At 41.4% G+C, this 144,179-nt stretch overlaps 1 long non-coding RNA gene across 1 annotated transcript; it reads right to left on the reverse strand.

Moving 5' to 3' along the window:
- Window positions 1-2,986: 2,986 nt before the first annotated feature.
- LOC133767844 (uncharacterized) lies at window positions 2,987-69,420 on the reverse strand. The gene is made up of 3 exons (XR_009866913.1): window positions 69,369-69,420; window positions 54,740-54,789; window positions 2,987-3,082 (listed from the first exon to the last, which is right to left on the reverse strand). It is a non-coding gene; the product is annotated as an uncharacterized LOC133767844 (long non-coding RNA).
- Window positions 69,421-144,179: the final 74,759 nt, after the last annotated feature.

Genomic DNA, 144,179 nt, shown 5'->3' on the forward strand with positions numbered 1-144,179 from the left:
CCTCATCAGTTTGAGACCCAAAATGTGATGCATGGAGCAGACTTGAACCCAATATGAAGCCTCCAGCCAAGACTAGACAAGACTTAGCCTGATGCAGAATAGCCCCATATGACTGGCAGAGCCATGAGTGAGAAACAGAAATGCTGTTTAAGCCCAAAAAATTATGGATGCTTTGTTCTGCAGCTTTGTTGTGGTAAGGGCTGTTGAATATGACACTCTAAAGCAAATTATTTGCCATTTAGCACAATTGCATAATGAGCAGCTATTATGAACATTTATATATAATATACATATTATTATTTTGAGTCCTCTGTAAGCAAATTATCTCTGTTTTAGCCTAAAGTGTAACCTTGGTACTCTATGGCTATAAATTTGGAATTCTTATAATACATTAAAAAAGTTTGTTTCACACTAAAACAAACCAGTAGATTCTGTTTTTACTTTTTTTCAGATGAACAACCACATTTAGTAAAGTTTAAAGATACAAGACATATCCAAGGACTTTTCATATAGGTGGTGCTTTCATGAGATTACGGAGAGCCAAAGAAAGGACAGCAGTTCTCTTGAACACACTAACTAGAGTTGGAGGCTCAGTTCTGGCTCAGATAAAGCATCCCATGGCTCAATTCTTCACCTTGCCTTTAAGAGAACAAGAGAAACAATGAACAGTTATAGAATTACAGAATCATTTCCTCATTTAAATGCCCCCCTCTCTCGCAGCATCATCCACATGACTTCTGTCCAGGATGTGCAAGGAACATGGATTTAGAGAGGAATCTGAAGGAAGCAGGAGGTTGGTATTATGTTATGTGTGTGTACACATGAAAGGGACTTACAATTTCTTAATCGAGTTGTAAATGCACTGCTATTGTTCATGTCTTAACAGTCTACAAGTCCATTACTTGTGCTTCAGGGTGAAAATGAGATTACAGAGATGAGGACTCCCCAGGTTAAGAGTGCTCTGAGATGTGTTTTGATCCAGCCATATACTGAGAATTAAATACTCAGGTCTCTATTCAACGTAATCAGTTACTATACAGGCCGGCACTGTGGCTCAGCGGGTTAAAGCTGCGGCCTGAAGCACCGGCATCCCATATGGGCACTGGTTCAAGTCCTGGCTGCTCCACTTCCTATCCAGCTCCCTGCTATGGCCTGGGAAAGCAATAGAAGATGGCCCAAACTCTTGGGCCCCTGCACCCACATGGGAGACCTGGAAGAAGCTCCTGGTTCCTGGCTTTGGATCTGCACAGCTCTGGCCATTGCAGCCATCTGGGGAGTGAACCAGCAGATGGAAGACCTCTCTCTCTCTCTCTCTCTGCCTCTCCTCTCTCTGTGTAACTCTGACTTTCAAATAAATAAATACATCTTTAAAAAAATAATCAGTTACTATAAAACTTCCCTTGACATACTACTTATTTGAGTGAACATGTGGTCAAGACCAGAAAAATACTTGCACATAATGTCTGAGATGACATCCCACTGCCCCTCCCCTTCCCAACTTACCACAAAGACACTGTCATGGCAGACATGACTAATCAACTCTTGGCCCTCTTTTCTGCTAATCCTGGAAGTGGCCTCAGGTTCCTTCTTAAAGGAACATTACCAGCAGTCACTGCTAATTGATTGAGTCAGCACTGAGATGAAATTGAGTTACCTTCCTTCACCTAGTTATCGTGTGCATTTCCGGTATTATCATTCTATGTGCATTCTACCTTCTGTCAACTTCTAGTTTGTCAAACCACTTTAAAAATCAGTGCAATCATAAAATGAAAATACATATAAATTCTAGTACTCTGAAAACATTCGTTTTTTTCACCTGAGACAGTCTACAGACAGCAATCAACATATAAAGTGTTCAGGGAGAATCAAAACTTAAGAGAATAAAGAATATTAATATGGCACAGATCAGTGTTTCAGAAAAACAGTTTAAGAAACAAGTGTATTAACTGCAGCTTCACTTGCATGAAAAGGGTCTTAACTGCGGCAGAAATGACCTCCCCAAGTTAGTTACACAGTAGGGAAATCTGATCCAAAAACAAGTGGCTGCTCTTTGGGTAGAAGAACAAATTTTGTGCTGTAACTCTGTGAGATTATTCATAGTAGACACAGTATAGTTTCAGAGAAACCGGGAAAGCGGCGTTAAAGAGAAAATACATATTAGCATAAGTGACTCACTGGTGTTTTCACACTGAGTGAAATACACCAATCTGAATTTGTCAGCCCCAGCACTCCCTCTGCTTTCTGCCTCTGCTCCCCCCTGCCAGGCACCCCCTCCCATGTTCCCTTTTCTCCTATTCTGAATGCATCAGTGTCCTGGAAATTCTGGCAGCCCTCCTAGGCCAGCTGCTGCCTCTGACCTGGACATTCCCAGCCTCCTACAAGGTCACAGGACATGCTGTATTCTGGGATTCCTCCAATGGAAGATGGGAAGGGCTTGAAATTCCATGTCTCCACCATCCCCATGACCCTAGCAGTCAGCCCCTGACTGGTGGGTCCAGTCTATAAATGCAGGCTTTGACTTCCAGCCTGTGGTTGAGGCTAAATGGATATGAATTGAATGTAATCTCTAACTTATAAACTCAGTACTCCACTCAACAAAATACATCAGGGAATAAATATTAGCGTTCCTGTTTTCTAGAGAAGAAAAATAGGAGACTCTTCAACAGGAGTGTTTGAGTTTAGATATAGGGAGTTTAATGACTTATACTTGTAACCCAGAAACAGAAATTGCTTTGCAAGTTCTTACAGCTTCCAGGTCAGCCCTCCTTGACTGCATCATGGTTAGGGCACTATTAGTGGAGTGATAGTTACATACCTTTGTCAATAACATCTACCTACCTGGTTGTCTCAGCATCCTGATGGAAATGGTAGCACTCCAAGAAAAACCTTCATGTTTTATTCACCCATAAATTCACTGGGTACCCCCAGAATTGTGATAAAGACATATAGCAAGTGTGTGGTCACTCTTTTTTTTTTTTTTGACTCTGCCAATAATGGGGGCCCGATTACAATTTGGGTAGGCACCAGGCATGTCAACAGCAGGGAAGTCATGTTCCTTCTCATTTCCTTCCTCTCCTTTATTCTGTGGCAAAACAAACAAGAAAAATTTTTTTTTAAAAAATGGCTAAATAACTGACAAGCATGCCCAGATAGATAAGAAAGATAAAACTAAAGAAAATAAATATAAGTAAACAAAATGGGAGGGGATTTGAGTTGCCAGAAAGGAGGAATGTTGAACTTCTGGCACAGACTCAAACCTGGAAACCCAGTGAGGTTTGCCCATCACTAATGATCACATAATAATATGTTCCCAGGGGAGGGGCTGAGAGTGGCTATTAAAATACCACAGCTCTGGTGCTGGAGAGAAGAGGCACTCTCTGAAACGTGGACCCTGTCAGGTTTCCCAAGAAAGTCAAAAGAGAGAGAGAGAAAAAGACTGTTGTTGGGCTGAAAGGTAAAATGTTGGGAAAGCTAGCTGGGCAAGTGTTGTCTTCCCAGTGCAGGATCTGGAAACGCCTATGTTCACGTTGTATATTTGAAGCGTGGTGATGGGCCAGCTTGTTAAGTGTGCTGGCCGGCTCGCTGGGTGACTGGCAGGCAGCCGACAGCGAACGGAAACTAAGCCATTTGTGGGGGATGAGGTGGCCAAAGTAGCCAGCACCAGGCTTTTGTACGTCTTCAATCAAAACAGTTGTTTCAAAAGGTGTTGGAAGCCATGCCCTTCCTTCTAGGCAGATAGGACTTTCCAGTGGGGCACATGCACATCTTTGGGCATCAGCCCTGAGACTGAGGAAATGGTCACTTTTGATCCCATTCTAAGTGCTACACATGGTAGGGCTCAGTCAAAAAAAGTAATCAGTTTCATGGAGGTATAATTCAAAGCAATTAAAATGCCCACTTTACCTGTAGAGTTAGGAGTTTTAACAAATGGATACACTCATATCACCACTTCTGAAATCAAGACAGGGCATTCCCACCACTCTAGAATGTTCCCTCATGCCCTTTTCTGGTCGATACTCTCCTCCAACCCCAGGACACTACTGGTCTGTTTTCAGTCACTCTGCACTGGTTCTGCCTGTTTGGGAAAAAAACTAGAATCATACAGTATGTGCTCTTTTGTATTTGACCTCTTGTGCTTAGAATGATGCAATTTTAGTTTCATTGATGCTACAAGTATCCGGATATGGCTTACATTTTATTATGAGATTCCAGTAAATGGATCTGCCACCATGTATTTATCCATTTACTTGCTCTTGGTTATTCGCATTTTTTAAGAGAAGGAAGATACAGTCTTACAAAAGGTAGAAAACATAGAGAAGAGAGAAGTTAAGAAGGCTGTAGAAATATGGGCAAAGACTTTAAAGAAGTCCTTCAACAGACAATATCCAAGTATCCATATCAGAATTTCTGGGTTCAAGTCTCAGCTCTACTACAGGTTACAGCTTCCTGCTAATTTACAACTTGGGAGATAGCAGGTGATGGCTCAAGTAGTTGAGTCCCTGCCCCTCATGTAGGAAACTTGGATTGAGTTCCTGGCTCCTGGCTTTGGTCTGGCCCAGTCATCTTTGTTGAGGCCATTTGGAGAGTGAACAGGCAGATGGAATCTCTCTGTGTCTCTTTCTCTCTCTCTTCCCCCACCTTCTTCTCTCAAATAAAATAAATAAATAAAAATCAGGGCAAAAAACTAAATCAATTTACCACCATATCCTCCATAGAATGGATGAAATGGAAAACTCCAACAATACTTAGTGTTGGCAAGAATGTAAACAAAACTATCATGCTGTGCTTAGGGTAAAATAAAGTGATTTTGAAAACTGTTTGGCAGTATGTATTAATGTAACACATAAGCCTGTGACCTAACAATTCCAGTTCTAGGTTTATGTGCATATGTGCATCAAGGGATATATGCTAGAATATTCATAGTGGTGTTATTCAAAACAAATAATTACCTAAGTACCCATTAATAGTAGAATGGACAAATAAATTATAGTAATATGTATCGTATATTACTATACAACTGTGACACTGAATGTTATATAACTGCACATGACACTATGGATGTGGCATAAATATTAGGTTGTGCAAAAGAAATCAGATATAAAAGAGTATAATGGATCGTCCATTTACACACATTCCTGAATACAAAAATAGTATTACAAGTCAGGATAGTGGTTACCCTTGGTGGGATAGTGACAGCAAGGGAGTACAGTGGGAACTTTTATGGGTCTTATAATATCCTGTTTATTGATATAGTTACTCAGTCGTGTTCAGTTTGTGAAATTTCATCAACATCTGCATTTAATAATATATATACTTCTGTATGTTATTATTCAATAAAGTGTCAAAAATACAACAGCTTCTTTTATATTTTTCAATCCTTATCCTCTCTCTCTCTCTCCCTCTATGTGTGTATGTGTGTGTGTGTGTGTGTCTTCCACAGCACAGGAACTAAGAAATTATTTATCAGGAATGCTGCTACCCTTGGCTTATAAAATAGAATCTTGGGGCAGGAGAAGGTGTCTAGTGCCCAATTCATTTCCCAGAAACCCCAAATGGTTGTGATGATAGATTGAGGTGTGATAGGTAAGGCTTCAGGAATTACCCTTGATAAATTAATAATAATGCATCATAAAAATTGGTATGACTCTGAAAAAGTCCAAGAAGGTTCTTGTCCTCATTTTGTTGTCATGAAAAAGAAGACACAGCAAATTGGATCCATTGTCTCATGATCTCCATGAATACCTTGCACTGGATGATCTTCAGTGTTTTTGTTTGTTTAATTTACTTAAAGGGTCTGAAGAACTGATGACGAGTCTGCCCATGGGGTTGTAAGCCAAATGGGGCAATCTGAAGGGTGATATAAAGTACTCCTCAAAATATGCCCCCTCAATGTTATTTGAAATAGTACTGTTGAAGTTAAATTTACTTGGGTTAAGGGTTGTCATCTGTAAAGAAAAGGCTTATTGGAGCTGGTATGTGGTACAGTGAATTAAGCTGCTGCCTACAATGCTGGCATCCCATATGGGTGCCTGTTCATGTCACAACTTCTCCACTTCTAATCCAGCTCCCTGCTAATGTGCCTGGGAAAGCAGCAACAGATGACCCAAGTGCTTGAGCCCCTGCCACCCCTGTGGGAGCCCTAAAGGAAGCTCTTGTATCCTGGTTTTGGCCTGGCCCAGGCTTGGCTGTTGTAGCCATTTGAGGGATGAACCAGTAGATGTAATCTTTAACTCTCTATCTCTCCCTCTCTCTGTAACTCTGCTTTTGAAATAAATAATTCATTTTTTTAAAAAGTTAATAAAGAAATGGCTTATTTTTAAAATGAATTTCTAATCATAGCCACCAACTCCAATGACACCAAATTTTGCCTGATCTCTAGGTAAGAGAATGGTTGTTAGCAACCCTGGTTGTTCCTTGAGACACTCAACTCTTCCTACCTCTGCCTGTCCAGGTAGAAACAAAGCAGAGACAAAGCCTCTTCCTGTCCTTTCCCCCCTTAGTATACGCAAAAAATTTTGGAATCTTTCAAAAAAAATTGTAAAATTAAAGGTGACACTTGAAGAACACCCAAAATATCCATCCATACTTCTTATCTACCAAAAAGATGTCAAAGTTTCTTTCTTCGTTTTTGCTACTACTCTAGGAAGCAGCTATAGGTGAATGAAAGAATCCTTAAGTTGGGTCAAAAGACTTGAGTTTGACGCCTCGGTCTACTGTTTAGTGTTATGTGAGATTGGATAAGAACATCAGTTCTTACCAAGCTCTGGGTACTTGTTGTCAATTATGAATGATGTGAGACTTAGCTGAGAAAACCAGTGTGCAGGTGTCTTCTGGACACCTATACCATGGTCTCTTGACCAACAGTATCATCATTACCTAGAGTTAGTTAGAAATGCAGTTCCAAAGGCCTTCCCCCAGACCTACTAAATTGGAAACTCAGGAGAGGAATCCAACCATCTGTGCTTTACCTGATGTCACCCAAGTTAGGGAGCCTTCACATGACCCTGATACAAATCTGCATCTAATTAGAAAATTGCTCTTGTCTCCTTTTATCTCAGACCACAACTAAGATGCTTTGTCTTCTCAGAAAGTGTGGAGAGAAAGCTTCTGCTTTCTCTCTTAGTTTCTCCCTAACTCATCCACCACAGTATAAGAAATAACTTAGTTTATGGTGAGATGGGGCAAAGTCCATTCTCCATGCACACTGGGCTCTACTTGGACTCCTTGTCCTTGGCTTTGTAACTGACAGTTCCTTGTTCACAGTTGCTCATTCTACTTCCTTATGACAAGCATATTTGGTGCTCAAGGGTAGTTGATCTCTTAGAAGCAAGTCTAGACAGCTTTAGGCTCTTCCCTGGTATATGAGCCATGAAGTGACCCTTAAGGCATCTGACCAGGTGGTGTCTACCCCATAAACCTATTTCTTCCTGCAGGCAAGGTCTAGATGAGGAAGCAGAGGAGTGAGCAGCTACCTCTCAAGCCATGTCTTTCACAGACAAAGAATACTGGAAATCTTCCATCAATCAAAACAGAATACTGGACTTGAAGTCTTATGATTTGGGTCTGTTCTTAATGAACTTAAACCAAGAAATCAAGAGTAGAGTGGTTAACTGGAACCTAGAACCCAAACTTCATCTATCACAGTAGATCATCCCTGGAAACTAACTTTGGTATTGGCTCTGATGCTAGACACCATCATCACTGAAAATCAGCACCAGGGCTCTACACATTTTATTGATCCAGTATTAGATGTTCTCACTTTGTTTCATGTTCTACTCTTTTGGAAAAAACTTCTCCATTATCTTGTATTATGAATAAATGTACATACTTAATATCCACTGAATAGTCCTCAAATCTACTCAATCGTATTTCTAGTTCCTGATCTCAAATCTGCCTACAATTTTTAAAAATGCCATTTTTTTTCCTGATCCCTTATCAATTAGAATTTTCTGTCATCACAAAATGCAATCTAAAGCTGTTTAGTAAACTACCCCCAAAGCATAATGGCTGAAAACAATAATATTCTTGCTTATAAATTTGCAGTTGTGGCAGGACTTGGTGAGAAGAGCCACCTCTCCAAGTGCCTTCTGCTGAGTGGTTCTGAATGGGGCTGAAAGATTTACTTTCAAGATGGTTCACTCAAGTGGCTGGCAAGATGAGTATACGTCTCAGCTGGGAGCTCACCTGGGGATATGGTCATGGGACTTTGTTCTTCTTATGGGCCTTTCTGTGAACTTCTTGGATTTCATCTCTGCCTTGAGGATACATTCCAAGGGTTATCATCCCAAGATACAGGATGGAGTGCATGGCATTGTAAAGACCTATCTTTGGAAATCTCATAGCATCACTTCGACCATACTCCATACTTACCAAAGGCTGCCAAGATAAAATAAGGTACATTGATTCCACCTCTTCATGGAGGTGTGGCAAAGTTCGAAAAAAGCCGAAAGAATGGGAGATACTGTGGGGGTCACCTTTTGAAAATATAATTTTCCACTAAACTCTCTCAAAACAATTTTATGGTAATTTCATTAAAAGGCAAACATTTTCAGAAAGGTGATAGAATATACCAATATCAACCACTAATATCCTCTTGAGGATGTGTTCACTGGGCACCCATCTCAGAGGAAAAGATATCTGCTGTTGAAAAATAATGAAGATAGCTTGTAGTTGGAGTACTTACCATTTGTCAAGCACTATGCTATAAAATTTCCATGTTATCTTATTCTATGCTTATAGCAAACCTTTGAAGTTGTTTTATTATTCTAACTTGACAGTTGGAAAATCTGAGTTTAGAGCAGTTGTCTAAGACTACACAGTTTGGCAGGGGTAGTGCTAGGATTTTAACCCAATCAGTCTGATTTCCACACTTCAGTCTGACTTCAGGCCCTCTCTCTATTTAACAAGTAGAACTTTATCTGAAAAAAAAATATTTTGAAAGAAATTTTCAAAAATCTTGAAAAAACAGTACAAAGAGATCTGGTATGCTCTTCACTCACCTTCCCTGGATAACAGCTCTTTATAGGACCATAACACAAAGATCAAAACAGAGACATTAGCATTGGCATTGTTAAAAAGAAAACTTCAGACAAATTTGGTAGAACTTGATTGAGTAAAGAACAGGAACCAAGCAGCCCTCAGAACCAGAAGAGGTTCAAGAGACCGCACTCCTCAATATGGCCAGAAAGCATTTACTCATGGAGAACAAATGTGAATTAAAGAAACAGCTGAATTGGTTATAGCTCCACATTGGCCTTGTTTGAAGATGGTCTGTCTGATAAGCTGGCTGCCATGACTAATAGAAGCTCAACAGATTCAGTGACTTGAAACATGTGGATTTGGAGTACTGAGTAGAACTCATTGAGACAAAGCACCAATGGGTACCAAGGAAACAGTAGAAATGGGATTTTGAGAAGCAGATCTACTTTGCTGACATTGGCTGAGACACAGCCATTTGTTACAAAATTGTACTGTTTTTTTCAAAAAATATATTTATCTGTTTATTTGAAAGTCAGAGTTGCAGAGAGAGAAAGAGAAAGAGGAACACACATACATACACACACACACAGATTTTCCATCCTCTAGTTCACTTCCCAAATGGCAGCAACGGCCAGGGTTGGGCAGTGCCAAAGCCAGGGACCAAGAGATTCTTTCTGGTTTCCCATGTGGGTGCAGAGCCCCAAACACTTGGGCCTTCTTCTGATACTTTCCCAGGTGCATTAGCAGGGAACTGGATCAGAAGTGGAGCAGCTGGGATTCAAACTGGTGCCTATATGGGATGCCCGCATTGCAGAATACAGCTTTACCCACTGCGCCACAACACTGGCCCCAAAGCTATTCTCTTCAGTTAGGCTTTCAATTAATTTATATACTAAATTAGGTTGCAGTATATTATACAAGGACTCTTCTTTCTACTCACTTCCTTGGACCCCACATGATGGATGTTGTCACCCACAAGTTGACTCTGTCACTAAACAACTTTCCTGCAAGGCCATGGAGATCAAGGGCCTGAGAAATCTTCACAATATAGGTATACAATCAGTCTGTTTTAATAAAGTGATAAATTTAGTGTTTGTATATGTAGTTTAGCCACATAATTGCCTACTCCTGTGTCAAACCCACATGTTCCTTTTCTCCCATATCTTTCTTTAAAAATGCCAGCTGGTAACTGATCAAAGTTAACATTTATTAGATTTAGTTTCAAAATTGAGCCCTCCTCCTCTGAGGAGAGCCCAAGATCACTGTTTATCAAAAATTCCTAACTTTAATCCACCTGTGAGGGGAAAGAAACTCTCTGGATAGAATCTGGGGGATTTAAAGAGCAGATCATTAATTTAAGCCACTTGATGGGGGCCGGCATGGTTGTGTCACCAGTAAAGCCACTGCCTGTGACACCAGCATCCCATATAGGTGCCAGTTTGAGTCCGGGCTGCTCCACATCCAATCCAGCTCCCTGCTAATGCACCTGGGAAATCAGTGGAAGATGGCCCAAGTGTTTGGGCCTTTGCACCCACGTGGGAAACTGGAAAGAAGCTTCTGATTCCTGGCTTTGTGTAGGTCTGTCTCTGGCAGTTTTGGCCATTTGGGGAGTGAACCAGTGGATGGAAGATTCTCTCTCTCTCCCCCTACTCCCCCCTGGTTCCCTCTCTCTCTGTAGCTCTGCCTTCCAAATAAGTAAATAAATCTTTTTTAAAAAAGCCACTTGCTGAACCCTAGCTACTGAAACTTCTGTCCTCAGTGTAGTTTTCCTTGCATTATTTTACTGAGAGTCAGCCTGGCTGAGAGTTTGTGGCCCAGACACCCAGTTCTGCTTGCCTTACCCTCATTTAGTACCATGAATGGGACTTTGTCAGCTTTATTTCCATAATGTCTGCTTATCAGCAAAAAGACTGTGAGCACAGGGCTGCAAGGAGCTAAGCAGTTTCTATCCTGCTAATTAGAAGCTGAAGCTAGGCCAGCGCCGTGGCTCAATAGGCTAATCCTCCGCCTGTGGCACCAGCAGCCCGGGTTCTGGTCGGGGCGCCGGATTCTGTCCCGGTTGCTCCTCTTCCAGTCCAGCTCTCTGCTGTAGCCCGGGAGTGCAGTGGAGGATGGCCCAAGTCCTTGGGCCCTGCACCCGCATGAGAGACCAGGAGAAGCACCTGGCTCCTGGCTTCGGATCAGCGCAGTGAGCTGGCCGCAGTGGCCATTGGAGGGTGAACCAACAGCAAAGGAAGACCTTTGTCTCTCTCTCACTGTCCACTCTGCCTGTCAAAAATAAAAAAGAAGAAGAAGCTGAAGCTAGTATTTACAGAGTGGCAAAATGGAGTAAGAAGAAAGCAGAGAATTTGAGACCCAGGTACTCCTATTTCTCAGTCCCTGCTCTGCCACTTCGTAGCTGGGTGACTTTGACTAAATTATAAAAAGGCACAGCATTTATTTCTTGAAAATGTTGAGAAGCATCCCTGGTTTGTAAGGTATGATAACAATACAGTATAGAAAGTTCCTGACATATAATAGATGTCCTAAACCAGTCACTTACATTTTCATTATTATTGATTACATATTTGATTGGTTCTAAATTCTTCTATCTAATCTTGGCCTCTTTCCAGGCACAATCCTGCCTTTGGGGATGGCCTTATGACAGATTTGAATGAGGTGGGTTTGGGCTGTTTAATTGGCTTGCTGAGTAGAACTGAGTGATTGAAGGGAATTGGCGGACTGAGGTGGTAGCAAGAATACAGTAGTCATGAGATTTTCTTCTCGGGGGCAGAACTCTTGGCATCAGGGAAAAGAAGGTAACTTTCTTATGACTCAGCAGTGATTAGGCTCCAGATCTCAAAATATTTGCAAACTTCTGCATTCTCTACGGATACACAGGTCTTTGTGTGTTCCTTGAGGAAGTATTAATGCAGAATGGAGGCAGTTTGAAAATGGCTTCTTGCCGAGGTGATTAAAATTTTATGACAACAGTTGGGTTGGAATGAATTTTCCTTCTGGTCTCATAATTTCAAAGTGGAAGGAAATTCCTCGTTCAAAACAAAGTAAAGCCACTGATGAGAACATCTTCAGCACGCTGGAGTTTGGCTTGAGGATCACTCCTCTGAAGGAGGAGGGACACAAGTTGTGCCAGCTTTTTGTGTCTTTTATACAAATGTTTGTGAAACTTTCTTGTGGCATTCACATGCTTTTGTTGCAATGTAAGTATACAACACTAGGAAGGAGGAGACTTGGGCTCCAAGTCCCCTGCTGCACTTTGCTTGTTATATGATATTGGAAAGGCAGCAAGTCCTGTTTAGGATTAGGTTGTCTCATCCGGAAATTTGTGAAATTCTTATGTACCCAAATGCTCTGAATATAGCATGTGTAACCTCCAGGTGACTGCAGCCAATTGATGTGCATAGTGGGTGCTTAATAACCATTTGATCAGTTAGGGAATCCAGACTCAGCCCATGTATGTTGTGACTGTCTTGGGCATGTCTCCAGGCCTTCTCTGTAAAATAAAAGTGTTCTGCATTCATGGCTACTTGCTTTATTCCACTCCTAGTTGCTTCTGTATCCATCGTGTTATGTCTTTGCCCTTGTGTGCACCTACATGAGGGTTCTACCACAGCTGCCATATATACATTCTGAAGCACTAATCACCTGTCTCAAAGACATGTCCCAATTGAAAGCCTAATGTCCTTTGCTTTGTGACCTCAGTTCAGTATATGTCAAGAGCTTCCCTGTAAAATGCAAATTATGGAGTGCTATAAAGTTTCCATTCCAGCTGCATTTCAAACCACAGTGAGCAAAATATTTTTATCCAATCAAATGGAAATATTTTCTCTCTCGCTATAAAGCTGCTCAACTCCTAAACATCTCAAGGGAGTTTCCAGAAATATTTATCTCCAACAGAAACTCAAAACCCTAATAACAATAAGATTACAATGGAACCAATCAAACCATGGACAATCCTTGAAAGATGGTTTCACAAACAGCATGCTTTTTGATTGACATTAAATTATTTGCAGAAGGTTACTATACTAACACTCATTTTCCTGTATGTTCATAGAAGGTAGGATTCATACTGATAGAGATTTTCAGCTTTGAGGTAAAAGTGCTCCTCCAATCCATGCTTGTAACAGTCATCAGAAGACAATCCAAACACTGCTTCATCACTTTTCAAAATTTATTTAGAGGCACTGGTTGCCTTCAGCTGTTGTAACAAGGTATACCACAAGCTGAATTGGTTTTCAAGTATCAGAAATGTATTTTTTCACCATTCTGTAGCTAGAAGGCCACAATCAAGCTGTTGGCAGAACCATGCTCCCTCTGAGGCCTGGGGGATAATTTTTTTTTCTTTTTCCTAGCTTCTCATGGTTTGTCAGTGCTTGGCATTTCTTGGTTTATAACTAAAGACTTTCAGTCTTTGCCTCCTCTGTTGTCTCATGGCATTCTCCCTTGTTTGTCCCTTTTCCTTTTTTCATAGGACATCAGTCATTTGGATTAAGGACCACCACCACTCCAAAATGATCCCATCTTAACTAGATCTGCAATGATGCTTTTTCCAAATAAGGTCACTTTCTTCCTTTCTTTTTAAAAATTTTTCATTTATTTATTTGAAAGTCAGAGAGAGACAGAGAGATGGGGAGAGTGAGAAAAAGAGAGAGAGAGAGATCTTCCATCCACTGGTTCACTCTCCAAATGGCTGCAACAACCAGGGTGGGGCTGGGATGAAACTAAGAGCCAGGAGCTTCTTCTGGGTGTCCCACATGGGCACAGGGGCTCAAGTACTTGGGCCCTCCTCCACTATTTTCCAGAGCATATTATACAGGGAGCTGGATTGGAAATGAAGCAGCTGGGACTTGAACCAGCACCCATGTGGGATGCTGGCTCTGCAGGCCACAGCTTTAACCCAGAATGTTACAGGTGACACAATTAAAGCCATAAAATTCAGGTACATGAAAACACATGTTTAATAGGGATAGATAAAAATAAGCATTTGGTACACAGGAGAAGCTGAAGAAGTAAAAAGGTAAGTGGTAGTCAAAAGCTCACTGACATATTGCTAACATATTTCACACAATGACCACAAAACTATGTAATTTATATTTTGAAGCAAGAGTGATAATGTTTTAGCCCAACTCTTTGCCCACTGCATGCACTTTCCTACATATATTTGTTGTATGGTTGTTTAGATTCTGGTTGAAAACTCCAATGCCATTGAGAGTTGACTGTTTCCCAAAAGCAACCACTGTGTTGCTGGATCTTCTAGCTTGTAGGGGACTCTTTTCTTGAGTAAAATTCTGGATCACCTAACCGGTGTCAGGAATCTTGTTCTCTAACTTAGGGCCTGGAGAGGTATCCCCACTTCTGTGACAATCCCCCTGATTTTTGATGAGTATTAGTATTGGTGTATTTTGTGCTAATAGTTTCCTATTTTTTGATCCAAAGAACTCAATTGCTGTAGCACGTGGTGTCCAAACCCATTCTAGACAATGTCCCATGAAAGTCATTCTGAAACTAGATTAGTCAAGTATAACTTTATCATAAATCTGTGCAGAGATGGGATCAGCACAGGTAATGAATTTCTTTATCAAACATTTCCATTTTTCTCTTCACAGTCACATACACTTCTTATTTTCATTGATATCCATGTCACTGAACAATGAACCTCTCTTTCCTTAGAGTCTGGTCTCCTTTTGCTCAATGAAAATGTATTACTCCAGTTCTCCTCCTTGCCTCCCTGTCTTTGAGCCATTTCCTTTGTCACTTCTTTGGATTCTTTTTCCCCTCCAGAAACTGTGAATATATGTTCTGATCTAGGTACACAATTCCACCTACTCCCGCTATGCTTAAAGGACATTATCATGATCCCTACTCATGTGAATTTTCATTTTTCATAGGCTCAATTACCTGTGCTCAACCACAGTCTGGAAATATGAAACAGAAAATTCCAGATATAAATAATCTGCAAGTTTTAAATTGCATGTCATTCTGAGTAGTGTAGTGAAACTTTGTGCCACCCTATTCTGTTCTGCCCAGGATATGAATCATCCCTTTGTTCAGCATATCCAAATTGTATATGCTACCCACCCATCAGTCGCTTAGTAGCCATCTTGTTTACCAGGTTGACTAGTGCAGTAGCATAGTGCATGTGTTCAAGTAACCCTTACTTTACTTATTAATGGCTCCAAAGCACAAAAGTGTTGTAATGCTGACAATTTGAAGGTGAAAATGCTTCCTTTAAAGTTTTTTGACTTAAGGAATGGAAAATAATATATCTTAAGCTTACTGAGATATACTGTAAGAATAAATATTCTACCCATGAAATTGTGAAGATGGAAAAAAATTCATGCTAGTTTTCAGTCACCCCTGCAACTGTAAAAATTGTAGTCAGTGTGTGATGATATAAGAAAGAATATGGTCTGCTATATAGAGGTTGGTACTATCCTCAGTTTCAAGCATCCATTGGGGGTATTGAAACATATCCCCTGCAAATATAGGGGCAAACTCCATTAGTTTATAATATTGTGTTCCCGCCTGTCCCCTTGGCATGCTCTCCAACTCTGTTGGTAACAGGCTTGGCCACATGACTTTCTTTCGTTAGTAGAACATGAGTGGAGATTATATGTGTCACTTCTGAGCTGAGGGCTTAAATGTAGTTTTGTAGTTGTCACTTATTCTGCCATTTAACATGAGAACAGTTTGTATCAGATGCACATGTACCTGGGAATAGAGCAGCAGAGCCACAGAGCTGTACCTGATCCCAGGAGAAATGCTGTGTGAGTATCAGTAAGCTTTTGCTATTCAAGCTACTAAAATTTGGGGGCTGTTTGTTACGCAGTATAATCTAGTGAAATATGAAATACACAATCAGTCTCAAGTCTACCATAACCTTTTTTCTAGTATCACATAGCCCATATTTCTCACTACATGTTTTGTTGGCCTCTCTAGCTAAGTTTGTTTAAAAATTAACTTATTAGGACTTTGCATTTTTGTTCTCTCAAAAAAGGTCTTACTTCTGACTTCCAAATTTCTATAAATATGACCTCGATTTTGAAGGTGGCTCGGACTTCAAACTTTGTAACCAGCTTCCAATCTCCCTCTTTCTTAGTATTTCCATGTTTAGTCAATTGTCAAGTCTGTTGAGTTTGGTTTTCTTTATTTCAATAAATGTTTATGAAAACCTACTGTACATCTAGCATGCTTTTTATCTCTGTGGGGTTTAAGGGTTAATAAGACACAGCTCCTGCCTTCAAGAAGTTTTCCATCTGATTTGGGAGCAGGATCATGAAGATGATTTCAGCACTATCCAATTCCTGAGTGATAAAATTATCTTATGTGGAGAGGAGGGGCATATGGCCTAGCCTGGGTGTTTATAGAAGACTTTGTTGGCTGGGGGAGCTGACATTTCAGGAATGAGTAGGAAAGACCAAATAAAGGGAATTGGAAACATGGCAAGCAGACTATTCTGATGAGAACCAGAAAACACGATTGAATGTAGAGGGTTAGTCAACTACAATGGAGTTCAATATTGTCTAAGCATACACTGTGAAGCCAGGGTGGAAAGAGATAAGATGGGAGAATGAAAAAGGGTACAGATGATAGAAATGTTTATATTTTCTGTCACACAGCTTAGAGTTTGGTCTTCAGAGTTTCGGAAGACAAGCTTGATCAAATCTGGCAGTAGTAAGAAAAGTGGATTACTTTTTATATTAATTAAAACAGAACACATTATATAGTATCTATAACATGCCAGATTCTAAGTGCTATACAAATATTAGTTTAATTAACTCTTCTGACAGCCTTAGAGCATATGAGCTACTATAATTTAGTATTTTACATATGACGAAGTGGAGGCAGGAAGAAATGTAGAAATTTGCCAGTGGCCATTCATGACAAGTGTAAGAACCTGGATTTGAATCCAGGAAGTTTGGCATCAAAATTCAAGTGTTGAACCACTACTCTATTTGGCTATGACTAGACGTGGAGAAACCATATTTTGCAGTTATAAAGTGGCTGCAAAATATTAGATTACCTAGGTAGAGCTAGTGTGGTCATGAGAGGTCAAATGTAGGAAATCTTTTGGTGATTAGGCAAGAACTTGAGGTTGTTGGGATGAAGGAGGATCCACAGAGAAAACAGTCAGGCTTGATTTGGAATTTTTTTTTTGTTTGTTTGACTGGCATTAGAGGCAGCGCATGTCTCAAGGGAGATGTGGTACATAAGGGGATGAGCAGATTTGGGAGGCAAGTAAGAGATTAGGCTTGGGATATGTTTGGTAGAGCAAGCTAGAAGACAGTAACCTGAGAACTGACTTATAGGCAAGAAGACAGAGATGGTGAGTTGCCATCATTACCAAGTTAGCTCAGGTACTTTTATCTCATACCTGAAGTGCCTGCAAGTGGCCTCCTAACAGGCTTCTCTAATCACTATCCCTGAGCAGTCCAACCAATTCTGCTCTGCCAGTTAGAGTTAACCTTCTGACTGCCCACATTAACCATGTTGTTCTCTACTTCCCCCTTTCGAAGGGCTCCCTCTGCTCATCCTTCACCTCTTCAATCTGGCTTTGTGTTCTCGGAAAATTAAGCTCTGACATTTCTGGTCTTGCTCCTGTTCCAGTGACCTAGGTACAGCCCACATTCTGGCTTCGTGTCCCCATTCATTCCCTGCCTTTCTGTGATTTTACATCTTCCCTCATGTTCCTTCCTTCTCCCTGTGTCTAACAGAACCCTGACTTTCTTTCAAGACTCATACAAAACATCCTTTCTTCCACAAATCTTCACTAATTATTCCAGCTAGCAGTGGTCTTTCCTGTCTCTCAATCGCCACCATTGTATGCAGGCAATACCACATCATGCACAGGTTCATACTCAATGACTGTTCACCTGAGGGATTCATTTCCCTGTTTAAGACTAAAGCACTTTGTCCACATTTTATATTCTACTTATAAATATGTATTAAATGCACATTTATCTAAAACAAGGTAAAAAAAAATGTCCATTTTTAACTTAAAAAGAGCTTACCTTGGGTCATTTCAGACATGTAGCCATCATTTTCCTACTCAGTTTTGTGTAGATATGTCAGTGAACTATGCATATTCCCCTAAACCAGATATAATAAGGGATGGGGGAGAGTAAGGAGTCTTGAGTATATTCTCCAAAGGTTCCACAACATTTTCAAAAGCAGTATGTTAGCATGGCTGTTGTTTAGCCTATGAGTTCAAAAGAAGCAACATGAGCAAGTGAATTATTGAGAACTGACGTGAATTTCTACCCATGTTTTAGAGCTAGAATGCTTCTGGCCCTAGCAGCTCCAAGTTTCCTCCTTTCTGCAAAACATGGACCTCATCTTGGCAAGACCAGTCCCTGCAGGCTAAGATGCACTTTGATTGAAGTATTGCAGACTTTGTTGTTTTGCCTGATCATTTTAACTGTCAAATGTCCATAAGGAACCTTCCAGAACTAGATCACAAGTGTTATGGGAACAGAGTTTTGCCTCTGGGCTGTGGGGTCCTGAAGGACCTCAAGGATGAGGACGTCGAGGCACTGCCTTGCAGATGCTTAGTGTGTGAATCAGTCAACGTAAGAATCCCAGGCATGTTTCCCGGGGTTCTGAACTTTCTGTGAAAGAAAATGGTTTTCCAAGTGAAATAATTACCCCATTAGTCATGTATTTTAAAGAAATTGTTATGAGTAGTGTGAATATACTACACATTTTTTAATAAAGTTAATGTATTTATTATTTTTATCCTGAGATATTCTAAGTGTGTTTGTGTGAGAGAGACAGAGAGAGAGAGACTTTCAGGTTTTTTTTTGTTTGTTTGTTTGTTTGTTTGGACAGGCAGAGTGGACAGTGAGAGAAACAGAGAGAAAGGCTTTCCTTTTCCGTTGGTTCACCCCTCAATGGCCACTGCGGCCGGAGCGCTGCAGCCGGTGCACCGCGCTGATCTGAAGCCAGGAGCCAGGTGCTTCTCCTGGTCTCTCATGCGGGTGCAGGGCTCAAGGATTTGGGCCATCCTCTACTGTACTCCCAGGCCACAGCAGAGAGCTGGACTGGAAGAGGAGCAACTGGGACAGAATCCGGCACCCCGACCGGGACTAGACTCCAGTGTGCCGGTGCCGCAGGCGGAGGATTAGCCTATTGAGCCATGCCGCCAGCCAGTTCAGTTGTTTTCTATACAATCATGCCTGTCTTATCTATAGCACTGCTGAACAAACTTCCTTTTTCACATCTGTATTTAAATGAGAGACTAACAAAAATCGAGTATCATTATCCTAAGCCTCAGCTCACACTTAATGAAAGAGCTGGTATGAATTATTTATAGAATGTCATACTTCAGGTTTTAAATTCAATATATTGTGATACATGTACTACATAATTTAAGAGGCAGACAAGTTACAATATGGCACCTGCCCGTGCTTCTCAATTCAGTCATTTCTGCTGAGTTAAAATCTCCATCACATCAATATTTTATCAAAGACCTTCCATTTCTTTCCTTTAAAATGAGCCAGCATCCAAAACCCTGCAAGGGCAAGTGATCCGTTTAACTTAGGATAAATCTCACATGCTGCATGATTTAACAGTCCAATTCTGAGCTTCCTAAGTCACCGAAATATGTTGGGAGCAGAGGACGGAGAGTCTCCTCAAGATTTGCTCTCTATCTTGCTGTCTCTGGGTCAATGCTCCCAGTGTGTTACATTTTGTGCTTCACCTCCAGTCTGCTCCCCTCCTCTGGGCCAGAATCCATTCTGCCTGTCTTGCCTGCTGCTTTGCTCTTGCTCTTTCCTCTGTTTCTTTTCCCATTAGTAATTATTTATTAGACTCTGAGGTGCAGCCCAGGATTTTTTCATGGTATTTCTCCTACTTCCTCCAGCCCATTTGGTCAGTACTAAACATTCAGAGGAGAGTAGGCTTTGACATGCCCCGTTATGTGGATCTGGAGCCATATACTGGAAAAGCTATACAATTACTGGTTCCCTGGCTCCTTTCCTCTTAGTGTTTTGGCCAGGAAGGACTGGCTGAAGAGGAAGTGTGGTTCGATGCATAGAACACACAGTGGCGAAGTCTGGGTCCTGGCTCTGTCTCCTGGCTCCCCTAACATCACTCTATGTCTGAAAGCAATGTGCCCTTTAAGCAATTTCTTTTTATTATTGTCCTTCCCCCCCATCCCCCATCAAGGCAAAAAACCTGTTAGCTGCCAACACCCTTCACCTGGCATAAATGAATGTAAGACAGGAAATGGTCCATGGAGTCTGCATGGAAGGCATTAAAACTGGTTTTAAATTTGCTTCAACACCTTGAGTAGAAGACCATTTTATCCTTCCTTGGAGAAGTTTAATTTCTCTTGTGGGCATGGATACAGAGAACTAGGATCATTGGAGACAATTTGTATTCACTTTTCTCTTTCACATCTGTAGTCATCCTATTTCAGAGTAGTTTTCCTAGAATTTCAGTTGACACACCTCACCTTAGGACCTTGTGAAAATGCTGACTTCGACTCAACAGGTCTGTGCTGGAGGCCCAGATCCTGCATCTATAACAGGTTCCCAGGCAATGCCGATGCTGCCAGTTTTCAGACCCAACCCACTGTGGCTAGGTGTAGAGGATTCTTCAGATCCCCAGCTGTTATCCCCCACCACTATGTCTAGATGGCCCTGTCTGGCAGTACTCCTTCTCAACACTCTTGATATAAACTCTCCAATCCACTGTCCCATTGTTTCCAGTTCTTGATGCCATCTCACCCTGATGGGTCACAGTTTCATGGCTCCAGAACTACTTGTTCATCCTACGTAAAAAAGCTCATTTCTCTTTGAAGTTCAAGCATATGCAATCACCTCACTGCCCTTATCATTGTCATCAGTGATTGGATCAACCAGTCATTTGGTGGGAACAGAACCACAGCTGATAATCTACCTCTTCTGATTGTGTTTTCCAATGTCCATGTAGTTAGCATATTTAATACCTGCCCTCATAATTTCTTTACCTATTTTTTTAAAGTGAACTTTATCTTCATTCCACTGCATCTATCACTTCAACAGCCACACCCTAGACTTGGCCACTAGCCATAACTGCTATATTTCAGAGAACTTAAGCCCTGATAGCCTACCTCATGACCTCCTATCCTTTCAAGACTCTTCTACTCTCCCTATGGTGATCACTGATCTTTCAATGCCTCCATCCTTGATATTTATACATCTCTTGACTTCTTGCCTTTTCATATGTGGCCTGGGTCTTCTATATGAACATGTCAACTCTTTTTTCACAAGCATATTCTTTTTCTTTGTGTTTCTATTTCTTTCTTACTGCATCTGGAGTGATAATATCATCTGCTTTTATTTTTTATCATATCTGGGAAACTGAACATGGCTAGAGAAAAATTACTCAGTTGTGCCAACTTGTGCCACCACAAATGCATTGTCTTAATCTCTACTGTGCCTTTGAACTATTCAACAATTCATTTATTCATGGTTGCTCAATTCCATGAACCACTCTTCTGGACTTTCACCCCCTCCTCAAATCTTCAGCTCAGTCAATCCATGCCCACACCCCTCACCTCAGTGAATAATCTTGCTTCTACTATAGTAAATGTAGAGAAGCCCTTCCAGGTGAACTTCTATCTTTCACTATCTCAAAGCTTATCTTCATCCACACCCATCTTTACTTGCTTCTTTCTCTACATTCTCATATGATGAGGTGTCCTTCCTTTGTAGGGCCACACCAAATCACCTGCGCCCTCATTGCTTCTCATCTCATCCCATTTCTTCCAGGCTCACATCAATTATTCTCATCAGCTTCCTCATAGTCAACCTCTGCCTCTTTCTAACCTCTTCTATCTATAGCTGCACAATGTTATAGGCAATGCTCCCAAATGATTCTCCAGCCTCATTTCCTACAATCTCCATGCCTCACACATTCTCCTAGTTTCCTATTTTCCTTACACACCATGCTGTTTCATGGCTTGGTAGTTTTGCTGATGGTGTCTCAAACTGAAATAGTCTTTCTGCACTTTACAGTCTGAAAAATTTCTACTCATCTTACTCAAATTGAGTGCTTCCTCCAAGAAGGCTTTCTGTACTCCCACAATCCCAGTTAGTCACCTTGCTTCCCAATTACCACCTATGCCCTAAAGCTGCCCCAGAAACCTTATTTTAATTCCCACATTTTGCTATATTATTTATTTTGCTGTCTCGATTAGACCAACTGCTCCTTGAGGGCAAAGACTCACATTCCTTGTTTCTGTATCCTAAATGACTGAAACAGTCCCTGAAAAGATGTGGTTCAGAAATAAATATTAGTTGAATGAGTGAATTAATGAATAGGAATTGCTCATAAAACAAACATTGTACCTTGGTTCCAAATGCCTTCATTTCACAGACCTCTTTTGGAGCAAAGATGCATTTTATCACAGGACCAGCTTCTAAAATTCATTTAAATAATATAATGCTTGACATGACACCAACTGTTTATTGAATTTGTCTTAGGCACTGTGATAAATGATTCACACACACTGTGCCATTGAGTCCTTGTGACAGCACTCTGAAGGCAACATTATTATTGTAATTTTAGAGGTGAGGAGCTGAGGATCAGAGAGGTTAAGTACACACCTAATGTCACATAACCAGGAGGTTGCAGAGCTAGTTTTTGAACCTTAGCCAGGCTGGCTTAAAGACACATGCCTTGAGCACCAGTTGGACTTCCCTTCCTGCCCTTGGCTGTTCTTGGCTAGTCTCCTGCCTCTCTTCTTGCCTTGTCATAGGCAGTGCCGACTTCTTCTGCCTCTGCAACCTGAGCACCCCCCTCCCTCTGCCCATCTCAGTGTGCCATTGAAACTGTGACATTCTGCTCTGTAGACATCCACTCCATCTTAACGCAATGGCTCTTTCAAAAAAGTCCTAGAGTTGAGAGAATTCAATTCTTAATAATCATTAAGTAGTGGAGTGCTACTTGGTTCCATTTGCCTTAGATAATTAGAACACTGCAGAAATGAGGTGTGATGTGGGTTGCATTCACTTCAATGCAATCTGAGGTAGTTGGAAAGGCTGAATTCTGGTTGGCCACTTCCTTTCAAACTTTGTCAACAAGGATGTATTCAACACCTTTGTATAGGACAAATTTTGCATATTAACCCATAAGAAAGAATGAATGAAAAGCCAAGACCAAGGCTAATTAGAACGCCAAAGGGATGTAGGCCTGGCCTCTTGGAAAGCCCTCTGAGATGAATAGAAAAGGGGAATGAGAGCTTTCTTTACCTGGTGGCAGAGTGGCAAAGGGACCGCTTACTTTGTATGTCTTCAGAAGCTGTCTTATACATAGAGTACTTCTAGAATCTGGACTAGGAAAAAATTGAGTGGTCTTAATGGATTCCTTGAAGATTTTCATTTTTCTCACTGTCAAATTGAATATTCGCCTAATGCATGTTATTATTATAAAATGTTTCATGAAGTCTATTTTTCAGACATGACATGATTTTAATAATCGTCAAGGTATTTCTCAGGACTAACACCATTTCCAAATTCTGTCCAGTTTTCTCAGTTCTATAATGTTAAGCAATTGTTGTGACTATTGCAATGTTAATGATACAATGCTCCAGGTGATACCTCTTAAATCTGAATTCTTTTTTTACTTCTCATTCAACCCTTATTTGAAATCTACAGCACTTTCCCAATTGAATTTAAAAAATATGAATAGTCAAAGCATGAATTTACACATGTGTCTTAAAAGTAATAAAACCTGAGCTGAGAAGAAGTTTAGGTCATTTTGAAATGACTGAACATATATTGGGTGTCTAAATTATACTCTTATGTATATCTTTTGTATAAACTTTTATAAATCTTATATTTATACCCTAGAGTTGGTAGTATTTTTTCAAAATCTCTAATATAAGAGAGCATAGTAGTATAATGTTTTATGTGTCCTCCCACAGGGCTATTTTATCATTGAGAAACATCCTTTGGTTTGTTAAATGCCAAGTTCTTCAATGATGCAACTGAGACTATTTCACATTGTAATTCACTTTTAAGTCTTTTGACCTTAACCTCCTTGTTTCCTGAAGTAAAAGCACATAAAGTCACAATTCCTAAATTGGCTCATCTTAGACAGTTGGTGCCTTCTTAAGAATATATACAAAACAATGAGGTGGGTGTTTGATACAGTAGTTAAGATTCTGCCCCATATCGGAGTGTCTGATCCAAGTTCTGGTTCCTCAGCTTCCAATCCAACTTCCCACTAATGTACTCTCTGGGAGGCAGCTAGTGATGGCTACTTGGATCCATGCCACCCACACAGGAGACCTGCATTGAGTTCCAAGGTCCTGGTTTCAGCCTGGTCCAGCCCAGGATGTTGCAGACATTTGGGAAACAAAGCAGCCGGTGGGAGATTCTCTCTCTTTTTCTCTGCCTTTCAAATACATTGATTAAAAAAAAAAAGAATACATACAAAACAAACTTCCCAGACCAAGGGAAGTAGAGAGTTCCTAACCCCCTGTAGGGGAAGATGACTTGAGGTGATCTGGCTATATCTGGATTTATAGGATTCTTTGGAGGAGTTGGTGGTAAAGAATAGATAGCCAAGGGAAAAGCACCTCTTTAGATCACAAGATCCATGTAAGTTTGTCTCCCTAAAAACACTCTGATAACAGCTAGTGTTTAAATTAAATTAGAATGCCTTACTCTTTACCCCTAGTGCTAGCCCTAGTTCTTCATGTAAACAGGGCCTATCTGCTGGTGTTCTTTTTCCATCTGAGGTCAAAACATTCCAACTGTGACATCACCACTGGTTATTGAGGAAAGGATGCATTTATCATCAATAATGGCCATCAGTCTGGAATGAAATGATGGAACAAATGAAAGCTCAGGAACAAAACTGTGTTTCCTTCATAAATTCTCCTTACATGTGGACGGCAATAAAGATGACCTACGGGGAGGCAGATTTCAGTTCAAGTTCTTTGGGAGAGGTTAGAAAAGTAGCAAATTAACCTGTCTGATACCTTATCTGTCAGTTTTGAGTAATCAACTAAGTTAACATTCTTGCCTTCCACAAATCATTAAATCATATACCATGGACCTGGAAATCTCCTAGTTCCTCCAACATAAGTACGGCTGGAATGTGAGGAAATGTCAGATTAGGAGGACTTTTCCCAACAAAAGAGAATTATCCATTCCCTTGGAACTTTAACTCTTTTTAATCTGAGTAAAATCCTTCCCAGTTAGATTAGGAAGGTAAGTTGTTCCTTCTCCATGGCACTGTTTGATAAGTTAAATTGATACTTAATGGAATTACAGTAAGTTCTGAAATGAGCAAAGATGCACACAGTGCCAAAACCTGTAGAACCCCGTAATGGCACATGCACAAACATACAAGTCAGGTCTTGAAAGTGTGTTAAGTTTGGGTCCATTCTTTATGGTTTCTGTTAAATAGTAATAGGAAGGATTGACTTGTAGACAATCTCTTTTCTCTCCCTTTCCTCTCTTACCAAGATATTACTTTTCTTAGGATTTGAATAATGATATAAATGTTACTTTTGCTTCAATTTCTGCATACCTCCAAGAACTGCAGCACAAAGCATGGAGATAGCAAAACCTACTAGAAATAGCACAAACAGCAGCAACAGCAACCACCACACTGTGCCCAGGAAAACATATCAGAAAAATTTATTTGTCCCCTGACAATTAGTTCAGCCTGAGCTTGTATAAAATAAACTCAGTAAATCATTTTTGAATATTTAAGTGTTTCCCTATCCACTAAGTTGCTGAGGATAAATCTTCTGCCTATGAATGGTGTTGGTATCAGAATTACCTACAAAGCCATGAGAATCTGTACCCTCTTATGGTAGGAGGCAGAGCTGTAGAATATGCAGTCAGACTTGAATTCTTGTCCCAGAAGCCAGCAGAGCTGGAACAGCTCTCCCAGGAGATTTCTATTTCTCTGCCACACTTTAGCTAGATGAGATTCAGTAAAAATTGACACCAAGGGTGACTTTGGAAGGGAGACAAATAATTAAAGCACAACCAAGGATGGTGAAAGTAGAAACTAAGCCTTATTTATCCCTTTAAGATGACTGCTGAATGTCTGGCACACAACCTCCAGTAGAGCCTGGTTGGTATGGGTCGGCTACTCCTTGATTTTTCGCTGGGAACTGAGCATGGGAGCTGATTGTATGAGTAGCACCCGTTGGTTGTGGTAACCCCACAGTCCATTCCAGCATCCAGTCTAGAGAGCTACCTTCAATAGTCCTCGCAAAGACAGAGAGCCTAGGCTGTCTCATCCCCAGCAGAGGGAGAGACAGCAGATCGTCCTCTTTAAGCATGGTGCTGTTTGTGTTTACAAAGGGCTTGCTTCCTTTCTACTTTTAATTTTGCTGTCCCCCAATAGCTGTACTTTGGGAACTGTTGGGTTTTAGACTAGGAAGATATAAAGCTGTCCCATTTTTGTCTGTATCTCCCATTTTCAAAATTCACATAGTACAAGTAAGAGATTACCATCTTGAATTCTGCCTGAGTTCCCCCACGATACCCAGTCCCAGTTTCAGTTATCCATGGCTCTGCATTCCAAATCGCCACAGAACATAGTGGCTTAAAACAACAACCATGCATTTGCTCACGATCCTGTTGGTCAGGAGTTCAGGCAGGGTGGAGTGGGATGCTTGTCTCTGCTTTGTATGGGCTTGGTTGGACTCATTTATGTAGCTACACTGAGATGTCAGCTGGGCAGGGCTGGGCTGGGCTGGACTTGTATGAGGACCCAAAATGACCCAGCACTGGCTACTGGCTGTTTGCTGGAACAACTTAGTTTTCCACCTCGTGATATCTTGAGAGACTTCCCTATGGTCTCTCATTGTCCAGAGGCTCATTTGCCTGCAACAATGGAAAAAAACATGAGCAGATAGGTACTATTTACCAAAAAAACAACAACAACAACAAAAAAACCAAACTGGGCTTTTTCATGTAGCAAGAGTTAAAGATTCCAGAACATCCCCTCAGCAGTGTTCAACTGGCAAGAGCAAGGCTCAAGATCAGCAGAGATTCAAGAGGCAGAGAAACCAACTCTTGCTAAGTGGAGAAGCAGCATGCATGGCAGAAGTGAAGAGCCAAGGGTTGTTATTTCTTCAGGCAACCTACCACAGGCCCTGCTGCTCTCTGTAGTCAGGCTGCTAGGCAAGGTGGCCTCCAAGTATTTGTCCTTCCCAATCTCAGTTTCTTTCTTCAGGGGGTCAGGTCTCTGACATGCCTTAGCTAACTTTGGGCCACTCAAGACATGGCCTGGAGCATGCCCCTGGATAACTGCTGTCCATGTGATGGAAGAAGAGCTTGAAGCTTATACCTGCCAAAGACATCAAATCCATTTCCCAAAGGAATTGTGTTGGAGAGTGATCCCTACCCCCTCTCCCTATCTCCAGCCTAAATCTTCCATCTGGGTCACCCTGCATAGACATGGACCATTGGGTTTTCTTCAAACTGTTTCAATTTAGAATGTAAGTGCCCTTTTAACCTGCTACGAATGTCCCTGCCCTGTTCCAGGATCTAGTGTTAGCCTGTACTACCTGTCCTTTCCCTAAAGTCTATTTCTTGGTTGAAACGCTTGTGTTGCATGTAGCATGGGGTGGAGCACGGGAAATGGAAGCTGATTTGAATATGTGGGTTCAGCCCCGCCTTGACACTGACCCTTTGTCCCTGCCCATCCTCCCTCCCCACCACCAACCGTAAGTCAAATTCCAAGAGATGATCTTTGTTCTCTACTGAGAAGGGCTGTGAGTGACACACCCCTGAGGATGCTTTTTTATACATACAAGTGGTACAAGGTCACATACTTTGCATGCACCTTCAGACTTTGGTTTAGCATATATGATTGGATAAAGATTACAGGACAATAAAATCAGGATGGCACTAAAGAAAACACAATTAATTATTATCTGAAAATAACATGCCTAATCCATATGTAAAGACAATTATATCTTGCATATCAATTTCACTCACATTTTTATTCAACTGCACATAATTCCTCTACACTAGTTCGCTTGGTACAGTGCTTCTTAATGAGCACAGACCATGTTCAGAATATAACAAAAGAGAAATAAACTATTTCTCCAGAAAAATACACAAGGAATTACATGTTATATTGATTTCAGGGCATTCTTTTAATCCTCTGAGTTCCATCCATGAACTTCTTACAAAGAATTTAGATTAAATGAGAAGTGCATGGCCTTTTGGAAAATCTCAAGGAAGATGAAGATCAATTTAGAATAATTTTAATGGGAATTCTGTGGTCAGGACATATGTGTCCTCCTTGAGCATTCCATTCTAATTAACGCCTCACGTGGCTCTTATTACGTAGGTGACCTTCTGCCCTTCGGTCATCTCCACCTTTCTTTCGAAAGATCTGATGGAAGTATCCTATAATAACCATGCTAGCTTTCAGGACAGTGCCTCTTCCTTGGGGGAAAAAAATTGCCCTCCTAATCTACAGCTCACATGCATCACAGTTGTGAGTTTTGTAAGGGAGGATACTATCCTGGAGGGTTTTGGTGACAATCCAATTTTCACATGAGCATAATAAGCTGAAATTACCAGTTGCTATACATCCTCTCTATTGTCCAAAGAGATCCACAGTCTTCTAGGGAAACAGAAACAAATGTGTTAGGTGTAGTAGGGGCATTTAGGAGTCCAGATACTGAGTCCATTTTGATGACAAGGTGAGCAGACAACCTGCTCTTAATAACTCCCCACTTTTAAGGAGGTCTGAGTGGAGTTATGAAATGTAACTTGACAGTCAAACCTGAAAGCAGTTAAGATTTCCCAAGACACAGCCTAGCACACTTATTTTATATATAAGTCAAGTACAAGGTTCAGTTTAATAGAAGGAAGCCTTGATATTAGACATTTTATTAATTGTCTTATTTCTAAATTATCACAGGCCTGATTCTGACTATGAAGAGGAAAATAAAATAATACAATAACACCTTGGGCAGGTAGAGTGTCTTTTATCAGTGATTTCAAAATACCTCATAAGCATTAATTACTTCTCCAAACATGCTGGGAGGGAGATGTTATGACCATCGTGCTGATGAGGAAGCAGACTCCGGGTCAGGGATCGGTGACTTATGATAACCACCCAATCTTGACCAGGTCTAGATTAGAAAGGAGGAGAAATGGTCAACTCCAAGACAGAGTGCTCACACCACTTGCCCAGCGTGGTCCATTAGTTGCCAGTCAACTTGCCATGGCCTTATCCGATGTCACCATTTTTTATTTCTTCCTTTTCTGATGAGTCTCAGAATCAGGTAATATAAGCTCCTCTTTGAAATAAACATTGCCCAAGCTGTACTTTCGAAGCTGGGCTTCCTGCATGCTAAATAAAAGGAAACCATGGGAGAAGCAAGTATCCCACATTTCTCAGATCTTCTGGAGGAGTCATCTAAAAGACAGTCTGGGTTGTAAATCTCCAACCATATCAGACCTGCCCTGGCTCTCAATTTTTAATGAGTTATTCTTCCTGTGGGCACTAACGATAAGATCCTCTCTGGCCCCATGATGTTCTAATACATTGAGTAAAATGTAGGTAGTCTTAGCCTTTCCTGTCACACATTTCACATCACAGGTTGAGAGCAGCACTACGTTGAGAAAGTGACTTCTAATCGCAGGGAATGCGCCCCATGGTTTTCCTTCTATTCTCTTTCATCCTCATTAATCCTCTCATTTTCTAACCCCCCAGGAAAATGCACTCAAGTCTCAGTCCAAAATTAACATCAGACCCAGAACAAAGCCACAATGCTAATGCTCATAAGGACCATCTTATCAAGTAAAATTTTCCAAACTCCCCAACCTGTCAGAGCCCCTCAATGGACAACATGCCCGTCTTTGCTATCTATCTGCCAAAGCTTTGATAAAACAACAAAATATACATCATCCCAGATAGCCTTGCTTCCTCCCCCTCTCCTTTCTTTGCCTTCTCCAAAATGGGCACCAAGCAAGAGATGAGGTGTTAAACAATGATAGCCACTGTGGAATGAACTGTAGAGTGCAAAATAAAATCATGATAACTTAGTTCCATGTCACGTCACTAGAGAGAAAGGTTACTCACAACTTGGAAAAAAAAATAACTTTTTTTTTTTCCATTGACCCACTCAAAACAAGCCATGACTTCATCAGGGCTGAATATCTGGTGAGTTCCCCAGAATATCATGCTCTGGAATTTAGGAATTAGAGGAAGGGGCCAGAGGAAATTTTAAAATAGACCTGGAGGGTGGTCAGGCCTGGTTCACAGATCTGCTGCACTGTGGAACCCACAGCCCTCTGGGAACTTAGCGCTGATGTGTTTTACTTGTCTATTTTGAGCCTGTGACTCACATTACAAATATTGACTTCTATTTCTCTATTAGCATCAGATTTTTTTCTTGAATCCTCCAAATTGACTTTGACTATAACTTTGGTTAATATTAAACCTCTTGGGTCAACACATTTTTATAGCTGTGAGCTGCTGCAACCACATAGAGTGGGGATTGGCAGAGAAGCAGTACAACCAGGAGCAGGACACGGAGAAGGCTCTTCCAGGCCCCCTCCCTGCCCTGGTCCACCAGCTACCCCACCTACTCCAGATTCATCTTCCCAAAACATCAATGGGATCATGGCTTCCTGGTTTTAAAGTCTGCCATGGCATCCCAGTGCCAAGGGAGGAAGGTTTGAATTCTACACCAAGCACTCCAGGATATAGCAGACCCTAAGGACTTCACCAAGCAACCCAAGCACATAGGGACTCTCTTAGGATGCAGAAGTAAATGTGCAGATAAGTAAATTCTCCACCAGCTCCTACTGCCTCCTCCATCACTGGTTCTGGCATACTCATCTTTGTACCCTCCATATACCTAGCACCAGAGTCAGGCACAACAGCAGATAATGAATAAACATTTGCTGAGCTGAATTCTGCCTCAACGGTTATCTATTTCCTTTAGGCACATGATTCAGAGTCACATGAAATAGGTAAAGTAGCTACACACACAGCAAGGAGGTTGGAGCAAGATGTCTCGGGGAAGATCAAATAGCTTTCTCTAATCACACAGCTTTAAAATAAAAACAATGCATGTATGAGTATGGGTTTTCACTTTATCTGGAAGAGTAAAACAGGTTACTGCAGATTTTCAGTACTCCAAGACAGAGGGAACAAAAAAAATATAAACTCACAGGGAACACAGCATCCTAAGAGTCCTCATATGACATCGTTTCTTCAAGAATATACTCTTAACAAGTATATGAGATGTATTTTCCCCCAACTTGCCCATTTTCTGTTGGGTGATTGTAAGAAGAACACAATGGAAAAGCAGGAAGAGGAATGCAGGAAGGACAGGAGAAGGATTTAAAAGGGAAAGGAATCTAAAAATCAGATATCTCACAACACAGAAAAGCAACGCTTCATGTAAAATGAATTTGACCTCTTTCCTTCACAGAACTGGAAGTAACCAGATAAAACCCAAACACTTTGTTTGCAAAAGAGGAAGCGGAGGGCCAGAGAGGCTAAATTATTTTACTTCCTTAGGGGACGAGGACTTTAACTGAAGATAGGCATTTTGGTCATTAGAGTTGGACATCCTAATCAGGTTAGTTAAAAAAATAATCAGGCACGTGAACTACGAACAGAGTCCTTCCAACTGCAAATGCTTATCCTGCTCCTACTCAATACCAGGTGATGCTTTAGGACCAGATGGTAAAGGAGGGAATTTTTTATTTAGTCAAAATAAACCAAGGATATGTCCATTTTGTGCTGAAGGACAGAAAATAAAATGCTGCTGAATGATTCTAAAAGTTGACTCAGAGAGTTCACATCATGCTCAGCAACATTGGGGACATCTCTGATTTCCCAAAGGAATGATAAATGCCTTTAACTATTATTGTCCATGTAAAACCACTGATTTGCATTTGCACAAATGTGGCCATGAAGCATCTGTGGTCTGTGATTCATTCCTGCAGAAATTATAATCAATTATTGATATATTGACCTCTTTGGTTATGCAGGACAGGAACCAAGTGCAGGTGCATGTGGCCTTTATACCCACCGATTCATCTCTCATTCACTCTCTAGTGTTTCTGCAATAAAAAGAATTGATCTGTATGCAATATGGGCCTTCCATCAGCTGATTTTATCAGTCTTGCTTTTCTCAAACACTGGTGTCCACTTGGTTTCAGAACAGTAAAGGAAGTGGGAGGATACTTGGCCACCAGGCTTTCCAGAAGGCCTATCTATGTGTGATTTGTGAGTTTTCTCATGGTTTGTAGTAATGTCCAAGCAAGGGACATATGTTTCCATTTGATCATATCCCTGTGGATGCTGGAAGTCCATATTTTCCCGTTGCTAAAACTTGATGGAAACAAAACTAGATAAAAAAAAATCCTTCAAAAGGAAAGCAGCAACACTTCTCATATGACTCATTTTCAGTGTCAATAGAAAGATTTGTTTCCTTTGAAAGAGCAAGTAAAAAGGAAAAACAACTAAAAATCCTGAAACAAAATAAAAATATTACCACACATTTTATTATTATAAGAGTCAAAGAAAAAAGTCTACAAATTTTTTTTTTCACTCATTTGTCCACTCTATTTCCTTCTTTCTCTCAGAGCAAACAAACAGATCATCTTCACCTTTCCATGTAGGTAGTAGTGCCTTTGCAATAGTGGGAAAAATAGAATATTTGGGCCAACGTGTGGCTCGGTGGGATAAGATGCCACTTGCAATGCTGGCATCCCATATTGGAGTATTGGTTTGAGTTCTAGCTGCTCTGCTTCTGATCCAGCTTCCTGTTAATGAAACTTGGAAGCAACAGAAGATGATCCAAGTGCTTGGACTCCTGCCATCCACATAGGAGACCAGGATGGAGTTCTGTATCCTGGTTTTTGAATGGCCCAGACCTGGTTGTTGGAGTTATTCAGAGAATGAAGCAGAATATGGAAGAGGTCTCTCTCTCTCTCTCTCTCTTCCCTCCGACAGCACCCCTCATTAATCCACCTTTCAAATAAGTAAATAAATAAAACTTTTTAAAAAGGAAAACACAACACTTACTTAACTTTGTGAGGAATCTAGTCTGAGGTAGGAACAGGCTCATCTCTCAGGAGTACACAGTTCTTTCTAGAAGGTTCTCTCTTTGCTCCAGACATTAAATATTACACTACCAATTCAGTCTCTTGTGTGTCAACACGGCCCACAAACCAGTGCCCAGTGCAATTCTGGTCAGTTTCAAATGACAACACCAATACCTAACATTTAGAGCTTACTAGACAGGTGTCAGGCACTATGTAAGCACTTTAGATGCATGTTCATGGACTCCTCACAAGATTCCACTGGGCGTGAACCATTGGTTGCATTCATCTTGCATACAAGAAATTAATGTTTCCTGTGTGTTGATTTCAAAGTAAAGTGGGTGCCAGCTCAAATTTAGAGGCAAAAATACAGAGCTTGAACCCTTAGAAAAGAAGGTCCTCTGCCCAGTGCTTTGGGTTCAAGCCTACTTTGCTTTACAGAGCTCAAGAGAGACATGAATGGAATGAGTTCAAAGGGTGGCGACAACCAGCTCAGAAGTCTACTGAAAAAGTCAGAGAAAACATAACATGGGATATGGGGTGGGGGGAGGAATCTCACCAGGCCTCATGCCTCACAATCAAATCTGCAGTACAGGGCACAGGCCTGGCATTTAAACATCCAGATAATATGTGATGGATGGGGGAAAGACTGCTTCTCTCCTGCATGCTAAGGTGATTTCAGGAACATTCAACACCTCTGCTCTTCAAGCAGACAACCTTCAGAGCAAGAGAGAGCCCCTCCACCCCCCCACCCTCCACCCCGCCAGGCTTGACCACTCTCTACTCACACCTGCAGTTGAAAAGCCTTGACAGCTTCTCACTTACAAGTACTAATAAGGTGCGATTCACCGATGATTTGTGTAGGATTAAATGCTCAGCTTCTCTTTGCTGATTCCTCTCAGCTCACAAGACCTACAGGCCAAAAATACACCCTCTCTGCTGCCGACTGGTCCGTGGAGCCCCGTCATAACCACTGCCCTCTGAGTGCCCTTCCCGTTTTTGATCCCTTTGGCTATCAGACGTTGCTTTCCTGTTGAGCCTTCCAACTCACCAGTTAGCAGCGGTCAAGTGTCCAGCGCAAAGCTGTGTCCCTGGTGCCTCTGGCATGCCCTACTTCTGCCTTTACGCTTCCTTCTCAAGTGTGGACAGGACTCCCTGTTTCGTTGTGCCCCTCCCTGTACCTGGCTGTTTTCTGAAAGAAAATTCAGCCTCTGGCTGCTCCCACTGTGGCTACCCAAAGGACCAAAATGGCCCTTACATCAAGCCTTTCTCTGCTTTTCATAACACGCCTGCCTTGTCCACAGGGAGCCATCAGGGGTAACTGGCCAGACAAGAGCATCTGTGCGAATGCTATACCTGACTTTGTGGAAACCTTGCCTTCAGCCAGTGGGAAAGCCTATGTTTCCAACAGTTCTTCAAGTCCTAACAGAATAGTGGGAATTTGGACAGGATGAGAAGTCAGGGGTGAGGTCCTTTGGAATGTGTCCAAATTACACCAGCAGGTAGGGTTTGGCACCATAAGCTCTAACTCCATTGCTTGCAGCCTTGAGCCTTGCTGCTGGCTTTCTGCACTCTGAGGTATGTCCTTTCTGTGGCCCCTAGTGAGGACTTGATAAACCATTGACCTCAATTATTAAGTGTGGAGCAGCAACATATTAAACCTGACTCTTAGTTCCCTGTTGAGCTATCATGTGTCTCTCAGTAACTTGGCAGGCACCTTTTTCTCACCCCATGTCCTTCCTATTACCCTGCCGCACGTCCTGAACCCTCCCAAGCAACCTCAGAAACTCAACTCCGGCTTCTCGGGAATGAAATGGTTGGACACCTGTGCTGGTGGGTTTTGCAGGTCAGCACTTACTTAATACGTTCCTTCCTCCCAGGGTGGTCGGAGGGTCACCCAGGGTCAAGAAGGTTACCCCTCCTGTCTCTGTTCACTGATGATTCCCAGGAAACAGACTTGTGCTTCCCAGAAAGGAAGTAGAATCACTCCCAAGCACAGGATTGCTTTTGGGTTTTGCTTTGTTTTATATTTTTAATTTTTATTTATTTATTTTCATTTTATTTGAAAGGGAGAGAGAGAGAGCAAGCAAGAGAGAGAAAAATCTCCCATCCACTGGTTTACTTCCTAAATACACACAACTGCCAGGGCTGGGATACGCAGAAGCTGGGAGCCCAGAACCCAGCCCTGGTCTCCCAAGGCAGGAACCCAATGACTTGAGCCCTCACCTGCTGCCTCGAGGGTGCACATTATCAGGAAGCTGGAAGCCACTGGGGCTGGGACTCCAAGCCAGGTACTCCCATATGGGACCAGAGTGCTCCAAGTGACATCTTAACTGCTGCACCAAGTGCTCACCCCTTCGCTTTGTTTCAGAAAGTGGAGTTTCAGTGGAGTCTGGACAGCAACTGAGCGGATGTCCCCCTCCTAGCCAGCACAGTCTGCAGTTACTAGAAGACCTCATTGCAGCCAAAAGAATCTCCAGGAGAAATTCTATTGATTATTAAAATAATCACAAGGGCAGATTACACATACATTTATTTAGTAAACACCCTGTGACATATGTGTCTTCTATATAATTTAATCCTCATGACAACCCAATGAAATAGGTACTGTTATTATTTCCATTCTTAAAGTGATGAAGTGTAGGTAGACAAAGAAAGAGAACTGTGCTGGTCAATGCTCACAACTGGTCCCCCATGCCAAAACTAAATAAATAAATTCCAAATATGTAATATTTGCCAATATCTGCAGGATTAAATCTTGACTACATCATAGAAGATCTTAAACTGACAATATGATATCAGGGAACACAGGATTGGGAAATTCCTGGGCAGTTACTTTTCTCAAGTCAGTTCTAGCACATGGACTGGACAGAGAGGTTAAGTTATCATCTCCACATCACAGAGCATTTAGCAGGTAGAGCTGACTTTTGAACACAAAGAAGACTGGCTTCCAAATCCACTAACAAGGCATGGCCAGGGCCAACCAGAAGACACCACCCCCCACCCCCCCACCCCACCCCCCGCCGATTAGCGGGTTACTTGCAATGTTTATCTTAATTAATCAGGTAATTTCACAGATAATCACAATGGTACTTGTTGGCACAGATGAAATAACACCCTCGACTATCTTTCCCTTCCCTGCATCTGAGTAAGCACCCACATGTTGTAGGCATCCAGACCGGCATTAAAGTGATGTGGGAGACACCTTGGTAAAGCCACTGAAAACTGAAGGAGCAGTGCTCTGGAGATGAGGTAGGTGGCAGTGAGATCAGGGGAGAGGCATCTGTCGAAGGTGACAATCAGCAGAGTGGGATGGGGAACAAGGCCCTCAGAGCAGACTTTTCCATTTGTCTTTTCCCGGAGGCTGGTTCTGGTGCTCAGAACTCTAAGTGGAGCATGGCTGGGGCCACTCCACCTGTCAAGAACTTGTTTCCCTTCTTTGCTGCATTAGGCCGCCAGTGAGTCACTCTGGTTTGGCTTTCAAGTAACAGGTGGAGATGGGAGAGGCAGGGCACCCTGTGCAGATCAATGGTGGCAGTTGCCTGAGGAACGAAGCCAGGGTGTGTGACGTCCCTCGGTTTTGCGTTCAGATCAAGGGATTAGGCCATAATGTCACTGCCTTGAACATGAAAACTGCCAGGCTCTGCCACGCAGTATCAATCTGGCTATACTAGGGTGGAAAAGGGTGATTGGGGAGCCTCTGCTACACTTCAACATGAAATCCAGTGAAGGCAGAAGCTGTGGCTGGGCCACAAACTCTTAGTTGGTCACTGGTTAAAACAAACTTCATCTGAGACAGAGAGCATGTTTGCATACATGACCTCAGGTGACTCACCTCAGCAGGCAATTTTTATATCCATTTCTCAAAGGAAGGAAGGCCCTAGTCCACTCGGGTAGTTTAACTGAGTATTCAGCAGGGTAGGCATTGCACAAGGAGGTATAGGCAGGTGAAGGGAATGGGCAGTGATCCAGCATCTTGGGCTGGCAGGAAATATTTTGCACCCTTAGGCTTAAAGAAGAGGGGAGAGAGTACAGTGACTATAGGAGCAAGAGCAGAAAAAACTGCAAACAGTGGAGGGAGGCCACTGATGGGAGCCACAGTCCCTCCTATTGAGCATGACCACTGTCAAAGCCAGAACCTGACCTGAAGCGAGGTGGGGAATAAATGCCCCAACCTGTTGCTGAACATCAGCTGGAAGTTAGGAAGCGGGGGAAGTAGTTCCCAGAAGTCTGCTTCCTGCGCACAGGGCAAGGCACAGAAGGGCCCGGGACATATCGTAGGGGGTCCATGGAGAATAAGCAGCACCTCTAGTAGCTTTTCCAAGCTCATTGAGGGAACTGTGTTGGTCTGGGAGTGATGGGAAACACAAGCAGCCTGGGCGGAAGGCAGACCCAAGAGACAGAGACCAAAGTCTGCCTGACCTTGAATAAATCACTTTGCTACCCTTGGTCTCAGATGGGACCCTGGACTTAACCACAAGACACTGCCACTCAAATACATACCATTGTGAGCCTTCCCTAAATGATTCTGTTCACACTGTGCCTTGCTGAGATTGGAATGGACTTCTCTCTTCGCTTCTCTGCTCTCTTTGAAAAGAAAATGCTCAGGGCATGGAAGGAAACATCACTCGCGGAACAACAAAACTGTACCGCAGTGTAACAGCTCCTACGTCGCCCTCTGGCAGCCCAGGAAACAGGATCTATGAGACGTGAAGAATCCCTGACTACTCAGCCTAGCAGCAGGAGCTATTCAGCGTGGCTGGTGGAGGAGGGGGTGTTTTTTCCCTCAGGCGGGTGGCACAGCCCTGGCCTTGATGCCTACTACTGGGCAGGGAGTTTCAAAGGGGCTGGCAGGGCTGGCAACTGATGCAAGAAAGATCTGGATGCAAAAACATACACAGACACACAGACACACACATTCACACGCACACACATACTCAATGTAGTGACTGCCTAGGAAATGCGTGCAACATTTCTGGACACAGTTTCAGAGGGAGCAGTGTGTGCCACACTGTGACTCACTAACACTGTGAAACTAACAGGGGCAGCGTGTGCCCATGCTCTCAAAGTTCTTGTCTTCAATCAGCCACCAGGCCACCTAGTTCATATTGAACAAGTTCTGGGAGGTGCGAATTGCTGGTAAAACTTGTCCATGCGGAAGACGTTCCGTCTATTCAATTCTAAAATGGAATTGTTCATTACTGAGAATTCATGTCAATGATTTTACCAGGTGAGCCTGTGTTTGGAATGTGGTTGGACACCCAGCCTTCCATAATTCATCTTTTGCCATTGACTCTCCTTCTAAAGGCAGGACAATTGATATTTTTATAGTCATTTCACTGTAAGAACAACAGTTGAAAGATAGATGTCCAAAGAATCAAAAGATGTTTGTATGCAGGTAATCTGTTCTGAGTGTTCTGGCAGGCAGGCCCACTATAACCCGTTGCCCACCCTGAGGTCACCTGCAGGTTGCTCAGACCTCCTATGTCTCTGCCTGAAGCTGGTGTCTGGTCACAGGGCTGTACGTGACCCATGGAGCAATCCTTAACTCATAGGTATGGGAGTTGGTAGGAGAGAAATGTCCCAGGTTCTTTGATTCCCATTAGGACTGTTCTGAGGAGTGTCCCAGTCTCTCAGAGGTCACCTCCATTGTTCCAGGTTAACCATTCATCAACTTACGTGCCCTTACTTCCTTCCATTTCTCAATTCACTTCCCCACTGTTCTTCCTGCAGCTGACTGCAGACAAATTGCTTACGTCCAATCCTCACCTAAGGCCAGGTTTTGGGGGAAACTAGACTAATACAAATTAGGAAAAGACACTCCTCTGTGTAGGGTTGCAGCCTATCAGGCAGAGCACAGTTTGGGTTCCAGTGCTCTCTGTCCTTACCACACCTTGTGCAGGGCACAACCTACACCGCTGTACATTGGCACTCTTACCAAAGGTCTCACTTATGTTATATGAAATTTAAATAAGGTAATGCACGCAAAAAATCAATGATACATGGAAGATGTGCTATCCTCTACTCTTGAAATCTTCACACACTTTGCTTTATCCTTGTCCTTTAGATATTGTAGGAGATATTCCCCTATTATTTTGTTTTAAAAAATCACATACACACTTAAACATTTGTTGAGAAGGTGAATCTCATGTTAAGCTTTCTCACCACATTAATAACTATAACTACAAATTACATATTACACATAAGGAAAGAAACAATGCCAGGCTCAAGTCTCAGCCCTCCCTTTCAATCATGTAAGCTCCGTAGGGTGAGAAATGACTGATTTCAGGTCATCTGAGAGGTGGTTCCGACGTGCACTGGAAATGCTAAAGCACAAGCTTCTGACTGAAAACGTTGCCTTGAGCCCAAAGCTGTTCCTTCAGGAGTTCCCTGAGAGCCCAGACCGCCCAGTAATGATGCTGGAAAGATCATTCGAGGACACGAAGAATTTGCCCTCACTGGGCTACCGGCTGGCTGCCTTTACCTGAACTGATCGTTGCTGCAGTGAAACAAATGGTTTGACTAACATTTCTCTCTGAATCAACCACTTATTTGGGCATCTTGCAAACACAGGATTGCTGTGAAATAAGATCAGGTAACGTCAGCTCGGCACAGGATCTTGGAGTAAAGCAAGTTTTGAAAGGAATGGCATGAAAGTTGTTACTGTTTAGAAAAAAAGAAGAATCATTAAGCAGCTATTATTTGAGCTTGGAAAGGGAATGAATCACTCATGCTGGGAGAGGGAACCACCGACTAGAAATGTGTGGCTGAGAAAGAGCAGAGAAAGATCTGCGTTCCCGCTAATAGGATGATGGGGCGATTGTCCTCTTCACCCACTGCTTCCAAACTGCGTGGCTGGAAGGCAAACCTGCTTGGGTTCCGTCCCCTATCGGGACTGCCTGACACAGATTCTAAAACCCAGAAGGAGCTGCTGCTGGAGGTGATCATGAGCTGGGTCTGTGTTCCGTGTAGAGGGAGAACCTGTAAGTGCTCACCACCTGTGTTTCAGTGCAATCTCCCAGGGGAGGATTTGCTGAACCCCAGCTGCCCTGTGAGGCCGGACGGCCGCGGCGTGTTCTGAAGACGGGTGATTGATGGGAGTGAGCTTGCAGACTCAGGAGTAAATGAGTCAGCAGCTGGGAGCAAGAGCAATGAAACAGGGGTATTCTCTTGAATTCTTGCTTATTTTGGGACAGTTTGATGCTCTACTCAGAGGGAGCAAATAAAGTGTTGGTGGAGGGAGACAAGCTTATGTAACTCATTTCTAAAACAAGTGGATGACGTCACTGAAGGAATCAACACCTTAATTAAAGAAGTTAAACAGAATTGATGTCAACACAGCTGGCCTTCTTTCAATGTAGGCTGATACTATCCTTAGCTCTACCACTAATTAGCTGTGTGGATCTGGGCAAGCCTTCTGGGCCTCAGTTTCCTCAAACATGAAATGAGAGGATTGTCCAAGGCACTGTCCCAGGTACTCTCCAGAGCTAACATCCCTCAGTACTACTGAATGCTAATAATGATACACATTTCAATAGTTGTTGCAAGGATGATAGTGGCTTATGTTTACTCAATTCCATGAATCGGGCATCATGCTGAGGGCTTTGAAGATACTACATCAAAACACATGATTTCAAGGTTTCCTCCTAACCACCTCATGAAGTTGAGGTCATTATTATCCTGAGTCTGCATATGGAGCTTAAGCCCCCCTTGGACAAAGTCATGTGCAGACAGGAAGTCACTGATCTGCAAGAATGAAATGATATGTCCAAGAGGGTTTAACTGAGAATAACACAGTACTCTTTGTGGAGGTGCAGGCATAGTTAATGCAACCCAAAGGAGTAGCCAGGCACCATCAGGGAGCTGAAGGAGAATGTCCATGGAGCCTGGCGAGTGCAGGGGCAGAGAGCACAGGACACGCAGAAAGAGGTGTGGCTCCAGGGAAGTACAGACACTACCAGAACCATAGCGAAGCTTAGGAGGAAATGAGACAGATACGCACCCCAGCCTCTCTGATTCTTCCTGCCCTTCTACACTCTACGAGGCCCCTCAACAACAACAAAAACACAACACAGGCCAGAGCACACAGGAGCCTGGGAGTGCAATTCTTAGGGGCCAGCCTTCTGTGCAAGAACAGGGTGAAAAAGAAGAGAGGAGATTCCTAGGAAACAGTGGGAAAATGGGCAGCAGAATAGAGCAAGGATCCTGAGCACAACTCGGGGTCCATGCACCTTCTCACCAGGTTCAGCTGGGTGACAGGTGCATTAGAAGTGGTCTTGTGAATTCTACTCTGTGACAGGACCATTGGATCTTGGAAATCTCTGAAATTGGGGCTCATGCCGAGGGAGCCCTGGCTGTCAGTGATAATAGCTCCATCATAAGTCATATCACAGCAACCAGACTGGGTTGGAGGATCTCGCTCTTGGACAAGTATCAGTGGTTGTCAGTGTGATGAAATTGGAGTTCTTGGATGTGAGGACACTACTTAAAAGTCTTTTCAGAGATCACATAATAATGTTTCACCTGGAATGCAAGCTCCTGGGAAGAAGCAGGCTCAGTTATCCACCAACACAGGAAGATGTTCCCTCCCTGGCCTCCTACTCTTTGCATGGGGCCCCATGTGTCCCGCCCACCCCTCATTCATATCTCTTTGCCACCCATCCACCACTGTCACTGCATTTCTGTGCAATCATTTTTGTGCACGTGACTCCCTCTGCGTACAATGACTTGACATTTCCTTTCTTTCCTCAGTGAAACTGGATTCTTCTCCAGGAAATGGATCAAAGTTCACCTCTGCTCAGCGAAGCCTTCCTTGTTTCCCTGTTCACTCTCTTATCTACATTTTTTTGCACTGACTTCTATTGCAGCACTTAGAAGCTATAAAGATTTCTGTTTGCTTCTGCACTGGACTGTGAACGGTGAGGAAGTATGTTAGTTATAAACAAATAAACAAAGAACAACAGCAGCTAACATTTGCTCAACACTCACTAAACAATAAGCCCGTGCTTTAATTCAGTCAAGCCTCACCATAGGCCTATGAAGTAGGAGTGATTTTTTTTATTCCCATCCCGCAGATTAAGAAACTGAGACCTAGAAAGAGTAACTTGCCTAAAAGTTCATCTAGCTACACAGGAACTTATAGATGTTTGGGAAGTCATGGAATTAGCTTTCTTAAATAAAGAAAAGTGTGAAGAAAGTGCAGAAAAGTGGAAAATAGGTGTCAATCCCAGCTACAACAGAATGGGACCAAACATATCAACAAATGCTTGGTGATCAGCACTGATATCAGGAACAAAGTGTGATAATGTAGAATAAGCCTTGAATCCTTCTCTTGAAGAGTTTGAATTATGATCCGTTCCCTATGAAAGCACAGAAAAGGAAAAGAGTTGGACTCCACCAGGAATATTTGTTTCTTTGAGTCACACATACATTATCTGCCTTAAAAAATATGGTAAAAATGCTACCATTGTTAATTCTGAAATGGTACCATATGGGTGTTTGCTATTGGTCTCTGTGTTTGCATTAAATGTTTTTCAAATTGAACATATATACAAGCTATTTCTGTGACATTTTCCATATAGTAGATAATAAATAAATATTTAAAAATGAGGAAGGATGGTATTAACACTCACAAAAATATATTAATGCAAGCAAATGAAAGTTTGAACTACAAAAGGGACATGAATTTCAAAGAGAGTTATGGAATATAAAACACGGATATCTAAAGTGCCTTGCATTAAGTTTTGAAGATACCAAAAATTAATGTTCCTGACTCCTGGAAAATATTCCCTGACTAAATGATAATGTCATTAAAAAGCTGAGAGTTTCCATTGGCTGAATCATTAGACATGACATGATAGCAGTATGTCTTGTTTCATGGCAAAAAGGAATAATGATGACACTACCAACAGATCACACATATGGCAGGTTGCCAATAGGTTTCACTAGGTAGGCCTGAAATCCTTAGATGGTCAGACTCCATGCAGTCCGACTTCACTCTTAGTTCATAAGTGTGTGTGTGTGCGTGTGGGTGCATACGTCCACACACACGCCTTAGTAAACGAATGTAGGGTGAAAACCAAAGTAGAAATTCAAGATATCAAAAACAAGCAGAGAGATCTGGCTCCAACCAACGATGAGATTACAACATTCTTACCAGACGCACATGAGAACAGAAGGCCAAGTGGAGGGGCCTGTGTCACCACCTTGTGCCCACATACAGTGGAAAGGCTCCTACTCTCCCCAGAATGTTCTGGCTCTATGATGCCAAAATTTTGGTTTGCAAAAGGAATAAAAAGGAGATTTGTCTCTGGTTGAAATCTAGGAAAATTACATAAGGATTGACGTGTCATTTAGAATGTTTGTATACAATCTACCATTTGTTGTAGTCAGCATATTGATAGGACAGAGTGAAATTAAGCCTGATGGAAAACTGAGCAGAGGGAAAGAGGACTGAACAGGGAGGTAATACTACAATAGCTCCTAACAATTTCTGCTTCAGGAGTCTCCTTATTCTGTCTCTTCATGGGCTCTCCTTACCCACTCCTTAACCCATACTTCTGGAAACCAAGGATCGCTGTGTATTTATTTCCTACATTCAGTGATTTTGATCTCCCACCAATTCCCCTCCATTCCCACTAGAAATTGCCACCGACATTCCTGATATGGCCCCCAGACTTAACATTTACATATCCTTCAAACAAAATTTTTCACCAAATTTTCTTCTCCCAAATCCTTAGGAGGCCCCCGAAACCAGTGCTCCTCAATTTGTCTCTTATCTACCTTTCAGTCTTCACCTTCCAAGATCCCTGGTCGCTGCATCCATAGCAGCCTATGAAGTCCCTGTATGATCTTGTGGTAAGATGCAGCATTCTCGGGTATTCACAAAATCAACAATCTTGTCATGGAATTTGAGATTTCACATTTCAAAACAAAGCATTCAATTAAGTTGCTAAAGGTCATATCAGAAATGCACCTTACAGGGCCAGCGCTGTGGCTCAGAGGTTTAACACCCTGGCCTGAAGCACCAGCATCCCATATGTGCACTGGTTCAAGTCCCAGCTGCTCCACTTCCACTCCAGCTCTCTTCTATGGCTTGGGATATCAGTAGAAGATGACCCAACTCCTTGGATCCCTGCACTCGCGTGGGAGACCTGGAGGAAGCTCCCGGCTCCTGGCTTCTGATCAGTGCAGTTCCTGCCATTGCGGCCAGTTGGGGAGTGAAACATTGGATGGAAGACCTCTCTCTCTCTCTCTCTGCTTCTCCTCTCTCTGTAGAACTATTTCAAGTAAAATAAATAAATATTTTAAAAAAAGAAGTACACCTCACATTTACTTTGTGCTTTATCACTGATATCACAATGTGTTTGGGAGGGGCTTCAGACCACAGTCCCTTCACTCTTAGGTCCCAAAAGATCTTAATGTGGTCCTCTCATAAACAAATCAGGGTATTTCCCACCCTCCACCCTTTCTCCTCCCTCTCACCATGCTTGAGACATCCTCCCAGCTCCATAAGCAGGTACTCTGGATCTACCAGGTCTATGTTCACCTTGTCCTGAAGACTCAGCTTCAACACCCCCGCTACTCTGAAGCCTCCCCCATTCCCTGGTCTTCCCATAGATGTCTCTGTCCTGGCCAACACTTGTGATCACTAGATGTGCCACACACTGTTCAAGTGCTTTGCGCAGATTGCTCCTCTAGTCCTCAAACACATTTTTAGGTACTTCTAACAGCATCTCCTCTTGAGAGACTAAAGTCTCGAGACTGAGAGATGTTAAGTACTTTGTCTAATGCCACATAGCTAACAAATGATAGAGCCAAAGATAAGCAGGGACTGTCCATCTCTGACTGACTTCTCCCTCGACTCTCTGTTCCTCAGAAGTGGCCCTCACCTCGCCTTGTTGTGACCACTGGTTTGGTTGTATCCGTGGCTCTGTTTGCCCCACTAGACTGCAAGCCTCTTGGATGAAGGACCGATTAATGATTCATTGTCAGGGTCATCATTCTGGGGCATTATTAGAGACCTGGAAGCAAGAGGGAAAAGGGAAAAGAGTTTCTCCAGTAACCCTGGAATTGTTGTCAGAACTTTGGATGACGTTTGCCAGGGCCCTTCATATTTTCCATGGTAGCCTAACCCAGTTTCCCACTTTTCCTCATTAGTGTTCAATTCCGTGGCAAGGAAACAGTCTGACCCCATGGCTGAGAAGGCTCTGTGCGTTATGGTACATAAAAAAAGAAGCCTGACAAATAGCAAGTGTTTTGAAAACCCTTTACTATATCCCCATTTCCCCTACCTACCTCCGCCCAAAAAAAGCTGCAGTTATGAAACGCATGCTAAATATTGAGCCATTAAACTTAGGAATATTGAGAGAACTGTTTTCTTAAAAGCTTATTTTTTTCAGCTCTCCTTGTTTTGCCCTGAGTGTTTTTAGCAGTTCAAACAGGTTGGGTTGCCCACAAGGAGCAGGGCACAGGTTTTTCCACCCCGTAGGTTGAGGTATTCATTCCCACTTTAAACCTCTCTAAATTTATGTGCCCGTATTTTCCAAGTCGATGTATTTGTAGGTATGTTCGGGATAGAACTGGACATTCACAGTATTGACTGAGACTGGGAGATGACAGCTGGACAAATTCGAGGTTTTGAGCTCCATCCTCAGCCTGACCTTTGGCAGCGATGGAAATGTTTGCACTTTGTGAAGCTTGTTATTCTCCGTGTGAGTGTGTTGAGAGTGTGTGCGCGTGTGTGTGTGTTAGAGAGATTTGGATTTTAAGAATACTAATTGTAGTAACTGCTGCAGTTGGTCAGGCTTACGTTTTTTTTTTTTTTTTTTTTTGGGGGGGGGCAGTCTCCCGTTGGCCACAGAGTTGACTCTGAGAGATACTGTGACATAGTGCTCTCAGAGCTCTGTCAGGATCTCATGACACTTCACCTCTCTTTCTAATGCTCCCCTCCACGTCACCTCTACCTTGGTGATCTACCATGCATCCATCATTTTTTTCTTCCTAAATTATTTTTGAGGGGCAGGTTTACTGAAAGTTAATTTATTTACCCTTTACTTATTTATTTATTTGAAAAAGAGGGTGACAAAGAGCAGGACAATATGTTCCCCATTTTGACAAATACATATAGTCATGTAACCACACCACTCTCTAAAATTCCTTGTTGTGTTACCCTTTTGTAGCCAACCTCTCCTTTAATCCTTGAGCCTTGATAACCATAAAAATGACCGAATGTTTCCAAAGGTAATCTGCCATTTCTTAATTCATGTAACAATTTCAAAATGCTTCCACAGAGGCCTGATCTGCATATTAATGCCAATAGGCATTTATAGAAACAATGTGCCAATGACATGAGCCCAAGATGTGTCAGGTAGTCGGTGCTGCGGCTCACTAGGCTAATCCTCCATCTGCGGAGCCAGCACTCCAGGTTCTAGTCCCGGCTGGGGTACCGGTTCTGTCCTGGTTGCTCTTCTTCCAGTCCAGCTCTCTGCTGTGGCCCGGGGAAGGCAGTAGAGGATGGCCCAAGTACTTGGGCCCTGCACCCACATGGGAGACCAGGAGGAAGCACCTGGCTCCTGGCTTCAGATCGGCACAGTGCGCCAGCCGTAGCGGCTGTTGGGGGTGAACCAATGGAAGGAAGACCTTTCTCTCTATCTCTCTCTCACTGTTTAACTCTGCCGGTAAAAAAAAAAAAAAAAAAAAAAAGAAGGGTCAGATAACTTATGACCCTGCTTCAGTGAACACAGGAAAAGTGGATGAACCAACTATAGATGGTTCCCAACTTACAATTTTTCAACTTTAGCACACCTATTTGAGCATTCTTTATTTACTTTCAATACAGTCTTCAATAATTTATATGAGATATTCAATGTTTAATTATACAGTAGGCTTTGTGTTACATGATTTTGCCCAACTGCAGGCTAATATAAGTGTTCTGAGAAGGTTAGGTTAGGCTAAGCCATGATATTCTGTAGGTTAGGAATATTGAATGCATTTTCAACTTAGCATTAGTTTATTGGGGCCTAATTCTATTGTAAGTCAAGGAGCATTGGTATTCCCATTTCCCATGGGATTTAGTCTGTCCTCTGTCATGGGATTATGGTCTGAAAGAGTTAACCTATCTTGATGACTCTGTCTATTGGTTGTGAATAAGTCATTCTGGTTCATGGGAGAACTAGGCCTATTATTAAAACCCATTTCCTCATCTCCAGAAGCAGAACTAGGCCTGAGAGTTGAGGAATAACTTGGAATTTAGATTTTCTAATACCTAATTCCTACCATGATGATGACTCCCTGGATGATGCTAGTACCTCCACTTGATTCTCTAAGACTCAGCTTCTGAGTCTGGGACAGAATTTCCCTGCTGATTCAATTCATTGCTTTAGACTGAAGATTGCAGACGGGAACAGTGTCAAACAGGGACACCGAAGCATGCAGTCTCACAGCATCACGGACCTGGGCATTCTTCTTCCCAAGCACGACAAAGGCCATTATTATACCATTCCCTGGAAGGAGACTCTCATAAAGAGAGGTCACAGGACAGTCCCCATGGGACTCAGTGAGTCAGAGGAGATTAAAGAGTTCCAAGGACTCCCGACACTATTTCCAAAGGTGTCCACTGACTCATTGAATCCTTTCCTTCTAGAATAATTCTCCAAGTTGAAAATACTGGTGGTCATATAACTTGGCCTTTCTGAAAGATGTTAGTTCATGGGTGAACTCATCTCCAAATTGGCCGTCTTAATTTTCGGTGTCCCTTTCCCCACAATTAGAATTCTTTGAGAAATTGATCCAGCATGGTGTTTGAGGATCTCCAATGAGGAAATGCTGCGGTATATGTATAGCATATTCTATCTACACTTATTCTCCTGAATTTTCTTACCATTGCTGTGCATGCCAGCTGACCCCAAGGCCAACACCTCATCCTTGTTATGGAAATGCCCTTGGGCTCAGAATCCGCATTGCCCTCCATGCTGCCAATGGCTTTGTTAGCAAATCTGTGTCCCATCAGGGTAGCTCGCTCAATGAGTGTTAGGCTCTTTTGGCTGCGGTAACACTGACGTTTCTTGCTTCATGTTCCAGAGTTTCCCCATAGGCTTAATGTTCAGTCATCTCTGTGAAAAAGTGCCTTAATAATGGACCCTTTATTGCTTTTCCCTTCCCATGTCAATATGTCCCTTCAATTACTCATGTCCATGTACTCTTCAATTAAACTATGTGCCTTCAAATCCATGCATTGGATCTTGTTCTGGGAGAATTCAAACTGAAACAGCCATCAGCCATCAACATTTTTTTTAAAGTTTCCAGCTAACTTATTTTTTTAAGTTTTTATTTCAGAATAGTTTTCACATTTACAAAACAAAAATTGTGTGTTACTATTGCTTGTATTTTTTTTTTCTGAGGGCATCCATAATCTTTCTCAGATCCTAAAAAATTTTATAAGTCACATCAAATACTAAGAACCTTGCTAACACATTCTTCTACATGTCTGAAAATTCCTTCTCTCTTCCTCCTTGCAAAGTCTCTCAGTATCACCCCTTTCCTATTCAAACCCATCTTCAAAAAAGAATATTAAACTGATGCATATTAACATTTAACTGATATTACTATTAATAATTTATAATAAACACAGGCACATAATTCCCAGAGACATTTTGATTTGAAGCAATATGGAAGCATAAGGTAGAAGAAATAGAAGAGATAGACTTTGTACCAACAAGAAATTCAAATAATTCTGGATACCTTCAGGGGAAATTTTAGTCAAAGCAGTAAGGGAAAAGAGTCAGGTTAATTGTTGAGCATTCTTCTAATAAAACATCGCTTCATATGTTTCATCAGACAGATGAGGCTCTGACGACTGAATTTATATATGAACACATAATCTTACATGCACACCAAAGACAATTATAAATCTTGTAAGCATATAGGACAGACACAATTGCTTTTAACTATCTATAAAAGGAAAGGTGTGTACCTTTCTGAAAATGATTAGCAGCTAGGAGATGTCATTCAAATAGTTTTACTTGCTGATTTATGACCTGTGATTTTCTGAGTAGTACTTTGTCCTCGAGTTATTTGTAATGTGCTGACCACACACACAAACATACAAAGATTTCTCAAAAACAAATTCACAATATTCCTCCATATCTAGTGTCAACAATCAAGGAATATCAAACACAGCAGCTGACACTCTGACGCTGACTTTCTGCTTTCAAGGAGTTGCCAACAGGTACAAAGAGATACTCTTGAACTCACAACAGAGCCCTGTGTCAGTTTACCTGATCTGAAATTCAACACCAGCATAACTCCTAACATTATCACTTACATGCTTTAGGAAAAGGGCAAAAATCATTTTCCTCAGCAGAATACTGCCTTCTGTTTGACAAAGCTAGCATGTGATCTTCACATGTCTCTATTAGCCAAGAAATACAGATCAAATCCCACTTCTACAGAACGAAGACATACACCCTTGCAACTTAGGAAAGAAATAGCAGGAAAGTGGTCCCTGTAATGGGGGTATCATCAGAGGGAACCACTGCCTTCTGAATAGAATCCAGTTCCTGAAAATTAGCAGGAGGTATGCACTCCCATCTTTCCCTTAATTTCTAAATGAAAAATGTCTGCATTTAACCATGCCCACTTCCTTCAAGTACAATTGATGACCATGTGTCACCCAGCAAGCTAAATAAAACTGTTTCACGTGGAATGATCTAGAAGTGTTCATTCATTCCCTGGCAGCCATGGGAATGCTTAGAAAGACCTATCTATTCTCATGGGTACCACCTTGCACTTTAGGAACGTTGAGAATTAAGTTGGATATGACTCCACTGGATTGTTTCAGATATAAAATAAGACTCATTGGGGATGATGTTATGACACAGTGAGTTAACCTGCAACCTGCAATAGAAGCATCCCATATGGGAGCTCCAATTCGTGTCTTGGCTTTAAGGTTTCCAATACAGCTCCCTGCTAACATTTCTAGGAAGGCAGAGGAAGATGGCCTAAGTGCTTGGGCTCCTGCCATTCACATGGGAGACCCTGCTGAAGTTCCTGGCACCTGGCTTTGGCCTGGCCCAGCCCGGCCATTGAAACCATTTGGGGAGTGAACAGGAAAAAGAAGATCTCTTTCTCTCTCTCTTCCCCTCTCTCTCTCTTTCCACCTCCCCATCTCTCTCTCTTTTTCCATGTCATTGCCTTTTAAAAATAAATAAATCTTTATAATTAAATAAAAGCTCATTAAAGCTTCCCAACCAACTGCTAACTCAGACATAGTTCTCGTGGTTCTGAACAAAGAGGTGAAGTAAATTGTGGGACTCTGGGCATGGGATTTCATAAAGATGCAGAATTTTTATTTACTAGTTCATTAAAAAAAAATCTCTCTCTCTCCCCCCGCCTTTTCCTTTTACCTTCTAGCTCTACTTTTGTACTGAAATACAAAATTGACACAGAAAAGGATCACAGCTTGGTTTTTATCAGCTGAACAGTTGTATGATCAGATCCGGGGTAAGGACAAAATATTACCAGCACCTAACAAGCCACTACGTGTCCATTTCCTATCACTACTTCCTATACCAAGGGTAACTATTCTTGTGACTTCTCACTCCATAGATTCATTTTTGTAAATTTTTAAACCATATAAATGGAATCATAAAGAGTACTCTTTGCTGTCTAGCTTTTTGTTATTGTTCAATGTTAAGTTTGTAAAAGTCATCCATGTCATTGAATTTTGTTCTAGTTTGTTCATTCTCATTGATGTATATTGCCATATATATGTATATATACATATATGTGTGTATATATATATATATATACATGTATCACCACAATTTTTAAAGAATTGTTTTATCTATTTGAAAGGCAGAGTGACAGAGAGAGAGAGAGAGAGAGAGAGAGAGAGAGAGAGAGAGAGAGAGACAGGTCTTCCACTTCCTGGTTAACTCCCCAAATGGCTACAATGGCCAGGGCTGGTCCAGGCCGAAGACAGGAACTAGAAACTCTATCAGGTCATCCTTGTGGGTGGCAGGGGCCCAAGTAGGTGAGCCATCGTCTGCTGCTTTTCCAGGTTCATTAGCTGGGAACTAGATCAGAAGTGGGTTAGCAAGGTCTTGAGCTGGCACACCTTTGTGGGATGTCTGCATCACAAGCAGTGGCTAAACCCACTGCAACACAACACTGGCCCCACACATTTCTTTATACATTCTGCAGTTTGTGGGTATTTGAGTGATTTCTAGTATTTGACTATTTTCAGTAATGCTGCTATAAATTTTCTTGAACAAGTTCTTGATGACCATAAACATTCATTTCTTTAGTGAGTAAGCTCAGGAGTAGAATTGTTGGGCCCTATGGCATTTTCAGCTTCAGTAGATAAAGCCCAATGGTCTTACAAAGAACTTGTACACATAGTGGTTTACATTTTTATTTTTCAACCATTCTGGTGTGTGTGCTCTTTTATTTATAGCAAGTTCTTGGTCTGTTCGTTTTTGAGACTATATCATGTTCCAAAGCATGTCCTAGACACAACCAGATCCTGATCTTAGAAATTTGTCAACAATAGAGACAGAGAAATAAAATATCACATACAATTCGTGATGGCAAGAGATAATGAAGGTAAATGAGAAATGCAGTGGATGTGTCAAGAAGGATTTGGCCAACTCTGTCAAAGAGGTGTAAAGGATATATGCATGAGCTTGAGAGATGGATGGATCCAGAAAGGAGAAGTAAGCAAAAAGATAAAAAAAAAAATCAAGATTTGTTTAGAAATAGGAAAAAGCTGTGAATAGCTGGCATGTTGTGCTCATGCTGAGGAACAGGGTGGGTTTGGAAGGGGTATACTGAAGAATGAGACCAAGGCCATAGGCAGTAGGTCTTGACTGTACAACAGGGATGTGAAGACTTTATCTTTAGGCCTTCGTGAGGTCAGAGAACTGTTTTAGAAGAAGAACCTACTCCAGTTTTTAAGGTGTGATATTTATAACCACACAAGTCTACAAGGGCAGAAGTTATAGGTCACAGTTGTGTCAAACTTGCTATAAAGTTGTAGTTTAGCTCTGTGTTTATCAGTGAAGGCTCTACCAGTCACAACTGACTTTGACTTCAAATCCTGCTACTAGCACCTACTGATGAGGTCAAGCAGATAAACTTTAATTGTGTGAACTCCATGGTGATTGGCACAATACCCCCTTCATCCTGGAGCAATTGTGAGGAGAATCATTCAAGCAAAGGGTTCAGCCGCAGCCTGGCAAAATATGAAAGCCCTAAGTGGTAAATTACTAGATGAAACATGGAGATAAAAAAGCACCAGGCTGAGGACTTATGCCTAGCCCATGGAACGACATGGACACTTTTCTTATTATTAATTTTTAAAGGTTTATTTATTTATTTGAAAGGCAGAGTTAAATGGGGGGCAGAGGAGGAGACAGATACACACGCAGAGAGAGAGAGAGAGAGACTCCATCCACTGGTTCATTCCCCAAATGTCCACAATGACCAGGGCTAGAACCAAGAACTCCATCCAGGTATCCCACATGGATAGCAGGCATCCAAGTACTTGGGCCATATTTCACTGCTTTCCCAGGTGCAATAGCAGGGAGCTGGATCTGAAGTGGAGCAGCCAGGACTTGAACTGGCGTTCATATGGGATGTTGAGTTGCGGGTGGCAGCTTAAGTCACTGTACCACAATGCCAGTACCCATCATGAGTATTTCATGCACAAACATGGAAAGATAATAAAATTTGTATGTCTGAAAACTCTATAGTTCTCAGTCTGCATTCATGTATTCAAGAAATCAGTATCATGGGCATTCTGTGTACAACACAGAAAGGTAATAAAAAATGACTTGTTTGAAAACATTCTAATTTCATATTTCAGCATTAAGTAAATAGGCATTCTTTCAAGGGGGTAGAATCTGTGTGGGACACTGTAGATGCTAAAGAAATACAACTGTCTCTGCTTCTAGAATGTGAGCGGAGAGTGAATAGTGCACTTGGCTTCTACCCACAGAAGTGTAAAGGAAGCACTCAGTCCTGTCTGAGACAACTGGATATGACACTTAAATGGAGATTGCAGGGGCAATCTGAACAAAAGGCACATATGTGTAGGTATAGCAGAGATGAGGGGATAAAATGGCATACAAGGAGCAAAGAATTTATTAAAAATAGAGATAAGAAGATGCTCTTTGAGGTCACTCATTCTGACTGTAGGGTGCTACTAATATAATGGTGATAATTCATCCACACTTCATTCAACACATCTTCATTGAATATTACTTTGTGCCAGGAAGTATTTCAAGTACTGGGATATGGCATCTATAGCAGATGTTTCTGTCTCCTGGGGGTTTATATTCTGCTTGTCAAGAGGGACACACAATAAAGAAGAAAATGATAGGTAAGTGACGGATGCTGGAGAAGAGGCAGAAGAAGGTGATGTGATGCTGTGGGCAGTTTATAGAGGAGGGACAGCGATGAGAAAGTGTCTCCAAAGAAGTGTCATTGGAGCTGCAGTTCTGAAATATCAGGAAAGTAACAACAAAAAGGGCCTGTAAGCTCAAGGCCTTGAAGAGAATTTGAACTGGAGGCACTGTGGATGATAAGAGTTTGGAGATTTAAGCAATGCCAGATCAACCGATCTTGGAGGTCAATGTCAGCTGCTAATTTTACTCCCATTGAGTGGGATGAGTGGGAAGGGTAAGCAGAGAAAAGGCCTGTCAGAAAGCACCCGGTGCGCAAATGGGCCTGGAGCAGGCAAGAGGAGAAAGATGACCGCCCAGCAGTTTGAAGAATCTTTGAAAGTGAAGTCCGATATCTGTTTCACATAAAAGTGTGCAGACATAAGCAGCATCTACATAGCTTCCGATTCACTTAGCCACAAGTGAGAGATGCTCATTTTGAAAGTTACCAGACCATTCTAAGAGCCTCCTCAGTTTGCCAATCCCTGAATGAAGATGATCTCAATAAAAATGCCTACTGCTACTTCCTGTCTGCCTCCAAGGTGGGAGCTGAGTGCATCTATTGTTTTAATCAATCCAAAATAAAATGATGTAAAACACTGACCAAAAGTAAACAAAGGGGCAAAGCAAAAGGAGTCAGGCGCTGCTAGTGTCTTTGATTCCCTTTTGTTGTTTGGCCAGCAAGGGGATTTTGGACAAAATTCTGCCTTCAGACTCCAGGAAATGAAGACTTTTTCAGGTATGGAGACTTCCTTTCCCTGGAGCTCTGTGTGGTCCAGGGTGCCCAGTACTGCCTTTTTATCCTGCTAGAAGAGTGTGAGAACACATGACTCCCCCCCCCTCATCCTCCCTGATTTCTTGGTAGAAAAGAGACATTCACATCAACTCTGCATATTACAGGCCCCCAAACCAGTTTGAGACTCACAACTCGGGAACAAGGCATTGCTTGGAAAAGAGAGGTATTTAATTCTGGCTGCCTCTACCATTTGCACCACAACCGGTTCAAATGATTAATGTTAGCAAAATCCCCAGCTGGCCAGGAATGTGAATTTCAGAGGGAATGCCAGTAGATGGGAATAATTACAGAAAAAAAAAAGCAGATTAACTGTATTTTCTTGAATATCTGATTACAAGTCTTTGGCCAACAGGGGTAAATAATTCCTAATGTGAACATCTCTTAGAAGTGGAGGTATATCAGTCATCTTCACATGACTACAGCTAAAATACCCAAGGGGAGTAATTTGGGAGGGAAAAAGGTTTGTTTTTGCTCACCATCTGGAGGTTCACAGCTCATGATGGGGCGGTCCCACTGGTTCAGGCGTCTGGTTGGGTAGAGGATAATGGAAGAATGATCACCTGGTGAGCCAGGAAACAGACACAGGGAGCACACTCTGGTTATCGAATCAGCCCTCTTTGTGACAACCACCTTCCTAGGACATGGCCCTCAGTGACCTAAAGACCTCCCACTAGGCCCGCCTCCCAGACACCACAATTAGATCAAATCTCCACCCTTCATCCATCAACCATTAACTGTTAACATAAGACTTCAGGGTTTGAGTTGTCTGCGGTGAGTTTGGGAGCTGAGTCCTGGTCAAACCAGAGTAGGTGGTGTCACTTGAGATAAAACGAGGATCAGCCAGAATCTGGATCTTCAAATCCACAGATGTCCTCCTGAGAACATTTAAAAACGGGCTTATTTGTTCCTCACCCATGAACATGCCACCTGGCAGCATCCAACTGTCCGCCCTTCCTGTCTCAGTATAGTTCTGGAAACACACTTCCTTATTCCCTGAACTTACAAATGAAGTGAAGTATTACACTAAATAAAATACAAGAAATACTAAAAAAGAAAAAGCAAGCAAGAAATTCTGAAGTAAAAGATAATGAGAATTACAGGGTATCTTCACTGCTCATCTCCTCATTGATGTGGCTTAATAGTAGCTTTCTTTTTTTTTTCTTTTAATGCAGTTCTTTTTTTTTCAACTTTTATTTAATAAATATAAATTTCCAAAGTACAATTTTTGGATTATAGCAGCTTTCCCCCCATAACCTGCCTCCCACCCACAACCATCCCATCTCCCACCCCATTCTTCATCAAGATTCATTTTCAATTATCTTTATGTACAGACGATCAACTTAGTATGTACTAAGTAAAGACTTCAACAGTTTGCACCCACACAGACACACAAAGTATAAGCTTTTGTATATTCCTAAGCTCCCAAGCTATGGAAACGTCCCTTTAAACTTTCTGAAGCACATCCCCTTTCAAAATGAGTGCTGATCCAGCCGAGGAAGTGTATTTTGATTGTGAAGTTTTAATTAGAAAGATGATCGCTTTTCCCCTGGTCTACTAATATCTCAGATGAGGGCTTCTAGCCACATTAATCACAGAGGTTTTGTCTCATTTTGTAGTTGTTGGTGTTGTTTTCCTTTTTTTTTTTTCTTTCTCTCTTTTTTTTTTTTTTTTTTTGTTTTTTGTTTTTGTTTGTTTCTGGTCTCAAGCATTTTATTACCTTTTTGTTCCAAGGAAATGATGCATTTAGAGCTATGAAATATTTATCAACATAATAGAATTTGACATTCTTTTTTATTTTTATTTTTTGACAGGCAGAGTTAGACAGTGAGAGAGAGACAGAGAAGAAGGTCTTCCTTTTCTGTTGGTTCACCCCCCAAATGGCCGCTACGGCCTGTGCACTGTGCCGATCCAAAGCCAGGAGCCAGGTGCTTCCTCCTGGACTCTCATGTGGGTGCAGAGCCCAAGCACTTGGGCCATCCTCCACTGCACTCCCGGGTCACAGCAGAGAGCTGGACTGGAAGAGGGACAACTGGGACAGAATCCAGCTCCCCAACGGGACCAGAACCTGGGGTGCCGGCGCCGCAGGCGGAGGATTAGCCAAGTGAGCCGTGGCGCCGGCCGCATTTGACATTCTTATCTTAATGATTAAAGTTGGTCAATTCCTAGAGGAATAAATTCCATACTCATTACTCAAAAGCAATCTTCCTTTGTTGATTGAGAAATTTCAGTCATGCTGGTAGCAATTGCAAATTTGATTTTGTACTAAGAACATAATTATCTAAATCATTTATGACTAACATCAAGGTGGAGTTGAATGTCAAAGCAATACCTCTACATTCTCTGCCTTCTATTTTTTAAATCTGTGCCTTCCTCTGTTTTTTTTTTAATTAATTAATTTATTTATTTGAAAGGCAGAGTTACAGAGAGGCAGAGGCAGAGAGAGAGAGAGAGAGAGAGAGAGAGAAAGGCCTTCCAACCGCTGGTCACTCCCCAGTTAGCCACAAGGGCTGAAGCTGTGCCGATCCGAAGCCAGGAGCCAAGAGCTTTTTCCAGGTCCCCCACGTGGGTGTGGGGCCAAAAGACTTGGGCCATCTTCTACTGTTTTCTTCAGGTCCTAGCAGAGAGCTGGATTGGAAGTGTAGCAGCTGGGACTCGAATCAGTGCCCATATGGGATGCCAGCACTGCAGGCAGCGGTTTATCTGCTATGCCACAGTGCCAGCCCCATCAAGTCTGTATTTTTTTTTTTTTTGACAGGCAGAGTGAACAGTGAGAGAGAGAGAGAGAGAGACAGATATAAAGGTCTTCCTTTTCCGTTGGTTCACCCCCTCAATGGCTGCTGCGGCTGGCGTGCTGCGGCCTGCGCACCGCGCTGATCCGAAGCCAGGAGCCAGGTGCTTCTCCTGGTCTCCCATGTGGGTGCAGGGCCCAAGCACTTGGGCCATCCTCCACTGCACTCCCGGGCCACAGCAGAGAGCTGGACTGGAAGAGGAGCAACCAGGACAGAATCCGGCACCCCGACCCGGACTAGAACCTGGGGTGCCGGTGCCACAGGTGGAGGATTAGCCTATTGAGCCGTGGCACCGGCCACCAAGTCTGTATTTTTATTACAATATCTGTTTAGCTTTTTTATTCCTATATTCAGAACTAATAGATCATCAGGCTAAATGTAATTAATATTAAATTATTGAAATATTAGAAAGATGCTTCATATAGAATCTATAAGAGTACTTGAAAATGTTTATAGAAAATGGAATTAATTGTCAATTTGTTTTGCTGCAAAAAAGTTTAAATCCAGGGGCTGCTGCTATGGTGTAATATATTAAGCCTCTGCCTGCAGCACCAACATGTAGGTACCAGTTCATGTCCCAGATGCTCCATTTCCAATCCAGCTCTCTGCTAATGGCCTGGGAAAGCAGTGGAAGATGGCATAGGTCCTTGGACCCCTGGAGCCACGTGGGAGACCTGGAGAAAGTTCCAGGCTTCTAGTTTCAAATTGGTGCAGCTCTGGCTGTTGCAGCCACCCAGGGAGCGAACCACTAGATGGAAGACCTTTCTCTCCCCCACCCCTGTAGATGGAAGACATCTCTCTCTCTCTCTCTCTCTCTCTCTCTCTCTCTCTCTCTCTCTCACTCTGTAACTCAGCCTTTCAAATAAAATAATCTTAAAAAAAAAGGAAAGAAAGAAAAAGGAATTTTAGGAAACCCTAAAAAAAAAGATGTAAGATCACTGATAGATATAACAAGATAATAAGAATAATAGAATGTGATCTACGTAGGGACTGAATTTTCCTACAAACATGGCTGTAGATTTCCAACTAGAAAAAACGTAAAGTAGTCTTCAATAAATTCCAGGTGCTTCTGACTGAGATCAGATCAACTACTTAAGGTAAACCTAGAGTTCCTGTAGATGGTTGAGAATGATGCTCTGGTCTCCAACCTTCTGAATTAGAAAGTAAGCAAGTGACCCCCAACCTAGTTTCTTTCCTCCATGCCTCCTGCTTCAGTTTTTAGCTGCATATGAGAAGAACTTTTCAAAATGAAATACTATTCCCCATTCCTTACAGGTCTTCTCTCTTCAGAACTGGTTGACTTCTTGCTTTCTTGCTTAGGACATCCTTGCCCATCTTGTTGGCACACTTCCCTCACATGCATCTCATCACTTTAAGGAGAATCTGAGCTCTGAGAGCAGGGAGCATCTTTGCAACTACTAGTCTTGCACGACCATGATACAGTGTTCCATGGACAGCTATCATCAAAAGCTGCTGAACACAGAAGAGGAACAAAATGAAAAGAAAATATTGTGGTGTACTCTCTTCATCTACGGGCACGGATGGTGGCTATGCAACTGTCTTTAATCTGGAATGCTGTGTGCACTTAAAGGCATGTGAATATAATAAAGGTTTATTTCAAATGTCAAAATACAAGGTGAAAATAATTGACTTATTTTCAAAGCCAACTTCTAGAGGATTTAATTTTTGTTTAGCTTTGTTCCTAAGTTTTGAAGGAACATGTTTCAATATCTTTTGAGCACTTAACTGTGTGTCAGGCACTATTCTAAGTGCTTCGTGCGTGCAAACTCATTTATTGGCCAACTCTAAGGCTTAACCTTCTGCTGCAACACTGCCCAGAGGTTACAGACCCCTTCTCTAACCTCTTACAGCTTCCTCTCAGGTGCTTTCAAACTATTTTCTACATTTTCCTTTTCCTATCTACACGATTGACTCAAAGGACTTTGCCAGTATAGAAGTATTTTCAAGTGAACTCTGAACAGAAAAGCTGACAGCCCTCCTGGTACCTAGGGAGGCACATTTGCAATAATACCTGGAACCCCTTGTACGAATGGCAGACAAGAGGATATCACATTGAAATGAATGATGCTGTTTCTGTTCTACTGAAATTTAGAAAAAAATTAAACAGAAAGCATATCATAATGAAAATTTGCTGTTGCACAAATTGACCCATATGATATATTCACTGAATACCACAGCACAATATCCTAGACCCAGTTTAAGGGTGTATACATAATACCTCAACTTCTTAAGCGAAATAAATATCTCCTCATAGAGTATTGAATTATAAATATTTACTGACTAGTAGGTAGGCTCCTATGAACATATAGATTACCATCTTGGAAAAACATTTAATTTTTTCTTTACATTAGTGATGCCATACAGCAATTACCTGTAGCAAGAAATTGAATATTATAATTAAAGTTGGCTGATCTATACTACATGTGGTTGGGCAGTTCTTCTGATATCCAGTCAGTTATGGGACTGTCCCTGCTCCAAGTGACTCTAATCCTCCTCCTAGGACTTGTGGGCTGGCCTAGGCATATTTTTCTCCTGAAAATGGTAGAGGTGGAAAGAGTGAGAAATCCAGTCATGCAAGCACTTTTAAAGACCTCACTTATGTCACAATTGCTATCAATTTCATTGGCTATGTCAGATCTTAAGGGTGGGGAATTTCAGGTTTCTCACATGGAAGGAGACCACTTACACACTGTGAAGACCATGGACACAGAAGGGTAGAGAACTGTGATCAACAATGCAATTTATTGTACATATGTGTCTATATATGCAAGTACCATTCCTTTTCCTTCCACAGACAACATCTATACACTAAAGCACTTGGACACTCTTCTTTCCCAGTAAAGAGTATGCAAGTTTTTAGGAAATAATATTGATGATAGCCATGGTGCATTAGAAATTTTACCAAATAGCAGACACTATGCCAAGGGTTTCTAGTCATCCCCTTATTTAACTTTTACAACTTATAAATATTAACAGTTTTCACCAATGTGGGCCATATTAATCACATTTTAAAGTTCAGAAATGAGCTTAACCAAGTAACCCATCCAGTGAGTGGAGAAGCCTGGATTCAAACTCAGTTCTCTCTGAGTCCCAACTGTGTGCTGTTATTTCTATATATGTTACCTCTTATTTTTCTGTAAGTTTTATACCACTGGCCTTACCAACATCATTCATCATTCCTCCCATTGCTGCCCATTAATCTCAAAACAGGTTCCATATTATAATGTGTCCTCTTTCTAAACTGCCATATTCTCTTCTTCTACCCTGTGGACACTCAAATTCTCCCTAGACTAAAAGTCTTCCTTCAAATATCACCCCCTAACATCCCAGTGGCAAAAAGCTTTCCTATGTCCCCTAGCTATGATCTGTACCTAGCCATAGACCTGTCATAATCTCACTTGGGTTTACCGAAATCTGCCATTGGGTGGGCTTTTTGAGAAAAGGAGACAACCCTTTTCCTTGGTCATTTTTTCATAAATGAATTAATAGACACTAATTTCCTTCTTCCAGATTTGAGTTGAACACCAAATAATTCATGAAGAAGATACTTGTACTTAGAAGGCAATTTCAGCTTGCACCCAAGATCCTTTGGGAATGGACAATTACTCTAAAGTTCTTTTGAAGAAGAAATTTCTTGCAAATAAAGGATAGTTTACAATTAAAAGGATGAGAAAAGGGGAAACAGAGCCAAAAAGGCTGAGTAAAAGGTGAAATATAGTCTTCCAAAGGAAAAGGAAGTGAAGAGAGAAGTACAAGTTGAAATGGACTGAATGTTTATGCGCCCTGCAGATTCATATGCTGAAATCCAAACTCCCAATGGGATGATACCAGGAGGAGGGGCATTTGGGAGGAAGTTAAATCAGGAGGGTAGAGTCCTCGTTTCTGGGATTAGTGCCCTTTTAACTAGTATCCAAGAGAGACCCCCTCACTCTTTTTCCCTCGTGTGAAGATGCAATGAGAAGAAAATAATCCATAACCTAGACAGGATCCTCAATAGAACCTGACCTTACCAGAACCTTCATCTAAGACGTCCAGCTCCAGAATGATGAGAAATAAATGTCTACTGCTTACAATGCCAGTCTACGTTATTTTTTATAGTAGTCTGAACTAAGACATACTTCTAGGCAGGAGGAGGAGAAGGAGGATGAGGAGGAGAGAGGGGAGCAATGGGAGGAGAGATGGAAGAAGGGGAGGAGGAGGAAAAGCAAGCAAACAAGCAATAGGAAATAGGAAAGAGATAAGAGACAGAGCAATGTGGACTAGGATGTTGAAAATAAGTCATTTGGAGCTGACCCAGAGGTCAAAACCAATCTTACTTTTTCAATGTCTGAATAGGTTCTAATTAATGCTAAAAATCATGCAGCTGTGATTATGATATTGATTACAATGAAGATTGTCCCAGCTCTGAGATAATACATTTACTTAAATGTAAACGGCTTTAAAGAATATCACTTAACAATCATTCAACTATTAAATAATGCAGGGCATTCCATCTTCTTTAAGGTTCCTTGACAGTATCAGAGAGGATCCATGGTTTTTGAAAAATCATCAAACGCTCTCATACCAAAGCTACTCTGCAATGAAATCAGACACAGGATGTGTCCAAGCAGCCTGTAAGAGGCCTAGTAGAAGATTTAAAGTGTCTTGAGCATGGAGTGTCTTCTCTAGACTCTGGTTGAAATTCTACACTCTCCCAGAGCAATAATCTCCTTCCTTCCTTGGCTGTTTTAATCTTCATATACTTGCGGGCAGGAACATTTCCCTTGGAATCTTCCAGGATTTTCATAGTCTTCCTGAATGTGTCCTAACGTGATTGGTAGGAGTTAAGATACCCAGAAGGCCAAAAGGATTTGATTTATTTAATTTGTGTACCCGGGCCCAAAGGCATTCCTCTGAATCCTGAAATTGTAGCCATTCACCTACTCCCTACTGTGACAAGGTGCCAAATATGGAGATGGTATTCCAGATGAAGCCTCACCAGGATCCCAAGGAACAAAAATGTTCCTTTTGTAGTGATGAAATGGAGATTTTTCCTTTTGCTACTGAAAGTAAAACCAAGCTCTTTTCCACCCAAATATCATGTTGCAAACTCCCATGAAATTTGCCCTGTGCCATATCCCTCTAGATCTTTTCCTGGCCTCACTAATTTCCAGGTTCTGAACTCCCGTGGAATATCTGTGTTTCTCATTAATTCCTACAGATGTGTTTCCCATTTCTCTAAGTGGAATCTTGGCATCCTGAGCTTGGTCTAGATTTCTAACCTACAGACCTTATGCACATTTCTGTGGTCCTGGAGGATATTCTCTTTTGCCTCCAAGTCATTTCATCACTCGCAGGTACTGAATGTGACCACGTGAGGCAGGATGAGGTGGAGCTCAAGTAGTGTGTATCATTCCTTACCCATTGGCTTAGCTTCGTACTGCCCATCACACTTTGATTCATTTGTAGATGAACCATCCTTTCCCCTGAAAATTACATCAATGGCAAGCCCTTGAAGCCCTCATACCAATGAGGTTATTGAACACATTGAACTCAGCTATTTCATTCAGGTACCATAGGGTACCACATTTTGCCAACCAGAGTTGAAACACAGACATTACATTCTTTTCACAACTTCAGCCTATAACAGAATTTTTCCATCCCCTCATAAACCCATGAAATGTCTCTCTCTATGGGTCTACTATAATCTGCCTTAGGACACATTGGAAAGGTGGAATTTCCTAAATAGTTCCCTGAACTGTTGAATGATTGCATGCAAAAAGGGTTCCATGGACAAACAAGATGGCAAAAATTTCAAACTATGTCTCCCTCTCAGAGAACATACAAGTATGTACTAAGGTTGCTAAGAAGGTCGGATATATAAACAGCTACTTTGCTTTATTCAAATCAGTGCTTGTAATTGTACCTGTAGGAGCTACCATTGTGGTGTAAGGGGTAAAGCCTCAGCCTGAAACACCAACATCCAATTTGGGCACTTGTTCATGTCCCAGCTGCTCCACTTCCATTTCAGCTCTCTGTTAATGGCCTGAGGAAACCAATGGAGGATGGCCCAGGTACTTGGGCCCCTGCTACCATGTGCAAGTCCAGATGAAGCACCTGGCTCCTGGCTTCAGCCTGGCCCAGCCCCAGCTGTTGGCAGCCATCTGGGAAGTATACCAGCAGATAAAAGATCTCTCTATCTCTCTCTCTCTGCCTCTCTCTTTCTCTCTGTAACTCTTTCAAATAATGAATAAATCTTTAGAAAAAAGAATTATAGTTTTTTAGTTGAGGCTGAATTTTGTCCTCAGGCAATCAGCAGGACTGGTCCTTTGTCCATTTAAAAAAAGAAAAGAAAATTAAACATATTTATAATGACAAATTTTAATCCAAACATACAGATCAAAGATTATTAATAACTGAGTATCTGGGCTTGCCTTTTCTGCCTACCCACCAGTGAGGATTTTGAGTGTCCATATGCTTCTTCAGTACTCCATCCCCTGCAGTTGTGTGATATGCTCTTCTGGGTCTCTGTTATTATGGAAAGCGGAAGAATACAAGCTTCTTCTCAGAAGTTCTAAGGATAGAGCTTTATGGAATACTATATTTTCCAAAGATGGCTGCACTAGCATATTCCATTCCATGTGCTCTCCTCACGCTGTGCCTTTCAGGGAGATTGGACTTGACGTTCCCTGCCCTTGACCCTGACAGCCTCTGTTACTGGTGTGAACAACTGACATTGGCTGAACTCCTATTACGAGTCTTCTGATAGCAGGCCACAAAACGTAACACAGCATTCTATTTGATTTTGTGTTCTCTCTCTCTCTCTCTCTCTCTACCTCTCCCCCTCTCTCCCTCCCTCCCCCTCTCCCTCTCCCCCTCTCTCTCTTTCTCTCTTTCTCTCTTTCTCTCTCTCTCTCTCCTTCCCCCTTCTCTCTCCACCCCCACGCTGTGAGGAAGATCAGTCTACATGGAAAGACTCCATGTAGGTTTTCCAACCAACAGCATTAGGTAAGGTGCCAGCTAAGAGCAGTACCAGCTGCCCGACAGGAACAGAAAAGGCTTAAAGTCCAGGGTTTCTCCCTTGAGCTTCCCTCATGAAGGGAAGTAGTGGAGTGGAGATGAACTATTTCCATGAAGGCTTGCCTTAATGACAGTCGGGAACAGAGTCAGTGTTGCCATTGTTTTCAGCCACTGAGGTTTCAGGTAATTTGCTATGCAGCCATGGTGACTGAGAATAGGCTTGGACGCAGGAGACGGGTCAAAACGATTTAACTTAGTTTTAGGAATGCACTTTGATGGGAGAAATTATCAGTCAGTAACAAATGACCTTGAATAGGAGAACAATTCTTGTCAAGTGCTTGAAGCGCCCACAAATATTCCTGAGCAGGCTGGTTTTCCTTTTGCTTATCAAGAAAAGTCATTTAAACAGTTATCACATCTCCTCTTGGCACACTGTTTGCTCAGGAGCTTCACCAATTCCACAGGGAAGAAAAGTGGGCTGGATCATCACTATATCACAAGACTGACTCCCTGTTTTCTTCAGAAGTAACTGAACTCTTATCTCCAGAGAGAAGCCCTTTTTTTCGCTCTCCTGTCTGGGATAGCATTTATCATTCCATGAATGATTTCCCTGACTTGATAATCATTTATTGGTTTTCTCTCCCCACTAAAATGAAATTTTCTTACTTGCTTTATTCTCCATTAAATTTCCCATACAGTGCTGAGCTAGAGTAGGTTAACTGTTGAATGCATGGATAATAAGGAAGGGTACTGGACGACTCCCTTCCTGGCAGGTGACTATTGGCTTCTGGAGCCTCCATGTAGCAGTCTAAGAATAGAAGCAAAGCCTCTGACTCGGTACCTTGTCCACAGTGTGAGGAGCGTGGAGGTGATCTCTAAAAGCAACCCCTGCAGCAATCCACTCCACTATTGAAACTGCGGAGGAGCTCAGATGGCCTGAGGTTCAACTTTGACAATTCCTTCTACTATGAAAGCTGATGTTTCACCGCAGAAATTGCATTCAATCATTTTAAGATCTAGGTTATAGTTTCATCTGATGAAAACGTTTGTTTTGGGAACACTTGGTCCTGGCAGGCACACCTCTGTTCTGTCTCTAGTCTCTCTGTTCCAGACATTACCCAGACAGACTGGGCTAAGTAGGACTAGATCCTGCCTGTAGAACTTTGCATCTCGTTTCCCAAGAAAAGCCTTAGAGGCGCAACAATAGTACAAGTTCTTGTCCAAACCAGGACACTTTGGAGAAGAAAATTGGGTCCTGTTACTAATTACATGCAAAAAAGTGGGCCTAAATCAGGGTTGTCCCAAGCAAACCAGTATGTTTGACCACTCTTTATTTTTAGTCAAGGAATCAAAGAGATATATCTCTTAATTTGTCAGAATCAGTAAGATGAAGAGTCACTGATATTTTGGTGTCTGACGTACATTCTACGAGCACAGGATTTGATAATGTCATCATCTTGTCTGTTTACTTGTTTAGTATTTCATTATGCTTTTTTTTTTTAATTCCACAAACAAAAGTCAGAGATTGCACAGGAAACACAATTTTTCAACAAAGGGTTTAATCAGAGAGAAATTAATGATGGTGTCATGCACAGAAAAGTGAGTAGTTTTTTTTTTTTGCGTGTGTATGTCTATATTTAATTAATGAAATTCATTTTAGAGTGGTTTTAGGTCTATAAAAACTTAGCTGAAAGTAGGGCGTTCCCGTATCTTCTATACCTCCTTAATTTGCAACTTTGTCTATAATTAACATCTTGCATTGACACAGTACATTTGTTATCACTGATGATCCAATATCACCACATTATTATTAACTAAGGTCCACAGTTTACAGTAGAATGCACTCTGTGTTGCACCTTCTGTGGATTTCAACAGATACAGAATGACTTGTATCCACCCTTATGGAATCATACGAGTTCACTGCCAGAAAACTCTTTTGGGATCCATGTAATCATCCCTCCCACCCTCTCCCTATCTCTGGCAACCACTGACTTTGTCCTTGTCTCTGTACTTCTGCCTTTCAATTATGTCACCTAGGTGGAATTATAGGGTACGTAGACTTTTTGGACTGTCTCTTTTTACTTAATGATAGGCATTTAGAAGTCCCCAATGTCTTTGCATGGCTTGATAGCTCATTTGTCTTTAATGCTGAATAGAATTCCATTGCATTGATGGCCACAGTTTGCTTACCCATTTACCAATTCAAGAACCTCTTGGTTGCTTCCAATTTGGGGGAATTAGAAATAAATCTACTATAAACATCTAGGTGTGGCTATAAGATTTCAGCTCCTTTTCATGCAAACCAGGGAGCATAATTGCTCAATCACATGGTAAAACTAAATATAACTTTGTTAGATTAACTGCCCAACTGTCTTCCAAAGTGGCTGCACCATTTTGCTTTACCACCAGCAATGAATGAGGATTCCTATAGCTTTGTGATATGTGGGTAGTTTTATTACAACCAATAAAAGACACTGAAGAACTCTGAGACTAGCAACAGCTGGTAGACTTTACCTCTCCTAGACCTGAAGAGCAAAGGAAGGAAAGAAGGGTTGACAGATCCTAGTGAGAACTGGAACCATGAAAGAGGTGCCACCCAGTGGGAGTTTTAATCATAGATGCTCGTAGCCAGGAAAGCAAGGTCAAGCGCAGGTGGGAGGTAGAGGAATACATATCCTGATGTTTCCTTGCCAGTGCCTCCCACTGGCTGAGTCAGGTAGAAGCTAAAGAGAAATAGAATCCATATAATTTGCTTAATAAGTGTCACCCCCCAGGGACACAGGGCAGGGCAGAAAAGGGCAGTGAACAGATCTGTAAGGTGAGGTTCTGAGGAAAGGACTGGTGCACGTCAGCATTATGTAATTGTGATAAAGATAGTATCATAAGGAATAATGTGTACGATTTTAAGAGCAATGTTAGCTTTAGATGAGTTTTTAAATGGTGCATCATTGTTTTTCAGTAAAGTGTGTGATAATGTCTTGAAACAGGATCTGGACCTGCAGATACCAGGGGACAGCAGAACGCTGTATGCCGGGACTGCCTGTCCTGTCCCTCGCCCTGGTCAACATTTCCCTCAACATTCCAGGCAGATGAGTGTCCATTTACTTCAGAACTTTGGGGACGAAGGAGCCTATTGCTTATCTATCAGTTATAGTGCTTAATTAAACTACCTTTGCGTGATTACTTCCAGGTGAAAGTCCACCAAAATGCAGCATGTATTCTCTGAATCTAGACAACAGTTTTATGGTCAACTGTCTATTTCTGGCCAGCTTCTCTGAATTGAAACTTCTTTTAGTTCAATCAACCAAAGAATTTTTTTATTTACAAAAGAGAACAGATTTCATGTGTTTTATATATACAATTTTAAACTCATAATAATATTTCCCACCCTCCCCTTTCCTCTTTCTTTTCTTCCCTTTTAGTTTTTGTGTTAACATACTGTCATTTGCTTATAGTTACAGGCTTAACCCTTTGTTAAATAAACAATTCAACAAGTAGGAAGTAGAAAGACCACTGTTCCATAGGAGTATAGACAAGTATAAACAATAATCAAATATAAACAATATAAATAGAATTGTAATATAATATATAACAGTATAAACAATAATCAAGATGTCAATTTCACGTATATACAACTGTTTTGTACTCTTTATATTAGCTACAAGTCAAAGGAAACATGATATTTGTCTTTTGATGTCTGGCTTATTTCACTAAGCATAAGGGTCTCCAATTGCATCCATTTTGTTGTAAAAGAAATGATTTCATTCTTTTTTATGACTGGATAGTATTCCATCATGTATATATACCACATTTGATTTATCTGGTCATCAGTAGATGGACATCTTATGAATGAGAAAAACAAAAACAACATTCATGGTCTTTGCTTTTTGATGTTTGAAATACTGGGTCATTCAGGGCACAGGGTTGGGTAGAGAACAACTCTTGCTCTAGTTCAGGGCTTTTCAACTTCAAAACTATTGGCATTTTGGGCCAAGTGAATCTTTCTTGTTTGTTAGTGGAAGATGTTCTGTGTATTGGTGGGAGTTTAGCAGCATCTCTGGCCTCTACCCACTGCCCGTGGCCATCCTCTTCCCTGGTTGAGACCATCAAAAATGTGTCCAGACATTACTAAATGTGCTTCAGAGATAAAAGCTCCACCCCCACACCCGCACCATTGAGAACTACTTCCCTAAGAAAGCCACCAGCTTCTGCCTGCGCTGCTGCCATAACAAAGTAACAGTAATTTCCATTTCCTGACACAGAGGTAAAGCTGTTCTTTACAAACCAGATGCCAATTTAATGTTAGAAAAGGCTATCATCTAGAAAATTCTATAGGGAGATGTCTTCTGCTCTAATCCATCTTCCTTCCTTCCTCCTCCTTTTACTCATGCTGACACAATTCTTGGTTTGATCCTAGTGCTTCTTGATAGATTCTAGCATCCCTTGGGGCCAGATAGGAATATTGTGAAATTTTGAATGAGAGTTGGGATAGAAGACTTGAGTGCTCTGGGCTCCCTTTGGTGTACCCATTAGCAAAACAAAAACAAAAAACGAGTGGGGAGGTCAGTGCCTTGGCTTACTTGCCTAATCCTCTGCCTACAATGCCTGCTCCCTGGGTTCTAGTCCTGGTTGGAGCGCCAGATTCTGTCCTGGTTGCTCCTCTTCCAGTCCAACTCTCTGCTGTGGCCCGGGAAGGCAGTAGAGGATGGCCCAAGTGCTTGGGCCCTGCATCCACATGGGAGACCAGGAGGAAGCAGCTGGTTCCTGGCTTCGGATCGGTGCAGCGCACCAGCCATAGCGGCCATTTGGGGGGGTGAACCAATGGAAAGGAAGGCCTTTCTCTCTGTCTCTCTCTCTCTCACTGTCTAACTCTGCCTGTCCAAAAAACAAAAAACAAAACAAAACAAAACAAAACGAATAGGGAAAACTAATGATTTGTTCCTTCATCAAATCACAAGTTATCAAATATATTAATCTCCACAATCTACCCCATTTATTCATTGGTCCTTGTTTACTGGGAACACAGCAGTTTTTCTTTTCAGCCTTTATTTTCCTTCATGTGTTTTAGAAGAAACAAATCTTCAAATACCGCAACCTCCTTTTATATTGAAGACAGTTTCATCTATTTATTTTTTTAAATCCTGCCTCATTCCAAAAAAGGTTTCGAGGAGAAAGAAGAAATTGAATGGCATGGGTCAGTGAGAAAGAAACTGCAGAGGACATTCCCCAATTCAACACTATTTTCTGAAACAATGTCAAGCCCTTACAAGGATGGGAAAATAACAAAGTCACATACCGTGAAAGTCAAGGATTCTCGCTTAGGGAATAAGTGTCCTCGAGCTACTGTCCTCCCAGTACATTTGTGAGCTTAGCAGTTTGGAATGTCAACAAGAATGGTGATTGGGGGCAAAGGCCTGCAAGAGGCTTCACGGTCCACTCACTGATCAATGTGCGGGGACAAGATGACGTTGCAGGCTATTTGAAAGGACTGTGCAACCTAACTGCTTTGAAAGGCCGTGCAAGAGACGTCTCCTCCCTGGATGTGAGGAAACTTCAACCAAGAATCCTAGGCAAGCTCACCTTCTGAACACGTACACTATAGTGATGGGGTTGACAATTTGTTCAATAAATGGTGAGGTCCTGTCTTGTTTGTCTTGCAACATCCCTCCAAATGTTCAGTCCAGCCAGGAGGTAGAATTGGTAACTTATTATTTACAAAACTCTGCAAGACCAAATTGGGATTTGAATCTTTCTGAATTGACTCATTGAAGAAAAAGAGAGAGAGAGAGAGGGAGAGGAAGGTGTACAGAAAGAAAGGAGGGATGGAGGAGGGAGGGAGGAAGGAAAGAAGGAAATAAAATAAAAGGAAGCACAAAGGAACTGTATGCAACGTGTAGTTGGGGTTCCATAGTCTGATGTGGTGTTTCAAAAGAGGAAGCAGAACTCTGGAATTGAACTTTTGGGAGTAAGTCAGTTCTCGGGGAATTTCTAGTCTGAGTATAAATGGTAGTGAATATCCTTGCCATAAGTTGCTCAGGATACCCTCAGTTATTACAGTGCTTCAGAAAGTGAGTCATGGGCACCCACATGCAGAGTCAGAAGTATCTTGGGTTGGAGAACAGAGGTCTCAAGCACCTTGGCAGGAAATGTTAGAAATAGAGGCCAGAGCCTGGGAGATGAAAAATATGGAGTATAACTGACGAGTCTACAGCAGTGATAAGAAATATGCTGGGTGAATGAAATGCACTTTAAGCCCTATATGTAATTTCAAGTTTTCTAGTAACCACATTTTAAGAAGTAAAAATAGAGAAAAGAAATTATAATAATATATTTTATGAATCCCCATGTATCTAAACCATGACCATTTCAACATGCAATCAATATAAAACAATCCATGAGATCATTTATATTCATTTTTCATGATGTATCTTGGAAACCTGATGTATGTTTTATCACACATGTCACTTATGATACATATATGAATATTAACTATCTGATTGGATACTGCAAGTGTTGAAAAAATACATACATTTTAATCTCTCAATAATTTAGGGAATCAAGACACACTACAGCATATCAGTGGAGATACTCCATCAACATTAGTTGAGAGCAAGGCACAAGTTACATATGGCAATATTAGAAGAGCTGAATCCAGTCTCTGACCAGATGGATGTATGACTTTGGTTAAGTCACTGGATTCCTATTTCCTTATCTGTCAGTTAAGGCAACTGTGCTAGTTGATCTCCAAAGTGCATTTAAATTAAAATTTCCAAGGTCTATGAATCATAAAAAGCAATTGTGACTTTAAAGCTCATTCGCAACGTTTTTGACACTGCCCTATAAGTTGCTGAACCTAATTTTCTACTCGTTTGATGTGGGTTGGACTTAGTGACATGCCCACACGACAGAAACTGCAGCCTGCCAACTCCCTTGAGAGTAAGTTTGGAAGCAGATTACCCTTCAGTTGCACCTTAAACTGACATATTGATCATAACCTCATGAGAGTCCCAGGGCCAGAACTACTCAGCTAAGCTACTCCTGAATTTGACCTAAAAACAAAAAACAAATAATAAGGTAGTAAATGGTTTTTGTTGTAAACTTCTAAATTGTGGAGGAATTTATTGATAGCAACAGCTAGCTAATACAACAATCCTGGAATGTGAAGGACAAGCTAAATAAATTACAAAACAGGTTGACTGCATCCTTCTCATGATATGTGGGCACTTCTAGGAAGAAATAGTGACAACCAGGAAGTAACATTGATGCAGTATTTTTGTGTGCTGGGCACAACTCCAACCATGTCACATGTCTTAACTCATTTAGTCTTTACAATGACTTATGAGGTGAATAGTAGTATTACCTCCATCTCAAAGACACGAAAACACAATCATGGAGAGGTTAACTCATTTTCCCAGGATTATATATGCTGTAAAAGGCAAAACTATGATTTGAACATTGGTAGTCTTTACCTCTATGTTACAATGGCTTTGACAGAAAATTAAGTGTGCTTGCCCACCACAGAAGGGATGTATAGACCCCTGGTAAAAATCCCTTTGATGATGACTTCCAGTGTGTTTATCCCAGGGCCTCACTATCTGGTCTAGACTCTGATTCTGCCAAGCAACCACAGGTAGGACTCTAAATAATAATCTATAATAGCAGCCTAATTTCTAAGTGGATAATTTTGTATGGCCCATGAATGATGTTATAAATATCCAAATGTCCCTTGGCAGAAAAAAGGTTCCCCAACCCTGCATTGGCTCAATTTTCTAAAAAATAAGATCCTTAAATATTGTAAGTGGTCATGCAACATCTAAGGGGAGCTCATGTCATCTGAATTTGCAGCACCTTTCAAGGATTAGTTTCTTGCATAGTAACATTAGGAAGGTGAGATGTTTTAAGAGCAAGACATCCTCCTACAAGGGATAGTGAGCAGAGCTGCTCTTTTAAGTGGAAATAAAAAAGTGGTGTTAAACCACAGCAGATGACCCTGAAGTTCAAGGTTACTGAGGATTTCCTGTTAGAGAAAGTACTGAAACCTGAGCCTGTGGAGTTTCCTTCCCTGAAATTTCTCCTGTAAGGTTTCAAGACTATAACACTAAACTAGAGGAGGGGAAAATTCTATGAGTAGAGAAGCAAAAGCCTGACTTTGGGGTCAAAGCTGCCTTGAAACCCGTCAATACTGCCATGTGCCTATACATTCAGATGACTACCCTGCCAATAATCCAAATTATTCCACTGTGAAATGAAGATTTATAACATATCTGTGTTTTATAGATGCTACAGTAATTGGTACCACAGAGACCTAAGTCAATCTGGTCATTCACAATTAGTAGTTTCTTTTTTTTTTTAATTGATATTGGTTGTTTTCAATAATTAAAGATAAGTGACACCTCTTCTCTCCAATTTCCCATCAGATAATGTGTGACAATGAGAACAACTGGAAAAGAAAAAAATTTCCCCAAGTACAAACATTTATTCACAAGAAGGTGCATAGTGCTGGGAATTCTTGCCTTAAGTCTGTGCTGCTAATATGCTTCTACAGAGGCTTGCCAGAAAGTTTACTTTGAAATAGACGAAAAATTATTCCAGTGGAAAAGTTTAGCCCAAGTCAGGCAACAAAATCCTCTATAAATATCTAGAATAAGAACTATTTCATATTCCTAAACTGAAGATGCTGTTTTTGACGTATGCAGACTCTTGGGGACAACCCATGCCATTCATGCAAGGGGTGATCCTGATGTGATACCCCTCACAATATGCATAGCTTGGAAGATATGAGTTCCACCAATACAAAAAAACATTATTTCCTTTAAACAAGATGTATTTATTAAAACAGCAGAGTGACAGAGAGAGAAAGAGATAGAGATTGTCCATCTACTGATTCATACCCCAAAAGGTTACAGTGGCCTGGGCTTGCCCAGGCTGAAGCCAGAAGTTTGGAATACCATTGCAGTGTCCCACATTAAATGTCAGAGACCCAAGTAATTGAACCATCTTCTGCTGCCTTCCCAGACACATTAGCTCCATTAGGAGCTGGATCTGAAGCAGAACAGCCAGGACTCAAACTGGCACTCCGATATGGAATGCCAGCAATGCAAAAGGCAGTTTAACCTTTTGTGCCACAACACTGGCCCCACAAAACCACTTCTGATACCTGTTATGTTAATTAGCCAGGGTTTTAATGCACACTAAAAATAAAGTGAGCTCCAGGGGTTATGGGAGGGCTTCCGAAGTACAGTATTATCTGCTGATTTCCTTTGTATAAATACTCCCATCATACTGATCTCAAGCGATTCATGCCATCCCTGAATACAGTTAGAAAGAGATGGGTACCACAGGAACTGTTGCAAGTTGCCTCCACATCACCACTGAGAGGTCTTAAAATTTGAGTTTTCGAATGTTGACTACCTAGTTCCTCAGAAATCCCCAATATTTACAGATATATGCTACTTATTTCATGTTGCATAAAAACTTACTCTTGACCTAGTAGCATAAAACAACACACATCTGTTATCTCAGTTTCTGTGGCTCAGGAATCTTGGCATCAGTGTACTGGGTCCTCTGCTTAGGGTTTCATTGAAGGCAGTGATCAGACTTGACCTTATGTGGAGTCTTGTTGGGAGGTTTGATTGAGAAAGGATCTGCTTCCAAGATCAAGTTTGAGGGTGTGAGCTTCAGTTCCTAGTGCAAATTAGCTGGAGAATGCCCACAGTTCCTTGTCTTGTGTGCCTCTCTTGCCTCATTATAATAGCTATCATTTCAGATAAATCAGAGAAAGAACAGAGGGAGAATGAGCTAGTCAGAGACAGAAAGTGAAAGCAAAGTGGAAATTAGTGTTTTAAAATCCAATCTCTAAAGTGACATCCTATCACTTTCGCTGTATTCTATTTGTTGGAAACAAGTCACTAGATTCAGCCCACATCCAAAGGGAGAGGATTACCAAAGCTGTGACTGCCTGGAGGTGGAGATTACTCCAAGCTCTCTCAGCTCACTCCTTGAGCAAAGGAGCCCTCTTCGTGTCATACTAAAGCCCTCTTTATCCCAAGACCGACCACAGAGCGTAGTCAGGCATTACAGACCTAAACCTGAGACTCTGGTTCTTCGTGTGTGGTCCCCCATTCACAGCTTGGCAATACCTGGGAACTTGTTAGAAATCCAGTTCCTGGGTCCTAGACCTTCTGAATCAGTAACTCTAGGGACACAGCAGTTTGCGTTTTGTCAAGATCTCCAAGGGATTCTGAGTGTTCCTCAGGTTTGAGAATCCCTGCACTAGAATATGACAGAGCTGAAAGGTATCTCAGGGATAATATACACACAAATCCCTCACTACGGTTATGAGGAAACTGAGGTGCCAAAAAGTGACATGACTGGTTGATTTCACCCAGCGAATGAGCAACTGCCTTCTGAAAATACAAGCATTTGGAGTCCTGAGATTTCAAGCAGGCCAGGGGCTGGGCTCCCTATGTCAACCCTGGGCTCCTGCCTAAACTCATTCCTTGGCTGCAAGTGTATCAAACACCTTCAGCCAGTCATGCACAGCACGTCCTGCCAGGTTTGTGGGTGTGGTCCATGTACTTAGAGGTGTGCACTGGAAGAGTTAAACAATTACCAAGCCTTGCCAGCCTTCCTGCTTTTTAATGCTGCATACCTGCCCCATTACCTGCAAGGTGAGCTCAGACAGAGGCTGTGATCGTATACTTCCCTGGACACGGGCCAGTGCTGAGGGGGGTGGGATTGGGCTGCCGGAGCTGCCACCTTATTTACACAATTAATGTTTGGACAATAAACCTGAACTTCCCCAACATACCGCACCCTAGAACACAAGATCGTGGTGAAGGGCACAGAACTCTTGGTTCAGGTACAACATTCTGAATCACCATACAGAATCACGAGACCTCCCACACACACATTATATGAGTTTGTGAACAGTTGAAATGAAAACAAAAATGCAAAGTGTTTATTAGAGTAAAAGATCCCTTGCTAAGTTAGAAGGATGTGAGTTTTGACCCTATCCTTTCATATTCTTGGGGGCAGGAGAGAGATGAGAGGGATGTTCTCCAGAACTTTTTTTTTAAAGAACACCATTTCCATGAATGAGACTGGAGAGCAATACCATAACTGCAAGGCACATGTCCGCATCTCGATTATTGGATACCCTGTAAGAATTTTAAATACTCACAGCAATTCTGAAACATATTTAGACAGACTTGATCATGAGGGATGAATGGAGGTGGGCAATGGGTTATTGAGAGCCTAGAGCATCATGTCTTTCACAAGCAAATGAAGAATTTTGGTGACATTTTTGGATGACCTCTGAATTCCCGTGTACCAATTGCATTGTGAAGGTCTGTTTTAAATAGTACTTCTCAACAGGGGGCAATAGGGCTCATTTGCTTGTTTGTTTAAAGATTTATTTGAACGTCAGGGTTATTGAGAGAGAGCGAGAGAGAGAGAGAATCTTCCATCCTCTGGTTCATTTCCCAGATGAACATAATGGCCAGAGCTGGGCCAAGCCAAAACCAGTAGCCAGGAGCTTCATCCTGGTCTTCCACATTTGGGCAGGGGCCCAAACACTTGGGTCATCTGCTGCTGCTTTTCCAAGACCATTAAGAAGGAGCTGGATCACAAGTGGAACAGCCAGGACACAAACCATTGCCCATATGAGATGCCAGAATTATAGGCAGTGGCTTTACCCACTATACCACAAGGCCAGTCTCCAGGCTCATGCTTTATAATCTTGCTTCTTAAAAATGCAAATGTCAGGTCCAGTGTTGTCGCTCAAGGATTAAGCTGCCACTTTCAACACTGGTATCCCACATCAGAGTGCCTATTCAAGTCTCAGCAGCTCTACTTCTGCTCCAGCTCCCCACTACTGTACCTGAGAACAATGCAAATGAGGGCCCAAGTGCTTAGGTCCCTGCCACTCACATGGGAGACCTAGATGGAGGTCCAAGCTCTTAGCTTCAACCTGGCTCAGCCCTGGCCATTGCACTAATATGGGAGTGAACCAGCAGATCTGTGTGTGTGTGTCTGTGTACATGTGTCACTCTCACTTCCAAATAAATAAATCCTTAAAGAATGCAAATACCTCTGCTCTAGATAGAGAGTAAACCTATTATGGTTGAGAATAGAGGAGCTATAGTCCATTCTGATAAATGATTCCACCTAGTCTCAGTACCTTCCCACTCCCATCCAACTCCTCTTAACTCCTATAAGAGTACCAAAAATGTGAATATGTAATTCATAAAAATTCCCCCAATTCCATGGAAGAAGTGGAGCCAAGTCTTAATCATCTCTGAATTCTTAAACCATAAAGCAGAGAGCAAAACTGACTGCCTCCCTCACTATATCTAATAAACATTATATACACAGTATTGAAAGCCACTTTTAAAATAAAGTATTGAATGAGTTATGGCAGTAAAATATATTTTTCAGAGATGGCTACACCAATATGTCTTGACCTGTTTGCTCTTCTAGGTTGTAAAGTTGGCGTTCCTTTAGCAAGAGACAGAGCCTCATTGTCTTCCAATTGAATCTAGATGGGATTGTGACTGTTTTGAGCAAGATGCAAAGGATGCAGTGACACTGTATGACTTCTGTTTTTAAGATTTACTTATTTATTTGAAAGGCAGAATTACATAGAGGCAGAGGCAGAGAGAAAGATCTTGCATCCATCCACTGATTCACTCCCCAAATGGCCTAAACAGTAGCAGCTGGGCCGATCCACAGCCAAGAGGCAGGAGTTTCTTCTAGTTCTCCCCTGTGGGTGTAGGACCCCAAGAACTTGGGCCATCTTCCACTGCTTTCCTAGGCCATAGCAGAGAGCTGGATCAGAAGTGGAACAGCTGGGACTTGAAACAGCACCCATATGGGATGCCAGCACTACAGGCAGCGGCTTTATCCACTGTGCCACAGTGTCGGCCCTGATACTGTATGACTTCTAAGACTGGATCACAGAAGGCCACATAGCTTCCTCCTTGTGAACACTCATGCTTGACGCTCTGAGCTACCGTGGAAGAAGTCCCACCATCTGAGGCCACCATGAGGGGAGGAAACCAGGCCCCATGAGAATCCATATTTAGTGGCCCTGATTGGTACTCTGGTCATTGAGTCTTCCCAGTCTAAGTTTCATACAGGTCAGTAAATGATTAGATGGTCCACTGCCTCCCCCCTCACTCCTCCAGCCACCAAGTGCTATCAGCTGAGGCTTCAAATGTGACAGAGCAGAAACAAGACAGCCCCACCATGGCCTGTGAATCCCAACATAAAGAATCCATGAAAATAGTGAAATGTTTGTTTTCAAGTGGACATGTTTTGTTATGCACAAATAGTAAACAGAACTGTTTCTAACATTGGTCCATAAAGAGACTCCCTGTGAAATGTCAGATTTTCTTGACAAATTACAGAACATGGTAGGTAGAGGCCATGTTCCCACACAGTGAGGACCTAGGGAGCTAGGGAGCTTGTGAACTGAGATTTGATGCCATGATTTTTTATACACAGCCTGTTTTCCTTAAACAGCCAAACTTACTTCCTTCAAAGTATGTAAATAGAATACAGAGGGTCTTAATCTTTTCTATCAGCACCTTCTTGCCTGACCCCTGTATGTAACTGAGTTTGCAACCTCTGCCCTAGATTACAGTAAGCACATAATAAATATTTGTTGAATTTCGAAATCAATCCATTCTTTTCTTGCTGATTTTGTGTTTATCTCTAGATTCTGCTGATAAAGACTCTTTTTCCCATAGGTTTACTGGCACTTAAGACACAGCTGTTTTCTCCCTCCCTTCCTTCCTTTTCTCCTTCCTCTCTCCCTCTTTCCCTCTCCTTCTCTCCCCTCTCTTCCTTCCCAATTTGCTTGCTTTCTTCTTTCACTCCTGCTACCTCTCTACCTTCCCTCTATTCTTTGCTCTTATTTTCCTTCCTCTCTCCCTCCCTCCCTCCCTCCCTTCCTTCTTTTTCTTATTTTTCTGTCTTAGTTCATTTTCTGATGTTGTATATAAAATAGCTAAGGGCGTCTAATTTATAATGAACCAAAATTTATTTGACTCAGGATTCTGGAGGCTAAGAAGTCCAAGATCAAAGGGTCACCTATGGAGAGAGCCATTGTGCTGGTCATAACATAGCAGAAGACATCACGTGGTTGGGAGAGCAGTTGGGGGCGGGGGGGCGGCGCGGACCAAACTACCCCCTGCTTTCTAACTGACCCAATCCTGTGGTGCAGCTTTCATCACTCACAGGGATGGTGCCCTCATGACCGAACCAGCTCTTATAGTTCCCACCTGTCAATTAAATTTCAACATGAGCTTTGCTCACAATGTAGCTTGCTTGCTCCTTCCTTCCTCCCTTCACAACTTCCTCCAACCCACACTGTCACACTTACTCCCTGTTTGTGTATCATACAACTGCACCCAGCTGCCCTTTCATCTGCTACTTAGAATAAAGCATTGTAAGATAATAGTTTCCAAGCTAGAAAGACTTGTTTCTTAGCAGAAGTTCCACAAGTTTCAAGGAGCACCTTGCGCAGAAGTATTTAGGGAGTTTTCTAAAATATAGAAATCAGGGCCCCTCCCCAGACCCATCAACACAAATCAAGGGCATGGACACAGAAATCCGGACATCAACAAGTGCTTCAGATGATTGTGGTACACACTGAAATATTTGAAATTAGTCCAGCCTTCTTCAAATAGAGAGGTATAGAAGGTGGGTTCTGTCATCAGTCTGCAATCGCAAAGATGCAAGGCCATGGGTCCAGGAGTAGTACATGAAGATCAGAGGGGCACCACAATGAAAATTAGGTGATAAGACAGTGCTAAGTTGGAGGCTAGAAACTCCCATAGGATGGGGACTACAACATCAGATGAGCAGGGCAGGCTTAAGCAGACTTCATCGTCTTGAAGTCCAGACCAGGGAAAGTTCCACCTTATTTGCAGTAGTTTCCAACTGAAATGTTTTGCCCCCTTTAACTATGGATGTAGGCAATAAACCTCAATAGTGTAATCAGGACATATGACTTAGCACCTAAAAGAAATCACAAATAATATTCCATCACATAGATATCATGGGGTATCATTTTCACTCATCAATACTCCAAAATGATGAGAGACTGAGCCCCCTGCTATATCTTGTTATTTAACAGACAAGTAGGCTACTACTAATTTGAAAAAACGTGATATATAATTCATTTCACTTATGATCCCATGCACTGTATATCTGAGTTTAAACCATTCTTCATGAAAGAGTCCACAGGCTTCATCAGACTCTCAAATGTCCTTGTGATAGAAGCCCTGACTTCAAGGGACAGACAAGCTATGGCACAGGCCAGTCTGGTCCTTATGAGTTCACTGGGACAATCTCAGGCGCTACCTCTGCTTGCATTTCTCCACAGGACAGGAGGAAGCTGAGGCAAGTGACAGAGGTGGGGAGGGCCTCAGGTGCACTTGGCATGCAGGTTTTTCCCTCCCAGGTGTCTACATAGCCTGCAGCTCATATCCTGAGTTTACATGTCAGCCAGGCAGAATCCACATTCTTAGACCTGGATTGGAACATGCAAGGCTGAGGGACCGTCTTCTCCCACAGATGTGGCTAGTGGTTTAGCCTCATGCCTAGTATCACCACGTCCATGGCCTGAAGTAACTTAGCAGTCATCTTTTGTAGACAATAGTGGATATGCTGCAACAAGACAGCCACACTTTCTGACAAGCAAAGCAATGTGTTCTTAGTAGAAGGCCTGAGATGGCCGGCACCACAGCTCACTAGGCTAATCCTCTGCCTGCAGCGCCAGTACCCTGGGTTCTAGTCCCAGATGGGGTGCCGGGTTCTAGTCCTGGTTGCTTCTCTTCCAGTCCAGCTCTCTGCTGTGCCCCGGGAAGGCAGTGGAGAATGGCCCAAGTGCTTGGGCCCTGCACCCACATGGGAGACCAGGAGGAAGCACCTGGCTCCTGGTTTCGGATCAGCGCAGCACACCGGCCGTAGCGGCCGTTTGGGGAGTGCAACAACGGAAGGAAGACCTTTCTCTCTCTCTCTCTCTCTCACTGTCTAACTCTGCCTGTCCAAAAAAAAAAAAAAAAAAAATAGAAGGCCTGAGAAGGAAGACTAAACTCATATTAAAAAAAGCAACCCTAGGGTGGGTATTCAGCAAAGCAGCTAAGATGCCCATGTGCCAACTGGAGTACTTGAGTTTGATTCCCAGATTTGGTTCCTGACTCCAGGTTCCTACAATGCAGACCCTGGAGGGCAGTGGTGAAGCCTCAAGTAATTGGGTTCATACACATGGGAGACCTGGATTAGATTTCCAGTTCCCAGTTTCAGCCCTGGCCCACCCCCTACCTTTGTGGGCATTTGAGGAATGAACTAGCAAACGAGAACTCCCCACATCCCTATCTCTCTGCCTCTCTCTCTATGTAACTCAAATACATAAATAAATAAAAGGCAACTTGCTGTAATCGCTGATGGACCAGGTACTGCATAAGCCATTTATTCATCTTCACAAAAAATTTTCCAAGGTCATGGCATTTTTTTCAATGTCTGTGTTAATATCTCTATTTTCTAAATGAAGGAAAACAGCATCTGTGAGATCAATCACTGTATAATAGTAATATCTATTACTACTAATACCATTAGCTACCAATAACTAATACCAGATTATAATATTAAAATGAAGGTTTTACATTAACACTGATACCATTTATATTAATTATAGTTAGCCATTAATTATCACTAATATCCATAATAGCTAATAAGATAATGATACCACTTCTTGCCATGTACCACATCATGGACTGTACCCTGGACTTTTATTTTTTCATATAATATTTACACAAACATCTAGGGTAGGTGCTATCATTATTGCTCTTTCTTAGATGAAGAAATCAGGGGTTAGGAACTGGCCTGGGGTTCCTGGCAAGGAATTAATTTTTTCTTTAGGGCCTAGTATTTGAACCTAGGCTTCTCTGTCCTAACATCAGAGCTTTGGGTCCTCACTCTACCACTGATGTTAACACCCCTTTAACCCTACACATTCTCAGCTTCTGGTATTATGGAACCAGTCTGGAACCTTCCAGGAAAAGGGAGGGGCAGGTTGCTTCAATGCCTCTGAGGTGCGGAGGCTTTGAGGTTTTCTCTTCAGGCCAGAATCTTGCAGACCTCTCTCCACTGTCCCCTGTGTCGTCTGCAACTTGAGTCAGCAGCTGAGCCAAAGCCACAAAGCCTGTCCCAGGAGGTGTGGTGTGACTAGGAATAAACACAGGCAGGGAACATTTGAACCAAAATGCACAGAAACTTGACAACCAGGACGTGCCAGGACATGCCAGCTGAGAGCTCAGAAAGGTTACAGATTTGATCCTGAACATTCAAGCTGCTTGGTTAAAACCATGACCGTAATAACAGAACCTGATGACAGTACTGGGGTTCTCTGAGATGGCAGGGTCCTGCACTATGCAAGCTCTTCTGTAGACAAAGTGTGGGGAGACCAGAGGTGAAATGGACATTTCCTTGCCCTTGAAAGGAAAAGGTGCAGCAGCGTAGGGTTAAGGGGAGGAATTTCCGTGGCTCATTCCGTGACGCCAAGACCAAGGTTAGAAACGAACTGAACCACCTTGTAAAAAGCATTATATATAAAGTCATCTGTTTACCTCGGCCGCTGCTGTCATAAGCCCCATGTTCCTATCAAGGGCTGAAAGCAAACACTTTAAGCAGCTAAAATAACAACATCATTTCTGATTCTCTCCTAAGACCTGATTCACTTACAAAATGAGCTTATGAACTTAAAATTACGGGAGGGGAAGATGGAGGGAAAAGACAAGAACTCTTTTATTTAGCATCTTATTCACAATGAAAGTTGGCACCAAAGCCAACCACATACATTAACATAGCTTGGGCAAGTTTAAAGCTTATGAATACATTTCTGTGGAAAAATGTGAATATGGAAAATCCCCTCTCTTATTTTGCTTTTTCCAAAAAAGCAATGAGTTCTGGGAGCAATGTGTATCCATAACCTCACTTGGAAATGCCAAGAGGGACTGAGCTGGGGGAGCCCAGGTTTGAAGGGAGACAAGGGTCTGCTGCCTTGGGAACAAGAGCAGAGGGAGGAAGGAGGCCTGCCTACTCATTCCCAAGTAGATTTCATCACAAATTGAAGGTTCTCTATGTCTCTCTGGTGATAGTGATATCTATTGGAGAAAATTCTTACAATTAGAAGAAAAAAGGGAGGGAGATCTGCTTCCAACCTTCCTCAAAACTCACCAATTATAGAGTTCAGGTAAAGAAGGGCACACAGCAATAGCCAAGAGTCTGCTTGCTGTGCTGAGCTTGTCATTGAGTTTAGCTCATAGGTTCTTCCTTGAGAAACCTTTAAGGATATAGAAATGCAAAGTAATTAATCCCTCTAAAAATGCCTTGAAGATAGATGCTTCTGTTCTTTCTTCTTGCTTTATTTTGCAGGGATTTGTGGGTGTGTTGCTTGACAGTCTCCATACAGAATAAGTGATCTGACAACAATTCACAGGGGAGGGAAGACACTGTCGATAAACAGGCTAAAGAAATTGCCAGAGCTGGCTGTGTGGCATAGAGGGTAAAGCTACCACCTGCAATGCCAGCACCCCATGTGCACAACGATTTATGTCCCAGCTGCTCAACTTCCAAACTAGCTCCTTGCTAATGGCCTGGGAAAAAGCAGCAGAAGATGGATGAGGGGCTTAAACCCTTGCCACCCATATGGGAGACCCAGATGAAGGACCTGACTCCTGGCTCCTGGCTCTGAGCTTCAGCTTAACTCAGCCCAGGCTGTTGCAGCCACCCTGGGGAATACACCAACAACACAACAGAAGATCTCTCTCTCTCTCTCTCTTTCTTTCTCTCTCTCTTTCTCCCTCTGTCTCTCTTTCTCTCCCCCTCCATCTCTGTAACTCTGACTTCAAGCAAACAAGTAAATCTTTTCAAAAAATGAGAAATTGCCTATAGTTGCAGATCTACCTTCCATCAATATATTAAAAAAAATGTTTACTAAGGGCACAAAGGGCACTAGCTGATGTACATGCAAAGCTCTGTAGAAGACGGAGGAAACACTCCAAATTCCTGAAAATCATCCTTAATGCTCAGCCGGAAGAGCGATAGCCCTGTTGGTCCTGGTAGAGAATACCGCACCTACAAGGGCCATGAAGTAGGAAGCAGAAAACTTAGGCACCAAGTGGAACTCTAAGTAGATCAACAAGCTACCACCTTGCTAGAAAATAGAAATTAAGAAAATTATCAGAAACCAACTAGTAACACATCTCTAGAAGACAGTGGGCAAGTAGTTGTTGATTATTTACCCTTGGGACTAGGGCCTGGTGACACAAACATGCTCTCTCTAGATTCACACTCACAATGTTCCTCAAGCTCAGCAAGGAAGGCACACATAGAACGATGCGCTCACATTGTGGAAAGAGCTGTGGGCTCTGTGAGCGCTGATGCTACAGCATATGGTAGCTACACAAGCTCAGGGAGGAAGAAGCACGTTCACAGATCCTGTGGTAGGAAATTGAGGAAATGTCTGATGGCCAGAGTGCCTGAAGGGGCTGCAATCTGAGGCCTTAGAGAATTAAGGTAAAGCCATTGACCATTTCCAGGGAAGAGACAATATTAGGTTTATTTTTGAAACTGGGCTTTTACCTTCTGGGAATAGGATGGCTCATGGTGACAAATGGGGAATGCAGGGTGACCACTGGGACAAGTCACAAAAGAAAGATGATGGTGGCAAATGTACTAGGCCCCTCCGGTAGAGATGGACAGAATGAGAAGCATCTAAGAACTACACAAAGGAAAATACACTGCAAGAGAGGAGGAAATCAGAGCCTCTCTTTGGGAGGCAAATGAATGGGTAGGAAGAAAATGCTTCTGCACATAGTGGTTGAGGAAGCTATAGTGAATATTGCAGGGCTCATGGTGGGATCTGGAGCAGGTGGCAGGTTCCAAGTGCTGGCAACTCATGCCAGCCATTGAGGTGGTTTGTAGGTGGGCTGCTTCTGAGGCCATCTGTCCACCTAACTTGGCTAGAGGGAGAGATGATTTTAATCAAACCAGCTCCCAGAAAGCCAGCTACATCTGTGCTCATTCTCATCTCTCCAATGGCCAAGATTTCTTGATATTCCTTCTGCACTGTAAATTGTATGCCTGAAATACATAAACAGGAGAAGGAGATTGCAAGTCTTTGATACCTGGAATTATAGTTTCCATACATTTTTATAATAAAAATAAATAGTTACAGAAACTCTATGATGTCCAAATATTAAAATGATATAATGGTTTCCAACTAACTTTTCGAAAACATGAAATATGAGTTCTGATATCCTAAGAAAATAGTGCTACTCTGTTTGGCCTAAACCACATATGCCCTGCCCTTCTAGGAATTACAAGTTTCCCCTTGCATATGGGAATTTGATATGTCACTTGTATCACTCTCTGTGCAGGTCACCTGTCACTACATTGAGGGCAATAAGTCAACAACTACTTTTAACTTTCTGCTAATGAGTTTCATGCATTACTAATCAGAGACTCCTAAATTTTAGAGAATTGGGCCTGACTATCACATAAAGTGAATCTGTCACAATTTTACTCACTTTGTGTAAATTTGGTAAGTGATATTTTTGCCAAGTGAAGCAAGTGTTATTTTATCAATCTGCTATTCAAAGGATCACTGTGATCACCACCTCCAATAGAAAAATGAATGAAGATCTTTAAAATTATGTAATGATAATAAATTTATGTATTTCAAAAACACTTCCAAATCTTCCAGGTTTATTTTTTATTACAGAAAGCAGATAGGTATGTAGAGAACAGAAGGTGTTTCTTGTTATTTTTCAAACCAGTTCATCTTTTCTAATGAGTCATATCCCTGTGTCTAAGCCAAGTTCTTCCATGTCCCCACTGGCCTCAGCTTTGGGAACCTTGGGAATGACTCATGGGTCACGATCCTGAAGACAGAGCCCTATATTTCTCCAAATACAATCTAAGCCCCCCCCATCTGTGATGCAATGATACATTTCCATATAAATTAGTGGCAGATTTTATGACTAATGTATTAACACCCAATGGAGTTGCTTACGTTTTTAGGCTGGGTTATATAAATGTGTGTCAGGCAGTGGTTTTGGTATGTTTTAAGATGATGCAGCAAAATGGACAACACACGAACAATGAATATGCATGGCATTGTCCAAGTCATATCCATTCTGGTAGGAAAGAGACCAAGTCCTGTGCATTGACATTGACTCTCAACCTCATGCCATCATCCCTAGAACTTCAAAAGCTTCTCTTATCTCTCAAGACAGGAACTAGAAATTATAATATTTGAAATTCATGACTTGCACACACAGTGTCATTCAGGATTTGACACTTGAAAGACTGAGTAAAATCTCTATGTATACTTTCTTCCTGTTGTTTCAAGTCAGCTTTGACATTATTTTCAAAGATTTATTTATTTATTTGAAATTCAGAGTTACACAGAGAGAGAAGGAGAGGCAGAGAGAGAGAGAGAGGTCTTTCATCTGCTGGTTCACTTCCCAATTGGCCACAATGGCCAGAGCTGTGCCAATCTGAAGCCAGGAGCCAAGGGCTTCCTCCAGGTCTCCCACGCGGGTACAGGAGCCCAAGGACTTGGGCCTTCTTGTTCTGCTTTCCCAGGCCATAGCAGAGAGCTGGATCTGAAGTGGAGCAGCCAGGACTAGAACCAGCACCCATATAGGATGCCAGCACTGCACGTGGCAGCTTTACCCACTACACCACAGTGCCAGCCCCTGACATAATTTTTACACATTCTAAAGTTTGCAAAAATCATTTTAGAAAGTATATTTATGTTCATTTTATTTGAAATGCAACGAGAAAGTGAGAGAGCAAGAGTGAGAGCGAGAGAAAGAGAGATGTTCCGTCCATTGGTTCACTCCCCAAATATCTGTAACAGCCAGAATTGGGCCAGGTTGAAGCCTGGATCCTGAATCTAGATGGCAGGGACCCAGGTACCTGAACCATCATCTGATATCTCCTGAGGTTCTCATTAGCAGGAAGGTAGATTGTAAGCAGAGTATCTGTGACCTGAATGAGGCACTCTAATATGGGATGAAGTTTTCCTAAGTGGCAACCTACATGCTATGCCAAATGCCTTCCTTTTTAAGAATCACTTTTTGCCATCTTCAAGAAATCATCTAATATCATTCAATATTTTGTAGACAAAAAAGTTGTTTATAAGAAAAACAGAAACAAAATCCTATAAAAAATCATGGGGCAGGCATTTGCCCTAGCCATTAAGATACTGGTATAGATGCCTTTGTCCCATGACAGAGCATGTGGGTTTGATATTCCATTTTGGTTCCTAATTCCAGCTTCCTACTGTTTCAGACCCTGGGAGGCAGAAGTGCTGGCTCAAGTAATTGAGTCCCTGTCACCCTTGTGAAAGACCTGCCTTGAGTTCCTGGTTTCCCGGGCCTGGCCTCAGGGAGCGGCTACTGTGTGCATTTGAGGAATGAGCCAGCCAATAAGAGCACCCATCATCTTTATCTCTGTGTCTCAAACACAAATTATAAAAGTTATCAAGCTTTTTTTCCACCTGATGTATCTGTTATTAAATGGATATGGATTTGAGCCAATCCAGGATGGCAAGTGTGTGTACACTTAAACAAATTAGTTGTTCTCCCTAACACTGATTGTAAAGAATGCTGTTTCTGAGGGGAATATCAGCAGATTGATTAATGAAGTCTGCCACAGCTCAGTATTGGAGAGTAGTGGATTTAGTGTTAAATATTTACCATCCATATCCTACCCCCAAATCAGAATACTAAAAACATTTTTACTATGAATAAAATGGAACACAACCCTAAGATGAAACATTTTCTAATATATTCTGTCATAAGTATTCTGTCTCTCCTCCATCAAAAAAAAAAAAAAGCCCTTTTTTCAAACATCAGAGGAGCTTACCAGTGAAGAATATCTCTATGCCAGATGCCCTCCCCATGACCTCAACATTAAACAGATGCTGATGACTTCCAAATATTTATTCTTTAGAGTCAGACTCTTCCATAAGCTTTGGGTTAATTTTTAATTACTTACTAGACATCTTCATCTCAAAGGCATCAAATTAAGAACAGAGAAGAATGAAATATTTCCTACCTACTTTTCTAGGTATTTTCTATTCCACTAACAGCATCATGATGAGCAAAGACTAGAACCTTAAAACTATTTTTTTTTCCCTTTCAGCCATTTTATACAACCAGCTAACAAGTTCAGATAAGTTGATGTCTGACCTGTATCTGGATCTCAAATCTAACAACTTTCATTACAATATTATATTTCTTTGGTTACATAAAAATTTACCAAAAACTGTGATGGCTTAAAAGCACACAGTTTATTATCTACTCGTTTCCTTGGGCAAGAAGTCTGGGCATGGGTCAGCTGAGTCCTTTGATCACAGCAGTTCTTATCTCAAGGCTCTGGGAAAGATTCTGCTTCCATGATCTTTCAGGCTTCTGACAGAATCCAGGTCCTTGCCGCTGGAGAACAGAGATCCTCTTTCCTGGCTGGTGGTCAGCAGGCGGCTGCTCTTAGCCCTAGAAGCCCACATTCCTTGCCACATGGCACCTCCATCTTCAAAGCTCCCAAAGAAGAAATCTCCCGCACATCAAATCCTTCTCATGCTTTGAATCTCTGTCACCAGGAAGATCACTGCTCTTTGTAGGACTCATCTGATAATGCAGACTCACTCAAGATAATCACCCTCCCTTGAAATTAGCGGATTTGGGACCTTAATTATTTCTGCAAAAATCCTTTCTTAGCAGCATGCAGATTAGAACCTTGAAATCAAACCTAGGATGGCCAAATGTGTGTGAACTGCAATCAATTAGTTATTGTCTAGATCACTGGGTTGAAAAGGATATTGGTTCTGTGTATTAAAAAAATCAGATTGATTAGCGATGTCTCCCATTGGCTCAGAATTAGGAAGAGTTAGCTTTAATGCCATCTATTTGCTGTCCACACCTACTCTGTAAGCCAGAATATTCAGAATTATTTTACTGTAAGCAAGATATGTTTACACTAGGAGATCTGCATTTGGGAGGATATCTTAGAATTCTGTCTTACTCATTTTCCATGATTTCTCCCAGCAGTTGAAGCCTAAGTCATTCTGTAAAGACATTATAATGACTTTCTGATTCTTTCTTGAACTGGCTTCTCCCAGATGCACAAGTTGAGATATAATATTAAAATTTGGAAGGTTGATTTGCAAGGTAAATTCAGTACTAAAGGAGAAATAAAGAAGTGAAACAGGAAAGGAAGGAAAACTTCCAGGACCTGTCAGAAAATATTTTGTCTCTATGAAGAAGTGGGGCTCACTCCTGCTGAGGAGAATGAGAAAGCTGGGCTATTTATCTTCTAACTCTCACCATTATTGCCTGAGAGCTGGTCTTCCCTGCTATCTATATGCTCTCTGAATTCTCTGTTCTTGTCTAACTGAATAAAACACAGATTTGATCCTGACACCCCTCTTTCAAAACATATCTATTGAGTCTCTGTAATGTTGGCTATGTTACATTTACATATAAATTAAGATGTATGAGGATAACATATACATATATACACATATACATATATACATACACGTATGCCCTGAGATAGTCCAAGTGTATTCAACAATGAAAAGACAGCTACTATGGAGCCTATGAGTAGAATTGTCCAAAAGATAATCACCAAATTCCTCAGCCTAGCCTATAGGTCTTTCAATATCTGGTGGGAATCTATTTTTGTAGCATCCTTTCTCACCTTCTCCAGTAAAATCATTCTCCATTCAGGTTACCCAAAGCCTTCTGTGTTATTGGAAAATGTTACGTACTTTCATATTTTCACCAACTTTGCTCAACCTAATAATGTTTTCCTCTCTCCTTTCCAGGTATTTTAGCTCCTATAAAATGCCTGATTCAACATCTACTCCCTTTATACATCAGCCTGACATCTCTAGCTCAATTACATTTGTCACTCATGGCTTCTACCTCAGGGCCTGCTACATAGGAGAATCTTCCATAATAAAGGCATTTAAAACTATGAAACAATGTGACAATAATAGAGTGGATTATCTGTGATATATAGAATTATTTAAATATTTTGTTTTTAGATTCTTGCATAGTGCATTATTCTTGCTTCAGAGATAGATTAATAGATAACAGATGAATATGGATAGGGATTAATAGCATACATCTATAAATATAAATAGATAAGAGTAATAATTTTAATAAATATTTGAATTGATTCTTGATATTTGAGATTCAACACAAGAGTTAGCTGGTCAATGCATCCTTGCCTCTAGTTTTAAAGTATGAGGTCTTGTAGACACCAAGTAAGATCAGCCATGTGAAATTCTCAAATTTATGTAAGCAATATCTTCTTCCTATTAAGAAAGATCTTCAACATGCCCTCACCAGGTTTTCTTTCTTCTTTTCTTCCTGGGTCAAATGTTTAGAAGCATCACAACATTGTATCTGGCTTACTAAAGAGCCATATATTTTTTTTTTTAATTCAGCTTTATTCCTGTGGAACCCAGTGCATTGTAAAGTTGATAAAATAATTTATATTAAGCAAGGTAAGGACAGTTAAAAGCACAGTGGGCATATAGTAAAATATGTATTATAACCAAAAATCTTCTACATTTGCACTGCCACTGAAAGTGAACTCCTGGACTCAGGAATCTGAGGTACATAGTTGAGATTCCTTTGTTTCCCTTGAGTCCTTCTTGGTTCAAGAAAGCTGCCAGATCTAGAATGCATACTTAGGACTTTGCTTTTAATAGTTGTTCTGGAACTCTTATTATATGGTAAGCATTGTACTACATGTTGAGGCTTCAAAAATAACGAGACTGAAAGCAGTGTATCAGGAAACAAACAAATTACATTGTCTCAATAAAATTATACCCAAAGTCCTAAAATTTTCAAAATTGAAGCAAGAAAGTCCTGTCTTAATGGTTTTACACTTGCATGCCAACAGCGACCATTTAGATTTCAGATGATTAGGCTGCCTATGGTCATAATACTAAAAGAATACGTTCCTTCATCAAAGACGCAAAGCAAAACAGAAAATCTAAGATACACCATTTTTAAAAGTTTCTATGTTAAAAATTAAATACAAGTAACCGTTTGATATTTTAAATTGCTAAATATTTTAGATTTTACCTTGAGCATATTAACATTTTTAATTTAAAAATATGATGCAAAATAGTTGTGATATTCATAGACTACTTCATATATTGATGAATAACGTTACCTCAGTATTTAGTAGAGATTATATGGTTTTGTTAAAAGGACACAAGCTTAAAGTTGCAGAATGGACATCTTTGGATTCATCACTGCTCTCTGTTAACAGCATACAGGTTCACGAAATCTCATTTGGGGAAAATGTCAGAGCCTTGTATTTTAACTCATTTGGCCATGGAAAGTCTAAATGTGAAGTCACACTGAAGGACCCTAGACATTTTCTGGTCAAAAATGGAAAAGTAGCTGATATTTTGGACCAGTCATAACTAAGGACGCTAGCATCCCAGAGATGTTTTACTGTAGAAATTTTCTTTAGAATTCAGACAGACTTCCCTCTCCATACCCTTCTCCTCACCCACAGGCCAAAATCCTTTCCATCATTAAGCAGGAGAATCTCTTCTGGTGTAAGTAGAAAGTACTCTATCTCTACATGCACTTGCCCTGTGATTGATAAGGGTGATTCCCAAGTCAAAGAAAATGTTAACACCACAGCAAAGAGTAATTGGGCAGATATCTGGAAGGAAGATTCAAAAGGAAGAGAAGGAGGAAAGGAAAACTGATGAAGGGAGGAAACAACATAGAAAGGGAGGAAGGGAGGGAGGAAAGGAAGGAGGCAAGAGGGAGGGAGAGAGAAGGAATGGAAGAGGGAGGGAGGGAGGGTGGGAGGGAGGGAAGAAGTGGGAAGGGGAGGGAGGGAGGGAGGGTGGGAGGGAGAAAAGGAGAAGGGAAGAAAGTGGGAGGGAAGGAGAAAAGAAAGGAGGGAGGTAGGGAGAAGGAAAGGAAGGGGGAGGGGAGAGGGAGGGAGGAAGAAAAGAAAGGAGGGAGGGAGGGAGAAGGAAAAGAAGGGGGAGGAGGAGGGAGGAGGGAGGATGGATGGACCAGATTTTTCAAAGGACAGGAGACCTTTCCTAAGAGGGCAGACATAGAAACTGCAACATCTGTGGGGCCTTTCCAACACAGGCTCTGAGCTATGGCTCCAGTGCTACCCAACAATGAAACGATAGGGGAATTCAGGGCCCAGCAGTGCTCTGGCATAACTGCAGACAGATTTTCCCCATATGTTTACAGAATTCCGACAGTACAGAAATAGCTGTTGGACTCTAAGCAGTTTTTGTAAAATTACCCCAGCTCGGAGATGTTTTCATTCTGCCCTAGGGACTCTTTGGTAAAAATCTAATAAGTGCAAAGGTTCAGCTATTTTGGAGATTTCCTTGTGTTAAATAATATTCTGTAGATTGTATTAAACAGGAAAAAATGTAGATATTTTCACATTCACATAAATCAAAATGGCTGATTATTTAAAAACAAACAAAAAAGTGCCCTCAGCCTGAAACCAATTATGGAAATTCTTAGCCGAAAGGGATAATTTATTAGATCATTTATAAGAAGCACAACAAGCAAATGAAAACTGGTGTCCGTGACCTCAACTTCCACAAACACTTCGATGTTTTCTATTTATAAGAGTGAGCACAATACAGTTGGTGTGGGTGTGGGGGCACCTGAGGGAGGAGAGCCAGGCGGAAGGACCATGAGGAGACTGCCTTTTGGATACCCTGGCTCGCTCTGATGTGGGCGCAGCCTGTGGCATATTTGACAACTGAGAGTGACTTGTCATTCTCCTGGGATCCTACTCATTGATTTCATGGACTCTTAGAAGATTCACTTTTTAATGAACTCATTCACAAACTCACAATGAGAATAATCCTCCATACCTGGTGAGTTGTCATTAATTCCCACTTATTCACAGCAGCTCAAATCTTACTTCCTCAAGCAAACCCTCTCTGATTGCAAATTCCCAACAAAATATGTTTTAGAGCCCTAATTAGTTTCTGTCCCTCCCTAACACTGGAATCCCCACCATAACACCCATAATGCCTTAGCCTTTAGCAGGCATTCAGTAAACATTTTTGAATGAACTAGTAAAGCATTCTCAGGATGCTTTTGACTGCCAAAAACAGAATACTCAATCACACCAAAGGTGTCCAGAGCCAGGTATTTCCAGAGCTGGTTAATGGACATAAAGCCTATTAGTCTCTTGATTTTTCCCCTCAGAGTCACAATGTGGCTGCTACAGTCATGCACACTTTTCCTCACATACTGGGTTTAAAACCAGTAAATAGAGAAGGAAGGGATCACCAATTCCTTATTGGGGAAGAAAGTCTTAAATCCAGAATCTTCTGTGCAGACTCCCCCCTCTATTCCCAGGACGTGATCACATGTCCTTAACCTACCTGAAAGGAAGGCTTGGGAACCAAGTGTCTGGCATTTTCCATTTCTACAAGAGGAGAAAGCTCTATAGCTGAAAAAGGGGTGGGAGCAGAGCAAGGGTTATCAGGTAGCAGTCAGGTATCTTCCAGGAGGATCTCTGATGGTGCTACTATTTACTGTTATTTTAAAAACCTGCTATTAAAATACTAGCCAAGTTGTTCCACAAGGACAAGAAAAGAACATGTCCCTCATATAGCTTTCCTTGATCCAAAGAAGCAGAAATGCAGGTGAATCCAAAAATGCTACATAAATTACATCCAGTGTCTGATAAGAGAAAAAAAAAGTTGTCAATGTGATGACCGTGAAGATTATGCCCAAACCCTGCTAGACTGGAGGTTAAATATACCAGAAACATACCATACTTTCTCTTGCCATTATGTTAGTTCCTGATGGTATTTAACTGATGACTGCTGCCCATTAGTGGCTGTCATTATAGCAAAATAGTTTGACTGGATCTGGGAAAGTAGTATATCATTATTTTTAACTATAAATGAGAAAGCTGCTTTCAAGCATATACTAGATCAACCAAAACAACCAATGTACACAGTTAGACAAACATTGTTTGGGAACCAAAGTAGCCATAGAGTGCTTGATATAATGGTGTATTCATAGCACATGCACGCCTTTGCAGGTAAACCCAACATCACTGATAAGACATAAGACGCACAGACTCAATTCACCTTATAAATGAAATATGGGTTTTTTTTTGTTTTTTTTTTTAATTTTTTTTTTATTTTTTTTTTATTTTTATTTTTTTGACAGGCAGAGTGGACAGTGAGAGAGAGAGAGAGACAGAGAGAAAGGTCTTCCTTTGCCATTGGTTCACCCTCTAATGGCCGCCGCGGTAGCGCGCTGCGGCCGGCGCACCGCGCTGTTCCGATGGCAGGAGCCAGGTGCTTCTCCTGGTCTCCCATGGGGTGCAGAGCCCAAACACTTGGGCCATCCTCCACTGCACTCCCTGGCCACAGCAGAGAGCTGGCCTGGAAGAGGGGCAACCGGGACAGGATCGGTGCCCCGACCGGGACTAGAACCCGGTGTGCCGGCGCTGCAAGGCGGAGGATTAGCCTGTTGAGCCACGGCGCCGGCCGAAATATGGGTTTTAATGGAAGTGCAAATGTGGAGTCAGATCTTACCTCTTTTACCCATTCTGATTAGCTCCACTTCTTTTTAAGATTTACTTCATTTATTTGAAAGGCACAGTGACAGAGAGAGAGGGAGAGACAGAGAGAAAAAGTGACCTTCCAACTGGTAGTTCACTCCCCAAATGACTGCAGTGGCTGGGAACTCCATCTGGGCCTCCCACGTGGTAACAGAGCCCCAAGCACATGGGCTGTCTTCCACTGCTTTCCGAGGTGCATAAGCAGAGCTGGAAAGGAAGCAGAGCAGAAAGGACTTGAACTCACGCTCCCATACAGGATACCAGCAGGACAAGCTGGTGGCTGTACCTACTGCACAGCAACAGTAGCCCTAATTAACTCCTCTTACAACCACAGTTTTAAAATTCTTTGATAAAGGCAAAAGGTGCCATAAGGCTCTATTTCAGTTTTGTTGGCAGGAATATGACGTAACTGGAAATAGGAGCCAACCTGTACCACTGACTTGTAGATGAAAGACTAATTCCTTCTTCAACCCACAAAGGCCTCATTTAAGGTAACGTTTTTGCTAGTGTAGGAGATTGGTGACTCTGCTATTGCTGGGAGTCATGGATCAGATCTGACAAATGCATTCATTGGTGGAAACTCATACCACTATTGCCAAGAGTTCTGCAATCACAAGCCATCCTCAGTGTGAGACATCTGTACATATGGGATTACCTGAAATGTCAACCTGGTATGGGAAGTGATCCCCTGGAAAACCTGCTGGTGTATTATAGAAAATTGCTGGTCTGCTTTATACCTGTTTGACAGGAAAAACATTTCAACTCTGTGTGTGTGTGTGTGTGTGTTTTCCTGACCACATCATTACCTACTACATTTTATCTTGTCTTAAACTCTTTTGGTGTTTACAAACTTTGATATTTCCAAGTTTAGAACTGTACCCCATGAAGAGTATGATTCCTTTTCCCTCCATCCTGAAAGATTCCAGAAGCAGTGATTTGCACTTTGTGATGAACCTCTGAAAATGCTTGAACAAATACCAATGATGAGAGTTCGTTCATGTGTGTAAATACTGGAGATGGCAGCATTGCTTCTGGGAAAATTGGAAAAGATTTAATTTTAAGGCCTTGATAGTTCTCACAGGAACTGAAAATATTTGATAGAGTTAACCATATTTGGCATATATTTAACAACTAACTACAGAAAGGCAAGTGACATGTATGCTCCATGTGTTGTTGTTCAGTCTACTAGAATCAAAATTACCTGAGAGACTTGCTTAAAAAAATCCTTTCCTCTCTCTTGTCTCTCTCCCCTCAAACTCTCAAATAAGCAAATACATAAGTCACTTTTTTAGAAAGGAGATAGATATTTAGCCTGGTAGGTTAAGATATCAAGACACTCATGCCCCATATTGTAGCACCTAGATCTGATATCTAACTCAGGCTCCTGACTCCAGCTTCCTAGAAGGCAGCAGTGATAGCTCAAGCTATTAAGTTCCTGTCCCCCATATAGGAGACCTAGACTGAGGACCTGGCTCTGACTTCAGCCTGACTCACTGTTGGCTATTGCAGACTGCAGGCATCTGGAGAGTGAAACAGAAGATAGGAGCGCTCTCTCTCTCGCGCTCTCTCTCTCTTTCTGTGTGTGTATGTGTGTGTGTGTGTTTCTCTCTCTCCATCTCTCTCTTTCTCTCAATAGGTAGATCGATCGATCTATAGATAGATAGATTGATTGATTTTTAAAATATGTGCATGGGACAGGCATTTGGCCTAGCAGTTAATATGCCCAGATCACACATCAGAGTGCCTGGGTTCATTCCTGGCTCTGGCTTCTGACTCCAGCTTCAAACTGATGCAAACCTGGGTGGCAGAAGCGATGGCTGATGTAATAGGATTCTTGCTTCCTAAATGGGAGACCTGAACTTCATTCCCACCCAGCTCCTGAATTCTGCCCTGGCCTACCGCTGGCTGTTGCAGGCATTTAAGGAATGAACCTGTAGATGGAAGGGTTTTCTCTCTCACTCCCTCTCTCTCTCTCTCAAATAAAAAAATGTATAAAGGCATGCATGCTCCTTTTTTATATGTACTGAATCATGCTCTTTCAGAGCAGAATTTGAAAATATTGGATTTTGACAACGTGCTTTGTTTCCTCCTCTGGGTGATTCTGTGCCTCTTTGAGAATAATGCACAGAAGGCACTTCTGGTCTACCAACTGCCCTGATTCATCAGTCAGGCTAAACAGGAAAGGTGAATGGGTGATCGAAATGAGGCAGGAGGAGGTGTTAGTTTCTAGTACAGAGGTGGTCACAGCCATAATGTAGAGCATATATACAGATGAAGCGTGACTGTACCATGGAATTCTTGGCACACTGGGGAAGTCAGTACTTATACATCCTTTCTCAGAGTAACATTTTCCAAAGCACAAAACAAAGTATATGGTATTTTAAAGAAAGTGAATTATATTATATTATATTTTACCAATCAGTTCCTTGGGGGTCTATGAAAACCAGGTTAAGAATACCTGGGGTGAGGAACAAAGTAGTATGACCATGAGAAAAGCCTGCTAGATGAGCATGAGAGACCAGACTTGGCTAGATGCCCTGTGGTTTGCAGTATCACATGTGGCAGGAGAGCCTAACATGCTTCAGAGAGAATAACCAGTGAAGATGACAATGAGAATATTTAAAGACAGAAGGCAAAACAAAAAGATAAAACACATCTCCCTGCCTTTGTTTTCCATCTCTCCCTCTGCACAGGACATTTTTTGTGCAAATGACAATTCTCTTCCACTTTAAAAGCCACAGCTTCATCTGATGTCTGCTTCTAGTTACCATGCTACCTCTTTGCATTTTTTTTTCCTTAATCAAAGTATCTTCAGTTCTCTCATCTCTCATCTGTAGTCTACCTTCCATCACCATTTCACCACTGCTGCTGTTCTTGCCAAAGTCAACAGCATTTGACACTCCTGACCACTCCCTATGTTTACAGAAGACCGGTTCAACTTCCCAACTCCTCTGCCTGCTGTTCTCACTGCTCCCTATAGTCCTGTTTGATCTCTCCTCCACGGGCTTCTATTTCTCCTTCTCCTACCACGTGTCTCTCATCGCCAGTCTCTGTCCTCAATCCTCTTTCATTCACTGTCCTTCACACTTTAGCCATTCTTTTTCTTTTGTAAAGATGTATTTTTATTTATTTGAAAGGCAGAATTATGCAGAGAAAATCTCCCATCTGTTGGTTCATTCCCCAAATGGACACAAGGGATGGGGCTGGGCCAGGCCATAGTTAGGAGCCAGGAACTTCACTCAGGTCTCCCATGTGTGTGCAAGGGCCCAAGCACTTGGACCATCTTCCACTTCTTTCCTAGGAGTGTTAGCAGGAAGCTAGATAAGAAATAGAGCAGCCAGGTCTCAAACCAGTGCCTATATGGGATGCCAGCTTTGCAGGCAGTGGTTTTACCTGCTATACCACAATACCAGCCTCAGCACTTTAGCCATTCTCTTTGTCATGTTCACATAGTGCCTTATCCATCCTTATCACCTGATTTGTCCTGTTGATTGTCTTACTCATCCTCTTGTCTTCCACTTGCCCCTCTGATGCATTCTCTACTCATTCTTCTTGGAACTGACCTTTTCCTTGGTCTTCATAGCACAGTTTACACCAGTTTTCTTGCCAGTTTTCTTGCTTGAAAGCTGTGGCTATCTGCATCAGGCACCTCTCTGGGTGTCACAGAGTACCCAAAGATCTAGTACTATTCTCAAAATTGCTCTTCTACACTGTGACCTCCTACAGGCTGCATAGGACGTCTCCAGGGCCTTTTATGTTTTTCCTCCTTTTGCACATAGAGGGACTCAATATTCTTAATCAAATTTGGAAATTTTTCTTAAGGAAGAAAAATCAAATGACTGATTTAATAAATGAAAACATAAACAGATAATGAGAATAATCAAACCATTGCTACTTTTTCTCCGGCTTTTGGGGCAGAAAATTATGTGAGTTTTATAACCAGTGACATAAATACATGACATAAATACATGAAAAAGGAACATGATGGTTAGATAATTATTTGAACATGACCAAATTTTTTTTAAAATTCTTCATTCCCCTACCAGCTACATAGTACTACACTGAACATATTTCACTCATTTATTGATTGATTCATTGAATATGCAATTTGCAGTGACTACTATATGTCAATATGCAAAGCATTGAGAATTCAGTAGTGAACAAATATCCACAATTCCATCCCCATAAAACATCAACAAGGCACACAAGAAGTAATGTATGCTTACAAACTGTGATGAGTAGATGAAGAAAACATTTCTTGAAACATCTATGGAACAAAGGACAAATGTGGACTCTGTTTCTAGGAAAGTCTCTGATTCCCTGGAGAACTGAACTGGCCCTTGTGTAAGTCATATTTTGTCTACTTAACTGGAGGCTTAAGCTAGAAGTTCCCTAAGGAGTTAATTATTTCCCTTTATGCTCCAGATGGAACATCTTCGTGGATGAGAAATGCCACTCTCCCACAAAGACTGGAGTGAGTTGGGCTTTCTCCACACTATGTTTCGTTTCCTTGGATCAGATGTGTACCACCATGAGCAAGCCCACTCAGGAATGACAACAGGTAGGAGAACTAAAGAGGGCTCCTCTTAGAAAAAACTTTTTTTTCTTTCACACTCTCAGTTTTATTTCCATTCTTTTTATGCATCTGTTTGAAAATATCACCTGCTTCGTGGACCAGGGGGCTCTCACTGAGTTGGCCTGGTTCCAAGACTCCTTGAGTTTCTTCTCTTTTGGCTAGGCACGGGAGCAAACAGAAAAGGATGTGCCCTTTTGTAGTCAACCCCCTAGACAAATAGACAAAAAAGCTACAACAGTCTTTCTCTTTTTTGTTTTCCTCTTTTTTCTTCTTGTTTCCACACATTATACTTTCACCTCAACCCCATGGAGTTTACATGCATCATTCCAAAGAAAGGAGAGAAAGGAAAAATGGAGCAAAAAAAAAAAAAAAAAAAAAAAAAGAGGAAAGAACTTCAATAGCAGAAGAATAGTAAGTAGAAAGGATGATTTTTCACTGGGCTTTTATGAAAAAGAATAAATTGAAACTCTGGCACTGAGAAAATATTATCACCCCATTTCTCCCCTGTCACTCAATTTAATGTTTGTTGAGCACCTTCTATGTACCAGGCATTGTGTATGACTCCTATGATACACAACAAATGGTCTAATTATTAAACACATTCTCTGAGCTTAGGAGAAGGTTATCAGCATATATGACCCTATTTTCCATCACTGGTCTAGGCCAATGGTTCTCATCCTGGAGAGCATATTCAAGTCCCAAAAGAGATTTGTTCTTAAATCACAATGCTCAGGCTCCACCCTCAGAGGTTCCAATTTATTGATTTAGGGTGGGGCCAGAGCATCAGTAATTTTTTAAAAGATGATTTTAATGGGCAGCCAGGGTTTGGAACCATAGGCTTACAAACAGACTGGGCTGTTCCAAAAGGTAACCCGCCCAAGACTTCTAAAGTCTAAGGGAAAGCAACCCTCCCTATACTTAACCCCTGTTCTGGACAACACTCTGACTCAAGTACTTTGGAGGAAATGCTCTCTTCCAGCTCCTCTTTCTCTAGTACTGCTCTTGCCTCCCAGCATCTCCCTACAGCTAAGTCCTCACACAGACACAAGGCATGGACTGGGCTCTCTACTTAATAGCGGGGTGCTCCCACTGGCTACATGCCCAACCAATATTCTTGCCCTTCTTCTCCAAGCTCCTCCCCTCATAAGTGTATATCTAGGACAGGTTGAAATCTCAGTTTCTGCTGGTAATCTATATAATTACATTACTCAGCTGCCAAACCTACTCCTATAAAAAAGACTTAAGAGATTTTTGTTTCAAGTGCCAGAAAGAAGTGACCTTGACACTCCCTCACAGTTACTACCTGGTTTAGGAAGGAGCCTCTATATGCATGACAATGCCTCAGAAAATAATATCCCCACCTCCTTGCTGAGCCTTCCTTCTTGGCTGAACAGGTGCTCATCAGGAAGCAAAATCTCATCCTCACTGATGGAACTGGCAGCACCTTCAAAGTAGGGCAAAGAATCCGGAGCTTGTCTAACCAGAAATTCTTACCCACTCCCAAAAAATGCATATCCTGTTCATCCAAAGGATGATAATTAGCACCTGCTTCCACCAATGAACTCCTGTGGGATCTGGCATGCTGCTCTCCTCTGGCCTGTCTTGGCCACTGCTCCCTGAACCACATCAGTCACATGACGTGACACCTAATCTAGTAGACAGGGTGTTGCAGGACTCCCGAGACTTAGGTGTGACCGCCCTGACAAAACCATTAGAGGGTGCGTAACTTGTAGCTTGAACATGGCCAGGGAGGTTAATTAGTTTGACAGAGTTTCCTTTCCAGAAAGATTATAGCACCCTGCATAGCATACCAAAGGTTAGAGGGACATCAGAAATCACTTAATCCAGATGTTGTGAACATTAAGGACACAGCCTCTGGTTTGAATGTCAAAAGCAGCAGACCTTCTTTCCAATAAAAGGTGTATGCATGTGATTTTCTAGACAACTTCAGAGGTTTGAATCAAAACTTCCATGGAATGAACACATAACACCTACTGAGAAACCCTGATCATGTCTAATCCAACCATCTCCCCAACACACACACACTCCTATTTTATTTATTTATTTTTCTTATAGAGGAAAACACTAGAGAGAAGCACAGATTCTCCAAAGGACTCAGCTTAGAAGCAGAGATACAAGCTCCAAATTCTTGAGTCTAGCCCTATGGGACACATCCAGAGATCACTGTTCTAATACCTTTTTAAAAGATGTTTGGAAACTATTTGGTTGTTGTTGTTGTTGTTTGGAGACCATGGTCCTTTCTAAGGATTTCTATCCACAGACTCATGTCTGTTTGAAGGCAGTGTCTTATTGATAAGATGGACAAGCATATTCTCTTGGCTGGGCAGCCTCTTAGGAGGAATGACTTAACCCACTCACAATATTTCCATGCATAAAGTCAGAGGATTGGAGAGCCTTGGAGAATCATGTCTTCACCAGAGTGCCACCTGGTGGAGCACTGCAATAAATCCCACCTCAAGGAGGGGAGAAATGCCTATCACGCAGGGAGCAGCATCTACCATTCCTTCCATCTTTGATGCCAGGAAAGCAGTCTTATCCAGATTTTGACACAAGAATTCTTTTAAATATCACCAAATAAAACCAGATTGAAATATTAAGTGATTACCTAAAAAATTCAAGGTTTTATTTCCTAGAACTTTATGCAAAGTTAACCCTCTTGCCCTTTCCTCAGTAATGAATAAATCTAACAACAAGAGTAAAAAGTATTTCTCTTGGACTAATCATTGCCAGGTACATCTGGGAAATAGAGAGAACTTCAAGTTTGTCGGGTTTTCTGACATTGCTGTCTCATTATCTAAAGGCAGTGGAATTCTATTTCTATCTCTGCCATCTAGGGGCTCCATAATCCTGGGTAAATCATTTAATTGCTCTCATCTGTGATATGGAGATAATCGGAGGCAATGACTATGGCATTTTATCACTGCTGGGTGACTTTGATGCTTTATCACTTAAACTTCCTGTTCCTCAGTTTCCTCTTCTCTAGAAAGGAAGACAATAAAATCACTCATCCCTTAAGATTGTTGTAAGGACTTAATTTTATAATCTGTTAGGTTTTATGGTATTGTCTGTCCAAATCACATTATAGGCTTTGTCGGGAAATCTCATTGGAGCACCTGAGACATCAGAAGTGACCAACACAATTTCCCAAAGGGGTTGGTTATTGGGAAACTGCCTAAGATAAACACGTCAAGCACTTCGTGCAGTACTGGGTTTATAGGCTTTACTGGGGCCACTGCTGTAGTGTAATGGGTTAGGCCACTTCCTGGGATGCCAGCATCCCATATGGGCATCGGTTCAAGTCCTGGCTGCTTCACTTCCAATCTATCTCCCTGCTAATGTGCTTGGGAAAGCAGTGGAAGACAGGCCAAGACTTGGGCCCCTGCCACCCATGTAGGAGACCCTGTCAAAGCTCCAGATTCCTGGCTTTGGCCTGGTCCAGCCCTGGCAATTGCAGCTATTAAAGGAGAGAACTAGGGGATGGAAGATCTTTTTCTCTGTGTGTCTCTCCCTCTCTCTAACTATCTCTTAACTCTGCCTTTCAAATAAATAAAATAAATACGTAAAAAATAAACTTTACACATGTGAATTCCATGGAAATGCTTAGTGGTTAACACCTTGGAGATCTCAGCATCATAACTAAAACTGGCATCTACTAAACTTAGAAAAATCAGATGTTAGTGAGGGAAGGGGATCAGAAACACCAAATTCACTTCTTTCACATAGATGATGAAAGTGAGGCTCAGAAGTGTTAAGGGACCACTCAATGGTGTGGTAGATCAGAACAAAAATACAAGGCACAACTTTTTAGATCTTTTTGCTATTAGGACAATCAAATGAGAAAAAGAAGGAAGGGCAAAGGGAGGGAAGGGAAGGGGAGGGGAGGGGAGTGGAGGGAAACTGATGAATTAATGCACAGGCGAGGTTTCTTATTTGCCCATTGTGCTGGGATTCTAAGATTCCAACACTGGGTATGAAGTCTCAGGCTTAATCCATGGGCTAAATAAACCAAATTTCCAAAGCTGTCACCTCATTTGATGTCGGTCTCGTGCCTGCCTTGCCTGGAAAGCCCAGGGCAACAGCTATATCTGTGTGTGGTCAAATCTACTTGCCCAGCAGTGTCTGGGCTCCAGGGCTTGTGGCAACACCCTACTGGAGGGCTGGGACTTCCTAATCAACTGGAAGATTTGCATCCTGAGATGGAAAAGCAACCAACAAGGCAGGAAATCAGGTACTGATAGCATCCATCAAAGATTTGACAGGAAGTTAAGTGTCCAGGTCCCAGCTCCTATGGAGCCTCCCAACCCCTGGGGAAGACCTCAAAAATAGTTTATATGGTCTTTTAATTCTGAAATTTTTCAAAAGAAATGTGTATTCATAATCATCCAAGATAGGTCTCTCTCCACTCCCACTGCTGCCCCCATTACACTTCCCTTTGTTAGATGCTGCTGAGTGGGCATGGGTACTTTGGGATTTACTTAAGGGAAGGTTGAATTGGGGGAGAGTTTTCATATAATGGTAAGTAATTAAGTGGTCCACAGTCACTTACAGAATGTATAGTAAGTTACTGTTTTCCAGTGTAAGAGTGAACCTCAGAAATACTCCCGCTGTTCACCATGTGACCTTAGCCAGTGTCATGACAAGAAAGTACAGGACCCAGTGGATGCTATGTCCTACAGTATCTGACACAGCAGGTGTTTAGGTAGCAAACGAGCCAGTCGATAGACTGGTGAAGTTGGTAGTGGACAATTTCTTTCACATGAACAACTTGCCAGGGAGAAACTTCTCTCCTACCAGAATATACCGAATCTCCCAACATATACAATTATTAATACACCATGGATTTTTTGATTATAAACACTGAAATACAATATATTGGAATTTTTGTCTTTAGAGGGCAGGCGCAAATTGGCTGCAGTACTAAAAAGAATGAGTGTTCCTATGTGTAAAATAAAATGGGCTATATATTGTATCAATAAAAAAAAGATAGATTTTGCCAACCATGATAGCATAAAGCAATTTTTGTCATCATTTCTTATTCTCCGCATGGACTCTAAGAAAGTAGTATATAAACTTCAGCCACACAGAAAACATGTCTGTACCCTAAGCATAATGAAAGAGGGAGGGGAGGAGAGACAGACAGAAGACAGATAGAAGAACAGTAGGACAGTCCCCGAGTGCAAGAGCCGGGCTTGAAGACCTCAAACAGTTTGTGCCTTGAACTCTGAGTAAATCATTTATCCATCAGTAGACAAATTACCATTTTCTATTTTTTACTTGATTTTCCTTTATATCAGAATTCCTCTAAAAGAAAAGCAGGAGATTATGACTGTGACTTCAGTTTTCCAGTTTGCACATGAATACCTGAAGACATCAAATAGCACCCACTGTGTTTGTCCAGGGGCTGGATAATCCATCTACTGCAGGTATTTTCTTTGATCAACTTCCTCAGGGATAAACACCCTCCCTTCCCCATTGTCAGACAAGAGTCAGGATTATTACAGGGTATCCCAAGAGGAGAGGGACAACAAGAAAAGGGAGATTCAGCAGCAAAATTTAAAAAAAAAAAAGGCCTTTAAAATAATGTTCCCATAGTATATTATGGCAAACATGTGCTGGTATTATCATGCTTTAATTTCCATCATTAAAATCCAACTCTTGGATTTATTCTGAAGAAAATTTGCTTAGTGTCATTTTATTGAAATTATGAAATTTTTCCTCCTCAATTTTCTTGTTCTTTAAGGATATTTTTGCTAGTAGGGAAAATAGGATGTAATTCCATAAAAAAAGTGTGCATCACTCACACTCTGCTATTCTGACATATAAGCAGAATTGTATGTCTGAAAGCACAAGCCTAATAAGAGAAATCTTGCCCATATCTTGGTGGCCTTCACATAGTCCCTAATCTCAAGTTATATTTCTCAACTAATTATTAAAAAATAAAACAGAAATCCTGATCCCACAAAGTGGCCACCATATCTAGAAATATGTGCAAACATGCAGTGAATGGTTTGTCTGTATTATAGCAGAAAGGTACATGATAAAATAATATTGTCTATCTCCAGACTTTATGTCTACCCTGGAGTCCTGTTAGAAAATGGCAAGCTTGCAGCTTAGTACTGCAGGAGGTAAAGGGTTAATGCCACATGGCATTGGGCTGATGGAAGATTGCAGAGTGTGAGTAAGATTTTCAGATATGAGCCATCACAGATTAAAGAAATACTCCCTATAGTTGAGCAAAAGGACACAAAAGGAGATAAGAACTGTCGTCCTTTGGCGTGGTGCCAGGATCTGAGACACTTGCCATATGGAGCTCTCTGAACCCACTCAACAAAACTCAGTGTTGCTCTAGAGTTCTTTGGATATGAAAGGAATGCCCCAGCTTGATGAAGGAAGGACTGGAGAGGCCTCCTTAGGGACTTCTTCTTCATGACTATGGTTTCCTGGGAAGAACAGTTTCATACCTCATTATCTCCCTTAGTCTTAACTTGCTTAATTGCAAGAAATAGAAATTCATTCAATCAAACAATAGCAATGGAAACATATTCCACAAAGAGAACAAATGTACTCTGGTTGTATACAATGACATGGTGAATTCCACATGTATAACATCAAGCCAAAGATGTCAGAGGCAAAATCGTTTAAAATGGAAACTTTTCTATTTATGCAATCCAAAACTAATCTACAGTGGGATGGTCTAGAGGAGGCCATTATAGTTGTTGGATGCCTGCATAACAGTAACTGCAATAATCACTTCTAGGCCTTTTGGCTAAGATCAAGTGTGAACAGTGTCAGCAATAGAGACAAATAGATGGTTATGGAGGTTTTCAAAACAAGGTATCAGGGGCCAGGAAATCTATGCAAAAGCTAGCCCCTGCTCCTTCAGGTTTCCTTCCTGAGCAAAAGCAGGAAGTATGGGTGGTGCCAGGTAGCACCTGTGGAATCAAGGTGGAGGACCTTTTTATAGGCACTAAGTCTCTTTCTCATTTGGCAATCAAATGGTGAGCTCTGAGGCTGCTCTTTTGTCTTTTGACCCACCAAATGCAGTGCTCTGTACTGAGGAAGTGGAGACCCCCAGAGAAAGGCACAATCCAGTTAAAGGGAACTGAATACCAAAAATATTTCAAGCAGAAGCAAAATAAATATAATTGAGTAACTCCCTCCAAGTATGAAACAGAATCAATCTGGCAAAGTTATACCATAGTGAAGGAAAGGAAGGACATGGACACACACACACATGCACACACACATGCACACATACACACACAACACACACACAGAGTACGATATATAGCATGGATCTAGCAAGGATTTAATAAGCTTTCTCAATAAACATAAATCATTACATGACATATTTGCTCTTTACATTTAGTTTAGAACTGACAAGGAAGCATAACAGATTCCATACAGGCAAGAAAAAGGAAATATAAAGATATCATGAAAGAGAAAGACAGGAAGCAAGAAAGGTCTATCAGGTATGCAAATACCTCAGTGGATTAGTCAGTGACTGAAAGTGAAAAGTGTATCAATAATTGACACAATCTTTGCTATCAATTGCATGCATGCTCTGATAGCAATCAACATTCTCACCAAGTGCCCTCTCGCATATATGGCCATAAATACATAGTTACAGTTGTTTAGGGAGTAGCATGCCCCAGGCAAGGGTTGGAGGGTAGAGTTCACAATACATTATTAAATTGTGGTTCAATGTTGGGTCAAAAAGTAGCTCAATTCTCTAGAACCAGATGTGTGATATCTTGAATTTGCATGACATTTAAGCCACTTTCAGAAAGAGGCTGGGTAATTAACAGTAGACCCCAAAGGAGAGTATGTTTTAGGGAGTACACAGTAGAAATCTTAGGACTACTAAAATGTATAAAGATTTAGAACAAATATTGCAAACAGCATGCTGAGTTATTTGTTTATTTTCTCTTAAATCTTAAGCCTGCTCTTCCTCTGCAAGCTCCGTTTCCTGGACTCTCTTGCCAGCTGGCTTCTGGCTTGGTTTAATCCATGAAAAGCACTGGAGAGCCTGGAAGGCAGAAAGAAGGGAAAAGCCAGGATATTTCTCCTTCTTCCTCATGACTTCAGGCAAGGTCTCTGGTAGTGGCTGTGTCTCCTTTGTGGTTTCTGCAGTTCCTGCTCCCAGCAGGAAACCTGTGCTATTGTTTGGCTCCTGTGGGTGGCTCTGATTCTTATGTTCTGATTACTCCATTTCTTCTCTTTATCTTCTCATCCTACTACTAGTAGTAGTAATAACTTCAAGATGTTGCCTCACTGGCCTTTGGTGTTTTGCTTGCTCTGTTACCACTGTATTAGCTCCCATATTAAATTCCTTCTCCTGGATTCTGTGCTTCTGATTGAACTGTGACACAACCAGAAAGTTTCTCTTCTGATAACATGTGCTTAATAGACAGCTCCTACATGGACATTTCCATTAGGAATTATTAGAGAAAGGAGGCCATGAACAATGATTTAGAATTCCACAAGAACTACTTTTGTATTTTTAAAGAAAGTTGGACAGTACCAAGAAAGGCAACACTGGGTAAAACTACAGAAAGGATTGTAAGAGAACTCAGACTCTGGATCCAACTGCCCACAATGAGAAGACAATCAGACACCTGACAAGAACCAGCTCTTGCTGGACACTGTTAGATACCAAAAGCATATAGTTTTACAGTGAGTGTGAAAGTGAGTGGCACAGGGACAAATAAAGTAAACTCCAGCTTGGAACAGCAGGGAGATGTTAGGAGAGTAAAATGTTGTACACATCAGAACGCAGGAGGTTGGAGACTACCTAGAGGGCGTTTTCCTGGAAGTAGCTCACGAGGGAAGGCTGAGAACTTGAGGGCACTACCATGAAGCTCCTCCCATGGTTGCATCACAGCTGCTGCAGATGACGGAGGGCTTCCTAACATGATTACAAATCCTCCATTATAAAGAGGACTAGCCCCAAAATCAGGCCCAACAACTCCTTGGTTTGTAGTCTCATGCTGACAGAGCTGGTCTTAGACCTGTTTACCTACAGATTGATTCTCTGTCCTTTCCTGGATCTGAACTTCATCTTGGAAGGAGGGGGTTGATCCCATCAGTCTAGGTTTTCCAGTATTCCACATAAGTTGGCTTCTGGATAAGTTCACCCAAGGGGAGCCAAATTAAGAGAATCGAGTGTAAGAGAAAGGGGAAAGCAAGGGAAAATTTTTCCTTCACACTTACCCTTCTCTGCTGTGGGCAGCGTCCCTGCCCCTGGCTGTATTTTCTTGGTAGATCCAAGATTTTTTTGTGTAGCCTTCAGTGGTTCTATCTTGTGCCAATGTGATCCCAGCCCTTAAGAGCCTGTAAAACCACCTCTTCCTTCTCTCCTTCCTGCCTGGGGGTGGCAAACCATTCCGACTTTGACTAATTTCCTTGTTGCCTCATGTATCTTGTTTGGTTTCCTAGAGCTTCCATCATCAGCATAACTGATTTCTTGCATTGGATTTTCTCTGTTTGAATTACTCAAGTGGTTTCTGATTCCTAGGTCAATCCTGACTAATACATTAATCCTGTTCATATGCTACAGAGACTAGAGAGAATTAAAACAAGCAAAGTGGTAACTAGTCACTATCACTCTTGATCCCTGATCCAAAAAGCCAGATTTATACACTTTCTTTGAGGTCAACCACATGGCTAGTTTTCCTCCTTCAGTCTTCCAAGCCAGAAAGCATCAGAATAAGAAGTTGTTTGAAAAATTTATACTTTATTGCTATCTTTTCCTCTGAAAACTACAAATTGAAAGCAATCATTTATTGCTTCCCCTTCTCTGTTTTATGAGTAAGGGCATGGTGGGAGCTCAAGGTTCAAAACACAGGTAGCTGAGACTCTCTAAGCTGATCAGGTGCGATTTTAAAGTTAGAAAGAGAAGGAGGAGAAGAAGAAGAAAAGAAAAACACTTGCCTGTTCAGCTCAACACAGAACTCTGTATTCGTTCAGCTCAAAACAGAACTCTGCTTGACTGACTTCCAACTGCAGAACCAATCTCTGGCAGACAAAAAACCTCATGTAAGCTTAGGCTAAGGCCTTGATCATTTAACAGGCAGATGAAGATACTTCTAGTCCTACAACGACATTAAGTGCTTTATATGTAAAGCTCAGGGAATGGAGGGGTTAGGGGAAGAATGGAATGTGGAGTGTTGGGAAAAAAGCAAATAGGTGTTGTGGGGAGCCACAAATGGCCATGCTACATGAGAAAATGCAAAATTAATGAAAGAATTAGGAATCTCGGGGTCTTAGCCCAATCAAAGCTGCTAGGTACTGGGAACTCATTGGTGTCAGCTGCACAGAGGCTGGGAGGCTCCTATACAAGCCCAGAGTCTCCCATTGGTGAGAGCTTCTCACCTCTTTTCACTATTATGAGCACTAAGCATCAGGTCAGAAGAGAACTTCACCCATGCAAAGCATCCCTCACTAGCTCTAGAAAAAAAGTATTGTGAGCTTGTTGGAGGAACATTTGTAGCCCCAGACCAGAGCCAATCCAGCCAACTAGAAGCATTAAGGGTGGAGATAGGAAGATGGATACATCAGGCCATTCAGTGATTTCCCAATTTCCTGAAGAATGGGATGACTAGTCGAGGTGAGGCTAGGGGTGAGTTACTTCCTTCTCATGACTAGGTAGTGAGCTGTAGACAAAAGTTTACCTTTTAGGAAATGCTATAAAATTTTTGCTTTGTTTGATGTCAATTAAAGAGATTTCTTAATCCCATTTTAATATAGTATTATAATATGAATATAATACTGATTGTGGTAGGGTCAAAGACTCTAAGATTAGAGTGTGTGTGGAATACAGAACACTAAAAATGGCTGGTAGTGACAGCAGTTTAAAATGCACAAGAGTGCATGATGGAGGTGACAGAGGTTTCTGACATTAGCTTTAAGTCCTGGATATTACAGACAGCTCTTGTTGAATAAGATGGAAACACAGTGTTAATTCACCTATTAGGTCTTCCCAGGTTGGCCTTGAGGTGGCAGGGCAAAATTGCCCTTGGGAAAGCATCATTGGGCTTCATCTCAGTAAAGAATGTAGAACACATGATGTCAACAGGTGAAAAATAAATTTCTTCCCCCAACCTCTGATGGCACCACAGTGATATTTTTTACAAGTGAGTAAACTTATTACCAATCTGTGTTTTAGAAGTCAGAATTAACACATTGCTCTTAACATTTTTAAAAAATATTTATTTATTAATTTATTTGAAAGAGTTACAGGGGCTGGGGGGAAGACAGAGAGAGAACGAGCTTCCAACTACTGGGTCACTTCCCAGGTGGTTACAATGGCCAGGGCCGGACCAGGCCAAAGCTGGGATCCAGAAGCTATTTCCAAGGTCTCCCACGGGGGTATCAAGGGTTCAAATACTTGTGCCTTTCTCCATTGCTTATCTCAGACCATTAGCAGGGGGCTGGATCAGAAGTGCAACAGCTGGGACATGAACCAGCACTCATATGGAATGCTGGCATCACAGGCAGCAACTTAACCCACTATGCCACAACGCCAGCCACAACCACATTGCTCTTTACACCAGCGAGAAAAATCCAACTCCAAAAACAGAGGCATCCTTAGAATCATTTGAAGAAAAGTGGAAGAAAGGCAAGGAACCATAATTTATGATGCTAGTGGATCTTCTATCAGGAATTCCTTGCCTTACACTGAACTGTTGTGATGAAATATATGGACATGGGCTCACCTTGCAAAATACAAAAGGGTAACAATAGCTCTTGTGGCTCTTTATTATTATTAAGATGAACACTACAAATCAGCATTAAGGATTATCACTTCTGAAATCATGACTAATCAGGGTTAAGCAGTAGAGATGCAGCCATTCTGACCGATGAATCACATGGCCTGCCCACTGAAACCACATCTACAAAGGATGTGAATGATACAGGGTTCAGAGGGGGCTGCTACTTAGGGCGACTACATCAACTGGAAACTCTGTAGGCATAGAATTTCCCTTGCTACCTCAGGTAATGGAGGGAGACTATATACAAGGAGGCACTTTGGAGCTACAGCCAATGGTAGAGGGAAAGAAATGGTTGAATGTTAAGACACATTTAGGAAATTGTGAAAATAAAATTGCAAATAGCAAGTATTTTACTTCAATGAGTGAATACAGGACAAGGAAGACCAGTAAATGTCTACTGAAGTGGTTGGTACAAACCAAAAGATCCCATACTTGGGAAGATTATATACACTAGAGCTAATTAAGTTGTGTTTTTAGCCCAAGAAGGTACACAATGTTTTAACAAAATGAGTACTTACTCTTGGTGAACTCATTAGAAATCTTTTAACTGAGGGGCCGGTGCTGTGGCGCAGCGGGTTAAAAGCACTGGCCTGAAGCACTGGCATCCCATATGGATGCCGGTTCGAGCACTGGCTGCTCCTCTTCTGATCCAGCTCTCTGCTATGGCCTGGGAAAGCAGTAGAAGATGGCCCAAGTCCTTGAGCCCCTGCACCCATGTGGGAGACTGGGAAGAAGCTCCTGACTCCTGGCTTCAGATCGGTGCAGCTCCGGCCGTTGCAGCCATCTGGGGAGTGAACCAGTGGATGGAAGACCTCTCTCTTTCTGCCTCTCCTTCTCTCTGTGTGTAACTCTGACTTTCAAATAAATAAATAATTTTTTTAAAAAAGAAATAACTGAGACTAAATATTCCACAGAATTAATATGTAAGGATATTTTATTTTATTTTTATTAATTCTTTAATTTTCAAATATGCAATAAAATTGATTTTTTCTTTCACAGTACATGTCTATACATTTTAACACATACACAGTTAAATGTAACCGCTACTACAATCAGGATTCAGAAAAAATGTATGATCCAAAACAAATGCTTTGCATGCTTCCTCCTTCATAGTCTTACTTTCTGACTACCCCTAATCTCTGGCACCCTCTAATCTGTTTTCCATCCTCTTGGTCTTTTTTTCTTTTTGAGAATTTCATATAAATGAAATTAAATAATTAATAATCTTTTAGACTAAGTTTTTTCACTCAGGAGAATGCCTTTAAAATATATTCAAGTTATTCAAACACAACAGTTAATTCCTTTATATTACTGAGTAATACTCCATTGTATAGATGTGCCACAGTTTATCACTTATGAGATGTCTGAGTTGCTTGGACTTTTTTTGAGATTAAGACTAAAGTTTCTATAAATCTTCATGTAAATATTTTATATGAATATATGTTTTTATTTTTCTAGGAGAAATACCCAGGAATGGGATTGCCAGGTTATGTGATATTTTTTTAACTGTATTAGATAATGCAAATCAATTTTCCACAGTTACTGTGTCATTTTGCACTCCTATCAAAAACATATGAGAGCTCTAATTGTTCCACATTCTTGTTGCATTTGATATTATGAATACTTATAATTATGTGGTAATATCTTAGCTTTCATTAGCATTTTATAATAGCTAATAGTGTTGAACTTTTTTGTGCTTTTTGCTATTCTTAAATACTCTTCAGTAAATATCTGTTCAAGATTTTAATTCTTAGTGTAATATTTGTTTTCTTTCTGTTGAACTTTGAGAGTCCTTCATATATTCTGCATATAAGTCCTTTGCCCAATATTTGTTGTAGTGTGTTTCTTTTTTTTTTTTCATTTGAGAAACAGAGAAACAGATAGAGGCAGACAGAAATGTTTTCCATCCATTGGTTCATTCCCCAAATGCTCACAATAGCTCACAATAGCTGAGACTGGTCCAGGCTAAAGCCAGGTGCCCAGAACTCAATCTGGGTGGGTTTTCCACATGAGTGGTGGGAACCCATGTATTTGAGGCATCACCTGCTGCCTCCCAGAGTGCATAACAGTGAGAAACTGGAATCAGAAGTGAAGCTAGAACTCAAAACCAGCCACTTCAAAGTGGGCATCCCAAGTGGCAGTTTAGTTGTAACATCAAGGCCTACCCCCTTTGTCCAATATATGATTTGCACATATTTTTTCTAATTCATTGCACACCTTTTCCTTTTCTTAATGGTTTCTATTGAAGAAAAAAGCCTTTAATCTTGATAAAATTCAATTGTTTCTCTTTTTTGGATCATGCTTTTGGTATCATGCCTAACAATTTCTTTGTATAAATGCCCATGTGCATCTAGGTTACAAATATTTGTCCTACGTTTTCTTCTATAAGTTTATATTTGTCAATAATATAAGAATTTGGCCAAAATTATCAAAAGTATTCTGTGTATTGTTCATAAGGACTTTGTAATAAAAGTGTTATGTACTTTAATTATTTTAAGTTTTATGTTATATTTTATGTTGGTAAAATTTATAGTAAATAAATAAATATGCATTTTTTTCTGGAAATCTGGGAGCAATGCTGTAAGATACACACTTTTGGTTTTGGTTATGGATTTTGCATTTGCGATATACCTGGATCTTTTTTTAAGATTTATTTATTTATTTATTTGAAAGGCAAAGCTTACACAGAGAAAAGGAGACAGAGAGAGAGAGAGAGAGAGACAGAGAGAGACAGAGACAGAGACAGAGACAGAGAGAGACAGAGAGAGAAATCTTCCATCTACTGGTTCAGTCCCCAAATGGTTGCAACAACTACAACTGGAATAGTCTGAAGCCAGGAGCCCAGAGCTTCTTCTGGGTCTCCCATGTGGATGCAGGGGTCCAAGCACTTGGGTCATCTTTCACTGCTTTCCCAGGTGCATTAGCAGGGAATTGGATCCATAGTGGAGAAGCCAGGACTTGAACCAGCACCCAAATGGGATGCTGGCATTGCAGACAACAGTTTTACCCACTGCACCACAATGCCCACCCCTGGTATATCTGGATTCTAGTTCTACCAGAACAGTTTACTGATTGTTTAACTTCATGCTAAACTCAAAGCTTTCTAGATCTCAGTTTAATTATATGCAAAATGGGCAATTAACTGTAACACTGGCTTTGCAGAGTTTTTTGCAGATTAAATACACCTACATTTTGTACAGGGTTTAGATCAATGCCTAGCACACAATAAAATTTCAACAAATGGCTGCTATTATATAATGGAATACATTTTTAAATATGATGTTTGTAATGATCATATTGGATTATGTAAGGAACTCTGCTCAATATATTCTACTTTAAAAGACATGAGAGAAAGTAATGTATTTTCAATAGATTTCGATTACAGTAGTTAAAATAGAAATCTAACTCAGGCACTCAAAAGAGGACATAGTATAGGGAAAGTACCTAAGAACTTGCTTGGCTGATAAACACAATTTCTGGTGAATTGTGTGGTTCACAATGTGTGTCCTATCACATCATTCTCATCTGATCCCTACCAACCGGCACAGCCAGCTGACCACAGCAGTTCTACAGCATTTCTGATCCAGCCAGGAGCTCATTTTGTTTTATGGTAAACCAGAAATAACTTTTCCTTGTCTTTAAAAATCAAATTAAAGCTGCCCTAAGACTTTTTGACCTCAAGGAAGGCTGACCAGCCCAAGGGAAGTTTAAGGAACTCCTCTGCCTGCTGTCCTTATTAACCTATAACCAGCAGGCTGGTGGCTTTTCCTGTTTGCCAACTGCCTTTGTACAAAAATGTTCCCTCCCCCCAAACACCCTCTGAGCCTCACTATAAAGTGGGAGCAAGATAACAGGAAGTGAAGAAAACTGGTTTGTGCTGTGGTCAACAACACAAAAGTTAATGTATCACTAAAGGAACATTCAAAAAGACACCATTTAAGATAACACAGCCCTTCCCCTTGATTTAGGACAGCTCTCATGCTTTGTGATAGCTGTTCTTAGACAGAAACAGCTTTTTAACAGTGCTGCTGAACAGATACACAGAGGTATGCATTTGAATTTATATTTATTGTCTATATATCCATAGCCATTCTCATCCACATGTAAAGACATGTGCATGTATATTTAATAGATATTCTAGGGTTGAGCATTTGGCCTAGCAGTTAAGACACGTGCGTCTCATACCAGAGACCATGGTTTCTAGTCCTGGGTCAGCTCCTGATTCCAGTTTCTTGCTGATGCACACTCTGGGAGGCAGCAGGTGTTGGCTCAAATAGTTGGGTCCAATACACCCCCGCGATCTGGATTGAGTTCCTGGCTCATGCTTCAGCCTGACAGAACCTCAGCCACTGTGGTGTTTGGGGGAGTGAACTGGTAAATGGGAGCTCTTCTACTATATTTCTCTGCCTTTAAAATAAATAAATAAATAGAAATTTAAAAGACATTTTAATGACTACTTCTTTTGAATCAAGTCCAAAGGATTCTCTACCTGATGTCTGTGCTTTATAGAGTAAACATATAAGGATTTCTTTGCCACTAGGCAATAAAGGCTGAGCCAAGAAATATTTTGTTTTTGCTCACCAAATGTATAAGAAAAAGCTATGGAAATCACAGGAAATGTATATTCCCTCTGGATGTAATATCCATAATAAATGGGATGTGAATTACAGAGAAAATGATTTATTTGACTTTAGAATATCATATGTGATTAATCTGCTTAACAATAAATTCCTGTTCTCCTTGCAAGCATCTTCTTCTGGTTGCATAGTTTGTCCTTGTGCATGCCCAGCACGGAACATAATCCACTAGAAATACCCAAGCAGTGCATAATAAAATGGAGCAATCATCCCTGGGGCAGTTTAGCCAGTATAAAGTAGTCTACCACTGCAGTAGTTTTTAGATGGTTAAAAAAGAATTAGATTTGTGGACAACTAAAACCTTCATGATTCACCAATAAGATAAATGATCCCATCATCACCATGTAACAGATTCTGGTGCCAATGTTCGCTTCCTATTTATTTTGATTAATTATGATTCACTTAGTCTAAACCTAATCTAGTCACCTTTTGAAATCTTTTGAACTTCCTTCCTATTAATATTAGCTACCTCGGGGCTGGCACTGTGGCATAGTGGGTAAAGCCACTGTCTGCAGTGCCAGCATTCCATATGGGGGCCAGTTCGAGACCCAGCTACTACTCTTCCAATCCAGCTCTCTGCTGTGGCCTGGGAAAGCTGTAGAAGATGGCCCAAGTTTTTGGGTCCCTGTACCCATGTGGGAGACCCAGAAGAAACTCCTGGCTCCTGGCTTCAGATTGGCGCAGCTCCAGCCATTGGAGCTAATTGGGGAGTGAACCAGCGGATGGAAGACCTCTCTCTCTCTCTCTCTCTCTGCCTCTCCTTCTCTCTGTGTAACTTTGACTTTTACATAAATAAATAAATAAATCTTTAAAAAAAATATTAGCTACCTCCTTCAGTTTTGTGACATCTGTAAATTGGATAAGCATGAGTTAAAAGACATTCATTATTTTTGTTGTTTATTTTTACATATTTTAGTGACAGGGAGAGTAGAGAGAGATGATAGATAGAGACAGATAGATGAATAGATGATTGATATAGATAATCTTCAATCCACAGTTCACTCCCTAAATGCTCACAGCCAGGCCTCAGCCAGGAAGAAGCCAGAAACCAGGAACTCCAACCAAGTCTCTCTTATGGTGGCAAGGCTCAAATACTTGAACCATCATTTGTCACTTTACAGGTGCATTAGTGGGAAGCTGGATTAGAAGCAAAGGTAGGACTCAATTACAGATACTCTGATATGGGACACAAGTATCCCAAGGGGCAGCTTAACCCATAGCACCCAACCATACATTCACTAATTTTTTTGTCTATTCACAATCATCCCTCTTTTCGTAACAACATTTCATGTTTTCTTTGTTTGGCTTAGAGCCATTCCTTCTCCATTCTCTGTCAAGGTGGTTATTGTGGAGCTGACCTAACTCCCAGGCTCCATGGAAGGCTATGTGATTTTTGGCCTCATGATTAGAATAGTCCATCTTCCTGGCTGTTGTTTTTTATTAAAACCTGGACACGTGACTAATTCAGAGAGTAAGATTCATCACAACGAGTCCCCCGGTTATCAATCTACTGTCTGAAGTTGCCAATCTGATAGGATATAAGAATGGAGTAATGGAACAAGCTTAATAATGTAACAGAGAATTTTGTGTAGCATGAAGCCAATCAAGAAGAAGTAAAATCAACAAGTGATGAGAAAAATGCTATATTTTTATCACTTTAGTTATGTTTCATAATCCATGCTGTACTTGCAGATTCATTTCTGAAATTTTCTGGCTGAGTGTCTGTCATTTGCAACTAAGAGTCCTAACCCCTTTCCTTTTTTGTCCACTCACATGTTCATGCTTATTATAATGCTGAACAGCACTCTCTGTCCAGAGATCAACCCTAATTGAAGTTTAATGATGGATTTAATATTCTGCCATCTGCCAGCTTCCATTTTTCTATCTTGTTGCAAGTATGTCACAAGAAACTCAGCCAAGGACCTTGAGGAATGATTCACCCACATGATATCCACTTGTCCAAAAACACTTTTAAAAAATGAAAAAGGCAAGTATGCCATGAATCCAATCTGTTTTTCAATTATAGAGGAAAATTGCCAATTTTGTTGTCTAGAATCCTGTTTTCTTCCCAAAATGAACCCTGATTTCCTTTTAGAGAATGAACTATGACCCTTTGTGTCTGTAGCCTTGGCAAGCAGGCAAGCCAAGCTTCCTGCCTCAGACTGTGCTAGCCCAAGAGTCCAAATCCTGATATGGCAAAGGAGCATGCTTGGGACTAAGCCTGGTCAATCAGAGCTCCTCTTGTGAGAACTGGTATTTTGAGAGTTGATATTAGGATGAAGATTGTAGACATTTGCTCTTTTTAATTATTAGCATACATCAGATTTTTCTTTCTATAAGATGGGGCTTCCAATTTTCTGTAGCATACAAACTAACTGACACATTAAAGACTATTGCTCATAAACTATTTAATAATCAAGTCTATAAATTCTTCCAGTAATTTCTTTAATTCACACGTTTTTCTGTTTCTTTGGAAATATGGAGACATTTGATCTTCTCTATTAAGTAGAAACTTCTTTCATTATCCATGATTTCTCTAAGGATTTTGATAGAGCTTCTACATACCACATGCTGTTTTAATATTCCTGGATGAATTTCACTGGAAGATTTAAGTTTATTTGAGGACATTTGATGATATCTTTCTACGTTCTTCTCTCACTTGGCTTCAAGTGACTTAGGATAGTTTTCTAAACCCTTTATGCTTTAGAAGTTATTATTTTTTGAAAGAAAAATAAATAGAAGGGGAAGAAAGAAGAGTATAAAGATTAGTTATTGTTCCAACCTAGAATAAACTCTTTTTCTTCGGTGGTACTGAATTACCACTTACATGTTGTTTCACCCTGAGTATGTTTGCTTAAGCATGGTTAAGCATGTTCAAGTTGTTAATTCTTGAACAGAAATTAGTGGCTTCTACTTAATATGGTTTGCTAAAGGAATTGCATATAACAAAAAATCACTAAATACAATTTTCTACTTTCCTATTCTATAAGCAGACATTTGCAATCTATCTTCCTGTTCTTGCTTCACAGATAATTCATGCTATAGATTAGGACATTCCATGATTCAGGTTTCTCTTAAGCTTAGGCCAGATGTTATTGCTTTAGTATTTGTTCTTAGTCACGAATTTTCATGTCAGTGAGGAGTTCCCTAAGAATTTGTACATAAGAAAAAGCCTTCCCATTGGGAGTCTACATTATGTAAAATTTCTTTTTTTTTTTAAAGATTTATTTATTTGAAAGTCAGAGCTACAGAGAGCAGGGGAGAGGGAGAGAGTTCTTCCCTCTGGTTCAGTCCCCAGATGGCTCAATGGCTAGGGCTGAGCCAGGCTAAAACCAGGAACCAGAAGCTTCTTCTGGGACTCCCACGTGGGTACAGGGGCCCTAGCATTTGAACCATCTTCTACTGCTTTTCCTAGGCCACTAGCAAGGAGCTGGATTGGAAATGGAGCAGCTGTAACTCAAACTGGCACCCATATGGGATGCTATCACTATAGGCAGCATCTTTACCTGCTACACTACAGTGCTGGCCCCTGGATGCATCTCTTAAGTTGGCTGATTGGACTTTTAAGCTGGACCTGAGAATGTCTATGCCCACTTGAACACCTTAGTACAGCCCTATACCCTTTGTGCTATTTTAAAATGAATAAATGAGACTTTGAGAACACAACTTTTTGCAGAGGTCCTAATGGGGAAGAGCACATTTAAAAATCATTCAGGAAAAGCAGTGTGTAATTAAAGGACTCAGTTTGAAATAAGGCTCTATAATGTAGATATCCTTAAGGAGAGACCATAAAAGGAATTTTATTTACCATTAGTTTTTCTCTTGAGCTCTACAGGCAATCATATTTAGTGTGCAATTTCATATTTTCCTTCATCTGTTATTTTTAGGGATATCAATTCCTCAGGAAACCCAATTGCATCAGACTATGAGAGTTCACCCATATCCATTTTCCTCCTTTTCTTGACACCAGGACAAATTAAAATACTCTTGTAAGATCCTCTTAAATTCAGTGAGGGCCATGTGACTGAGCGAGTGAATGTGAGTGAAGTGAGATAGATCCTTTCCAGGACAGGCTAATAACACAATTGGCAACTTAGAACCTTGCCTCATTTTCTTCTTTTGCAGTAATTTCAGAGGCCATGTGCTGAAGATGGAAGAACTACAAGATGGAAAAAGAGATCTAACTGCCCAGGACTTTAACTTAATGAGGAATAAATTTTATCATGTTGAGCTCCTGAGATTTGAGGTAGTAACTAATCTTCCCTAATATGTGGTTATACAGCTATAATCTAGTATGCTGTTGGGATGGAGAGCAAGGGCATGGCCAAGAAGAAAACATAACTGTGATCTGTGCAAAACGGACAGCAGCCTGCTGAGGGGCTGAATCCAAAATCTACCTACTTCAAGTCCTTGCAGTATGTGGATACGGGAGCTGGAGCAGACACTGAGGAACAGCTGTTGATGAATATCTCAAATCGGATTCAAGAAAGGTGACTCTTGGCTGGTACCACCACTCACTTAGCTAATCCTCCACCTGTGGCACCGGCACACCGGGTTCTAGTCCCAGTTGGGGCGCCAGATTCTGTCCCAGTTGCTCCTCTTCCAGTCCAGCTCTCTGGTGTGGCCCGGGAGTGCAGTGGAGGATGTACCAAGTCCTTGGGCCCTGCACCAGCATGGGAGACCAGGAGGAAACACTTGGCTCCTGGCTTTGGATTGGTGCAGCGTGCCGGCTTCAGCATGCCAGCTGTAGCGGCCACTTGGTGGGGGTGAACCAACGGAAGGACGACCTTTCTCTCTGTCTCTCTCTCTCATTGTCTAACTCCGCCTGTCAAAAGACAAAGAAAAAAGGTGACTCTTGACAGAGAAAAGCTGATATATGATATGCTTGAGTATAAGTAATCCAAGTGGAATATATGAGGAGTCCTCAAAAGATTCATGGAAAATATGCATTTTGAAAACACTATTCATGAATTTCAAAAAATTTTTCCACCAAAATAAATTAATTGATTCCATTGTCCATTAAATTTTTGGAGTAAACTCATATGTATCAGAGTTCAGGTATATATGTCCTTACTTTTCTCATTTTTCCACTAATCATTGAAAACTCCATCAAATTGCTGTTGAGAAAATCATTTGGAAGCCACCTCCCCATGCAGACTGAATGGGTTTTTCAAAAGGCTGTTGTCAGTTATTGAAAAGAGGAATGAAAGATAAACAGAGACCATCACTGGTTCCATTCACCTCAGCAGCATGTAGGGAAGAGAGGGTCATAATTTGTCATCCTTGAGTATATTTTATCAGAAAGTAGATGCAGGGAGTGGCTAGCCACTGGACTTCTGACATTTTTACCCCTTTAACAAAACCAATCTCAATGTAACATAGATGCAACAAGTTAGTTAAGCTGCCACTAAATATTTAATTCATCCAATTCCTCTTGTTCTGCTTCCAGAATGTGCAGGTCAGAGGACCTCAAAGTTTCTCACTCATTTATATTTAGATTATTCATGGTGATTTGTCATTGGCATTTAGTTTTATGCCATCTTTTGAGTTATCAAATATTTTAGGTCCTCATGAGTTTAGATAACAGAAGTTTTGTTCTGGAAAATGAAGCTGCTATTAATGAATTAGTGAATTCAAGTTTGCAAAGTTGAGTCTTCAATGCTAATGGTATTTCCAACAGAAAAGCAAATGTCACCCAGTGAGACTGTTTAGCAGACAGATTTTCCTGTTTTCTTCTGTAAAGGATGTAGCAAACATATCTGATATAAACACTTTTCCTAGTCATTTTTCTGTAGTTCTGTCTTTCCAGGTGATCTTCATCATTCATTATGTTTCAGTTGCAGGTAACAAGAAATCCAACTTTAAAAATAAAAGAATTCCAAAGTTAGGATGCTGATGCAGATATTCCCTAAATGTCCTTGGCTGTGCATATAATTGTCCCTTCTCTTGTCAAGGAGTCTCTTGGCTCTGTCCATGCCCAGAACTGTGAGAAATAATAACCATATGATTTTAAGCTACTTGGGAGTAACAGGAATTTGTGCTAATGTGCCTCACATTTCTATATTCAACAGCAGACCTATCTGTGCTATTGCTTGTTATACTTCATGCTCTATCTTTTATTAAAGATAATATTACTGGAGGCATTTCATATAGCCAGGTTTAACCATTTTTGTCTGTGTTTCATTTATCTTAGCCATAGCTCTTTTAGATTCGTGTACAGCTTTAGCTTCAGAGAAAGAAGAAAATGATGTCTTTTGGGAATATACATTTCCAAAACTCTGCATTTAAGAACTCAGCTGTATTCCTTGGGGAGAAATTTGAGTAGGACTCACACATATATCAAAGCAACCAGCAACATAGCTGTGCACAGGAGGCACTGCTCATGATAAAAGTGCCTGCTGAACTGAAATCACCATGATGTACGAACTGCCACCTCCTGTCTGTGGCGCTATTTCACGTCTGGGTGAGCATGAAAATAGATTCCTTTCTGTTATCCTTGGGTAGTGGTATGGGATACCCAGACTTTTAAAAATCCATTTTGATGTTTGGGATAGATTCCTGACAACAAACAACCATGACTTGAACTTATAGGATGAGCCTTGCCAAGAAAGATAAACTTACACAAATTTAGATGCTATTGAGTGTCTGCATCATTCTACGCAAAGTTCAGAATGAAAGATGGCCAGACAGACCTGGCTTTACAAATTTGGAGAACTAGAAAAACCATAGATAAATCATTGTATGATGAGGCAGATAAAAATTTAAACCACATAGACAAAGAACAATCTTCCCTTTGAAGAATTCCACAGAAGGAGACAATGTTAAAGGACAGCCTATTCTATTCCATCCCCATTTACTGAGTTCCTATTCTCTAGAAGTCATAGCCACCAGTATTATTTCACTTGTATATAGATGTGCAGTCAAGGCAGGTCAATTTCCCATGTTCCTGACAAGGAAACTGAGACCTAGAGATGATAGAAACTAATCTAAGTCTGAGTCATGAAGAAATAGAGCAGGAATCGCAGTCTAACTTGTGGGACTATGACAAGTAGAAAAATAATAGCTGGCATTTTAAAGTATTTACTATAGCTAAGCACTATACTGAGTCTTGCATATACAGTTCCCCTCAATATCTGTTGGGGAATTGTTCAAGGATACCCCCTCACCAATGTGTTCCAAAATCCACGGATACTCATGTCCCCTATATAAAATAATGTAGCATGTGCATGTAACCCATGAACATTCTACCATATACTTTGAATCATGCTTATATTATTTACTATGCCTCATGCAATATAGATGCTATGCTGATAATTGTTAACCAGTATCATTTAGGGAAAAATGACAAGCAAAAACATCTATACATCTTCAGTACAGGCACATTTTTGTTTAAAATATTTTCAATCCACAGTTGGTTGAACCCATGGGTGGGGAACCCACAGAGGTGAAGGGCCAACAACTATACTGACTCACTTATTCTTCAAGAGCACCATGAGGTGGGTGTGCTATAATCATTCTGTCTAAAGGAGGAAACTGACAGTCAGAATGTTACCTAAAGTCACACATTTGGTTGTGGAGCTGGTATACAATCCCAGCCAATCTGTAACTAGAGCCTACATTCTTGTCTTCTATGTATTCTTCATTTAAAGGAGTACATGCTAGTTAGGTTGGGCGCATCATTATGTAAAAATGTAGGCCAATGTTTCACATCTTAAATTTTTCAAGACAGAGAAGAAGATAGGGATTTCCATGTGAAATTGCGCTTACTTGACTTCTGCAAAGCCCTTGGTCAACCAGTTTTTGTCAATATCCTATTAGGTCTTTTTCTCTCCTTTAGATATCCTATTATATGGATGCTGTCATTCTTACTTCTATTCACATGACTGTAAACTTCATCTTCTGGCTAAATTGATCATTATTGAGGATGGTGTTGTGGTGAAGCAGGTTACACCTCTGCCTGTGATACCAGCATTTCATATGAACTCCGGTTAGAGTCCCAGCTGTTCCATTTCCAGTCAGGCTCTCTGCTAGTGCAACTGAGAACTCAGCGGAAGATGGCCCAAATGCTTGGGTCCCTGCACCCACACATAGGAGACCCGATGAATTTCTGGGCTCATGCATTCAGCCAAGCCCAGCCCTGGCCATTGTGGCCTTTTGGGGAGTGAAGCAGCAGATGGAAGATATTCTTTCTCATTCATTCTCTCTCTCTCTCTCTCTCTCTCTCCCCCTCCCTCCCTCCCATCCCCCCCTCCCTCCTTCTCTCCCTCCCCTACTCTTTGTAACTCTTTCAAGTAAATAAAAAATAAATATTTAAAAAGTTAATCATTATTTATTTCTAAACATTTTTCAGTTTAGCCCAGTCAGTCAATTTGGCTCTTTACAGCAGAGGTTTTCAAATCAGAGTTGCTGATAATCCCCTGGGCATGTGCCTTAAAACACAGGTGCCTGAATCTCAGTGTAAGAGTTCTTGAAACAGTAGATTGTGGTAGATATAATAATTTAAGTTGCTGACATGTTCCTGGGTGATGCAGCTACTGCTGCTTTGAAAACCACACTTTAGTAACCACAGCTTCCCTATAGTTCTTCCATTTTTCATAAATAGCATTCACACTTGAATTTTCCTTAAAACTTTACTTCTGGGGGCCAGTGCTGTGGTGTAATCGGTTAATCCTCCACTTGTGGTGTTGGCATACCTTATAGGAGCCGGTTCTAGTTCCAGCTGCTCCTCTTCATATCCAGTTCTCTGTTATCGCCTGGGAAAGCAGTAGAAGATGGCCCAAGCACTTGGGCCCTGACACCCATGTGGGAGACCCAGAAGAAGCTCCTGGCTCCTGGTTTTGGATAGGCTGAGCTCCAGCCATTGCAGCCATTTGGGGAGTGAACCAGTGGATGGAAGACCTTTCTCTCTGCCTCTCCCTCTCACTGTCTGTATCTCTACCTCTCAAATAAATAATAATAATAATAATAATAATAATCTTATTTCTGTACTGTTTTACTAAACCCTGCTGTATCACTGTGAACATATTCATTTAACTTATTTTAAATTCTTGATTGTCCAATAAATTAATATTAATTTTGTCTGACTTATACTGTCTAGAAGCTTTGCTTTTCTGCTTTTCTTTCTTCACATCTGTAGTCTGTCTATATTCATAGTCATATATTTAAATATATTTATATTTAGGCCGGCACTGCGGCTCACTAGGCTAATCCTCTGCCTGCGGCACCGGTACTCTAGGTTCTAGTTCTGGTTGGGGCGCCAGATTCTGTCCCAGTTGCTCCTCTTCCAGTCCAACTCTCTGCTGTGGCCCGGGAAAGCAGTGGAGGATGGCCCAAGTGCTTGGGCCCTGCACCCACATGGGAGACCAGGAGGAAGCACCTGGCTCTTGGCTTTGGATCGACGCAGCGCGCTGGCCGTAGCGGCCATTTGGGGGGTGAACCAATGAAAAGGAAGATCTTTCTCTCTGTCTCTCTCTCTCACTGTCCAACTCTGCCTGTCAAAAAAATACATTTATATTTAAATATGGACACACACACCTGTATATGTATATGTATATGTATATGTATATGTATATGTATATATACGTCCCATTTTCTGTGATCTAGTTCCCTGGGGAGTATTGACCAAAAATAGGTGCTTAGGGGAAAGGATAAGGACAGACTCTGGCTTGTGTCCCTCCTGATGATTTTAGAGAATGGATGGGGTGCATCTGAGAAGATTCTGAAGCTCTAAAATGAACCACTGGCCATTTGCCACCCCCACTACCAGGTGACTCTGTCACCAGGAAATCTTCCTATACATTTTCTCAGAACTTGTAACTGATTTCTAAGTACCTTGTAAACACCTATCACCCAGATATGGAGGGGGAGGACAGAAGAAGTATGTAAGCCCAGTGCTGAATTGGCCACACACCCTAGATCTGTGCACGTTATCCCTGGTATGTAGCAAGTGACCCAGCAAGGTCATGTGGTGAGAGGGAGGTGCATTATGAAATCCCCTCCTTCATCCTGATCACTTTCTCTTTTTTTTTTTTTTTTTTTTTGGACAGGCAGAGTGGATAGTGAGAGAGAGAGAGACAGAGAGAAAGGTCTTCCTTTTTGCCGTTGGTTCACCCTCCAATGGCCGCTGTGGCTGGTGTGCTGCAGCTGGCGCACCGTGCTGATCCGAAGCCAGGAGCCAGGTGCTTCTTCTGGTCTCCCATGCGGGTGCAGGGCCCAAGGACATGAACCATCCTCCACTGCCTTCCCGGGCCATAGCAGAGAGCTGGCCTGGAAGAGGGGCAACCAGGATAGAATCCAGCGCCCCAACCGGGACTAGAACCTGGTGTGCCGGCGCCGCAAGGTGGAGGATAAGCCTGTTAAGCCAAGGCGCCGGCATGATCACTTTCTCTTGAGGACTCTGTTTCCCACCCACACTGAGATGGAACTTTTTCTTTTCTTTGTATTGTTGCTTAGCTTTATTTAATTATCTGAAAGGCAGATTGACAGAGAGAAAAGGAGAGAGAGAGAGAGAGAAAGAGAGAGAGAGAGAGAGAGAGAGAGAGAGAGAGATCATACATCTGATTCACTCCCCAAATGCCTGCAATAACCTCATCTGGGTCAGGCTGAAGTCAGGATCCAGGAACTCCATCTGGGTCTCCCATGTGGGTGGCAGGAACCCAAGCATTTGGGTCATTAAACCAGGTGCATTATCAGGAGGCTGTATCAGAAGTGGAGGCAAGACTTTATCTAAGGCACTTTGACAGGAAGTGGGCATCCCAAGCATTGGCTTAACCAGCTGTGCCATAACACCTGCCCTGGACATGGAATCTTCAACCATATCCAGGTCTTAGTATGTCAGACTCAAGCATGTTCTACTTGCTGGGGAAAGAGATCTACCATCTCTTTATCATTATCACTCATTATCTAGTCAAAACATGCAGGCTGCTCATGAACCTCCTTGGCATCCCTAGTTCCCTTGTCCCTTCTCTGAGCATCTAGTTACTACGTTTTCATCTCAGTCTTCCTTTCACGATGTTCAACCCTTCATTCTTAGATTCCTTATCTTAGATAGTTTGAGAAGGACAAAATCCCTTTAAAAGTTTCCATTGTTGTGTAGCAAATCAATGTTGATCATTGACTTCAAATTTGGAACAATATTTTCTCTTCGTCTGAAGGCTTCTCATGACCAATGCTACATATTTAAAGGCATGTATGCACTTTCCCCTCACTCAATATCTTCTAATAGTCTGAATGTTTTGTGTATCACTCTTCTTAGTTTTGTTTATTGTTCATCTTATTTTCAGCTAAAATTTTTTCTCAATACTTGGGGATAGGTTGACTGCCTAGGTTCCCCGAAAATGCTGTGACTGCTGAACTAAGTAGCTTCTGTCACTCTGCTCTGCTGCCTGGTTTTGTGGGGTGCTGAATGAGTGACACACATGAGAATCCAAGACCACCACCATATCCTACAACAAGTGTCTAGCTGACTCATGCTTATTTCTTTCTTTTTTTTTTTTTTTTTGACAGGCAGAGTGGACAGTGAGAGAGAGAGACAGAGAGAAAGGTCTTCCTTTTGCCATTGGTTCACCCTCCAATGGCCGCCGCGGTAGCGCGCTGCGGCCGGCGCACCGCGCTGTTCCGATGGCAGGAGCCAGGTGCTTCTCCTGGTCTCCCATGCGGGTGCAGGGCCCAAGCACTTGGGCCATCCTCCACTGCACTCCCTAGCCACAGCAGGGAGCTGGCCTGGAAGAGGGGCAACCGGGACAGGATCGGTGCCCCAACCGGGACTAGAACCCGGTGTGCCGGTGCCGCAAGGCAGAGGATTAGCCTGTTGAGCCACGGCGCCGGCCGCCTCATGCTTATTTCACTTGCTAAGTCCCTTCTTTGCATTTTCCACCCCAGGCACCTCCCAAAAACTTCCTACCATGGTGTCTTCTAAGAATTCTAAGTCTATAAAGAGATATAAAAAGGAGTTACATGCCTAACAAAAGGTAATACTGTATTCAGTCTTCTTTAGAATCAGAAGCTAAGTGAAAGAAAGATGGGTAAGTTAATTTTCATTTGCTTAGAATCCACATTATTGATTCAGGTACTGCATCTTGCTTAAAAAGTTCCCATGTTCACATTCTCAGGAATTCTTAGGCCATTATGTAAAGAAACCCAAGTGAGCCTTATGGAGACTGAAAAAAACACATGGAACAAGGACAAATTTCCCTGACAAAGACCCACAAAGACTGATCCACCTGCCAACCACCAGAGAGCTGAATATAGTCACCTAGATCAACCTGCTAAGAGTCAACTTGCTAACTCACAACAGGACATGAGAGAACCAGGCGGAGATCAATAGATCTTGTCCAGAGCAGAAGAATCATGGAAAAAACCTACAGACTTGTGAGCTAAATAACATGGTTGCCATTTTAAGTCACTAAGTTTTGAGTTGGCTTGTAAAACAGTAAACTCTAAGAAGAAAAGCAAAAGCAATTGTAAAAGTTTCACATTTATTTGAGGACATAATCACTCATTATTTTATATTACTATCCAAGTCTTTCAAGTCTAGTCTTACCCAGTGTAATTTACAGATATTTAATGGAAATATTGTATTATATTATTATGCATGTCTTTAAAAGTATTCCCTAATTACACCATGAAAAATACTAAGTCTACTTGGGGAACTGAACATTTTTTCACTTTAATTAAAATTTTTCCCATCATCCCCTGGTCAAATGTAACATATACATTAGGGGAAAAAAAATTCATTGACAGCATCTGAAAGTATTAGTCTCATCTTCACTTTATCCCAGTGGCATTCATTCTCATTAATTACAACACCCTTCTGGGTAATGGAAATGTCATCCTGACTTCTAAAGAAATTCCAGAGTAACTGCATTAACAACTGCTCCTTTAAAACATGTTAGCGCTTGTGTTGATCAAATATGGACTGGCCCACACAGACACACAGAGCAGCATGAAAATTCTATGGAGAAATACAAATTGGTTACCAAATTCCCCAAATCTTCAGTGATGCTGAAAAAAATGCCACTAAACAACATACACATATACATTCCAATTTGCTTGTCTATTTCTTTTTCAAAATTCCCTGTGAAGTAGTCTATACGCAGAGGAAATTCTCTGAGTTTTTATGTTTGTGTCTCAAGTGTTCTTGGGATGTGGAATGGAGTAGATGGCAGCCTACTTATGAAATCACTCAAAACTTCACAAGTGAGAACAAATTGGCATCACTACACATCAATAATATGTTTTATTGTAAACAAATATTAAAATGTACCAATTTTTAAAAGAAGAGGGACATTTCATGCAGAAGATAGCACTTCTGTTCTAAACAAGAAGCAAAATTATAATAACCCAGTGTAAAACTATAGATTATATGGCCGGCGCCACGGCTCAATAGGCTAATCCTCTGCCTAGCGGCGCCAGCACACTGGATTCTAGTCCCAGTCGGGGAGCCAGATCCTGTCCCAGTTGCCCCTCTTCCAGGTCAGCTCTCTGCTATGGCCCGGGAGTGCAGTGGAGGATGGTCCAAGTGCTTGGGCCCTGCACCCCGTGGGAGACCAGGAGAAGCACCTGGCTCCTGCCTTCAGATCAGTGCAGTGCGCCAGACACGGCAGCCATTGGAGGGTGAACCAACCAAAGGAAGACGTTTCTCTCTGTCTCTCTCTCTTGCTCTGTCCACTCTGCCTGTAAAACAAACAAACAAAAAATATATAGATTATACAATTATGAAACAATATAGTCTTTCCAGTTGAAGACCTATACAAAAATGTCCTCTTTATTCTCAACGCTAGTATTCTTTTAATTCAAACCTGAAATTTGTTTTATAATATTGTAACAACATGAACATTTATCTACAATTATTAGATTTGAGAATTTATTCTAAATATTGTAATATATTTTAAATGAATATACAAATATATGTATATATTATATTATATATAATATGTATAATATATTGTATAAATATATATATATATATATATATATATATATATATATATATATATAAATATATCCATGACCTAGAAACTGGTTCACTCCCCAAATGGCCACAACAGCCATGGTTGGAGGAGGCTTATGTCAACAGCCTGGAACTCCAACTGGGTCTCCCATGTGGGTGGCAGGGGCTCAACATGCATTGCTCCCCAGACTCACTAGCAGGGAACTGGATAGGAAGCAGAGTAGCTGGGACTTGATCCATGATATGGGATGCTGACATCATAAGAGGCAGCTTAACTGTTGCACCACAACACTCACCCAATATTATTATTTTTCTGATTTTATGCATTAGGAAATTGAGGCATTGAGGGGTAGAATAATTTGTCCAAAGTCCAAAGTCACTCAGCTGGTAGATGATGGAGTCTTGGAGACAAGTTAGTTGGAAGTCTGACTCAAGCACTAGGTCCTTAAGCACTACACAGTTCAGAAACTGAGGCATAGATCTAGTTGAAAGCACTGAGCATCCCAATGTGTAACTTAGCACAACTCAGCAACCTTCATGACATTTAGTCATCCCTGCATCTGCGAACTGAGAGTGAGATGAGCTGATCTGTAGGGCCCATGAGCACTGACATGAGATAAGCCTCTTTTTACAGTATCTGTGCATGTTCAAAGTGTGTGAACCCACACAAGAAATGGCCACAGCTACAGCTCAGCCCTTGCATCATGAGAATATAGACTAGCTCTTTTCAATATGGTAGCTTCTAGCTACGTGCACTATGGAACACTTGAAATGTGGCTGGTCTAATCAAGATATGCTGCGAGTATAAAATACACACCAGATTTTAAGATTTATTACTTAAAAAGAGTTTACATTGATTATAAGCTTAAATGTAATTTTTTGAAATATTAGGTTAGGTAAAATCAATTACTAAAATTAATTTCTCCTACCTCAACTTTGATTTTTTTTGGCTACTAAGAAATTTTTAAATGGCACATTTGACCCATACTGTCTTTCTATGTGACAGAATTGGCTTAGGTGTCAGTGGTAAAGTAGCACAGGGTTTGATTCAGACATGTGTGATTACTATCAAGTCCAGATTTTCTTGGGCTAATTTAGTTTCTTTTTTTTTTTTTTCTTTGACAGATAGAGTTAGACAGTGAGAGAGACAGAGAGAAAGGTCTTCCTTCCATTGTTTCACCTCTCAAATGGCCCCTACAGGACAGAGTTATGCAGATCTGAAGGGAGGAGCCAGGTGCTTCCTCCTGGTCTCCCATGTGGGTGTAGGGGCCCAAGCACTTGGGCCATCCTCCATTGCCTTCCCGGGGCACAGCAGAGAGCTGGACTGGAAGAGGAGCAACCGGGACTAGAACTGGCGCCCATATTGGATGTTGGCGCCGCAGGCGGAGGATTAACCAAGTGAACCATGGCGCCAGCCCCAGGGCTAATTTAGTTTCAAGGTAAAATACAGGAAATTGTCAGACTTAAGAAATTCTGAGCATTTTATTCTTCAAAAATACCTTTGTAATACTTACCTCTTAAAAGATTTGAGATAAATTTGAGAAGACATGAAAATTACTAGGTAAATACTTGTATTTTTCTTTCTCTCTTCTCTCTCTCTCTCTCTTTCTCTCTTTCTCTCTCTCTCCCCATTCCCCCTTCCATCCATTCTCATTACTCTTCCACACAATCATGCTGACAAATGTTTAATACCTGACATCTGACTCTGGGAGAAACCTGATGTACAGAGTTCCAATTTCCATGGTGAAAATACTCTCACCATGACAGATTTTAAGCTACCAACTTGATGGAATTCAAAGTGGAGTTAAGAAATGGGCACTATGGCACCACTGTGTATCCACCATATAAGTACTACTATGGTCTGAATGTGTCCCCCAAATTCAATGCTTCTACAAAAGGGCCTGTGGAGTGGATTCTCACTCTGCTGGTCATGGAGTTAATCGCCTTCCCTACACCCTCCAACATGAGGACACAGCAATAAAGGTGACACCACATACTAACAGTATCTTGGACTTCCTAACCTCCAGGACCATGAGAGAATACATTCCTGTTCTTTACAAATTAACCAGTCTCAAGTATTCTTTTAAAACAACACAGAATGAGGGGGCCAGCATTGTGGTGTAGTAGACTAAGCTGCAGTGCCAGCATCCCATATGGGCACCAGTTCAAGTCCAGCTGCTCCTCTTCAGATCCAGCTCTCTGCTATGGGCTGAAAAAGCAGAAGATGGCCCAAGTGCTTGGGCCCCTGCACCCGTGTGGGAGACCCGGAAGAAGCTCCTGGCTCCTAGCTTCGGATCAGCCCAACTCCAGCTGTTGTAGCCACTGGGGAGTGAACCAGCAGATGGAAACCTTTCTCTCTGTCTCTCCCTCTCTCTGTCTGTAACTCTATCTCTCAAATAATTAAAATCTTTAGGGGCCGGCGCCATGGCTCACTTGGTTAATTCTCTGCCTGCGGCGCCAGCAACCCATATGGGCGCCAGTTCTAGTCCCGGTTTTTCCTCTTCCAGTCCAGCTCTCTGCTGTGGCCCGGGAAGGCAGTGGAGGATGGCCCAAGTGCTTGGGCCCTGCACCCGCATGGGAGACCAGGAGGAAGCACCTGGCTCCTGGTTTTGGATCGGTGCAGTGCTGGCTGTGTCTCTCTCTCTCTCTCTCTCACTATCTAACTCTATCTGTCAAATAAATTTAAAAAAATAAAACCTTTAAAAAAATAAAATAAAGCAACACACAGAGAACAAGACAGATACAATAGATGCAAATAACTCCAACAGCACTTATAAAATTAAAGGTAATGAAATTTCAGGAAATGGTGAGTTCTACATATTTTGTCTCTTCGTATTTAACATAATTTATTTAATTGTAAGTTTATATAATAAATTTTTAATAGCAGCTGAATATAACAATTGACTTATCACAAGAAAAAAATAAAGTGCTGGACATGTAACAATTGGCTCTGCAGCTTACTCCAGCCAGCACTGCTATGGTGTTTACCTGCAAATCAAATGGGCAGGAAACAAGTCTTAGAAGACCTGGGAGGTGGGAGGGGAATACCAAAACATTCTTAACCACGATTACCCAAATATCCACCAGGCATAGCTCGGTTAGTGGTTGTCATTTACAGAGATGCAGTACTAGAATAAACATCACTGGTTATTCAGCTGAATCTAGTGCCATTAGTCTTTTTCTCCAATAAGCCACCCCTGTAAGAGACAACTCTGTAAGAGCCCATCAGGGAAGAGAATGTCAGCCTTTCTTGGTGACTCCTGGGAAGTGCCTTCTCTCAACTAACCTAAGTCCCTTTTGCTATAGCAGAGGCTCATTCCTGCCTGCTCTGTCTTCTGTGAGGGTGGAAACAGCTGGCTACCATCCCCTGCATTATAACTCTTCGTGTAAGGAAATGAAACACCCCAAACCAGCTTCCAAATCTGTTCAGCTGTAAAAACAGGCTCTTCTTGAGCAAAAACAAACAATAAATTAAATGGAATTGGGAGTTGAGAAGTGCTGCATATTTCACTCCAGGGAAACACCTCGGGCCAGGTTATACCCTCGTCAGCGCCTAGTGATCAAAGGCTCATTTTCCCTGGAAACAAATTCAAAGAATGAAGCAGACAGGATTATTAATCAAGTTGCTGTTAGCATTTTGGGCCATCTTACAGAACATCCTTATGAAGGAGGTGTCCTAGGCTTTGTCTTGTAATAAGATTGTAAGATCTTGGCAACACGCGTGTCACCTTGTATGCTAACACCTTGCTTGCTATGTCCAAGGTTTTCTTTTTTTTTTTAATAAAAAAGAATGTAATAAATCGGAGTAGCTGTAGAAGTCACAACTTGGGTAGTACAAGTAGGCCAGCAGAAGCTAAAATGCCAACCAATGTTCAGAAGTATGCCACCCACATTTTAAGGCTAGAGTTATTAGCTCTCTGTCATATCCCCAGAAAAGAAGAGTTCCTTTTGCCTGGATCCTCAAATGGGACATGTCTGTTTCCTACAGCTGAAGTTCATCCTGCTTTCATCCATGGAGCCTGAGAAATTCTGTGATCCTGACCCACAGTTAACACCGGATGTGATCACCTCTCTGGCACTTCCTCATTAGCCTCCCATTTCTCAAGAAGAGGTTTCCGAGTTCCAGAAGCTAGGAGGCAGAAGCATCCTTCACACAATTTATACACCCAGCCACTGGTCGTATCTATACATATGATGAGCTGGTGTTCCCTGCTAAGATACACAGCAGACATTGAAAACTGGCAGCCCACAGTCCAAATCCAGCCAGGATAGGTTTATTATGTGATCTTTAATTTCTTTAATTAGTACTTGAATTAGTTGGATAGTATTTTAAAAGTGGGAAACTTCTGGGGTAGGCATTTTCCCTAGCAGGTAAAACATCACTTTGGATCCTCACAAACCCAGATCAGAATGCCTGGGGTTAAGACCAGCCTCTGGTTGCTGATTCCAGTTTCCTGCTAATGCCTACCCTGGGAGGTAGGGATGTTGGTCCAGGTAGTTGAAACTCTGCTACGCATGTGAGAGACTGGGATTGAGTTCCTGACTTTGGGCTTCAGGCTGGCCTCGCCTCAGTTGTGGACATTTGGAGAGTGAATTAGTAGATGTGAGTTCAGTATGTGCATGCACGTGTGTGTGTGTGTGTTTCTCTGCCTCCCAAATAGTTTTAAAATAATAAAATATAACTGACTTCTTTTTAAAAAGTAAATATAAAACTAGGAAATTTCACTTACAAATGTAATTTCTAACTTTTTCCAGAGGACTTTGTCACAGTGTGTCATACACCACTCCTCCAACCCAAGTGTCCACTGCTATTTGTCATTGTCTTTGCACCATCAGATCTCTGTGGTCACTCTTTTTTTTTTTAGTTTTATATCTTTCCTACATGCTAGTGGCCTGAGATATCTTAAGAAACAAGAGGCAAAACCACGTCCTCCATGAGGAATTAATATGAAAAGGAACTTGATTTTGAGATTTAAAAAGATTGTGTAAAGCAGACAAAGAAAATGATGTCCACCAAACAGCTCTGTTGCTTTGCTGCTGGCTTTCCTGTTTGTTATTCAGGAGCTGGCAGAATCGCGTGAATATGAAGCACTGGGGATTGTGCAAGGAAAGAAACCAAAGCATTCATCAGTGACCTTCCCATATCACTCCAAACTTTAGCAGTTTCTCTTTGCTATTTACTTTCTAGCATTATTACAATATGAATTGTTACAGAAAGTTCAGAAAATAAAGGAAGGACATCTTCCTCTCAGTCTCAATATCCCCTCTTCTGAAGAAGCCATTGTTATTTGTTCATTGGGACTCACTGAAGAATGTCTGGTATCGATGGGTATTTATATTCATTGTTGTGCACAAATGAGATTGCATTGTGCTCATTTTCACTTAATGATATTGGCAAATGTATTTATTCATGTTTTGAAAGTGATGCATTTATAGTTTTTAAAAAATAATGCTCACTTACAATAAATCATTCAAATAAAAAAGTTAATAAAAGATTAAATTATCTAAAATCATTTTCACCAAAAACAATGGTTACTTCCACTTGAAGATCAGTATTCACCACAGACATCTTCCATGTATGTATACAGACAGAAGAGGAATGGATGCATACATGGATAGGAGGAAGGAAAGAAGGAAGGAAGGAAGGAAGGAAGGAAGGTAGGAAGGAAGGAAACAGATCAATAAATAGTAAATAAATAGTAAAATGAGATCATTTTATCATAAGATTTTGAAGTAAAAGCTTTAATCATATTTTTTCTTGATTTTGAAAGTGAAGCAAAAAAAAGCCAAGATGCTATTCAGCTTCAAAAAAAGAATGCAGAACTATGTGAAAAATATTAAGTGTTAGATAGTTATCTATTGACTGACTCTTCCCTATGAAAAGTCTGGAAACCACCATTCCTCATTTTATTATGCATGTTACTTTTAATATTTGGATTTTATGACACTTGCATTCTGTTCTGTAACAGTGACTTCAATAGTTGTTTAGTTTTACTGCTGTACTTAAATAACATCAATACTCACCAACAATAACCTTTTATCACAGCTGTTCCATTTTTGAGATTCTTGTATTCTTTCTTCAACTCATTGGCAGGATTAAATATTCCAATATTTTGTCTTGTGTGTTTTTAAGAAATGCTCTTAGATGTTTTATTATTTAAAATTATGCTTGAAGGGTGACTTGGCAGGACCCATAATTCTCAGCTCACATTCTTCCTCAGAACCCTGTGGAAATTGTTCTGGTGTCTTCCGGCGTTGGTTTTTCTATGTAGATTTTTGAGATCAACTTGGTGTCTTCCCAGTTAGTGCTTGCCTTCTCTGTTGGCAAGCCTGTGTAAACCTTTCCTTAACAATGTTTTAACAGCTTCACTAGGATTTATCTCAGTGTTGATTATTGCATCACCCTTGTTTTGGACAATATGTACCCATTGGATATGAAGATTCAAGTCTTACGGGAAACTTTCAGGAAGCTGAAGGCACAGAAAGACCTTGTGAAGACCCCGCTCAAGGTCACATAGCTCATAAGTGGCAGGGTCTGGATTTAAATACAGTTAACTATTTGAAGCCAGAATCCATTCCTCCCCCTGTCAAGCAGGAGAGTTTAACCTGATGAAGAAATGTGCTAATACTTCCTCCACTCTAAGCCCACCTAGTCAGATGGCTAAATAGAAATGACTCCAAGCAGATCTGCATTTGACAGATTCTGAGCAATTTAGACAGTCCCCCACGTTTGGAAGTCACTGTCTGTTGAAAAGATGCCAGTAAGGGTTTCAATCATTCTGTTACTGTATTTTGGGAAGAAAAGGAGGGGGAGGGAGAAGAGGAAAAGAAAAAGGTAACCAACCAAAAGCAAGCAGAAGGGACCAACACTGTGGCACAGCAGGTTAAACTCCATCTGGGACACTGGTGTCCCTGTATGGGCACCAGTTCAACTCCTGGCTGCTCCACTTCTGATCCAGCTTCCTGCTAAGGCACCTGGGAAAAGAGCAGATGATGGCCTAAGTACTTGGGTCCCTGCACTCATATGGGAGACCCAGATGGAGTTTTGAGCTTCAGACTTCACCCTGGTCCAGCCCTGCCCATTGCAGCCACTTGGGGGAGTGAACTAGCAGATGGAAGATTTCTCTCTGTGTGTCACTCTGCCTTTCAAATAAGTAAGTAAATAAATTTTTAAAGAAAAAGAATCGGAGGGAGTAGATATGAACTGAGAGGAGTAGAGTTTGCTCTTGCTACTGTACATGCCAAGGACAGAACTGGCTTCATTCCCTGGTTTTATCCCTAGACATCCTTTCCCCTGACAGCAACTGTACCAGTTTCTTCTAACTTCTTGGCTCAGCACAGCATCACCAAGAAAAGATCATGTGCCTGGCACAGTCAGCTCCCTAGAGGACTGGCATAGACAGAAATTCTCCAGGTATGGCTGAGCACAAACCCCACCTTTCTCCAGACTAACTGATCTGAGGCTCTGAAACCTCAACTTTTAGGATGATTTATTGGGTTTGACATTCCCTCTAAAAAAGACCATTTATTACCAGGCTAAGGCAAACTTGCCTGCCTTCAACCTACTCGGAGAACACAGCAATAGACTCACAAAGTTGGAAAGGGCTTTGGAGAACAATGAGTCCACCCCTTCATTGTAGAGGTGAGGGAGCTGGCACTTGATTTTAATGAGGTGTGATATTAAAAAACAAGGGGCCAGCGCCGCGGCTCACTTGGTTAATCCTCCACCTACGGCGCCAGCACTCCGGGTTCTAGTACCGGTCGGGGCGCCAGATTCTGTCCTGGTTGCTCCTCTTCCAGTCCAGCTCTCTGCTGTGGCCCAGGGAGGCAGTAGAGGATGGCCCAAGTGCTTGGGCCCTGCACCCACATGGGAGACTTGGCTCCTGGCTCCGGATCGGTGCAGCGCCGGCTGCAGCGCGCCAGCTGTAGCGCCCATTTAGGGGGTGAACCAATGGAAAAAGGAAGACCTTTCTCTCTGTTTCTCTCTCTCTCTCTCACTGTCTAACTCTTCCTGTCAAAAAACAAAAAACAAAACAAAAATAATAACAAGGGACATGGAGGCATGGGGTACAGCGACCTGGAAAAATATGAGAATGAGTAGAGGAATAACCAGAGTAGGGTTATGGATGCAGTGGATGTCCTGCCCATATTCCTTTTACTGGACAGGCACATTCATTCCCCAGCGGCTTTGAACATTTACTGCCAGTGGCTCCCCTGCTACCCTTCATCCCACTTTCTCCAGAAAACGTCTGAAGCACCAGGAGCCACCTAGCCTAAGAGATTATGCCCCCTACCTAAGGTAGTATAAAAGCTACCTATTTCTGACCGAGACAGGAATATACAAGAACAGCTTCTTGGGGCTCGCACTGCGGTGTAGTGAGTAAAGCCACTGCCTATAGTGCTGGCATCCCATATGGGCTCCAGTTTGAGTCCTGGCTGCTCCACTTCCAATCCAGCTCTCTGCTATGGCCTAGGAAAGCAGAGACCTCTCTCTCTCTTTCATACACTCTCTCTCCTACCTCTCTGTAACTCTGCCTTTAATATAGATAAATAAATTTTTTTAAAAAAGAACAGCTTCTTTATATCAAGGTAGGACCATATCTGTGGGGGAATATATGCTCCAGTGCTCCCCATGGGATATGTCTGATGCTGGACCACATTCTTGCTTATCTCCAGTCCTTGCCCCCTCCTGCTTCCCTTACCTCTTCAATAAATCACATGCACCTGAATTTCTTAGTCTCTGTTTCCAGAAAGGAAACCTCAGACAAGGAGGATACTAATCTGGGAAAAGAGCAAGTAAATTCTCAATCTACTTTGCACTTGGACTGAAGGAGACTTTGCTCCCAGAATAACTAAGGATTTCTGTAATCAATATTTTTCTGTCTCCAGTGTTTCAGCTAGGAAAATATCTACTAAGTCTGAAGTCCATTCCTAACTATACAGTCATAGCAGCACTGTGTTCAGGTCCTACAAAGGGTCTGTGCTTCTGCTGGGGACATAGGACCATTCACTGTCTCCAGGTACAATGGAATTTAGGCAGTATCTCCAGCATGAGGCATCCCAGAGTTTAGCAGGGCTGAACATACAGCTCATTAGCCACACTGTCGTATTCCAGTGTACAGGGAAAACATTCATTCATCATCTACTGTATTGATCAGTGCCGTGGATGGAAATAGAAATTGAAATGCTTAGAGATGATAAGCATTTTATTTAGAGGGAAAACAATACCAGGACCCTGTTTGAGAATTTTGAGACTAGAGATTGTCTCTAGAAGTCAGAGTTCTTGTCTCAAAACTCTGAACTGTGCTGCCATCTATCAGGTTATCTTAAAACTTTTCATTCTTTGCCAGGGGACACCGCACTGGAATTATCCTCTTTTTCCCTCCAGTTCTGCCTCTTCAATAATTTCTCAGTATCTCTCCTTTGGCCAGGAATCCTTCTCCCCAGAGTTGGGTACATCTTGTAGAATGGGGTAGAGCTCAGTGGGATAGGGCAGGAAACAGTTGGTTCTCAAAAACAGTCTCTAAAGGAAGCCAAATGATCCAACAAATGCCAATTAGTGCCACTCAAGGAGAATTGCAACAGTGCCTTCAAAATATATTGCTTCATTTACAGTTACTTCCATTCCTCATAGTGGAAGCTACCTAGAGAAATTTGGTATCATGCTGAATTCATTATTACTGTTAAGAATTCAATTAATATCTTAGTGCAAGATACACTGACTCCAACATTGTAAATGAAGACCACCATTGAGTCCAGAGCTGAGTTTAATACTGATCCTTTTTCTTGTTGATTACTAAAAATAAGTATTTGTAAAATATAAACTTTACAAAGTTGGAGCCTTAGCATAGAAGCCAAAACAGTCAAATAGCCATGCTTTATCAGTGAAGGCAAAACAGTCAAATAGCCATGCTTTATCAGTGAAGGCAAAACAGTCAAATAGCCATGCTTTATCAGTGAGCAGATGCAAAGTTATGCAACCATGAAGAGCAACAAATGAATCTCAGTGGCTGAAAATGACAAAGGAGTATTTCTTGTTTAGGCCACATGTCTACTGCAGGGACCATGTTAACAGTAGTATAGAAGCTATGACAAAAAAATCAAAGATCACTCTGAAAACTAATTACTTAGCTCAGAAGTGATACATTAGTTTTAGTCACAGCAAGAATTGGTCTCAAGAATAGCTGGACAGGGCCGGTGCTGTGGTGTGGTGGGCTAAGCCTCCACCTGCAGTACTGGAATCCCATTTGGGCACTGGTTCAAATCCCCGCTGCTCCACTTCTGATCCAGCTCTCTGCTATGGCTTGAGAAAGCAGCAGAAGATGGCCCAAGTCCTTGGACCCCTTCATCCACATGGGAGGCACAGAAGAAGTTCCTGTCTCCTGGCTTTGGATAGGCTCAACTCTGGCCATCTGGAGAGTGAACCAGAGGATGGAAGACCTTTCTCTCTTTCTCTCCCTCACTCTCTAACTGTACTTCTCAAATAAATAAAATAAAATCTTAAAAAAAATCTGGACATATTTAGCAAAGACATTTAGTGTCTATACCAAGCTTGGATTCCAACTCTTTGAGTATTCCCATTAGAAATCTATCCACTTAGGAAACTCTCTACACTGAGTTGTACTCCATTAAAAAGTATTGATGAAATTCCTACCAAGTGCCCAGCATGGTGCTCACTATAGTATGAACCACACAATAAGCTTAAGACATTTTGTTTATCTTCTAGAAGATTCCAACATAGCTTGAAGGTGACTCAAGGAATAGCAAAATATACGAAAACATAAGGTAGGGTAAAATTATTTGGCAACTTATATGATACCAAAACCAAACATATAAAATTGATTCTTTTTATCTGCCTGTACATGGAAAACATTCCTTGTTACCCCAGCAGTGGCCAAATAGAAACATAATGCAAGTCACTATTTGAAAATTTTAATTCACTTACAAACACTTCATAAAAAAGCAAAATCACTAATGATATCAAATACATTTCATCTAATCCAATATATCTCAAATATTATTATTTTAACATGCAATCAGCATAAAAATTACTGAGATGCTTTGACATGCTTTTATCTCTACTGGGTCTTCAAAATGCAACATGTATTTTATACCTGCATCGTATCTCAGTTCAGACTAGACCACAGGTGTTCACACAGCTACTGAATGTTGAATTGGACCTAGTAGTGCTACTTAGTAATAGAGCACCAGAATTAACTGACTTATCGCTAACTGCTGAGCCAAACATTTTTTAGACTGCTAGTACATGGCTGAAGAAAGGATGTTTAAAATGATACTTTCTCTTGGAAGTCTGTCTGTCTGTCTGTCTGTCTATCTAGCTAGCTAGCTGACTTTTACTCTACAAAGTGGTCCAGTTCTGTGAACTGAACATAGTTAGGACTGCATAGAGTACACTGGGAAGGAAACACTAACCCATCCAAAGTTAGGGAATTCAAGCAACAAACCAAGGACATGTTCTGCCAGGGCTGCAGGTGGGGGAAGGGATTAAGAAGAGGGGTGAGAGTGTTGAAGATGTGCCTAATAAAAGACTGCTTGTTGGAACTTATGGGAGTGGAGCCCTTTTTCTTAAAAGGTTAAACAAAAAGCAGGGCCACTGTATTTCAGCAGGCTAATTACCAAGAGTGACTTTGACCTTTTCCGTTTCTGGAGATTTATGATAGAACATTTTCCTTTGACATGGCACAGGGCTCTTTGAATCCAGGTTGAGTGTAATCAGGTGTGCTTCTGGTGGAACCTTTTCTTTGCATAAAGGCGTGCCTGTGTTCCCAAGCATGCTCAGGAAGAGTCACATGGTGGAAGACTGAATACCAGGCTGCTTAACAAGCACCTCACCCGCCCGAGAAGTACACTTATCTATGGAGAACCACATTTAGTAACAGAGTTGAGGAAACACAAAAATAAACCATTTCACAACAGAGACTTTTGTGGACAATGAGAGCTGTGGAATCGGAGCCTCTGAAAATTCTTCCAGAGACCAGTTAATCTAATAAAGCTCTTGCTATCCATGGGCTAAGCTAGTGAGAAAGTTTGACATTCCTTCTCAGAGCCAACAAAGTTCCTAGGTGAGTTTTTCAGGTGGTTTTTCTTGAGTTCCCAACATGCCAATTTCACACTAACTAAATGTCCCACCTATTCAGGATAGTCATATTTCTCCTTATTCATCATTTTAAAAACTTATTTGTAGAAAGAGAAAAGATTTCATGTATTTCATATATACAATTTTAATCACATAATGATACTTCCCTCCCTTCTTCTTTTCTTTCTTTCCTTTTAATTTTTGCAATAACATACTTTCAATTTATTGTATAGGCACAAGCTTAATACTTCACTAAAAAAAGAATTCAACAAGTAGAACGTGGAAAAACTGTTCCACAGGAGTATAGACAAGGGCTATAAACAAACATCAAATCTCAACATGTCAATTTCACTCATATACATTACATTTAAACTTGAGTTTTGGTTAACTCTGATCAGCTCATCCATCCAAGTTAAGTACAAAAACTCAGTGACCTTGGTGGTTGCTTTGGCTCAGTTTTTTTGTGCTAATGAAATAAAAGGTATTTTTATAAGCTCCAGCTGAGTTTGCTAAATAACTGATTCCAGTCACCTTGTAATGCTTGTCAAAGCTAACAAAGGAGGAGAATCTGGTAGAGGAGCCAGCAACTGACCCAAGCTGCAGAAATTAACCTGTTCCCAGAAACACAACTCAAGAAGTGGATACTATCTGTGAATGGATCCTGGGTACACCTTTATATCCCAAAGGCAGTGCTACTGAACGTAAAGCTTTGTCCTGCATCTACCACTACATTTTTCTCTCAAAATTTCCTCTTTCAGATGGAGCCAGCAGATTTTATTTTACCACCATTTGCTAAAGGTCTTTAAAAAGTTCATGGGGTAGTGTTTGTTCCAGAGGTTAATATGCCAGTCAGGATACCTGCAAGCCATATCAGAGTTCGAGGGTTCTAGTCCCTGCTCTGTGCTTGATTCCAGCTTCCAGCTAAAGCACACTCTGGAAAGTAGCAAAGTTGCAGGTGGTGGGCTGAAGTATTGGGTCACTCCCACCACATGGAAGACCCAGCTTAAGTTATTGGCCCCCGAACATTTGGAGAATGAACAAGATTAGAGTGTTCACTCTCTTGTGCTCTCTCTCTCTCTCTCTCTCTTCCTCTGCAATACATAACAAATAAATAAATTCTTTACAAAAGTTCATGGAAAGTATGCATTATCTTTTTCCACAAACTTTTTGAAGTATAAATCTATAAACCATAAACCATTGATCAGTCTTGCCCTTTATTAACACATTTTGAAACCTCAACTCAACTTAATTGATTTATATTAATAACCTTACCTAAGTATGATGAGAAAGATGAAAAATGTCTATTTGGAGAATTAACTGATGTTAGAGATCACTGATAGTTGGGTTGATGGAGACAGCAGTGATTTAGGAATCTTTGGACTCTTCATACTTCCTATTTTCCTAAAACGCTGGGGTGAACATAGAGCATTAAGTAGAGCTGATTTTGCTAATTACCCATTGATAAAGGGCACCCAAATCTGATGATAGGCAAGAAGCAGGAACTTCCTTCTCTGGTTTTGACTTTCAACATATCCAATGCTCTGGAAAGATAAATGGAAGCAGCATTACATTGCTACTGGTTCCATTTTTCAGATCTACTTTTAGAAAGCTATTGAAAAGAAACTCTTAATCCAAACAAGAACCAAACAGTGATGCCTATATCCCCCCAGGGAGAAGCAAAGCATATGGCTATTTATAATAATGACAACTGACAGCAAGTGCTTTAAAAAACGCTCTCCCTCTGGTTGTCAGTTCTGGAATGGAGTTGGAGGCCAGCGAAGCCCTGATAACATTGGTGTATTGTTCCTGTAGGTCCTAACCTCAGCAGGCTGCATCAGTATCTTCTGTCTGAAGAAGTTGCTTTCTTTTCATCAAACACATTCCAGAAGTCAACAGTAAAAGCACTGATGAGGGAGAGCAGATTGATCCATTAACTCTCACCCAGTTCCTTGGCTGAACCCTTGCTTCACATTCCAGTTTTAAAGATTTGGTGACTTATCAAACAGGAAACAGCTCTGAAAGGAATTGTGTCTTCGGAGGTTCTTGCCAAGGCTCCTTCTTATAGCCTGTGCATCCTGGAGAGGATGAGAAACCCGATTTCCTCACAACAGTTTCTCCGAACATCTCAAACACAATGTGCCTAAATCATAGGACGGGGAATCTTTAAAACACATATTCTAATCAAGGAGTCATGGACCCTGAGATTTTCTGTTTCTTTGCTTTCAGTAACTCCAAGGTGATAGTCAGCAGCCATTGTTGTAAGACACACTTTGAGGAGCAAGGAGCTAAAAACACTGAGAATATGACAGAAGTCAAGGTAATTGTATTCCTACTCATTGGAATTTGGGCTTAAAAAGTTACCTGGCTAGGTATATATTGTACATACCTGACAAATGATATGGCATTGTGTACAGGGGAAATAAACTCATAAGAAACTGCCAAAAATGTGCTTATACAAACTCCCATATGACAGCATTGGGATGAACACTACACCCACTACACCATTTCTAAAGGCCCAAAAAGAAGAATTCAGGCAAAAAAAAAAAAAAAAAAAAAAAAGGCACATATGGCTCTAAGATGAGTAGATTGACAGGGGAAGATAACTTGCCTACTGATTGCACTCAAATCCAAAGCTTAAGGAGAAATAATAATGAGTACTTACTCTATGCTAAGTTCTGCTTCAAAGTGACCATTTTCAAACTTTTTTAAATTTATGTATTTATTTTAAAGGCAGAGAGACAGCCAGAGATCTCCCATGCACTGATTAACTTCCCAAATGCCCACAACAGCCAGACCTGGGCAAGGCCAAAGAGGAGAGCCAGGAACTCAATCCTGGTCTTCCAGGTGGTTTGTAGAAATCCAGCCACTTGAGGTATCACAGTTGCCTCCCAGAGTGCACACTAGCAGGAAGTGGATTCAAAAGCAGAGCCAGGACTTGAACCCAGGCACTCTGATCTAGCATCTTAGCCACTATGACAACCATCTGCCCCAAGGTGACTTTTAAGCTAATGAGGCACAAAGGGCACTCAACTAGGGAGTAGCCTTTAAAGGCACCATTCCATGTGACTAAAATAAACATCAAAGGTGAAAACCAAAGCACAATGAAGTTCTGCATCAACAGATCCAAACTTGTGGCAAGTTGCAGCTCCTCACTGGAATCCAAGTTTCATTTCTGTCTGAACAGACGAGCTTAGGGTAACAGTTGAACTTTGTTTTAGTCTTCCCCAAGTAGAGTGTCCTCTTACCTGAAACTCTTAAACTCACTGATAAGGTTTGATGTCAGACAGACCTGGCCTCAGTGCTCTGGCATGCCAGTCATGTCATCTTGGATACCATATTTACCTTTTATCTCCTGCAAAA

This window comes from Lepus europaeus, chromosome 10 (genome assembly GCF_033115175.1).
Source record: "Lepus europaeus isolate LE1 chromosome 10, mLepTim1.pri, whole genome shotgun sequence".
Lineage (NCBI taxonomy): Eukaryota > Metazoa > Chordata > Mammalia > Lagomorpha > Leporidae > Lepus > Lepus europaeus.